At 42.2% G+C, this 144,179-nt stretch overlaps 4 protein-coding genes and 1 long non-coding RNA gene across 15 annotated transcripts; 2 read left to right on the top strand and 3 right to left on the bottom strand.

The window, feature by feature from the left end:
- Positions 1-3,230: 3,230 nt before the first annotated feature.
- On the top strand, positions 3,231-13,679 carry stum (stum, mechanosensory transduction mediator homolog). The gene is made up of 3 exons (XM_062411992.1): positions 3,231-3,533; positions 3,938-4,150; positions 13,489-13,679. The coding sequence occupies exons 2-3, from the start codon at positions 3,940-3,942 to the stop codon at positions 13,677-13,679; spliced, it is 402 nt and encodes a 133-aa protein (XP_062267976.1). The 5' UTR covers positions 3,231-3,533; positions 3,938-3,939.
- Positions 13,680-20,882: 7,203 nt separating this feature from the next.
- Positions 20,883-36,934, bottom strand: coq8aa (coenzyme Q8A, genome duplicate a). Its single transcript, XM_062411024.1, has 17 exons — positions 36,752-36,934; positions 33,083-33,182; positions 31,359-31,441; positions 31,000-31,253; positions 30,707-30,902; positions 30,524-30,590; positions 28,059-28,133; positions 26,954-27,082; positions 25,022-25,107; positions 24,696-24,836; positions 24,352-24,433; positions 24,164-24,257; positions 23,778-23,919; positions 23,185-23,292; positions 23,036-23,101; positions 22,754-22,840; positions 20,883-22,622 (listed from the first exon to the last, which is right to left on the bottom strand). Exons 2-17 carry the CDS (start codon positions 33,177-33,179, stop codon positions 22,326-22,328), a joined length of 2,004 nt encoding a protein of 667 aa, XP_062267008.1. The 5' UTR covers positions 33,180-33,182; positions 36,752-36,934; the 3' UTR covers positions 20,883-22,325.
- A 5,469-nt stretch (positions 36,935-42,403) lies between these two features.
- Positions 42,404-69,246, bottom strand: itpkb (inositol-trisphosphate 3-kinase B). 2 transcript variants are annotated; one of them, XM_062411407.1, is made up of 12 exons: positions 68,731-69,246; positions 64,271-64,469; positions 63,771-63,921; positions 63,153-63,437; positions 61,057-62,001; positions 50,182-50,281; positions 50,018-50,055; positions 49,707-49,882; positions 48,153-48,357; positions 46,342-46,443; positions 45,765-45,836; positions 42,404-44,103 (listed from the first exon to the last, which is right to left on the bottom strand). In XM_062411407.1, exons 2-12 carry the CDS (start codon positions 64,315-64,317, stop codon positions 43,894-43,896), a joined length of 2,331 nt encoding a protein of 776 aa, XP_062267391.1. In that variant the 5' UTR covers positions 64,318-64,469; positions 68,731-69,246; the 3' UTR covers positions 42,404-43,893. The 2 variants fall into 2 exon arrangements, with proteins under 2 accessions (XP_062267391.1, XP_062267392.1); XM_062411408.1 differs by having other exon boundaries at positions 63,771-63,918.
- A 6,580-nt stretch (positions 69,247-75,826) lies between these two features.
- epb41l2 (erythrocyte membrane protein band 4.1 like 2) lies at positions 75,827-125,813 on the top strand. Of its 10 annotated transcripts, none has more exons than XM_062411454.1 (23): positions 75,827-75,977; positions 91,523-91,752; positions 91,916-92,101; positions 93,423-93,674; positions 97,014-97,118; positions 97,258-97,300; positions 101,366-101,441; positions 102,800-102,896; positions 103,000-103,124; positions 103,306-103,393; positions 105,528-105,680; positions 106,052-106,149; positions 106,584-106,756; positions 107,730-107,815; positions 112,569-112,628; positions 114,737-114,904; positions 116,705-116,773; positions 117,152-117,799; positions 119,018-119,146; positions 119,382-119,480; positions 120,305-120,385; positions 121,891-122,005; positions 122,337-125,813. In XM_062411454.1, exons 2-22 carry the CDS (start codon positions 91,537-91,539, stop codon positions 121,993-121,995), a joined length of 3,057 nt encoding a protein of 1,018 aa, XP_062267438.1. In that variant the 5' UTR covers positions 75,827-75,977; positions 91,523-91,536; the 3' UTR covers positions 121,996-122,005; positions 122,337-125,813. The 10 variants fall into 10 exon arrangements, 9 of the variants coding, with proteins under 9 accessions (XP_062267438.1, XP_062267439.1, XP_062267440.1 ...); XM_062411455.1 differs by lacking the exon at positions 112,569-112,628 and adding an exon at positions 111,839-111,871; XM_062411456.1 differs by lacking the exon at positions 112,569-112,628.
- LOC133973536 (uncharacterized) lies at positions 125,509-130,388 on the bottom strand. Its single transcript, XR_009924576.1, has 3 exons — positions 129,972-130,388; positions 128,413-128,600; positions 125,509-126,222 (listed from the first exon to the last, which is right to left on the bottom strand). It is a non-coding gene; the product is annotated as an uncharacterized LOC133973536 (long non-coding RNA).
- Between the last annotated feature and the right edge of the window lie 13,791 nt (positions 130,389-144,179).

Raw genomic sequence — 144,179 nt, 5'->3', positions numbered from 1 at the left:
CCTCTCAGCCCTGAACATCACCTCAGATGACGTCAATGCTGTGACGCCATCACCCAGACTTTCTTTAGATAGTTTCAGACCCAGATTCTTATTTTTATTTTCCGTCCCCCTTTCGCCTTCAAACGTGTGTGTTTATATGTGTGAGCTCCTGATACAAGGTTTGTACTCCCACCATCAGACGACCAATAATACAACATGGTTTGATTCGTTTCTGGAGAACCTGGCTGAGTAGATCTGCATATTAATGAGGGAAAGAATGTCCAGCGGGAGATGAGGGCAGCTCGAGTGCAGCATTATTACTGTGAAGGTGTTTTTCCAAACACCAACCACCTTCATCAATGTAACGAGTGCTCAGCGGATCAGTGGTAAAAAAATGAAGTTGATGAGCACAGGATTAAATCCACTTCTCGCTACATCTTCTGTCTTGTTTGATTTGACCTGGTGAAAATACTTGTTCATGAGGCCAAGATGAGAGCCTCGGAAATGTCATATTAAGTTTGTACATACAAACGCAGGTCTGCGAGTGACCAACCTGTAGCAGGATGAAATCAGGACACAAGCAGCCTGAGTTTTTACTGCCTGGTGGTGAAAGAGTTCAGCTACTTTCCTCATATCTAAATCATTTGAGATGTTATACCGCTAGGTCCAGCTCATTACCAGTGGATACTCACTGCCTCAATATTTGTGCGCACCTGTAATTTTTAGGTCATTGTCCAATTATATAGTTACATTTTATTCTATTCTTTATTATTCACTCTTCTCTGAGCAGTCTTTTTAGGTTAATTTAGAGAATACGTGGCTCATTAACAGGGGTGAATCGAAGTTTTCTGATTAGCTCCTGAAGTGTCCAGCTCTCCTTTCAGCAGTTTTAAAGGAAACATGTCCAAACACTAAATCTAAAGCCGTTTTCAGATGTGAACTCTGGAGGAAGTCCGCAGAATTGGGTCCAGACTTTCTCCGGAGGTTTCCTTTCACACCAGAAGAACGCAGAAGAGATTCTGCTCTCAGAAACATGACATAATCATTCTGCCATGCAGATGAGGGTCTCCTGCTGTGTTCTCACATCTCACATCATTCATCATTCTTCTGCTGACTTTTTACCAGGGGGAAAGGCCGGAGCGATACTTCACCACCCGTGAAGTATACCTCAAATTATTCTAATTAAAGAAAGTGACATTCAAATTTTGACACAACTATAAGTACTTTTTTGGTTATATATATATATATGTAGTATACTAAAAGAACCCAATAAATAAAATGCAGTAATTTTGCAGAATCACCCGATGATAATATGACTACTTTAATTTCTGTAAGTGAAACAATTTTTAACAACTGAACCCCTGTGCAGTTGGACCTATAATAACACAGCACATTCTATTTTGATTACACATCTTATTATTGATATACAGACGTGTGACTGCCAGGATTTAAGATTTTGTCCGATTGAAGATGTAGTGACACATAAAGCCATCCCATAATGATCACTGCAACCATGGTGACCTTGGCCTGAAAAAGCTCCAGCGTCAGGGAGCGCTACACTGTGCAGCTGCTCCATTATCCCGACAGTAAAAGATTGTTTGTTCACAAAAAGCCGACAGAAAACACAATCTGCTTTGTTACACTTCAATGGGGAATTCATGTGGCGCTGAGGGAGACTGAGAGAGATATGAGGACGGGGGGGGGGGGAGAGAGAGAAACATAAAAGCCAGCGAGAGTCAGTCTGCATATGAAAGGTGAGAGAAAAAGGAGAGTGTGAACAGAGCAGTCACTGTGGTGATGGTCCAGTCCAGAGAGAGACACAATGGGATGCCGTGAGGACACTCACAGTCACACACACATACACACAACACGCACAGACACATACATGTGTTTATAAATAACCAGTGTTTGATGTCAGCTTTTCCTGACAGATGGAATCCACATAAATTAAACCCTGAGAGAAAGAGTAGCCCATAGGATGGAGAGAAAGAGGCGGCAGGAGACGTGAGCTTTAACTCCATGAACCACGAAAAAAGTGTCACTTTGCCGTAGAACTTCTCCTGTCACGTTGTCATGGTAATAAGCATCAGCACATTACACCGCATGCCTCTGGCGGAACAATCCGATGGTGATTGGGCTCAGCGGTCCCGATTTCGGCATAGTCCCGCGCTGTGAGACACATGCTAATGCTGCTCTGCATGATAAAAAGATAAGGAAGGAAGAGAAGAAAAAGAAAGAGTAAAAGTACCTCGTAACGCAGCCGTCCGCTATGCTTCAGAAATTAAAAAGGAAATTAAAAGTGGGACATTGACCTGATATTAGGAGCGGGAGAGATTGAGAGATGAGAAAGGGGCGACAGGGGCGACCGAAAGGACCGAGATCAATATCTTCTGTATAATTAACTACAGCTTCCTGGGTTGCTAGGAGACCGAATAGAGATGAGAGAGAGATGAGAGCGAGAGAGAGAGAAAGAGAGAGACAGAGACAGAGACAGAGAGAGAGAGAGAAGAAGAGGAGAAACAAAGAAAGACACAAAAAGGGGATGTTGGGGTAGCAGTGAGGAAGAAGAGGTAGAGGAGGGAAAATGGGTAAGGGAGGGTGTGTCTGATCTTTAGGGGGCTGGATGAATTAATTGGTGAGATATCGATAATGACTGTCCCCTTCATCTTGACGGCTCATCATCGTCCACACGTCCCTCCACTCGTTTTATCTTCTCTACTTCTTCTTTCGCTCTCTCCTCCCTGTCTTAATATATGTCTCTAAGTTGTGTACTCTCTCCGTCCATCAGGTGGTTTCACTGTATGTTCTTTACAATATAACCTATTACTAGACGTTTTTTTAGACGTTTGCAAATTACTTGATGTTTTCTTCTCTCTCTCCGTTTCTCTTCATCATATACTTTCTCCGTCACTGTAAGTCTCTTGTGTTAATGTGCACACAGGTTTAAAAGTCTGAAATCACTCACTTTTAGACCTATAGTTAAGTCTTATTAGAATCTATTAGGATTTAGTCCCAACAAACATTTCATACATCCTCTATGCGTTCGTCATTTGGATGAGAGTTCACTTTGAATCTGAATAACAGCTTTTTACATGTGTTCTCATTGAACAGTATTGCTGGATTGGTGCACTGTTCCTTTAAATGGAGCAAGAGGATGGGGAGAACAGGGAGGGAGGGGGACAGAGAAAGAAAGAGAGAGAAGAGGAGGAGAGAGAGAGAGGGAGACCTTGAAAAGGGGGGGTTGTGTGCACTCTCTTCCCCGACCTAGAGAGGTGTGTAGGTTGAGCGTCTTTTCAGCAAGAAAGAAAGAAAGAAAGAAAAAGAGAAAGAAAGAAAGACAGAAAATTGCTGAAAAGTCTTGCAAATCTTTCGAGGATTGGTCAGTTGAGCTGTCACCGATCCAGCCTTCCTAGAGAGCGTGTTGGACGTGGAATCAAACTGCTGATGCCACTGATGCCTGATGTCACTGGGTTTCCTGAAGGGATTTAAACAGTCCTGAAGAAAAGAGAAGAAAAGAAAAGTCCTACTTCCCCAGGGACGGCTACAAGTATGAGGTGACTCCTCCACGTGTATTTGTTGAAGATTGTCAAGGTAGACTGAGATTTACTTGAATATTGATTCAAAGCTTCAGAATAATCCTTGGATAAGATGACATTGGGAGAATAGAACAGGAATCTCCTCTGTGTGTCTTCAGAATAGATTTAACAAATTCAAGTTTATGAATTTAAGATTATAGATTATTTCACCATTTGACGCCACTTTTGGACATATGTGACATATCGTTGGTTATGAGCCCACCGTTGACATGCACTGCTGAATACTTTTAGCAATTTCCCAAAGGATTCAATCACTGATTTCATCAATATAAAATTCTACTGAATCACCAGTCATCTTAATCCAGAGGGAGAGGAAGAACTTGCGACCTTCATTCATCAGCAAATAGCTTGTCTTTTTAAAGAGATGGCACATAAAGAAGGAGCCAGAGAGCATTGCCGTGTGAAGGCAGTGGACAGTCTCGGGGCCAAAGCCATGGCCGGGGCCCCAACAGCTGGGGGAGGAGTCGTGGTGGAAGTCAGGGAGAAGAAGGGAACCCTGCGGGCTGCGATACCCACAATGCCTTTCCCTCTGGCAGTCATCTGTCTGTTCCTCAACACCTTCATACCTGGACTAGGTGAGTTGGGATTAAGGTTCCCCTGAATTGATCCTTAACGAATAAGCAGGCTGGAGCATGAGGGAGCATCACCCTCATTTTTGTCTTAATTTTTCCGATTGTGAGAGGAATGTAAATCACACAAGTTGCTAAGTAAAAAAAAAGAAGAGGGCAATCGTGAGAGAAAGCAAACATGGTGGAGCTGAAAATAGAGCGGTCATGAGACTGGAAGACACCTGCACAGACGTGGGGGAGTTTTAGACATGAGGCAAGCAGGCGTGTCAAGAAAAGGAAACAAGATAAACAAACATGAAGTCAGAAAATGAAATATAGATAAGAATGAAGATTGGCCATAATAGCTGCATGTAAAGTTTGCAGGCTCTGGCAAGTTAAAATGAGTGTCCAATGTGCCTGTGTGTGTGTGTGTGTGTGCGTTTGTGCATTTAGATGGCTGCATGTGCAAATGAAAACGGGTGAGACAGATAGTGAGGGACCATGTTCACACCTCGTGCTAAAATAAGAGCGTCATGGTGTAAATACTGACAGCCTCCATCTGCCAGGTGTTATGTGAAGTCTGGGTGTCATCACTGCAGGTAGAAATGTCATCGCTTCGAGAATAAAGATGCATCACAGGCGTCAGCGTCACGGGCGCCTGAATTATCACAGCGGGCGGACGCATCATCGCCGTGGGGAGACGACATCTGCATCATTGTTATGTGTGGAAACCTTGACGTGGTGATGTTGTGCTCCGCAGAAGACAATGAAACGATATCAGGGATCCAGCTTAAACTGTGCACAGTCAAATATGCATTTTCTACGTTAACAATAGCCCCAATCAATCATTTCTGTCAATCTTGTCCGGTGTCATCAGTGTCACAATTGCAAAGTCAGCTCGACACTAAATTAGCTTTTTCCCACCCGGTGATGATAAACTGGTCCTCCTCCCTGTTGCCCCCTAGAGGATCACAGATGATCCACTCTGCAACGAGGAGCAGAGAGAGCACCTCCCCAACTAACAAGTGGAATTTTTGACCACGATTAAAAGGAGAATGACCACAACATACACAACATACACAAATTACAAGATATGCTATGTGTAGATTAGAGAGTGGATACCCGGGCTCATTGGAACACATTGGAACCTTATAGCCAGTAAAGAGAGAACTTACCAGTTTCTCGTTGCAGAAAGTGATAACTTGTTACAACCATGGGTTCTGTATGAAGATGAACAACTCATCTTCACTTCATCCTTTTGTACAAAAATTAAACAAAAATACAGGCGTTGCAATCTTGGACAGATCAATCCATGTTCGTCTTTTTGTTGTTTCTCTGTGGAGTCGAACCAGAGACCTTTTCTGCCCATAGTCCAAGTTTCTGCCACTAGTCCACCACCTCTCCATATGACCAATACTACAGCGAGCCACCAGATGGCGATCAAGATTGCATGGCTTCACTTTTAAGAGATGTCATGTCATCCATCTTTGATCTGAGGTGTGATTTAACCCTTTGATTTTCCATTTTGTTTCTTTATAACTAACTAAAGTCGTGTTGCAAATTAGAAATAAATCTCGATAACACTTCCAAGGGTTAAAATCTGGTCCACTGAGATTCCCAGCAGTCCGTTAGAACTGAAGAAGCCCTTTTGGATTAGAGGTGAAACCGCCAGTGAAACCGCCAGTCCCAGTTGACCTGTTTTTAGCACTTGGTTATACCATGACCTGGATGACATAGAATCTCCCCGGGCACTCGATAACACTTGAAGACAGGTCTGCTACTGCAGCAACGTTTTGATTTGAACATGTGTCCAGCTCCAGGCGATTTTACAGAATCCAATTTAAATTGACCTACTGTGGTTTTCCAGCAACATGAATTCAAATGACTTAAAAAAAAACAGGTGTCAAGTCTGACTCAGTCACTTCCGGCACAGTTCACACCCGTATGAAAATCTCAGTGTGCGCATTTTGATGCCGATACGATCCCAGATGAAAACCACTTTCTATTTTTAGACACATCTCTTCCTGCTCCTCCACCTTTTCACTCTAATTCCCAGGGTTTAATCCTGCACTCGTTTGCCTGTCTCTGCATGTGTGTGTCTCTCTTCATAGTGAGATTACCTAATAATTTGTGGCGGCTGAAGACACACACTCACCTCATCAATATGTTGATCCCCACTTGGTGCATAACAAACCCTGTGAGGCTAGATCTAGGTTAGTGAAGTGTTTCAGCAGGAAAGCAGCAGGACATGAGATGATAAAATTGAGTGAGGTTCACTTTAGGAACTGCAGAACATAAAGAAACACAGAGGTACAAAGACGAATAATTAAAATAACTCTGATGTTTTCTGTGATAGTGAGACGTCTCCAATGCAATAACTCCCAGTCCATCACCAAATAGCCTGTGGTGTGTCATCTCAGTCCCCTCGACTCGGATCTGTGGGTCAAAACTCTCCAGGGAGTCATTATCTGTGTGTTTGTGTGTACTTGTGTGTGTTTGTGTGCGTATCTCCATCTCTTCCCTCGTCTCCTTCCTTTTGTACTCACTTCATTATTTTTCATTCAGTTGACACATTCATTCCTTCTTTTCTCTGCAGCCCTTTCACAATAAAGGTTGAATCACTGCCTGCCTGATCACAAACATCAATGTCATGAAAACAGAGTCAGCCTATCGTCAATCTTCCTTTCCTTTCCACGTTGTCTTGAAGACATGTGTCCCCAACATGTATGAAATGTATGAAAGCATCAAGGCACCACCTCATCTGCGTGTCTGCATATCCAATGTGAATGTGTGCGCCTGAATGCCATGACATTTCATTGAAAAGCTGCGGCTAGTTGTCATGACAACACTGACTGAAATGAACACAATGCATGCATGCGTGTGTGTGCGTGTGTGTGTGTGTGTGTGCGTGCGTGTGTGTGTGTGTGCGTTTATCTGTGTGTGTCAGTGCCGTTTGCAAATGAATTGATCGAGACTGAAAGTAGCGTCTCATTCTATTTAACCAATCAAATTTAGAAATGCTGTAATTGAATTTGAGCAGAGCGTCACATCCAGCAGACATGGAGAGGCACAGGTGTGTGAATAAGATACACGCACACGCACTCACTCACACAAACATACACACACTCACAGAAACAAATAATGTCGGGCACTTTTGTAGCACAACAGAGAGCACCTGGGTCCTTGGTATTATTTATGTCTGTAAAGTGAATAGAGCCTTTGTGCAGAGAAACAGGGAAACTGAAAACCTTACTTACTGCAACACACAGTATATTTACTATGGAGTAATGATTTGTACTTTAATATTAAAACTAGATGAGAAAATGGATGCTAATCTCATGTTAAGGTAATATTCATAGAAAGAGTTCATCAAGGAATAGTTGCTAATTGTCAGATTTTCAATTTTGGGCAGAGGGACAGCTCCCAGAAGTGAAGCCAAGTCATCTGGATCGCCCCCTAGTGGCTGGCTGCTGTATAGGTCATAAGCCCCACCTCTTCTAGAGACACGGTTCAATTCATCCATTATCCATGCCACTTATCTTTTGAGGGTAGCACGGGAGCCGGAGCCCATCCCAGATTATGTTAGACTGGAGGCGGGGTGCAGCCGGCCTGTCACTGAGCCAACATACAAAGACAAACAACCCATCACTCTCACTTTCACACCTACTGTCAATTAAACCTCCAAGTTTCTCCAAGTAAACCTTGCCCCAATCTGCCAGCCTTTGGACTGTGGGAGGAAGCCAGAGTACCCGAAGAAAATCAGCACAGACACAAGGAGAACCTGCCATCTCCACCTGGATAGTGTAGTAACAGTTAAATATGATTTGGACAGTCAGGCTATGATGAATATTTATAGAGATAGACGAATCAATATTGACCCGCTGACCTCAGCTCAGTGTTAAAGGTTAGATTTGATCCTTAGTGATTCTCAAATGTGAGGAAAAGAGTGTGTTTCCTCAGTCAGAGCTCTACACTGACTTGGAGGATGCAAACTGACAACCTCCCTCTCCCTGCTCGGCTTCTTTTTACTTTACATTAATCACGTCCGACGATATTTGGCCTAGGGTTGGGGTTACAGCTATGTCAGGGTTAGGGTCAGGCTGGGGTTAAAATGCAGCTGAATGAGTGCTACAAGGGGCATAGGCAAGCAGAGACTGTGAATTTTAGAAAATACTTCCCCCAGTCCTTCTTTAAAACCTGGATTGATTTGTCAGAATCCCACCAACAATGGAAATAATCAAAGTATATCAAATTATCAAATAAGAGTTTTAAAAGACCTCAGACATGGACGGGGAAGTCACAAAATTGGTTCTCACAAATATTCTCATAATAGGAGAGATAGATTTAAGACAAGTGTTAATCTTACCGATTAAAAATATCTGACTATACATGCATGTGCAAAACAGGTGAAGGCAAAAGGACTAACAGCTCAAACATGGTCCAAAAAAAAAAATCAAGTCCAAAATGATGTACACATTGTCAAACATGAGGAAACACAAAATCACTGACACACACACATAAGGAACAGGGGAAACAAGACGCAAAGCACAGACACTTTTTATAAGGGAGGCGAGGTGATTGAACACAGGTGAAACGCATTAGAAACAGGAACACACAATCACAGAGGCGGGAAAACAGGACAAAGGCAGGAAATAAAGTCAGAGGAAAGACAAGGAGCTAAATTTACAAAAATAAAACACAAAACTGAGAATTTAGAGGATAACTCAAATCCAAACACAAGGAAAACAAGAATAGTAAATATCACAGAATTTATATATATATGCAGCCTTTTCTGATAAATTGATTCAAGATCAATTCCTGGATTCAAATATCACGGACCTCTAATTTTAAATCAAATTTTAAAAAAGCATAAAAGAAAACCTGAATCGATAAATCCTTTTCATGGCATCCATGTTCCTGTAGAGACTCCAGGAAAACTTCTTCACCGTGAAGTAATGGAATGACATCCAGTTCTTTGAAAGCAGATTTAAAAGAGCAGTGAAGAGTAATGCAAGGAAATCTGTGACTGATTACTTTTGCTACTGAGTGATAGATTGAGTAATGTGATTCATTTACTCGGTCATATTTTCAGGGTGACTTTCCCATTGCTGTTTAACAGCTCACCTGTCTCTCTTCTTTACTTGTTCGTTTTCCGTCCTTTGGCCCCCCCATTTGTTTTTTGTCCTCGCCCCTTCACTGTTTCTTTTCTTCTTCTCTATCTGTCTTCCTCACACTTACACTCCATCATTAACCTCCTACACGGCCAGTGGGTGCTCTGCAGCGTTCTTTGTGTAATTACAGTCATTAGTCTGGGTAATATCCAGGCACACACACACGCACACACACACACACACACAATCTCCCACATGCACCGTGCAGAGGATCCAAGAGCTTTTCACACATGGAGGAATGTCACAGTAGGTTTTTAACAAAGGGGTTTACAAGCCTTCATGAATTAATTAATTTATTGTTAAAGTGGAGAATCGCTCGGTACAATTTTTGTTTAAATCCATCTCTGCACTTTCAAACACAGCAAAGCAACTTCCTCGATGTTTGGCCTTTTTGTTCTGGACCTCTATCTCCTCACACTGCACAAAACTGAAGCCAAAATAACCCACACACGGATGCTGCCATCTTGCATTAGTGACATCATTTTCAGCCAGATTCTTGACAGCATAGTCATCTTGGAGGGGCGTCATATTGGGGTTGCTTTTGCCTATTTACCAAACAATAAACCACATAATCAGCGGATAAAGCAATAGCGTAAACAATCATTCTCTGCAGTTCTGATACACATGTCGATCATCAAGTATCCATTTACCTGACAGCAACTACAGAAGATGTAAAACTGGGGCCTGCTGTCAATCATGGCTCGAGTCTGGAGGTGGGCAGCTCCGCCAGCAGCCAGAGCATCTGCTGGTGGGTGTGGCCTGCGACCCAAAACATGTCTCAGTCTGATCATATTGCTTTGAAAGCTCGTTTTAGCCCCCTGCAGCTCTTTCTGCGAGAGGCTTTGAAATGAGCATCAGCTAAAAGCTTGAAAGGAAAATAATAAATCTAATTTCTCTCTTCTTTTAGTTCCTTTTTCTCTTCTGGGAGCTGCTTATTGTGTTGGTTTGGTTTCTACGGGCCTAGTGAAAGAAAGCAATATATTTTGGTGTTCATTTGGAATTGTCAGATATTTTGGGATATGTTGAGTTTCTGAGTTTTCTATAGGGAGAGATTCTTTGAGGCAGCTCTCATCTATATAATCGGAAAGTGGAATGTAAAACTGAAGAAGTGGACGACGAGGAAAACAGAGAAACAAGCTGAGAGAGGAAAAGTGATGAGAATATAACTTCTGAATGAGACGTCTTTGGCCTTTCTTTGCTCCAGACAAACACGGAGCAGCTGGTGCCCTTGTTCATCTCGTCCCCCACCTGCTTGGCTTGCAATGATATTTGAATTCCTCCAATGTGACGAGAAATAAGGTAGCAGAAAGAAAAGGGCCAAGGCTGTGATGCGCACAACACCCACCAGGCTCTTTGTGTGTGTGTGTGTGTGTGTGTGCGTGTGTGTTTGTGCGTGTCTGTGTGTGTGTGTGTGTGTGTGTGTGTGTGTGTGTGTGTGTCTGTGTGTGTGTGGAACGAAAGGTACAAAAACCCTGCAGGGAGAAAGAAAAATCAACAGATTCACTGAATAATTTATAATTTTTACACAAATGAAAAAAGAATTTCGACTTAGTCTCTCAATGAACAGAAAACGCATCACATTCAGACAGTTTAACAAGAGACATTTCGACTTTCTCAATAGATACGACCTAAATTAATGAGTGGGAACACTACTGAACCAAAAGGCAATGCCTTTTATAACAGCAGCCAATGTAATGCACACACACATCTACACAGTTTGATTGCTGGAGATGCTGATTGTAAACTGATACCTCATATCATTGTTTGGAACAAAAAAATCCCTGTGGTCAGCAGATAAATTAGACAAATAAATCTCCCAAATAATGTCCAAAGTAGAAGTCGTGAAATGTAAATTTTACACAATCACTACAGAGAGCTGTGGCTCAGGAGGTAGAGAGGATTTCCCACTGACCAGAGGGTTGGTGGTTCAATTTACATTCGTAAAGTGTTCTTGAGCAAGATACTGAACCCCTGAATTATCCCTGACGGATGTGTAGACAGATAATAACTGGTGCCTGATAGAAAAAGCACTGTGTGAATGTGTTTGTGAATGGGTGAGTGTGACTGTCCTGTAAAGCACTTTAAGTGGCAGATCACAACATACACAACCTCTGTAGGTTGTTACATAGTCATAATTTAAAAGATAGTTGAAAATTAGATGAGGGAATTCATCGTACCCAGAGATCCTTCTGTTCTGGATGAAAGTGTATTTATTTTGATGCCGTCGAAATCTTTACACAATATTTTAGGCGCTATAGTTTGATTTTCTACAATCACTACGAGACTCGAACCAGGACGAGATAATCATCGAAGTTCAAATTATTTCCGTGGGCTGCTTTGAGGTCCTCCTTGGGGATTTGATTACAGAGATACAGAAAAGTTCCTAAAGAGACGTACATGTTTTCTTCAGAAGAGGAATGTATGTTTCTGAGACGATGTGATTACCACGACAAACTGCAGAGACCGAGTCCCATGTGGGATTTATTTTTAAACCTTTTTTTGTATTTTGGTTGACCCCTCGTATTTCTGTTTTTAGAAATGGATGGGAACAGGACATGGAGGACGTTGCTATTTGCAGAGATTTCAAAATAAAGATTTCAAAAGTCGTTAAATAAATAAATAAACAGTGGTAAGTTATCCTGAGAGATTGGCTTTGGCTGGTTTCTCCTGTTCCCAACGACAAATGAAAGTAAAAAAAAATTATAATTTTATAGCGTGTGTGTCCTACTCCTAAGGGGATGTTGTCATGGAAACATTATGTAATTAAATAATCTGATTTGTAAGCACTGAGAGTTACTTTGGCCTCTACGTTTTAGTCAGCACACACGCACACACACACACACACACTGGAGTCACGGTACAGTGACTGGGCTCTGGGAAGGTCCAGGTCTCCAGATAACAGGATGAGGAGTGATATTGGATTTCATTCAGGCAGCCAGGGACTGTCCGCAGGAAGCACCAGTGTGTCTGTCTTTTTCGCTCTTATTCATGACTCAGATCTGACGTGAAGGAGAATTCATGAGGACTTGGGGACAAGACGACTGTGGTGCAAAGAGAATTTGCTCTTTAACTAGACTATTTTTTTTAATAAAGATAAGTGCAGTTACCAATTCTAGATCTATAAGTCTAGTTGGGTTTCCTGTTCAACTGAAAGAAACTGAAAGAAAGTGGAGCCCAGACACGCACTAGACCAGCTGTGAGTCAGTCACATCTGTCAATCATTAAGTTTCCCTCAATTTTTTATGTGTCAAATCACTACTTCACAAAAGCTTACTGGAAAAATTAACACTTGAACAAACATCAGTGTTACAAGAAACAAAAAATCCCAGAAACCCTATTTGAGAACATTTAATTTAGCATATACAATGATTTTTTTTAACTTGGCCCCTTGTCCCATCTGCTAACAAGGAGGAGGCAGTATTTATGACCTGTACAGCTCCCAGCCACAAGGGGGCGCTCTAGACAATATGGCTTTGCTTTGGGGGAGCTGATATTGTTGTTCATCTTCCTATTTATTCTGTAAATGTCTCTTTTCCTTCCATTAAGGATAATCCAGAGTAGGGGATGACAAAAGAAACGTTGAGACACATTTAAAAAAAAAACACCTGCAGGACGTTTCATTTCCGTTAGAAATAAATAACTTTTTACCCCAGTTATTGATTCATTCATTCCGAGCCGCCATTTAGAAACTTCAGTCTCTAAAACTGCCGCCTGTATGATACGTGGACAAAGCAAATATTTGCAGGTCATTCGATTCATTCAGGTTGTGTTTCATTATTAGATGGTTCCACAAAATGGGAATTGGGAAACTGGGATTAATGAATCTCTTACAGATACACATGATGTTGACATAATGAGCTTTTATCTGCCTACGAATCGCAATCTCCGACTAATCCCTAATCACACATCAGTAATTGTGTTATGTGATGATTAGCCAGAGTTAGCATGCTAATATAAGATCTAAATCTTCAGTAATACGTTTCTCTCCTGGTTTATTTGGTTGGAAAGAGTCGGCTGTGTTTCACAGGAGGCAGAGTGGAAATCTCCCTCAGGCTTTTTCTACACGCTGAGACAAACAAAGGCACTGATCTAATAGAAAAGTAGGACCTAAAATATGAAAAGAAAATGATTCATTGAACCGTGTTGTTGCCGTTGTGTTTAATAACGAGTTGCTCTGCGGGTTTGGGCTCACAGGTACCTTCATCTCGGCCTTCACGGTGCTGTGTGGGGCTCGCAGCGAGCTGGTCTCAGAGCGAGGCGTGTGCTGCGTGTTCTGGCTCAACGTGGCGGCGGCCCTCATCCAGATCCTGACGGCTGTCATCATGGTCGGCTGGATCATGAGCATCTTCTGGGGAATGGACATGGTCATCCTGGCAAGTCAGTAGCTGTCGATCTGTGTTGATCTGTTCAGGCCGACAGTCTTCTCTGCTTGTTGCTGTCTCCATTCCAACTACATCAAACATTTTATAGCATCACATTTAAAATGTAAAAAACTTATCTGATACAACCTGTTCTTTTCTTTGTCTCTGTAAACTTAAACGTATCTTTCTCCCTCAAATATGTAAAGGTCCCTTAAACGGCACTATATGAATTTAACCTATTATCTATGTTTTCCTTTTCTCACATGCGACACTGTACGTGTAATGTTCTGTGTGAAGGTCTAATGATATTCTGAATTTTCCAATAAGAAAAAACGACCTAGTAAAGTTCTTCATCTATGATTGTTCCAGTGTGCGGTGGATTTCTATTGTCCAGAACATAAAAAATGTCTGATTGACATGCTGCAGTCTACAAATAGAAACACTATGAATTAACGAAGAACAATGGGAGTAAGCAAGACAGTGTATCTGACACATCTGTCACACATTCAGGTGTGCACATCTTTTCAAATTGTCCAGAGATTATCGCACTGGGAGGCACATTCCTTATCTATGACATGCATGGACACTGTGGTTTATTTATATTCCCAACATACACTGTCCAGCTGCCGAATCGACACACTATGTACACAGTATAATCTGGAGCTGAAAATAGACCCTACATAAACCATTCACCCTTTCTAAAAGGGATTATTCATCTTAAAAGGTATTGTTGGTGTAGGTCATTTCGTGGGATTTGTTTATGATAACATAATATGCAAACAGCCAACCTTATCCTTGGAGGCTTGTGCTCACGACATTGGACATTTATCAGCTCCGAGAGGCACAAATATGTTCAAAGAAAGAAAGAAAGAAAGAAAGAAAGAACGACAGATGAAGAGACAGAGAGGTTGGCCTTTTCTGTCAGCAGTGTCACCTTCTTAGGCATTGATGCATGAACAACACACACACACACACACACACACACACACACACACGCTCACACACAGTCGTATTTCCTTAACTTCAGAGGACATTACATTTACTTACATTTGTTTCCTGCCTAGTCCAACCTTAACCTTAAACTATACTTGTCTAAACCTAACCCTAACCCATGAGCAAAACTTTACCTTAAACTGACCCTAAACCTTCAGCTTGATATGTAATGGCACCTTTTATGGACTTTTTTGGTCTCATACTATAAGTCATTTATTGCTTTTTGTGTTTATAATGAAGACAGATCACCACAATACCTGGACCACCCACCCACCCACACACACACACACACACACACGCACACACATCATTATTTTCTCATCGCACCAAGGCAGCCTTTGTATATTACTTCACTGCTCTCTTCTTTGTGTAAGTATGAATGTGCGTATGTGAGGTAATTGCTGCCTGTGTGTTCATCCAAATGTGCACACGCCTGCAGGAGTCTGTGTGTGCGTCAGTGTGCGTGTGCGTGATGTACAGTAATTGTGTGTGTGTGGGAGTGAGCGGCCCCCCCGGTGTGTTTTGGTTCACTGCTCCCCACTGTTCTTCAGGCCTCGGGGCACATGTCTTATTCATCTGTTGCTGCTAAAGTCTCACCTCGAGTCAGCGCTCAGGGCCGGCTGGAGTATCCAATGTTTATATTGAATAACACAACAATTTGCTTCTGCTGAAATCTTTGCCCCCCACGTCAATTGTGAATTTCTGAGTGTTTCTCTCTCCTCCTGAATCCCAGTGATAATGTGGCACATTTATCCCTTGTCGATCTTCCCTCTCCTCCTCTAACGAGCCTGCGTTGATACGATCAGTGCGTTCTTTCTTCCCATACCTCCGTCTCCACAGACACCCCCCTTTCCCTCCTCGTTCTCCGTCTATCTAATGATCGTGGTATTATCTTCCTCCCACTGATCGTCCCCCTCCTGCCTCTCTCTCTCTCTCTCTCTCTCTCTCTCTGTCTCTCTCTCTCTCTGTCTCTCTCTCGCTCTCTCTCTCTCTCTCTCTATCTAATGATTGTTCCTATTTTATCTCTCGCTTCTTCTCTTTCTCTCTCACGCTATTCCTCCCACTCTCTGCCCGGGCCCCCTTCTCCCTCCCCGCCTCACTTTCATCAGTTGTTTTTTCCTCACTCGCTCTGTTTACCTCTTGTTTTGTCTTTATATACAGTCTATGGTCTCTGGAAGTTCCTAGATTGCCTTTTCTAATACATACAAACCCCACAAACTGTTTAAGAATCATGTCTAACTGTGTCTTTCTTTTGTCATCCCTCCTCCCTCTGCGCTCCGTCTTCGTGAACCGAAGTTTCTGATGGTAGGTGTTTTCGCTTTGTTCCTCCTTCCCTCACTATCAACAGTTTCCCAGTGAGTTAATCAAACAGTGAAAGGGTATCGAGGCATGTCACTACACCGAAGAGTCTGCTTGACTAAAGTTGACATAGATATCGAGTGGGGCCAAACAAATAATTTCCCGGGCGTGGAAGTGACATTTGTTTGAGTTCTTTCTCACGATCTTTCATCTGCGATGTAGAGCTTGTTCGGTATCTGATTCCTCGCAAAGCACTGCAGTTTATTCTCGGCGTTTACAAGATTCCAACGTGGTTTTCATGAGGGAGTGAGGCGGTTGTCATGGAGCTTTGTTGATATACAAAATCTTTTAAGACTTGGAGATGGCAGTTGATCTTGATCAACTTGGTAAATAAACTGTATTTATATATAGTTTTTCCAGTGTTATCAAGCATTCTAAGCACTTTTCAGTACAAGCCACATTCACTCCTTCAAAAACGCATTCATTCACATCAAACCACTGACCTTCTGGTTATTGTTCGACCCACTAAACCTCACATAAAAAACAACTATGCCTAAAATGTTGACTTTATGTATTTCAATTGCAAACTAAATGTCCATGTAACTTTATAACACAAGTTAAATGTAAAGGGTCCCATTTGGTGAAGTGTTGAGTTTGTGTGAATACATCAAATAACTTGAGAATGATTTGAAATACATAAAGTCAACGTTTCAGGCAGAGTTATTTTTCGAGATTTGGCTTAAAAACAAAGAAAAATTCAATGTCATTTTCTACATCAATTTTTGCTCACTACCAGTCTTCTTTACCACCAACTGTTGATAACGGGAAACTGTCTGCAGGTTTATGGATCGATGAATGCATGTGCACCGCCGTGCATGTAGATGTGATGATGGTGACTTTGCAAATCCCTGTCCTCTAATGCTTCATGTCATTCAGGAGGGAAAGATGAACAGAGGGATTCAGTTCCACAAGGACCTGATCATCGTAAACAGCCGAAACGTCTTGATCTTTAGCAGATCACAACGACTGACACGGAACCTGTTTGCTTTGAGAGGCTGTTACAGTTTTCAATGATGTAACACTTCATAGACAAACCATATTGCCAGGCAGACTTTGGTTGTTTGCCACAATGTGGAAGCTGGGGTAATGGATGCCTTGGTGGTTCCAAACCTCATTTCTGTCAGTTTGCTCGTTTTAAATGAAGCAGAGAAAGCCAAACACCGACAGAAGTTTAATATAAAAGTTGTGTAATTGCATGTAGCTCGTTAAAACCTGTCTTAACTTGAGCTATAAAAGCCAGACAATAGTTTACAAAGTTTATGTCCACAGGCAGTCAATCCTCTTTTTCTTTCCCCCCTCCCTCTGTCTGGACCTCGCCCTCCTCTTCCTCAGGCTGCAGAGACCAGGGCCTTCCCCAGGACGTGTGAGAGACGTCCCTCCTGTCGTCACCTGATGGATCACGCGGACCGTTTGACCACTGTAACATCACCGTCGTCTTTTGATGACCTGTCGCTGACAACAGAGCGGATGGGGCAGAGACCCGATGGAAAGGATTCTGTCGTAAAGCGAATCAAGTCTTTGTGAGATTATTTGATCGGCGGCTGTCGATTGGTCAACACCAGGCCACGTTTTGATTTATCAGACGGGAAGAAGAGACTTACATTCAGGAAAAGAGAAAAAATCTTTATCTGTATTATATTTAGTAAAAAAAAGCAGTGATATTCAAATTCTTTCTTTAGATTTTTTTTTTCTAACAAACCATAAATCTGTTTCCTACGCGACATTATTACGGACAATTTTATTTGCATGAGGGTGTGAGATAATCCAGATTTTTGTTAGTTTTGTATTTCTGTGCTTTTGCCTTGTGATTTTTCATTGTCAGAATTCAGTTGGTAAAAGAAAAAAAACAAATGCTGTCTGTGACAACGTTGCTGTGACTGTGTATTTAGCTCAATGATGCATTATACATGTTAATGTACTCAGAGCAATTTCCACTGCCCCTGAGAAGGACGTGTATTTCAGTGTTAGACATCCGTGGATTTACTGTTACAAACACTGACCTTGTCATTAATCTCCAGTGTGTTTAAGTGGCCTTTTATTGTGAAATCGATTCCAGCTTGCTGCTCAGAGAATACAAATTGCACATGTTGCACCCCTCCAGTGAGTAAAACAGCATCGAAATGATGTTACACACTGTTAAAGCTTTGTATCCAATTAACAGGTCTCAAGATATCAGCTCTCACCTTCGCTCTCTCTTTGAGAAGCTGCAGTCTCACCACCCTGTCTGGCGTGCGGGAGCTCTAATGGAGAGCAGTGAGTCGAGCGCTCGGCTCAGTTGCTGCTGGAAACCTGAGCAGGCTCTGGGCTATTTCAATGAACTGCAGCCGACTCAACAAAGAAGAAAACAGCAGACTGTCAAATCTTTTGTGATGACGAGAAGATTCTTGCCAATGTGAGGCAACACTTATGGTGTTTGTGTCTCGACAGAAATCAAACTTTATTCTTTCCCTTTTCTTTATTAGATTTTTTTTCGACTGGTGATGTATCGCTTTGATTATTTGTTTTTCCTCCAAGGATCTCTGTCGGGTCTTCAGCCAAATGCCTTTCTGGAGCGTACTGCTGTGTTTTGGATGACAACACTGATTCTTTCGTGTTCTAACTGTGTCTATGTTGTAAAAAATCTGATGATATTTTATGCCTTACAAATGACCAGTGTATTCTATCATGAGTGTTTTTGAAGCAGTGGTGCTAGAGCTCCTTTACTTAGCTTGGGTGAAGTTTATAGATCTGTATTAATTGTTATGAAGACACATTGATTCTGTGTCGGTAGGAAAACTGACTATTTTTAATGTCTTTTGTTTTTTTCAATGAGGAGGATGGTGATTTTTTCTTTTGAACTTCCATATACAGTTTTCTGCATGCATATGTATGGTGTCAAATGTATAGAGTAACACACACACACATACACAAACTACAACTATCGTTTAATTCTATGATAATTGTTTTTTAAGCCATCTGAGGTGACTGATACAAATTAAAACACGTTTTTGTTGTGATAACTTAATACTTTGAATAAATGGTGCATGTTTTTTTCGTTAAAATGAATAGCTATGATAATCAACCCTCTATAGCTATATGTATCTACCTAAGGCACCATCAAGCTGATGTTTGTGAAATGTTTCACTAACTTCTGTGACATTCGGCCCATTCAGGGGCGGATCCAGGGGGGCCCTGGCCCCAGGTGAAATCTGAAGTCCACTTGTCCCATCAATAGCATTACAAATTTATATGTTGATCTATTTAAAAACATTGAAAGCTTTTGAAGTTAAATGATCAAATATACTCAATCATTTGTGTCTTAACTCAAAGCTAACAGTAAACACGGGATGACTTAAATTATCCCGTGTTTTTCAATTTGCTTAAAGAATGATGGCTCCTCATTAACAGCTGTGTGACTTTCAAGACAATTTTCCATGAAGCTCCCCCCGTAGATTTCAATTAAATGCCACAGTCATTTCCAGTTGAGACGACATTGCCTCTGTGAAAAGTGATGAAGCAGAAGAAAGAGGAAAAGTTTCTTTAGTGAAACTATTGCAGCTGAGTGTCACCTATGTTCAGGTTTCTTCTCCAGCCAGGAAGTCAGTTCACCCGATTTATCGCCTGAGTACTCTTCTCTAAAAATGTAGAACACCAGCGTTTCCACGGCAATATAAAAAACAGTCCCCTTAACCATCTGTACGGGGATTTTAAAGTGTGAAGTTTGTGTTGTGTGTTGTGTGTCTGAACATGTTTGTCATTAAGGTTTGAGCCCCGACTTTCTAACAGGTCCCCTCTCACCAAATAAGGATTTCTGGCTGCTTGCTCGCTCAGACCAGTCCACATCAAGCTTCCATCCTCTCCCCAGTATAAACCCAACCACAGGCGAGTTTAAGCAAAGATGCAATGTCATGAACTCAGCCACATTCACCTGATTAGGAAGACAAACAGTTATTTATTTGCTAATTATTTCATGAATGTTAACCTTTGAATTGTCTCGGGTCCTGACCTTTGGTGGTTGAGATATTCCGAGGGCAGTCTGTGTTTATCAGGCATCAGGCTGGGAGTCTCTAGAATACTAAGAATTCTGGGAAAACACATGATTGTATTTTGATTGGAATCACTGAAATTGCATGAAGCAGCTTGAGAGCTCAGCACTGGAAAATTCTTGCAGTATAACATAATATTAATAAAAGCTTGAGTGCATGAGATGCCAGCTTGGCACTTATACTGAATGACAGATGTAGCTTGGAGTAATCATCCTCTACTCCAATTCCTCACACCTCCACTAACTGTGTCATCAAGCAGAATGGACATATAAGGTGCGGGTTTGATATTATACAAAAATATATATACACACTTGGCTTCAGGCTGGGTGTCTTTCTCTTCTTTTATTGGGATGATGATTCAGTTCTTTTCTCTAGTTGTGTGAAAAAGCACAACACTGCCACAGGCTGGACACTAAAGTGAATTACAACAAGCCACGGTCAAACCACAGCTCTGGACTACGGGGGGGGAATAAGGAATGTGTGGTTACTGGATTTTTTCCCAGCAAGGATGAAAAGCGTCATAGAAAGAAGAAAATATCTGTCTACATGCACTCAGAGCCTGGAGTTCCTGGGACTGAATACATGTATACTAACGTGTATAAAGCACGAGTACATTTTCTGAATATTTGCCTGTGTGTGCTCATTCCCCAGGCTCGCTGCCAGCTCCTCCACCGCCGGCCAGGACATCTCTAAATAAGGACACCAGCCCGTCTCTGTTTCTTTTCCATTCTGAACTCATTACTTCTCATCACCGTGTATACATTGAGACCCACGAGCCCAAGTCCCCTGAAATGGACTCAAGTGGTAAAGACGTCACACTTAAAAAAAAAAAAAGATCACACAGAGCCACTTGACCGGAGCAGATCAAACTTTTACTCTTTTTACATTGGAATATCTCCCATCACATCTTTCAGTTACGAATTCTTTTTTTGATTAGAAAATTTGAACCATCCTTGATATGAAATATAAAAGTAGAGATTTCTAGCAAAAGAAACAAAACAAACGTCCGCCGGAAATTACAGGTACCTTGATCTTGACCCCCCCCCCCCCCTTCCTCACACGATTGTATCCACACAGCAGAGTGGAGAGAACTTAGACAGTCACACGCCGACCAGGTGAGGAGGGATTTCACACCCGAGGCGGCGTGGAGAGATTACGGACTAAGGAGCAGAGCTTGTGCGACACAGAGAGTGTTGTTAATAATTACAGGTACATCATGCATTAAATCTTAACCAGGAAAGTCAGGAGAAAAAGGACAAACAATCTCGAGCAGGAGCTTTGCACATTTTCATCCCAAGACACACACGGAGTAAAATCGTGAAGTTTGTTAAAATGCACGGATCAGTTTCATTGCCCCGAAGGGTTTTCCCCTCAGAGAATAAAAGCTAAAAAACAGCAACAGATTTAGATCAAACACATGATTCAGTAATGTGGCTACGATGATACAGAAGAAACTGTACTACACAAACTATACACAAGTGAAATCTCACACCTCTCTGAGTTTAAGTGCCAACAAATTCTAGTTTGTCACATTTCCTGTAACTGGCTAAATAAACCTGAACTCGCTTGGCTTCTGAACTTTAACACTGAGTTTGATTCTAAACTATTGGGTTTCATGTCACAGCTCCTGCATTAAATATGTGGTCTAAATTTAGAACAAGCCTAAATTAGTCAAACTACACAAACTAGTCGAACCTCCTGGAAAAACAATTAGATGCAAAAAACCTTTGTGAGCCAGTCAAGTTGGTCCTGGTCGACACAGTGACTCGTACAGCCCGGATACTGAATTAACCCTGGTATCTTCTTGTGACCTCACAGTAAAACCTTTAGTCCCCTACGTTGACACAATCAATGTTTCCACTCACGACATTTCTGGACACTCTGGATTCTCCGGGAAGTTCAACAAAGCACAGCAACGCAAAAAAAAATCAAAACAAAAGAAGAATCATCTTGAAAGAGCAGAGACATTTCATCATTCATTTTACACCTGAACAGGACCGTTCCCTCTTCTTAGCCTTTCCTCAGTCTGTCCTCTCAGGGCCGGATGTAGCCAAGAGTTCAACATCTCAGACGCCAGGTTGCTGCAGCCGTTCCCTTTCAGAAGTGGCGGCGGGAAATATGTAGAAGTGCCCTCCAAAGCCTCATTGTAGTGGGATGCCCAAAGTGGGAAATATAAGTGCTCAGTGACCAGTTAAGGTCTCCGCTCTGCACGTCTGCATCTTCACAACCCGACGGTCACTGAACCGTTGGCCCCAGGAACTGTCAATCAAAGCACTTGATGCTTGAGACTGGCTTACGCTGAGCGAGAGGGCGGTGTGCGGCCTTCCCAGTACTTCTTATACGCCGCTTGGAACATCCCATTACACTGCAGCTTGGCGTTCAGCCGCGAGCAGATGAGGAAGGAGCCGCCCATCTTGCGGTGGAGCGAGTACGTTTCCTCCGGGGGCGGGGTGAGCCGGTGTTTGAGCATCACGGGGATCAGGTTGTGGATTCTCTCCGTGGTGGACTGAGCGCTGAAGTCGAAGGGCTCCGTGGAGGCGAAGGCCTCGCCGAGGATCATCACGGCATCCACGTGGGCGTTCACCATCGCCTGGGTGCAGAGAGGGGGGGGGGGGGTAAAAAGGCAATGAATACTTCCTTCTATGAACAACCTGAAAGTATTGCAGGACTTCGATTGCAAAAGTTTCAAATGAAAAGCGTGACAGATAAAGACTTGACTACCTTGGACTCGTAACCAGTTAGGAACTTCATCTCGATGGATTTCTTCAGAACTCCCTCACTGTCGCCCTCGGCCGCTGAACGGATTACCTGAAATCACAAATGTTATCACAGTCTCCTTTCCTCCTTCTGTTCAGTTACATATTTTAATTCCTTAGCTCAAAATTAGTTTGACATGTATATGTAAAGTCAATCTACTGTAGGTCAACTGTTTGCTTATATCACAAAGCAGAGGTCATGTTTTATAAAACAATACAAAGTGAGAAAGAGGCTCAGTGGTCTTACCTCTATGTAGAGGTCTGTGAAAGCCAGGTCAAATCCTCTAGTTGCGCCAAAGTCCAACAGCGCCACCTAGAGGAGTCATGTAATCGCTTTAACTGCCAGTCGGTAGAATGTGTACGAGAGGTTACTGCAGTGACAGGAGAAGAACTCACCTTGTGCGTGTTTGGATCGTAGAAGAAGTTGGACCAGTTTGGGTCGGTCTGCATGAATCTGAACTCAAACAACTCTCGGAGGCACAATGTCAAGATGTTCTCACAGATCTGAAGCAGAAACACAGACACATAGATTGTTGTTGTTCACCGCTCAACAGGTTATTTAGTCTTCCTGCATCTCAATGATTGGCTGTGTTCAGCCTGTGAAGTTCACAACACTGAGAACTACAAAGAAACCAAATCGGCCAAACATATGACAAATATATATAACCAAAATCCAGTTTTAAATTAATTCCCATGCTTAATATTTTTCCATTTAACTAAAACTTTTTGTAATTGAGTTATAGTTTGATTTAAGTATTTAAGTTCAATTTCCTCAAAATTATTCATTTCCTGATTTTCCTTCCAGATTGAATGAATATATTTATATTTTTAATAAAAAAAAAATAGGGTGATTCACACACGGTGGATGAATTTATTGTTCTATATTCGTCCTCCATAGGGGTTTACTTAGAAAGAGAGATATATAAATGGATTCAAAAGAGAAAGTGACACACAAAGACGTTCGTCCCTGTGCCCGGCGCCTGCTCTACCTCGTTTTTCAGCTCCTGTGTGAGGCTCTCGGCCTGGTCCAGAGGAAACCCAGAGCAGAGCTCCGTGGTCAGGACCAGTTTGTTGCTCAGCTCGTCTATCACCTCTGGTACATAGAAGAATGGATGGTCCTTCAGCAGCACTCTGAAGCACAGGTACAGGGACACAGACACACTGTCAGTAGGTAGGGAGTCCATTTCAGGTATTAAAATCTATATATAGCTGCCGGGCATCTCTGACCTTGAACCTAAGAGCTAAACATTTAATGAGGGAATGGTGTTAGCTCTGGGACTCGAGTGTAAAACAAATCTCACAGTGAACACAAATCATAACAATAACATAAATTCAATAGTAAAAACAGAGACAAACAGGAATGTTGACTTTCTACCTGAATTTCTTTGCACACTGAGCTTCTCTAACATAGTCGCACTCCAGCGCCAACTCTTTCCTCATCACGTCGATCAGATGCTCTGGAAACAAACCTGTCGATGCACAAAGACACAAACGGCAGAGAGGAATGAGCGAGACGGAGGAGATCACAGGACGGTCGGTGTGGACTCTCAGTCGGGTGCTCACCGTCAGGCAGAGCATTGCTCATGCTCAGCACCGTCATCAGGTTGTTGACGTCACTGTTGATGCTCTGTGCCACACCGGGGTACTGGGGACAAACACAAAGATCACCAGTTCAGGAGAAACAACAAAAAACATATTTGCAGTTTTTTAAACCCTGATTTCACTTTAAAACATCTTATTTTTACTCAGATCAGGAGCTGATCCAGAGACAGGTTACCTGTGGGTTCTCTCTGTAGGAGTGCTTGAGACAAACAAATATACGTCTCCAGTGGCAGTGTTTGTATTAATAACAAGAGAATGTACAGTGTAAACACACACACACACACAAACACACAGTCACAGCCTACCTGTATTTTCATGGCTACTTCCCTGCCGTCTTTCATCCTCGCCAAGTGAACTTGTCCGATGGACGCTGCGGCAAACGGACGCTCCTCAAACGACTCCAGTTTGTCTCTCCAGTTTGGACCCAAGTCACTGTTCAATGCTTTCTATGGTACAGACATAGATCACTGATATTCAGCCTGTGATATATTCAGCTTGATATCTTATGAATGAACTGGTCCACACCAGGTGAAAGATGTCGAGTTTAAAGTGAATTGAAAGTGAATTTGAAGACAATAACGTATTTTGTCACAACCGTTCCATGAAGTCACAGAAAAACAAGGCTCCTTACAGTCATTTGTTTGATGGGCATGAAGTCAGCACTCTGTCTGACACGCTCGAAGATCTTGGCGAGCTGAGGATTGATGAATGCATCGTCTGAAACACAGAAACACAGAAACAGGGTTTGTTTCCACCAAATCTGAATGACAACGGGACAATGGTCAGAATTTGCCCCGACGTTTCATGTGAACATTACATCTTGCGAGTATGAAGCCTTCAATTCTGACACACCAAACAGACGCAGGATACACAAGAGGGCAGCCATGTTGTTTACATGTACACAGGTTGTAGTTAAAAACAAGAGTATCTCTGGCCTAGAGGCAATCTTGAAAAGACCTGTAAAAACATTTCCCATATTACATAACAAACATCAGGCACAGGTGTGAGGGGTGCAGTCCTGTGTTTGAGCGATTGCACTGCTGACCCAGCTCCTCCCTGCATTCAAGCTGCCTCTTGCTAACAATTGACCAAAGCAGTATGGCTCAGTACTGCCTGACCCCCGACCCAAATATCATTTCAAAATTCAAAATAGAACCCAGCTCGACAAGGTTGAGTGTCCACAATCTGGCAACCAACGCCAGCCATACGGCTTTTTATAGCAGCAGATAAGCAGCCAGAACATGGGGATTAAATGCACGCTGAAAGTTATCTGGCAACTGATAGCAATTGTTTGATTTACCTCTGAAGATCTTGTTAACACGCGGGCTGCAGCCGGTTGCAGGAGGATTACAGACTTTACCAAACAGACCCTGGCTGTCATTCTGAAACCACTTTAGTTTGATGTTTTTCATTTCTTGTTTTCGCTGTGCGAGGTCAAAACCTTGGTCTGTACTGAACTGTGATTGTGATGTTAAGTTACAGCCCTGACAGATTCACCGTTATGTTCGACCTCTGACCAATCGTGTTGCTTGCGTCAGTGCTCAACTTGGATACATTTAAGCGTTTGATAAAGTCAAGTGAAATTACTTAGATCCCAGGTTTAATTGCCATCATAACACTGGGATTAACTGGGATGGATTCTGGATTACGATAAGAGGATTCAGGGTTACAAACTTTATTACTATGAGTTTGGAAATAGTTTCAGACCCCTCAAGGTTGACACTATTTTGGACTGAGCGAAAGGTTACAATGGCTGGATGCACAATCAGCCGGCCTCAACTGCGTTCCTGCCATGACAGATCAATGTCACCGCTGCAGGAACGTTTCATCCTCTACATTTACACAACTCCGCTCGGTCACACTATTATTTAAGTCTCTGAAAGAATAAGCGACGGCAGTGACCTTTCGTCCAGAATTTAAGAATCACCCTGTCACCACTTTAGAGACGCAGCCAAGTTCTACCAAGGTCTGCAAATAAACACATACATGCGCACAAGGTCAATGTCAGCCAACGTTCTTTCTGTCTCCAATGCTTCATAACATCTGCTACACTTGAATGTCTCTGTCAGGTTTGCCCGGACATATTTGAAACTCTGTGCGTGAATGACAAAGGACAAAGTTCAGCAGACAAGGTGGGGCAGAGGGTACAGCAGCAGCAGCAAACATAATTAAGGACGTGTTTACTGATGTTACCCGAACTGGCAATGCTAATTCTGTCCCAGGATGTTTCCTGCAGCTTGCCTCCTGCTCGCGTATTCTCAACCATATGTGCATCAAGACAAACAAGTGCTGACTCACATACGGGTCAGTTTGTATGATACAAGGCTGATGGGGGATTATGTTTCTACAATATCTGCTCTGTGTGGACTCTGTGGAGCTGTCACCTGTTTTTTTCTTCTCCAGCAGAAAAGAGTTGAGCTGAAACAAACTTCCACCATGTGTCAGGGCCAAATCTCTTTGGACACAGATGTGATTCACGGTTTCTAGTGCAATTCAATCAGCGGTCAGTCCACACAGAAAGGAAAGAGAGCCTTCATTTCGTTTGTCCGAGTTTGCCGCCCACCTTGAATGCTGAGCATCTGTCCCAGTTTGAGTGCGGCTCCTCGGACTTTGCAGAGGGTCCTGACGATGCGCTCGGCGTTCGCCTCGGACAGGAAGGGGCTGGAGTCCAGAACGGCTTTCTTATTTTCACCTGCAGCAGCAAGAAAAAAAAAAACAAAGGGAGGACAACCGGTCAAAACGGCGCAATACAACTGATGCTTTTATTTCAGAGACTCAACTCCAGAGTGAATCGTTCTCTTTCTCCACAGGAGCTAAATAGCCTTTGAACAGGTCTTTCTGCAGGAATCAAAATCAAGAGTAGTTTAAAGTTGGGTGTAAACGTGGTATGTGGGTGTGTTTGAAAACATACTCCATGTGTGTGTGTTTATGTGTCAGTAGTTCGGCAGGTAATGTGTTTTAGTGTCGGCTGCTGCTTTCAGGGGCTTTGGTGGATTTACCACACACACACACAAACGTACTTACAATGTGTTTAAAACGTCGCTGCATGATTAACACACATACACACACACACACACAACACCAACAAACAGACGCACAAATGACACCGATTTAAACCCAAATGCTCGTTTCAGCTTAGCAGGATCGTGATGCAGAGCAGGAATTACGAGGATGACCAGTTAGTGAGGGAGGTGGCGTACCTTTGTGCACTCTGTGAGCATTACAAAGGTCTGGAGCGTGTGACAACATGAATGAAGGATGGGTACTGACAACACATCCCTTTCTACAACAGGGAGGCAGTTGCAAAATCACTGTGTTGTTGCTATGAGCCAAAGAAAAGAGGAAGACACACAAAGCCTGTCTTTACAGATACAGACAAGGCCTTACTAATGACTGTATTAGAAAATAGGGATACTGAGGCAGGTTGTTGATAATCTACTACATACTACAATGAATTCAGAACGAGGTAAATGTACTTTCAGTTTGATAGTGATTAAACCTCCAATGATTTCTGATTCAGGAATGATAAAAGACAGTTGTTAGACTTAAAAATGTCCAAAACAAACTTGAGTGGCCGAGTCTCACAAAATGCTGTAGTAGCATCATACATAGTAGATGTAGTAGTAGTAATAGTATTAGTGTATGCCAGTGTGCAGTTGATGTTTTACCTACTATACCACTGTGTCTCATGGTCTTCTTGGCAACTTCCGCCAGAGCTCCAATACCCAACCCTACAGCCAGACCTGAAGGACACACACACAGGCAAAAAAGTAACAAGAAGAACACAATTAGAGTAAATTGTTACACAAACACTAATATATGAATATGCTCAATGTGTAAGAACATGTGAAAACAAACTGAAAAATTAAACCACACAAAAACCGTACAAATAAAATAATACTTTTAGTGATCAACAGGCATCTTCCACAATGAACCGTTTCATTATTTTAACATTACATATTGACTTAATATGTTGTGTTTTCGTCCTTCTTCCTCTTGTAAAGCAATTCAAGTTATAAAAGGTCCTATATAAATGATCATCAATGGGACGATGACCATTAACCAGAATTATTCAATATGTATGCTTCTGTTTGAGTATTAATCAGCTGACTACGTGAAGCTGTTCGATACATCAAAACAACATATGTGACACAAAGTCAGTCAGACATGAACTGTGATTGTTCAGCATCGTCCAGAGACAAAACTGCTACAGCTCCACTTCTTCCATCCGACAGCTCACATGGAAATCTTATCATTCTTTAAATCATGAAGCTATTCAGCTGATTTAGAACATCTCCTTGAGAGCTGAGGGTAATTTTGAAAGATTGGGAAAAGAAACAACAAGACAGAACGAGTTGGGGATCTGTGAGTGTGTGTGTGTGTGTGGGGGTTTCTCCAAGCCTAAGCTCCGCCTTACATAGCTGAAGATTACATAATCAGTTAGTCAGCAATTTCTGAAGCGACAAATCCGAGATGGAAGGGTAGATGGACGAATTTACACACACACACACACACACACACACACCACCTGTATAGTGTGCAGAATAGATGCGTTTGTGTGTGTGTGTGTGTAACCCCCAGTCAAACAGATCAGCATTTCAAATCCTTCCAGACCAAGCACAAGTGTCCGTCCATCATTTCCGACAGCTCTGTGCCCGATGTGCACAGCACGATCCCTCTTCTTTTATTTACTATTCTAAACCAGTAAAAAAGGAAATATATAAATCAGATAAAATCCTGTTTCCCCACAAACCTCAGTCAATCCTTTGAAAGCAGTGAAAAGCATAGCAACAGCAACTAAGCTGTCATAAATCACTGCTGCTGGGAAACATGCCGACACATCCATGATACTATGAACCACGTTTCTTCCCGGTTTCCAACCTTAACTGCCTAAAACCTATAACCTAAACATGACGGGGTTCAGATAGACTCACTTGGTCAGTAAATAATAACAGGACAGTGAAGGACAGACCAAGGAAACATTCCTCCTCCTCCTCCTCCGCCCCCCCTCACCAGCTTTCAACACCTTCTTCATGTTACCACTGTCAACAAGCTGAATCAGCTCTGACTCTCTCCCTGTGACATGTGTTTATGAGCTCAGGCTTAATTCGGCTGCATATACTTGTGTTTGCAGTGGAGCGGATGATTCCAGACTGTGTTCTCGGTTTACTTATATTCACTCTGTGCTTATAAAATCGCTGTCCAACCATATGTGTAGATATGTACATGTAAAGGGATGGAACCCTAAATGCTTCTTAAACTAAACATTCAGGGTTAAATCTGCTACAACTTGGCTTTTACTGCCATATACGAGGTCATTTGTGAATTTTACATCACTGGCTTTTAGATGTGAACTTCCTTGATTTTCATATTAGCCGGAAATATGTCACAACTAATATTCTGACGGATCACGTTTGAGCAAAATAAAGAAACTGCGTTATGAGCACACACAGAAACACACAGTCAAGCAGCTTTTAATGCAGCCGTATAAAACACTGCTGCACTTTGACTCCACCGGCCGGTCCGATTACAAAGGTTTGTTTTTATCTGAAAAAGAACACCAGGCCATTAATAAGCACCGACTAAGCTTGACCTAATTGCTGTGTTGTTTAGCTGGAGGTCCAGGGGCCGACACTTTACCAGCACTCATGATATTCATCTGTATTCCGTGTTTAGCTCCAATTCCCCCTCGAACTGAGAACTTTATCTTCATTCGGATTAAAATTTCAGCCTCCAGATGTGTGTTCTGTGATGTTTTATGAGTGTGAGAAGGTCATGGAATGTGAAACGCAAGAACTGCCCTGCACTGGGGTGACCCCAGCTTAGGAGAGGGGGTGTGTGGGAAGAGTTAGCCAGAAGATTACAAGGTTTAGAAGTTTCCATGATGTGTTTAACTTTGACAATGTCTAACAACCTAATGAGGGTGGAACGATTTCATATTGTCTTGTTAAGATTAACACCGATGAATTAATGTTTTCTGCACAGAGTAGAGTTTGTGTGCACAGACAGGCAGGAGTCACAATGGTGTGCATGCAGCCCCGCACGCAGACACACGTCAGAAGACACAGTCACACAAGCAGACAGTGAATCAGCCGAGATTCAGCCACAGAAACACAGAGTTGGATCACCGTACCTCCAAAGTTGGCGAGTCTGCTGAGCCGAGTCACAGGCACTTTCCTCTCTCTGGCTCGCTCACTCAGCTAAAGGCAGATCAGACAGATAGTTTTTCTTTATTAGATTGTCAAAGTGTACATGTTTATTATCTGTGTCTATTGGCATTTGTGTGAAGGTTCAGGATCAAAGGAATATACTACACCATCTGTTTGTGTGGTTTGATCTCCGTCCTCTTGCTCTGTCGGGCTTTCTCAATGTCTTCGGCCGTCAGACCTCCGACTGTAGACGGGTCCTGGTGATAGCTTCTGGTCTGCGTGCCCTGATGCTGACAGTATAGCTGTGACCACATGTGCCGATTCACACTGTGATGGTAGAGATGATGCTGCCCGATGTAATGTCTGCCACAAACCAACCAACCAACCACAGAAGCGATCATCTCAGTGTCTCAAACAGAGGTGTAAGGCGAATTGGAATTGAATGAGAGACGGTGAATACCTGGCGTCTTGGTGGTAAGACCTGGTGTCGCCACTGAACTGTTTGCTTGGATCTTTGTAGCCGTCGAACAGAGACCGCTTCGCACTGACATGGCTCCCCCCCGCGGCCTCGCTGGGATGAGCTGCCGTGTCGGTGCTGCTCTCCGTGAAGGCCCCGCCCTCCTCGCTGAACTCTGAAGCTGCGAACGTGCCCTCGTCCTGAGGGAAGTCAAACTCCGACTCGGAATAAGACATTTGCTGCTGGCCGGACATCTCCTGTAAAGACACACATACAAGCATAAACCTCCTTTACAGTCACAGTAATCAATATACAGTCACTGATTAAAAACATTCTGAATGTTCATACACGCAGCCACACACCTGCATTTTCATCATGGCCACAGAGAGGCCTTGCTCTGCAGCCGACTGGACACCCTGCACTGCAGCACCAACACCTGAGATTCCTGGGAGACACCAAACACCAGAGAGGGTATTTGTTAGCTTTATTAGCTCTAAGGTCATTTGAGAATTTAGATTATACAGTAAAGAAAATGCCTGTCAATAAAATAATATGAAAAGTCAGATTAGTTTTTTGTTAGCTTGCTATATCAACGAGGAAACGCCAATAAAGTAGAGGCATATGAGGCCTTCCCGTTGTCGTGTATACATTGGAGTAAAACATGTTGATATATGCTTAAAACACAAAGACAGGTTTATATTTATGAGGCTTGCCCTCTGGACACTCAGACATTCTCAGAGAGTCCACTAGATGTTTGTCTTATTTACTTTACCTATTTGGGGACGACCTTTGACCTAGGGAACCGTCTCTGACCAGTTAACAGATGGGCTCAGAAGGAATATTCTTGACCAGTGTGTCTTCATGTTCGGACACAATGCGTTATACCTGAAGTCACGGGTGGAACCAAACTCCCTATATATGTGTGCTTTTATCCCCTGCAAGTCAGATTTTCACCATTTGGCTGTGTGATGTCTCCGAGTCTCTAGAGCTCGTCCTGACCTGTGGTTTCTTGTAATAAACTTTGTTACATTGAAATTACTTGGTCCTCGGCGTCCTTCCTTCATCATCAACAAACTTCAACAACACCCGGCTGCTTGTGTTTACTACACCGTTTCTATAGGCTTAACAATGCATTGTTAGCAGGTGTGTTAAATCCCAAGCGAACAATCAGACACTGTTGTGCTAAAGGAGTTGTTTAAATTACTGTTTTTTAAATAAAAAGGATATAATATAAACCTCATCATCATGTCTTTAAACTGAGCTACAGCTTTGTTATAAACACAAGTTAGGCCGGAGTTCTCTCAAGAACTCACATGTAGCTGCAGTTGCTGCAATAGTAACTAGGAGGAGGAGATCAGTGGACATTTAAAAACGTGGTGTAAATGATCTACGGACACTTGGATGAAGAATTGGTTGCCATTTACATCCACTGTAATAGATTTGACTGCAACGCTGTTTACTCCTGGAACTCCAAAAGTGTTTTGTGGAATCGAATACTTCACCCACCCCTCCATTGGCATGGTGCTGAGTAGTTGATGAGTGGATTTTCATTTTTGGGTGAACTATCCCTTTAATGCAGTTATGACTCAAAAGCTATTGGCTAATGTAACAAATCCCTTTGACGGGGATAAAATAATGTATTACAACTATTTTTTTACTTTTCAAACAACATCTAAAGCTAATCACATGCTAGCCTAACATCATTAGCTCCCTCCCACTTGCACTTTGGACGCAATTTGGAGCCAGAGTCAACATAGAACATATGTAGAGTCGTAAACGTATAAGAACAATATAACACTCAAACATCCGCATGATAAGAACTTCATAAAATGACAGAAACCATCTTGGTGAAAATAATAGTCTATTAGACATATACTGCAGCCAGCCAACAGGGGGTGATCAAGATGATTTGGTTTCACTTTTGGGAACTGTTGCATTATAATAGAGAAAACTGCTAATGTTAACCATAAAGTTGAGCTCCAAGACAAATTATTTCACTTTTATTTACATTACATGACAATGTGTCACAGTAGTTTTCTCTTTTTGGAGGAGAATAGGTGAATAGGTGTGTAGGTGGCTGAGGTACCTGTCCCACTGCGCATGGTATTGGCCTGCGTCTCCATAACCGCCTGGCTTAGCTTCGCCAAGCCGCGCATCAGTAGCATCATATCGCCGGCCATCATGGTCTAAAGACAGGGACAGAACAGAGGACAGGAAAGGGAAGAAATACACAAAGTGTTTCAGTTTCACTACTTCCCCATCTCCCCTTGGTACGCCTGGTGGAGTCGAGGCACACGGAGACAGAGAGAAGCAGATGGACAGTGAGGCGAGTGGAAAGAGGAAATATAACCTGTCGTCAACACATTGTCCGCTGCTCGACAGAAACAGGCACAAACAAACACAGCTGTCACATCTTCGCATAACTTCAGTCCGCAGCCTAAAAATACCCGTGACCTCTCTTTGCCTGTGTTAGCTACACAGACACACAAGAAAAGGAGAGGAGAGCGCTGTGCACGAGTGTACATTGTAAACAGGTAGATGACGTTCACGGGGTCCAGGGGCTGGAGCTGAAAATGTCACAGTGAACTTAGGAGGGAGGGGCTCGTGCCGGAGCTGTTGGCCGCTGCCTGTTCCAGCTATTTCTGTGCACGTGTTCGGTTCACATACAAGGTTAGCCGTCAAACCTCTCCCCTCTGTAACCGATAGTGCTGCCAGGCGGTTATCTACTCGAGGTCCATCTAAATCATTGCACCATCTCTTTCTAATAATCTGCTTCACCTTTTAACCAGATCACAAACTGAGAGAGAAAGTTAATCTTATCCCAATAACAGCGGCTGTGCTGCATTACTCTGTTAAGTCTGCAGAGTCTCCGTGGCGGTGTGTTTGTTACAGGTGCTGTTTTTGTGGATGACAACATGCTTCAACACAGCTGTACTGGGATTCGGGCCAATGGAAAAAAGCATTGCTGAAAGAGTCTAAGCAATTTGGGAGTGTGTGTGTGTGTGTGTGTGTGTGTGTGTACTGCAGCACGCATACACACACTGAGTCAGTAAGTGGGTCATCTGTCCTGTCGGGCCACTCTGTGTTTTGCAGACAGAGGAGTGACACAAAGGGCCCACCGGACAAAAGACACCAAATACTTGTCGACATGGATTATTTAGGAATATTACAAACCCTGACTGGGTTGACTGGACAACAGTAATCGGCCAATTTAGACGTCATGTTAGGATTGTTATTATAGCAAAGAAATAAAGCCTGCAGATATGATCCTACCTGAATCGTGTAAAATGTGCACGATCTGCATATTGTACTTAGCCTCTGAAAAGTTTTAACATAAACGGCAAGACTCAGAATTTCCAACACCAATGCATTTCACTTGCAAAATCTCAGACTATTGGGCAGATGTTACGGTTTATGGCCAAATCTATCTATTGAGCAACTTCCCATTTGTCAGTGTGTATCGGGCGAGGAGAGGAGATAGAGGCTCAGATGTGTTGCCTAGTTGGTCAGAGGTCACTGCAGGATAGTTTCTGTAAACTCACACCAACTGTAATTACACATTGGTTTGGAATACACACACACAAACACACACGCTCACACACAACTCACATGCACACGCCTCAGCTGTTGTCTCAGCTCTGTGGCCCCCCTCCGTACAAAAGCTGTTGACTCACTGCGATGAAAATAGCCCGAGTGAGAGTTTGGGCCTTCTGTTCTGTGAGCCTTGTGGTTTACTGACATGCGTCCCGGCACTAACCTTCACCACTGCTCCTGTCGCCGGACTGGAAAAATGTTTCCCCCTCGTCGGGCTGGCCAGTGGTGAGGCCACCGCAGCAGCAGCAGCAGCAGCGTCACCACCGACAACAGGGGAGACGTGAGAGGAAACATGTCTCCTGCTAGTCAGTGGTTTCTTGGATTAAAGGAATCCAGGCACAAACAGTTGCTTGAAATAAATCACAATGAAAGAGATTTAATTCATTTAATTACAATTTCTGCTTTATTGTACTTTAATAGATAATGATTATTTGTTATATTTAAGCAAACAGACTGAAGTGTAGATTTTCTCACACTTTTGTTTTTGTTTTTCTGTGTTTAAGTGAATAATACTATAATAATCAAAACGGGCATCGCCACCGGCCACTGAAAACGTTTTATTCTAATATCAATATTTGAGCAATTTTAAAAGTCCAATGAGTGCCTCGGCCAAACAGAAGAACAAACCCTTCTGATGAGGCTCCCATACATTTGATCATATAAGGATTGATACCCAAGTGTGTGTGTGTGTGTGTGTGTATATCTTCGATGGACCATGTGTGTAAAAAAAGTTAATGATGCAATAAGAGCTGAAATGTACATTATGGCAGCTTATTGGCTGTTGTTTACAGCTATGGTGAGCTTGGATCAGTGGGTATATCATACATCAAATCATATAACATAAATATCGTATATGGTTTTGTATTTATATAGTGCTTTTCTAGTCTTGATGACCACTCAAAGCGCTTTACACTACAGTTTCATATTCATCCAATCACACACACATTCATACAGTGCATCTATCCCAGCACTTTTTTATTCTATGGGGGCCATTCAGGGTGCAACATCTTGCCCAAGGACACTTCGGCATGCAGATTGTTCAGACTGGGAATCGACCTTCAGGTTGGAGGAGGACCACTCTACCCCTCAGCCACAGCCGCACATGTCTATTTCTATTATCTATAGATCTATTATCTCCAGCATAATGCCCACATGCAGCCTTGTGTAACCGTAATTTGCCACTTTACTTAGGTCCATTTTTCTTCAATCTCTCATGGAGGTAGCATATCATGTGGATATTCTCTATATTTCTTTTTCTTCTTTCTATTTTATTTTATTTCAATACCTTCAAATGTTTTCATTGACTTCCTGGTTCTGACTATATGACGAGTGCTGCAATGAGTGAATTTCCCCTGCGTGAGATCAACAAAGTTTATTTAACCACTCTTCATTCACACATTACATACACTCACATACAGGGTTAATGTACAGTTTTGTATATACAATCTATGATGTGCACGCGCATGTGGAGGTGGGGTGAGAGAGAGAGAGAGAGAGAGAGAGAGAGAGAGAGAGAGAGCGTGCCAGTTTGCCACGAGGCTTATTTGTACAACTTTTAAGACCTGTTGATTAAATCAACATTATAAGTCCAACACAATTATTTGACTCGGATCAAACCAATACTTTGCAGTAGGAAAAAGCGAATTAAAAAAGTGTTCGCTAACTACTACGTATAATACACACAATGAAGACATATAAATACGCAGGTTTTACGTGAAACAGTTTGACGTAAATCCCACACGACCGCCATCGTCTGTTTACGCTTTTTAAATCTGGCTGTCAACTTCCTCGTGGGCGTGTGGCCACGAGACTCCGCCACAACAAAACTGGCGCCGTGTTTTGTTTCTTTACGTTAAACGATTAAAGCTACAATAACAACTGCGCTACAGGGACGAGCCCCTCGAGAATCGACGTGTTGAGAATGCATTGTTGTTGTTTTCTCCCCCAGGTGCACCGATCTGAGTTGAAGGTCGCGCGATGAAGTTTGCAGAAGTGAATAACAGTGGTGGAGGTCAGACACGTGCACGCGCTGCAGAGGATTCGTGCAAAGCAAACGGGGGGATTACGGAGATGGCGAACCCAAACATGCGCCACTTCCATCTACCTGCGCACATTTATCAGCACGAGCGTGATTAGCCGCGTTAGCGTCGCAGATACTCACCACCACGGGGGGGTCACAGTGTGGTGGGCGAGGGCAGATCGAACTTTGTTCAGCGGGGGTTCTCTCCCTCTTCTCACCGACGCAAGCTGCACAGAGGTCGGACTGAAGGCACCGGGAGCTGCGGGGTGTCTGTCTGTGGTCCTCCCGCTGCTGCTGCTGACGGTCAGCGTGTAATCCACTTTACCTCCCCCTTTTCTCTCTCTCTCTCTCTCGCTCTCTCTTTCTCCCTCCCTCTCTCTCCCTCCCTCCCTCCCTCCCTCCACACAGCGAGGGAGGTCAAAACCTTATTTACCAACTTCACTCCGCAGCCAGAGCCACGCAGCGACGCAACCCAAGGCAAAGTGCTCCTTGGAATTTCCTCCGAGCTCTGAAGTCGTCGCTCGGACCCATGGTTCCGACCTGTGGTTCCGACTAATGTGTTGTTTCATGTGTTAACACTGTTGAAAGACTTTTATTACATTATTGTGATTAAAGTTGTCCATAAAAGAAAAACTTTATTATCCTTCAAGGGCAATTTGATGTACAACCAGCAATCAGTGCACGACAAAAATAAACCAATATATACAATGTAAAAAAACACAATATGAAAACCCTATAGACTAAGTAGCACGGGAAAATGAGCTTTTATTTAATGTTATATACTAATATACTACTGATTTCATTGACTTTTTTAACAATGCATCATATTTTGTATTGTATATGTTTCAAATTCTGAATTGGCAAAGTTATCAGTGACCTAATTGAAGCTATGAAATACATTTATAATATAATATTTATATAAATTACTTGTCCATTTGTCGTTTGTTTGTTCTCTGTCTCCTTGTTTGTAATGGACATTGCCCCTTTTGAATAAAAAAAAGTAATATAATATAGTATAATGAATAAATATCTGAAGCAGAAAATGGAAATACTCCAGAAAAGTACTCCTGAGAACTGTTGAGCACAATATTTGAGGGTGCCTACTTGGTAAATTTCCAATACAGACCAATCAAGATTTATGAAAGAAAAATACAAGTGTATTCAACAAGCCACTATCTTTATCATTGTTTTTCTTCAATATATTTTCAAGTGGTTTTAAAAGTAAGAATCTAGATTTGTGTTAGTTCTTACAATTTATATTTATTACTATTATTGGTGATGGCTGTCATTTCAGTTATGGCTATTGTTAAGGTACTATGATTTGGCGTTTAAAAATTAACTGAATTGAATAACTTTTAATAATTCATTCTTTTTTTTGCCATTTTGTGAAGCACCTTGTAACCCTGTTTAGATAAGTTCTTCTTATTATTATTAGTATTATTAGTAGCAGTATCATTAGTAGTATAACATAAGTGGCGACTACATGAGGGTTTATACACTTTTGTTCTATATTTTATCTCTATGTTGTATTTTATTTTCATATATTCTCATTATCATTATTATTATTTTGTAACATTATTGTTGTGATGAGAATACTGTGGTAGCAATATAACAATGCCAACAACACTAATACGAATTTGTATTCATTATTATTATACATAAATGTGCATCGTTTTGTTTAGTGAATATTCTTTTGGATTTTTTTGGTTTAGTCTTTATTTAATCAGGCAGTCACATGAAGACCAGGATCTCTTTCCTAAGATGAGTCTTGAGAACAGAAACATTCACACTCAGCAACAAACTATTAAACACGAGCAATAACAAAACAACAGAATACAAATAAACTAATAAAAACATCATATAGTAAAGAATTCAAATCTCCAAGGGGAACACAAGACTGTGGTTTGAAGGACGTTTGTAAATCACTTCATATAGCAGGTGCATAGTAAGTGCATCCAGGTCTGCCAATATTGGTTCGTACATGAGGGACGTCTAAGTTTAGCTGAATGTTTTTACTTTGTATTGTATAAGTATGGTGTTAAGAGCTCGTTGATAAGTTGACATTAGCGACTAGAATTAATAATTTATACTTATCAGGCAGGAAAAGATCACATAACATGAGCTGAGGCTGGTTTATGCTCATCATGATCATTTCCATTTTACTAGCTTTCTCCTCTGGACTCTAAATCCTCTTCAATGTGACCTCATTTCACCAGCAGGTGGTGCTCACCTTCATCCCACCCACGCAAACATGCGCCACGAGGTATACTCAACTGGAACTCTGCGAGGCTCTGGTTTTGCTCTTCCGCTCAGCTTCTTCCTCTGCTCCCATTGGTCATCGGCGTCTGTTGACAGGAGGTGGGGTCAAAAGGCGCCTCTTGATTGGTCCAAGGGGATAAGGGAAAGAACGTGCAGGTGTGTGTTGCGTTGTGAAGTTTTACACAATGTTCTTGGCAACAATAAACACGGAACTGTGGCAATGACTGACACGTTCAGATGCAAACAACACGCGCGAGTCAATAATAAACTATAACAAGGACCATGGGGGGTGAACCCGGCCTCTGCTGCCACCTACTGGTGAAGAGAGTACACCACATCAACACTGCCCTGATTTGTATTACTTGATAGCTTTATCTTATTCTTTTCTGCTTTGTCTGGTGTAGAATGTGCATAAGTATCAATGCAAAGTCCAACTGCAATAAATATACATGCTTACAAGTCCAACGGCATTGTTAAAACTATATTTAAAAATAAAACTTTATTGTAAAACCCTGTTCTGTTTGAGGGTTGATAGACTTTCTGAGATAAGACAGTCAAATGACATCACACATCAGCACCATATTGTTGTGTATTAAATGAGGTAAATAATCCCCCCCCCCCCCCCCCCCCTGTTTCATATTTCAGAACCTCTGACGAGTCCGAGCCCCTGAATCCAAACCTCTCCTTCCGACCATCTCCGGACGCTGCTGCTGTGGGCAGGTTTGATTTGAATGGCAAATTACCCCCCCCCCCCCATGCAAACACAGCATTAATGCGGCCACGAGGCAGCGGCAGCAGGAGGTCAGAGGGAGCTTTCTCAGGTCCGGTTCAGAGGAGGCTTAGTCCTGATGAGGGAAATACACAGAGCTGTGTAAAAACCTGTGTAGAGGAACATCACTTTTGTTTTTAGCTCACACAGAATGAATAGCTGCAAGATATTTGTTAAATTATTTACAAAAAGCAAAGTGGATTAGAATATGTAGAGGCCTCAGGGTTAACATCTGGGATCTTGAAAATCCATCGGGGACTATATAAAACAACATCCATTACGTCTACCCTTCAGTACAGCCCAGTAGAAAAGTAAAAATGTTCCACATAACCTTGTAAAGTATTTGATCCATCTTCCCCTTTGTAGAGAGACATGTAAGTTGGACACTGTTGTGACTTTAATGAGTTACTGAATTTAGGGTTAAACTGTCTCTTTCCTTCCTGTGATTTGCTGGTGTCCTGTCCATAGTGAACAACTCCCCCTCGGCCTACGTCAGCTGGGATTGGTTCCATCTCCCAACACATGCCCCTCAGAGGATAAGTGGTTAAGATGATGGATTTATGTCTCTTCTCTTTTCTTCCTGGTAAACGACCTTCTCCTCTACACCTCTGGGGTGTTGACCTGGGGTCGACTGCCGGCCGTCACTGGGTTCTCTGTCAGTTGGGATGGAAATAATCTCCCGGCCCTTTCCACCAGTTGCACACAAGCAGCATTGTCATGTCTGTAGTGCCCCAAGCATTTCTACTCTTTTCAAACCTGAGCCTCAGCAGACTTCTTGTCGATATAAGCACTTCAGGGCTCAACTAAGTATTGTTGTTGAAAGACTGTTGACACTTTGACTCAACAGTACAACAAATACACACCCTTCCCTTCAGTGGTCTTTCATGGGACGGGAGAGAAGATTGTAGGTTTGTAGCAAAGCAAACAGCGACAACAATGGAGCTAGTGTGTCACCGTCGGTTATGTAGAGACATTATTTACTAGGGCTGTAATGATGCTGAGATGGAAGCTGCGATACAAACATCCACAATCTAATATCAGGATAAGGGATGACAGGGCCGTGACACACCAACCCTCTAACACAACATGTATAATGATGCCGATTTGTAAGAAACACAATGCTACACACAAGACAGTTCTGTTTGTTTTCCATTCAGAATGCTTTATTGGCATGAATGTCGGGGGGGGCGAACAATTCTTGCATAAGCAACTTTTTGTCTCAAACTTTTGGATTTTCAGCCTCCAGCAGTGCATGGAAATATTTTACACACAAGTGGAAAAAGTCACATCAGGATCCTAAGGTAGAATATCATATGCAAGTTTCAGGTGGACACACAATTTCCCAAGTTGTGTGTGGTTGTTGTGGCAAAGTGGTTAAGGTGATGAACTAGAAACACGTCGGGGTCTCTCTGTGTGAGATAAAATCCTGCTAACAGTAGTTTTTGTACCAGAGCCCAAACCCCCAAAACAGTACTATCAGGTGGAATGATTAAATATTAAGTTCAGGGGTTTGAATCCACAGCTCCACAGAACTTTGTACAGGATGGGCTCTTATCCCCTCGTCCTGTGGGACAATGAGCTTGTTGTCAGTGAAGATTATGAGGAGAAATGATCTATCAGGGCTGTAACGATTCTGAAAACGAGACCACACACATCCACATTCTAGTGTTAGGATACAGGAGGACTGAACTGTGAAACCCCGACCCTCTGTCTCCACTTCAGCAACAGCCTGTTGATCTCTTGTTCATTTATTGATGTAAAAATCTATTTAGAGTTAGGGCCACATGTATATTTACGTCTACTGCTCTACCAGATCTTTTATAGCCACCAAGGAGGTTATGTTTTCATACCTTGAAAGCAACTGCACAGATCTCCACCAAACTGGCTGGAAGAATGCGTGCGTGTCACAAAAGAAGCCATTAACTTTAGATGGTCCTGGATCAGAGGTTGGATTCAAGAGCGTTTTGGTTCTTTCCCACTTTCTCAAACACCATTTCCCCCTTTTTCTCACAGATAATTCTTGGATCTTGATGATCAGGCACATTAAGGGAACTGGAATTTAGGAGTGTATGAGGTCTGGTGCCTCGGCAGAGGAGGTTTACTTTTGAATCTTACCCTGGCGTAAAGCTAAGGTCTAGCACTGAATCTAGAGTTGGAGAATCGCCACACCCCTAATAGATAGATACATAGCTATATAGATAAAGAGATACCAAAGTCACACATGGAAGCAGGACCTTTCTCACCAGATACAAACTATTTCAAACGACAATCCAAATAAATAGAAAAACCAAGAACAACATCCTACCTTCTAAGACACGACTCTTAAGTGCACATTGGGGAGCATAAGTAAACAACTAAGATGTTCTGTCTGAAAGGAACCGTTGGACATGTTGGCAAACCCACTTGTTGTCTTTCTTGCTGAGGGTTTGTTTAGAAGGTTGAAACATTTCGTCCAAAACGGTGGTGTCGATCTTTTTCCCATTTATCTCCCAATAAGAACGCTCACAAGTCCGTCTCCCAAAAATGTTGGACCATCTCTTTAAGAAGGCACTGCATGGACTACCATGTTCGTACAGTTCATCAAGAACCTGTTATAGCTAAGTTAGATTCTAAGTGACGTTAGATTTAGATTTAGATTTCCCATTACAGTAAACGGGTCTCATCCTCCGATTGTAAATCAATCTATCAATAGTCGTCCACAATGCCAGCAACCTGACACCTACTGTTAAACATGCTTGAAGACAAAACAACACAACAGCCCAGGATTGAAAATGTCACAGTTTCCCATTAACAAAAAACAAACACAATATAATGTTATAAATAAAAACAAGATGAACTACAACATTAAGATAGGATAATAAACATGCACCCAGGAACTGATCATTAAGACTATGACAATAACATCCAGAGACGTGTTTTCAGTTACTTGGCTTTGTAACGTCAAGGCACTGTATAGCTTAAATACGATTGTTCATGGCTGTGAGTGTTCCACGGAGTTTGACTAAAGTCATGTTACATCGAAAACAAAAACCTACGTCTGACATATTCAATCTGTCTGTACAGCGTGAACAATCCCAGCAACGTGTGAGGAGGGTGAAGAGTGTGTGGCCACAAACGTTCGATGTCTCCATTTGAAACAATGACTTCAACAACTGTCCGAAAACATAGACGACCAATCGACAGCGTCTAAACTCTGACTATGGCTTGAAAAAGAGACTAGTTTAGTTTCTCCACTGTAAAAACAAACCTAAAATCATGTTCTAACGCGTAACAACACATGCAACTGTACAGTCTCTAATGGTGTAAATATAATTACTCTACATGTTTTTTTAATAAAACCGACATGATTGAGGTTGTGTTTAAAAAATGAAAAGTAAAATGTATTTCAGGTACACAAATTAAATGAGTGTAGCAGATTATACAAAGGTGCTGGAAACAAGGTTGTTGTTTAAAATTCTTAATTGGCACAGAAAGTGTTGAACCCCTGCCAGTTTAAAATCACGATGCAAATAGTTTTTATGGAATTGAAGCATCTGTCAAACTAGGATCACAAATCATAACAGAATAATTGTTTGTTAATGAAATATAATCTACTTTTATATTTTACCACCTGGGGGCGCCATTGTTTGATTTTGCACAGTTGTTTTCAAGTCAGATGATATTCTATATTTTTCATAGTGTCAGACAAATTCAATGAAAAGACAAAACATATCTTGATATCTTTTAAAAATAAATATTTGTAACATGCTAAAAAATCTTAAAAGAACAAAATGTGTTTGGGGCTGAGACCCACATACGAGTTTAAAAGTAATGAGAGATTCATAGGCTTTGAGGAACTTAGAATATATAGAAACATAGAATAGTTCTTGCCTATTTCTTGAATTTGTATTGAGAACTATATAGAACATGAAAAATACACTTTTTCTCGCAGAAGTCATTTTAACAAGTCCCAGGAGAAGAAGCACATGATGTGCATGAATTACAGGGACATTGTTAATGTTACTGAGTGTCTCCTGCAGTGACAGGTTAAAATGACTGCTGGAAAAAACCCTGAAGGGGTTATGGAAAACACCAGAAGGCTGTGAACGGTGGAGATCCTTAACCTCCCTTGGATAAGAATAAAGACAATGCATTCGTCAGTGAATTGGCCAGTGGTTGTTGTGGGATGATGTGTTTACCAACATGAGGACAAATGTCTGAGAGCATCCACGTTGCTGTTGTGAGTCCAAATGTTCAATTCAAAACTCTTGAGACTTCAAGTCTCAGAGTTCAACATGGTAGAAATGATGTCCACCAAACTTTCAAGTCCAGAAAAGTAGCCATCTTCTCTGTTGCCCTCTTCCCACAATGCTCGGTGGGTGAGTTCCTCTCCGTCGGGGAGAGGCGTGGTTTTCCCAAAGTCAATCATCCAGATTTTGGCCCGCCCTTTACTGTCGTGAACGAATAACAAGGAGCTGCCGATCACCTGCAGGAAACACAAAGGCGAGTAATAAATACTGAACTGTATTTTAATTTTACACTCCACATTGTTCGCTTCCTGTTTTCTGTATTTTCTGTTTACATTCAAGTGTGCTGGTGTTGTATAATTGTGTGCGCGCAATCTTAAGTGTGAAACTGACTGTGTGGTCAGGACTGTTGCTGCCCAATTTCCATGACAGAGCCTGCTGTGTCACTGTAGATGCAACACAAGGACTGGTGTGTTTGCTAGAGCAAGTCACTTTCACTAACTTACACTAAAATACTAAATTATAGAATTAAAAGATGTATCGACATTAAAAAAAATAAAAAATAAAGGTTTCATGTAGTGTTAAATCTACAGAACATGGAAATTCTCACATAGGGGTTTAGTTTCAGCATCGATTTGAAAGTGAGCGCATCCTTCCACATTTCCACTCACGAGTGATAACAGCAAACGGTTAATTTTTTTAAATATATGAATATAAATGTCATGAAGTAGAGACGACTCAAGTAGTTGATGCTATGAAAGCGCTGGTCCTGCAAGGTGCAAGATGGTTTTGAAACGCTTGCATTATGAGGCTTGTTCAACCCATGAATGTAGATTTTTTTGTGTGATATTACAACCAGCATTAATGTATTTCATCAAAGAACATTCATATCATTTAGTTTATGGCTCAAAGAACCTATTTAAGTGTGCAACAGGAGGGGCAAAGGAGCAGATCAAGGAATTTTGTTTTTCCACTTTCTCCTTAACATTAGAAGATCTGGTCGTTTTTTTGACATTTTCTACAATTTCCAATAATTAATAATTAATGCAAAAATTATTATTATTTTGTCAAATTTCGTGCAGCTTTATTTCACTTAAAGTGGACATATTATGAAAATTCCCGTTTTGTAGTGCTTCCACCGATAATCTGTCATGTCTACCGTCCCAAAAACTCTGGAAAAAAACAACTCCTGCGATTTGTTGTGGTACCTTTATGTCAGAAACGATACGCTAGAGTGCGTCGAATGGGATTACGACTGAAATAAACGTCATAGTCACACCATGCCCATGTAGAACTTCTCACTACATGGCCTTGGACGAGTGAGCTAATGCTAGTGTTAGCTAGCTGCTGCGACCCGTCACACATTTAAGTGCCTGCATAAACAAGGGACCCCCGGGACACCTCTAAGTTGACTCAACAGTGTGGAAGGGTGCTGCTGCTGCGCCAGCTCAAGCTCCCACTGCTCCCACTGCGGGGCTGCGCTGGGGAGCTGGGGCTCGCAGCCAGGCTTCGGCCCACCTGACCTGTTAAAAATGATATGGTCTCCAATAGCCATTTTTCTACAGAGGTAATGGATAGCTAAAAATCTGGGTGCTTGTATCTCATGAAGGAGATTGACTCAAAACAGGTCAATCTGAGGAGGGCTGTTTTAGACAGGGCAAAAGTGTGCTGTTTTAAAATATCCTTGTGATATTTTGCCCAAAATATGTTACAGACATTTCATTAAGATTGTGGTAAAATGGGCATAATATGTCTTCTATAAATTAAGTTTATATATAAAAGATATGATCAGTTTTAAGTTAAAGGTAGACGTTTGTATTTGTAGAAGCACCACCATGAGCAGCAGCTGTACAGAGAGCAGCAGTAACACACGGTTTCAGTCACTGCACGTGTGCCTTACCTCGTGGGTTTTGAAGAACGGAGAGGTATCTAGAGTGTCTCTGATTTCGTTCAGCCTGGACAGATAACTCCTCTGTAAAGAAAACACACAAAGTCTTAGTTATATTTTGATCACCAAGTTCTGCTCACGTCTGGGCTGCTGAGAGATTCAACTTGAAAACTCCACAATAACCTAAGACATTTGATTTACATTCTCAAAAACTTCATGCCTTGTCATTTGATAATCTAAATAATCCCTTAAATCATTACACAATTAAAACACAACACACTCATGAATGGTTTCATATACTTAATGTATGCATCTGAATGTTTTGTGTGTGTGTGTGTGTGTGTGTGTGTGTGTGTGTGTGTGTGTGCGTGTTTGCATAGAAGCCCAAGGACTTCCCTTTTTGTTTGACCCTGGAAACATGAGGTCACGTTGTGCATATATGAACACATGTTTCCATATATGTGTTTGTGTGTGTGTGTGTGTGTGTGTGTGTGCAGTTCAACAAATTCCATTCCACATCTGTTTTTCAGTTCCATACAGTAGTCAAGGCCATTGACACACACACACACACACACACGTACACACTTACCAGAATGTCCTTATTTCCTTTGACAAAGTCGTGAAAGGCCGTAGTAACTTGCTCTCTCGTCTTTGTCTTCTTAAAATCTCTGTTCACGGTCCCGTCCTCCTTCTACAGAGGAGAGGAGAGGAGAGGAGAGGAGAGGAGAGGAGAGGAGAGGAGAGGAGAGGAGAGGAGAGGAGAGGAGAGGAGAGGGGAGGAGAGGAGACCTTCAATGTGAGGACCAAAGTTATGCGACTTAAAACGTTTATAATATCTACAACTTCCAGACTTCTGCTACTGATGGGAAGGATGGGGCTGAGGCAGAGGAAGGGAGGCGAGGAAGGAAAAGGGCAGAGGAGAGAATGGACAAAAAAAACAACAGGAAAAACAATGGAAGGAGGATATGAAGTACAGAGCGAAATATATATTTAGAGCTTTAAAGGAAGGAAACCGCCCATGAATACCGAGGCAAACATATTTCAATCTCACAATATTATAGTCATGACAGATTAATCAGATCACTGTGACAGAGATAGACCTTCCCATTTACCCAGAATTCCAGGTGATACATTGAAATTCTTTTTTTTCCCTAGGGATGGAGGATATGAGGAAAACATGCGATGTGCGATAACGCTGATTAATATCGCGATGACGATATGATTTGCGATCTTTTCACACATGTTTGGACTGTGAAAAGTAATTTTTTGTAAAATGTGTTTAGCGCCTCTGTCCATATTTTACATATCCTCTTTTGTGTCTATGTCATTTTCGCCGTGTTCTGCGGCAACTGCTTCAAACCAAACGGAGCGCGCTGCCATCTCCTCCAGCTCCATACATTGTCTCAGTTTATAAATTATGTGGTTTTTACTCAGACTGAGTTTATACATGTGTCCGTTCACACTGTGTGAGTGTATGGGTGTGTGTGTGTGTGAGTGGGGGAGATAGAGAGAGAGAGGCAAGGAGGGAGCGAGCGGCTGACGAATGCGCTCGCTGCTCTGAAGAAATGTATTCAAATTCTCTGTTTTCTCTCTATTCTCTTCTTAGTCTCTTCTTCCGTCACAGTTTTTGCCGTCTTTTGTGATACGTCCATCGTGCACGTTGATCGCGATCACGTGGATGTTTTTGTGCATCGTTTCAGTATTTGAGGAGTTACATTATCAGTGGAAGTGCAGTAGATTGTCATCAGGAGCAGGACTAGCAGTGGAAGTCAAAACAGTCAGTGGGTTCACTGTGGAATAAATGAGCTTTTCCTATTGTTATGGCTGCCTGGCAACAAGGAACTTTTTGAAGACAAAAGTATTTTTCCCCTCGATGGTTCAAGTCTGAGCACAACTCTCAAGTTCTCACTCGCACACACGCACACACGCACACACAAGCTATCATACTTAATTAAAACGTACAGACTTCCACATTAGATTTGAGCTTACAAGAGCTATACACTGCACACACGCAGACAGATAAAGACACACAAGCTCACGCACACACACACACAAGTGTCTCTGTGTGTGTTTTTGGGGATAACCTTTGGTGTCATGGCAACAGGCCACCGGGAGGCTGTGAATGTCCTTATATAGCCACGACCCTCAAATAAAGACAGAGAGGGGGATTTGCGTGTGCATGTGTATGCGATGTCAGTCCCAGATGCCGAGGCCTATAGAGGTGCCACAAACAGGCTTCGTGTACGACAAAGGAGCTCATGCACGTTCGTATACTTCAGAGGAAGTTTCTGCTCAAAACAGGAAGTTAGATCACGCCCCTGAAGGACACATGCACACCCACACACAGACACACACTGAACACCAGAAGAAAGAAGGGAAGGAAGGCTCGGTGAGTGTTACCTTGACTCCCTCTATCCTGAATCCCAGGGTGGCCGTCGAGCTTATGGTCTCCCTCCACTGCATGTACCTGGGTTTGGTCACCGCTTTCTGCTCGTTTTCCTCGAGTGTAGCCGCCGCAGGGTCAACCTCGATCATTTTCTGATACATGTCAGGTCTCGGGGAAGGCTTCTTACGAGCCTTGGTCAGTTCTTCCTCAAGGTAGGTCCTGAAGCGAGGGAGAAGAAACAGGTGGTGCAGACAGAAGAAAAGGTGAGAAAGATGAGCGGAGGGGCTGAGAGAGCCGGGGCGATGTCTCTGCTCAAACAGCAGGATACAGCTGTTAACCAGCTGTGGGAGTGTGTGAGAATCACAAAAAATGTGACAGGGCAAAAAAACCTGAGCAATGAGATGATTATATGGACTTTAGACAAATCCTCAAAGCCAAACATGCAGTATTTAGGAGAGAGTTATTTGCACGGCGCACCTTTGACCAAAGGAAATTGCTGTATTTCCCACAGAGATTTGATGTGCAATGAGGGATTATAACCTCCATCGACCGACTTTCACGGAACTCGGTGTAAGGAAGTGATGGTTGTTTTAGTGCAGATCTGGATCAGGGAGCAGATCCAGAAAAACCTGATACAGGGCATTTTAACCGTCTCACCAATGTCCCAGTGAATAATGCATCAATCTTAAATCTGTTTAGTCGGATTTGGTGTAGATCCAAATAGAAATCTGCATCTAGTAAATTTATGATGCATAACTGCACATCGACCTTCAAAGTAAAGATTTCGAGAGGCCAGTCCCTGCACTTTTTAACCCTCACCTATAGTCACAAGCTCTGGGTTGTAGAATACAAGCAGCCAAAATAAGTTTCCTCCTTCAGGTTGCTGGGCTCAGCCTTACAGATGGGGTGAGGAGGAGTTCAGACATGTGAAAGGTGTCAACCACTGCTTCCTCGTGTCGCAAGAGGACAGTTGAGGTGTGTGAGCGATTTTACCTGGATTTTACTTCCAAACTAGAACTCAATAGAGTTCACTAAGAACCAAACTTATGAAAACACATTTATATTCACTCTATCCAGATTTGTATTCAGATCTGCACTAAACTACACACACTCATAAATATCAGTGCCTTAAGAAAGTTTGAGTTTTTTTACGAGAATTTTTTGCCAGCATTAAAGACCTTAAGAAAAAGCTAAAAGATTCCTGGATCTGCCCCCTGATCTGTATCCTTATAAAAACTTAATGGATTCTTCCTTAGGTAATGCCGCTACCATCCCAAAAGATTTCATGGAAATTAGCTTATGCGTAAACCTGTGAACAAATAAACTAACTAACAAACCTCGATGAAAACATGACGTCCTTGGCAGAGAGAATTAAGTTCCTACTTTGTGGATACGATGTTTTAAATGTTCTCCTTAGCTGTGAGAAAAGTAACTCAAAACAATTTGTGTTTCATAAAGACCTAAACGTCAAGCCAAACTGTATGAGTCAACAGAGCACTCCATCTACTCACTGACTCCTCAGCTGGCTGAGGGTTAACATGAAGCTGTCTGACGGGATGTTTTCTCACCTCACTCCCATTTTACAGTCCATCACACATGGAAAGTCGAACTCGGCCAGCAGATCCTCCATCTGGTTGTACTTCTGGCCGTCCTTCTCTACATCTCCATGGTAACCGGGGACGTAGGGGCGCAGCACGTCCCTCATCAGGAGGGACAAGCAGCGCTGCTCACATTCACAGTGTTTCTACAGAGTATCATCAACAAGTTGTCATCGTTAGTACGTAGCCTTGGCTGCACTTATCCAGCGTCAGGATGGAATTCAATGTATTTTCTGTACAATGACAAAGAAGGGTGTGAGGAATGTGAAAGTTTGACTCACTTTTAAAATGCGGCCGTTGGCTCCCGCCTTGAAACTCCCTGTAAAAACAAACTCTTTTACTGTGGAGTCGCTGCAGGCCCCTTATTTCTCTTCAGCCGAACCTTAAACACATTTTTTTTATATATTTGAGACTTGTTATTTGTGTGTTTGTGTCTCCACAATACCTGCGTGCCCTGCCAGTTGTATCCAGGGATATTTCTTCTTGAAGGACATGACAAACGGAGACCAGTGGACCATGTTCTTAATCTTCTTCCAAGACTTGTGCTATGAACAGAAACATAAGAAATTACCCTTCAGTGATGAACCCCTAACCCTATCCATCCATCCATCCATGCATTATCTATGCCCCTTATTAGTTGAGTGTTGCAAAGTGCTGAGACGTGGCTGACATTGGGAGAGAGGACACCCTGGACAGGTCGCCAGAGTTTATGCATGCTTTGTAAAATGTGAATTTAGGCCAGTCTCCTAAATGCTAACTCTGTCAGCGTTCATCTGAAGCATCTGGATGATTTCACTGTTAAAACACAAAAGTGGAGCATCAGTGACCCTGGGGGTTCTGTCCTCAATCTTGCTCTGTCTGGCTCTCCCACACTCTTTCCAAATGAGCTCAGGATCAAGCTGGGGTTTCCCCTGGTAACAAACACTCACACACACAGACACACACAAGTTTGTATTTCTTATTCTTATTTAGGACACTCAATGACATAATACATTCCCTAGCCCTTTACCCTAACATTAACTATCCAAACTAAATGCCTAACCCTAACCTAGACCTACTTGTTACCCTAACCCTAAACCCATGTCTCAAACAGCCCATTGAAAAAGTAAGGACCGGTCAAAATATCCTCACTTTCCCAAAATGTCCTCACTCTGTAAGGTCTATGCATAAAATGGTCCTCACACACACACACACACATATATACACACACAGAGAGTGAATGTTTCCCCAAAGGCTCTCTCTGTCCCTGGCAGGGACACATTGAACTGTGGGACTCCTGCCATACACTCAAACAAACACTCGGTCATTCACAAAAAGATAATCCCGACAACAAATTCACTGGCTGAAGAGAAATATGTTCTTTGGTGGACGACAGCCTTAACTGCAACGAGGGATGAGAAAAGTTCTGTAAAAAGATTTGAATTTTGACATAATGAGAGGAGCAAAAAAATAAGGTGAAAGTGAATAATTTAAATGGAATACTCTCTGTTGTCCCTTCATTTCCTGAGATAAATATCCTTCTTATCCCTTGGAGCAAGAACATTCTCCTGAACTGTCCTACAAGTAGATTTAGAGAACATGTTGCAACACCAAGATACAATAAATCACTGTCTTACTGAGTAAAATATTAATAATGATGTATTCTGCCTGCAGCATTTCAGATGTAAAAAATTCCAGATGTTCTGTAGGTTTAAACAATGCCTCGCTTTGCTGCAGCGTAACCGGTGGTGACCAGCGGAGGAGAGGAGAGGAGAGAACGCGGAAAGGAGAGGAGAGGAGGATGAGATAAGAGAAAAGAGGAGAGAAAAGAGACCATAGAAGGAGATATATAACCCCTGTCACATTTTCTGGATCAGCTGATAGCATGACTATCTATGGTTAGATGTGCGCACACACACACACACACACAGACACAAAGTCACATGAGGGTTTTTTCTCTGACCCAGTGGAGGATAGAGAAAAAAACCCGTGTACAGATCACATGTTGGAAACTAACTCTGGGGTAGGTGGTGGAACAGCTGAGATGAGTAGCTTGACCCTGTTATATCATTGGGTTTATCAGGATGTGTGTTATTAAACGGAACAACCGCAAGACGCACATCAAATAAAAAGGCTCCAGATCCTTTGACACGCCATGATTCGGCTCGTATAATAACAGAGTTCTTTCTGTGCAAATTCAGAATCAGAAATGAAAGGTTCAATATTTTCTCAAAGTGAGATGACGGCAGCCTGGAGGAAAAAAGGCAACATTGATCTTCCACAATCCTCATCTGCATCCCCTGAGCAAATGGTTTGTATTTATAAAGCGCTTTTCTAGTCTTGATGACCACTCAAAGCTCTTTACACTTTGCTGTTCTATGAGGGACAATTCAGGGTTCAGCATCTTGCCCAAGGACACTTCGGCATGCAGATGGAGAAGACTGGGTATCGAACAGCCAACCCTCAGGTTGGAGGACGACCGCTCTACCCCTCAGCCACAGGTTTTGATGACTAAAAATTACACTGAGCTTCTCTGTTATGTTGTAAACATGTCAGAACCAGACTGGCTTCATCCTACCAACCAAAACCATCTTTTTATTCTCTTGGTCAGAGCCATTTTCTGCTTTGATGTTGTTCTAAAGTTTTAATAACAGGTTAACACACAAAGCTTCTAAGGAAATTCACACAACACATCTCTATCACAACCGTCGGTTTTGGTTACAGGAAATGTAAGACTGATTGAGCTTTTTCAGACCACCAGAGAGACAAAATAAATTGAATCAAGTGGTATTCCCCCCTCTCATTTTTTCCCCACCATCTTTAGTCAGTTAGCGAGAGAAGAAACAGTATCAGGCTACGGCTTGGTAAGAAGCCAGGGCCTGTGCTTTCTCCATCAACTCAGACTGTCATCCATCGACAGTGATGCCCACTTACAGCTGGTGTGTGTGTGTGTGTGTGTGTGTTTGTGTGTGTGTGTGTGTGTGTGTGTGTGTGTGTTTAAGAGGGGGGAGAGATGTGGAGGGCAAGTAAGGGAAAGTCTGGACTACTTCAAGTGTGAGTAATTCCAGCCGTTGTCTGGGTTTGTAGCTTTAGGAGCTGGAGACATTAAAATGCAATCAGACGAGGGCAGGAGAGGAGACGACAAGAGCAGGGGGCGGTTGGCTTGAGTCTAACTTAAAAAAAAACACACTAAAGGCTTCAACTATCACATTGATGTTAGCAGTGTTATTATAGCTCAATAAAATCTGAGAGTAAAGCTGTCTAACATCCCTAAACAAGGACTAAATCGACGTATTAAAAGCATTCTGCGACGGTAAAGGCAAGTCAGTGTAACGCTGGCAGAGTAGGTGACGGTACCTGGAGGTGGCTGGTGCGCAGGTGGATGACGGTAATGATAAAAATGGCTCCGACCGACACAACAACACTCGTCAATGAATAGAGCCAGGACGACCACATGGTGACCGATGGGTCGTCAGTCAGCCGGGGAGTCTGATGGTCTGTGCAGCTCTCCCGCGACACACCCCGATCTCTGTCCTTCTCTGCAACCTCGGCCTCGCACAATTCCGATTTTCATGTGTTTGTTTGTGTCGGAGTGTGCGGCGGAAAAAACAATTGTGCAGAATTTGATTGGCAAAACAGGAAACCAACATAATCTGGGCATGCAAATCTCTGCACAGGTCACAGCATTTGGAAGACGCAGATGGAGCCGAGTGTGTGTGAGTGGGTGCACGAGTGTGAAAGGGAAATGAAAATGTGAGGACTTTGTGGAAAAAAGAAAACAAAATATGCACTATTATTTGAGTGTGTATGAATGTTTGTGTTTTTCGTGTACAAGAGCGTCAAAAGAGTAGAGATGAAAAGTAGGAAGCCGCAATGTTGCACGTCAGCCTCTGCTTCACTGCCATAAAACTATAGTCGTGCACATAGTGATTGAACACGAGAGAGGCGGTGGTCTAGTGGCAGAAACTTGGACTATGGGCAGAGAAGGTCTCTGGTTCGTCTCTGGTTCAACTCCACGGAGAGACAACAAAAGACGAACCTGGATTGATCTGTCCAAAAATCCAAGAGTCTCCCTACCCTGTCTAGTGCCCCTGAGCAAGGCACCTTACTCCCCCAACATCTGCTCCCCAAGCGCCGTACATGGTCGCTCACTGCTCTGTGTGTCCTGCACACAGATGGGTTAAATGCAGAGGTTGAATTTGCCTGCCATTGCATGGGTGTGTTGTGCATGTCTGTGCATGTGTTTTGTATGAATAAACATATCTTAATCTTAATAACAGTGATATAATATTTTTTACAGCTGGCAGATGTGTCAATCGCGTTTTGAGAGCCTGTGAAAAACAATTTGCATGAATGTGTAGAAATGCACGACATGTATTCGAATTAATCTAAGTTCTCTTCTATATCAGTTCTGTATCAGTTTGTTTTTCTATTGTTTTCATGCATTATTCTTTCGGATATTGGTGAAAAGTTCAAAAGATCCCTGGGTCCACCCTCAAAATCTGATCTGCTCCATGTTTTTCCTCGACCGATTCCCCACCCTCTCTCCAAGTTTCAATAAAATCAGTTCAGTAGTGTTTGTGTAATTCTTCTAAAATATTACATCACTGGCGAAGGTAATAACCGATCTATAATCTATTTATCAGTTGCTTGTTTCAGCACTAATCTACACTGTCCTCCATAACATCAGTGATGTAGTGAGTATATCCCTAACAGTCAAGGTAAAGTCTATGGGAAATATTAATTCCTGCATTTTACAAAAAACTGTTTTGACAGACTCGAAGATCATGTGTGGTACATGATTCATCACAGCCTCCATATTGCTTTTCCTCTGTACATTTAGTGTCAGTGTTTGAGTGTTTTTCCATATTAGTGTGTGCATTAGGTTTTACACTATCAATCATCAGGCACCCACAGGAGGAAATGGACGTCTCTGCCAGAAAAAAATTCCTCAAAACAAGCAGTTTGAAATGAATCTCCTGCAGCTGCATGGGTGTTCAAGTGCTAAGTCTTCGTGCATGTTCTCTTTGTCAATAAAATTTTAATTTGTCCAGTTTGTAATTTAACTATTGTGGAAACAAATGATAACCGTTTTTATTAGCAAAGCCGCACATGAAGCTGAAACACAACTCAAGGAGGTGTTTGAGTTGGCAAATTCCATCAAAGTCTCTGGGTCTCTTTTTCATCTTTTTTCTGGCTCGTTTCTTTGGCGGCTGTCTCTCTGACTCCCTCTCTCCCCCCCGTCTCTCCTATCTCTACCCCCAGACGAGCTGGATGACAAGAGGACAGTAAAGTTTCCATTGAGAGAGAGAGAGAGAGAGAGAGAGAGAGAGAGAGAGAGAGAGAGAGAGAGAGGAAATGGTAAGCGAAGGAACTTCTTGCAGACAGGAAGTTGGGTGGGGGGGGGTGCCGCTTGCCTCAGCGACAGTATTTTCCACATCCTCCGCTGACTACAAACAAAAGAGAGAAGAAGAAAAAAAAAAGGCCTTGCCCTCTGTAAACAACAGAAGAAGCTCGGAGGGGAAAAAAAGAAGCCCTGAGGCAAAGAGTTTTTATTGGCTGCATCATGTGAATGTGCATCGTGTTTTTCAGCACACACATTTGCCGATCAGGGTTTACGACAACATGCATGTGAAGAAGTTTTATTACAAAACAATTTGCGCAATCATCAGAATAATTTGCATTGCAAAAGAAAGGGGTTAACCACAAACAAAATGCATCAGACGTATGGAAATGTGAGGATTTCTTTTGACCCTGAGAACTCGGGCTACACATGGCGACCAACTATCACTCATTAGCACACAGGAAAGGAGTGAAAAGAGAGAGTGGAGAGAATGGGTAAGGGGGGGGGGGGAAACAACTTGGGCAAAGGGTAACTCTGGGTTACAAGTGTGCAGTGTGCAAAGGCAGGGGAAACACTGATGCATGCTGATGTTTTCAACAGAGGAAGCTACGAGCCTGATATCGCTCACCACAAGGTCCCCTCACAGATACAAATACACTGCAACTGTCTGAATCTGCAAAAGTTGAGACTGGAGGACACACACACACACACACACAAACACACACACACACACACCGAGACAAAATTAAACTGCAGGGAGTGTGATGCAAGGCAAAACAACATGCTTACAGAGTGCATGATTAATCTCTATAGCAACCAGGGCTAGCCAGTGGAAAATTAGCTCTGCGAAATTGACAGCTACACAAAAGGCCTGAAAAAACAAAAAAAACAAAAAAAAATGTGTAAGACGTTTGTGATGTGGCTGTTCAGATACGTTGTAACCAGAAAAACTGCTGTCTGATGAGGAAGAGTTGTGTCCAACGTCGACTCTGAAACCCCCTGAATCTTACTAGACAGTGGTGAGCTTGCAAACTAACAAGCAAAAAAAGTATAAACAGGTAAAAGTTAATACAAATCTAATCTACAAAAACAGATCAATAACCAGTATTGTTTAAAAAGCTATTACTTTCAGAGCTGGATCTCCACGCTAGCATTACATCCCCTTTTTTGAGTTCACGCATAACATTAAGGTTTCCCCCGTTACGACTGTGAAACCAAGTGAAACCACACTTCAATTCTGCACTGGATTCAACTCCAAACATTTGCTTTGAGCCAAAATGTCAGCTTCAGTAACGTCAGGCTGCCCTCGCTCCTCCGTGGCCGGGGCAACTCCGACACAGCACATGCACACACACACGCGCACACACACACACACACACACACACTTTCACAGACGAGCTAGCACAGAAACACCAAATAAAGAATTGACCGGTGTTTCCCCTCTCATAGTAAAACAAGTCGGCACACGCACACACGGACGCACAAACAGGAATTAGACACACACCGATAAACTTGCAGACTTTCTGTCACACGCACACACACTTACACACGCACACGTACACACACACGTACAGCTGTGAGAGGGAAACTCGGGTTTGACGTCACAGGGTTGCTAGGCAACTAGCCGCCGTGGTGGTGAAGATTTTCCACTGCAGTACAAGCAGTGTGTGTGTGTGTGTGTCTCAGAATGTGTGTGTGTGTGTGTGTGTGTGTGTGTGTGTGTGTGTGTGAGATAGTCTGTGATGACCCACTTGGGTTACAGTAATGAATTGTCGGTCAGTGCAGTCCACCACAAAAACAATTCATCTGTCGCTGGAGATGAAAAAAGTTTCAGAGTTTTCAGAGTTTAACGGACGATGAAACTGAAATAGTGATTTTTCGGGTCAGGTCACAAAAAGGGCTGTGAGACACTAAGTTGTGTTCGTGAGTGAAAATATGCTTGTGTGTGTACACTGTTGCTTGTGTGTGTTGTTTTTGTGTGTAAACTATTAGCTATGCTGTTCTGTAGAAACAAACAAGGCCAAAGCTGTGCGGTGGTGTGTGCGGAGGGTGTGTCAGTTTCAGCGCGTGTGTGTGTGTGTGTGTGTGTGTGTTTGTTTTGAGAAGAAAGGCTGTAAACTTCATTCCAGAAACCGCATCACTTTATATAATGGACCTGTTTATTTAATGAATGAATCCTTTCCTGGACCGGAGCTCCTTTGAAATGTGTCCAACGCTTTAATGCTTTACTTAGAGTAAAGACGCAGTGAGTAACAACAAACTTCCTGCATCATTTTTAGAACCATCGTCATAAGTCCTGCCCCACCTCCTCTCCGCTGTAGCTTCAGCTCCAACTCGCGTCAGTCTTTCACTGAAAGCATGATGCTGGAGTTTTCTGAGCATCGTCTCGGTTTAAACAAACCACAGCTACCGCAAGGTTTATATTAGAAGAATAATCAAAGCTTTATTGTATATGTGTGCAAAGTTCTGAGAATTTCTTTAGATCTACAACTGACAATCGACTGTGAATTAGGAGAAATGGCCTCAACAATGTAATGCCAACATAAATTGCAATAATGCAATGCAAAATCAAAGACCGAATTTCTGAATGAGAATTGAATTTATTGTGATAACAAACAGACAATAGTCATAAGCTGGAACCAGTATGTTACTTGATCTTTACAAACAAGTGAATTGATCTAAATATACCATTATTCAAATTTGCCTCAGCCACACAGATGTTTTGATAAAGTTTTGTTGAGGCATTAAATTATCAGAGGTTCTTTCCTGTCTTAAATCCGACAATTGTAACATTCTATTATATCACCATGGTTGATAATATAGCTGAGAGTTTTTCATTTGTGTCAGATGTGGAAGTGTGGGTGTGGAAGCTTTAAGATCCAGTTCTCAGAGAAGCAAACAGCTGAGTATCACCTCTATTGGCAGGTTCTTTTCATTCCACAGACGTCAACTGATATTTTAGAGGAAAAAAAGAAAAACACAGATGCCAATCTATCGCAGGTGCCCTTTTGCAAGCAATTTGCCTCAACTAGAAAAACACTGACATCACATATGTGCCTTCTTGCCTTGGAAATTTGCCCAACAGTCAAAAGATCAGCCAGTTACTGTCTATATATGGCGGTGCTCAGGTCCCAGCCTCCACCAGTCAAACATGAACCCTTCTGAAAAAGAATTAGTTGACTTAATCCTATACTAATGGCCATAACAAAGCGCACGTGTTTGACTGTGACAGAGGAACATTACTGTGAATGGTGAAGTCAGTCAAACGCATCCACAGTGAACTCTGGGATACAAGCTGTAAACCTCTGAGCATGATGAATGTATTCTGCAGGAGGCCCTGGGTTAATAGCTTTTTTCTATTTTTCATCAAGTGTCCTTTGTTTCCTTACCCTTTTAACATTGATGCGTATGTGAGTTATCGCACAAGACCTAACTTAAACAACTGTGTATTTCCTGGTGTATCTTTACATGTACAATGTCGCCTGCTCCCACCCTGTGTCAAACCCATGACACAGCGTGGGCTTATGAGAGTTGTTGTCTTTGCAGACCAAAAAATCGACCTGGCGTGACCTGGTGCAAATAATGCTCACGGATGAGGTCATGTATTAAAGTTTTAATCCCGTTACGCAGCAAACGGCAATGGTTAATCGTGACCAATACAAAGGATAGAAGGAAAAAGCAGCTAACTTGATACGAGTGTGTTTCTCCTCCGTCATACAACGTTTACTTTGAGAGTGACAGCACAGATGGACAAAGCCACGGCTAAAGAGGATATGACTAAATGAAAAAGCGACCAAAAGGAAACGCCCCATGACCTTGAATGAAACTGTTGAGGTTGAGTTGTTTTTAGACATTCCAATGAAGACTTGTTATTATATCTTTAAATGTTTGCTAGAATGACAAATATCCTTCAATTGATTGATTGCGTCGCTGCTGTAATAAAAGTCATGACAAGATGCAACTTGTCTCCTTTACGTCATTATAAAGACAACATGGCTGCAGTATATATTGAACAACATGTCCCTGCTCTGTCTTTCTCTCACACTCTATTCCTCTCTCCGTCTCTGTCTCTCAGTATCACTCCTCTTCTCCCTCTTCTCGCTCCTACATACCTCCCACACGAGCAAGCATGCTTTATGTGTTTCTGCATGTTTGCCTCTTGCAGACACACACGCACACACACACACACACACACACACACACACACACACACCGAACACCACAGGCGTCCTTAAACTACACGGATCAGGAACTGTGACAAGCTACAGACAAGAACATGAATAACCAGCATGTTTGACATGTATGTGCTGTGACGGGGCTCAACCTGGCTTTGGCTATAAACCCTGTCCTGTCACCTGCAGCTTCCATCAGGAGCTTCTGTCTCTTGTATAAAGCGAAGGAAAAAAATCCTGGAAATATGCAAAGTGGGACACAAACACTATTCAAATTCGCAGCCAAAGTATTTTAAACAAATTGTCTGTCATCTGTGTCCCAAGGGAGAGCAGGGACTTTGATTCGGGGATGAATCATTCGAATAAAGATGCAAGAAATCTGCATCCATCAACAAATTAATCTTGAGTAGATTGGCTTGCTATGTATTCTACTTGATTTCAGTCGTCTTGGCTACTGCTGCTCATAATAAAATCTGAAAATGCAATTGTTAAAAAATGTCACGTCTCCAAATATGCTGTGTTGATTGCCGGGCGATTATCTGAATGTGTTTTAAGCTCATACAATATTCATGCGGACTCGAATTATACAGTGTAAACATGAGCACTTCAATTCCAGGAAGAAAAAGATTTCTGTAGCAAGAAGTCATGGGAAAAAAAAGAGAGGGCACTTGTTAACACAATGTTCAGATACCCTTTAAAAATCAGTTATAAAAACCTGCAATAAACCAAAAGTTTCAAAGCAGAAGTGAGATGGCATCGTGAACTCATGCTGGCTACAAATGAAAACACATTCAACCCACCTACACACATACCCAAACAGGTCTCAGCATTCTCTTTGAACTGCATCCAAATGCAGGCAAAGCTTAAGTGTGTGTGACTGGCAAATTCTCTTGCTTTCCCTTTTTCTATCACCCGCAGTCTCTTTCTCTCTCACACACACACACCCTTCCATTAACCACACATTGCAAAAAAACAACAACACACACGTACACGTACACGCACACACACACACAGGTCAAGGCACAGAGCAAGCTTTGTTACTGTGAATGTCAACCATTACTAAGGAAGAGAGAGCTCGGGCCAATTTGACACAAGATCCCCCGCCAACATGCACAGGCACATTCAAACACACGACTCGCATGTACACACTGCCAGACACACATTCTGAGGTGCAATTGATATCAGAGACCTATGTCAAGACAAATCTTTACCAGGATCTTCACCAATTGCCTGCAAAATCAGCTGTTACGGCTGCAGTTCCTATATTTGCACATTTGATACCTGACCTTTGTAAAATTACTCAAATTTTTTAAGTTACAGGACGTTACTGCTCCCTAACACTGAGCGCATGTAGAGCATTCTGTCCATTCTCTGCGTTCATTTCATCTACGTTTGTTAATGTCTTCTGAAAGCTAACACAAATGTTTGGAACAGACTAAATAGAGTAGTGCCAATGCAAAACTGTGGGGGGAGGGGGGGGGGGGGCGATGTTGCCAATTGTTCCAAGTGAGAGGATCATCGGACACCAGGAAGAAATTTCCACAATGGAGGAAGTGGAGAGACTATGAGGGTGAGTGACAAACTACAGATTTCTTCATGATGTTACTTCGGCCGGGCACCGGGACAAACAAGATGGGTAAGAGTCCGGTCTACTGGTGGCTCTGGGGGAAAGCTGAAATCTGTAGGCTTCATGGATCAATCTCTGTACTCAATTTCTAGATAATCCATATCCCGATATTTCAGTCTGGATTAGAGGTAATTAATGCATTTCCATGTGCAAAATAGCTACTGCCATTCATCACAATAACAAACACACTCTACTTACTGCTCTCTGTTGAGAACTGAGGACTGCAGGGTTGAGGAGCTGCTCCCCTTTCTCTGTATCACTGGAAATATCCTCCTCCGACTCCTCCCAAGACGAGGAGAACCCGGCCGACGAGGCAGAGGAGGACGAAAGCTTCCTGAGGGAGCGTGTGGAGAAGTTTGGCCCAGGGACAGGGCTGGAACCGGGACTCGGGGTGCAGCATATTCCCTGGTCTGAGCCGAGGCCATCGGAGGTTTGAAGCTGGCTCTCCAATCCGTGGTCAGTTATGATGACTGCAGGGATGGAGGGAGAGTGGTTGTGGGTCTGATCGTTGATGTCCAAACAACGGAAGCTCTTACTGGTCTGCTCCTCACCCACAGCAGCGGTTTCCGGGTTAACCTCCGGCCTGTTCGCCTCTGTGTGGAGCATTTCGGGACACAACCAGTTCTCTTTCTCATCTCTCACCTCTCCCTCTGTCCGTTCTCTTTCAACTTCCAGAATTTGTTGGTTTTCTCCCGCCCCTCTGTCTTTTTCTCCCTCATTTGCTCCCAGAATTACTCCCTCCTGCTTCTCTCGGTCTGTTTTTGCATTTGGGTCGAGAGCCTCAAGGGAACCCTGAACAACAAACCCATCTAAGCAAGGAGTTTGCATCACAGGTTCTGAAAGGCGGCCATTTAGACCAATCAGCGTCTTATTCTCAGTGTTCATTTTTGAAGCAGGGCTGTCGTTCCTTTCCCCTTCTCTCCTTTCTCCTGCCGTTACTTCTTCTCCCTTTTCTCCCCCATTTTGGACAACAGAGGGCCTCTCTTGCGGCTGGGTCATTGGGCATGTGAGAGCTGTGTTCCCTTGGCCGGGATGGGATGTTGATCGTCTCGGAGATCGAGGGCTGCGCTGGAGCTCGTTGTTAAGCACCTGGGCACGAATCCCGGAAATGTGGGCCTCGAAAATGCCAACTTTTCCCCTGACCTGAAAGACACATGGAGAATTATTGTAGAGACACAGCTGCTGTTTCTGGCGTTTTCCCTTGTTTGGCATGAAGAGACTGTTTTGAAAAGAGAACAGTTGGAAGGACAGAAACTCAGTGTGGGACCGTCTGCAGTTTTACAGAAAGTAAAGTGGGGTTGGCTTTCAGCTCAACACAAAAAAATATTCAAATATGTAACTAAAATTAAATCAATTAACCCGAACTATAATGTAATAAACATATCTGTCTTCCAGTTCCAGGAATTCCAAAGTCTGTCTGTCTGTATACCTCACATATCTCGAGAATGGTTCATCGTATCAGCTTGACACTTGGATAAACAGACGACCAGCGCTCTGTCGCAGCAGCTCCTCAACTCACTGACATAAGTGGCATTGTCAATCATGACAACAGCATGTTCACGACAATGGGGGCATTCACGACAACGGAAACAACGACAGATTCTCCAGTTCTGTGTCCTGTGTACTGAGTGGAGCTCCACTGAACTTTGAATAAGAAGGTGAACAGCTCTTTGTGCAGCAGCGGGGGGGGCAGCTTCAGGGTTCTGCGGGCTGAGTCCTGCAGCCGGTCTGAATTACTGCAGGTCACATTTTACAGTTTCACAAAGAAAGTTGCAACCAGCATCCCCACAGGCCAAGAAAACAGCCCATTCCAAACAGGCATGTTTTGAACAGGCACTGCCCTACTTAAGATAATAAAATATTTCAATGCCGACTATTGGAAATTATTATTAACATATTATTAACATTACAAAAGATCAAAACAATCCAGGCCTCGTTAAAAAGTCACATGAACTTGATTACCTGATTTCTGGAGTTTCCACGATAGTAAAACCTCAAATGACATTAAAATCGACCTGCATCAAACCTGCTGTAAAAGGCACCGCTGGGTATGAAATAAACTGGTGTACCGTGATTGGATCCTGCTCAGCTTTTAAAGCTTGACTGACAGTTGTGTTTTGAGATCATCACACGTGAGCTGGTTGAGAGGCACTGTTTTTACTTGCCCAGTAAATTGAAATAAAGTAGGAAATCCTAGGGAGTTTGCTCCGTGATTGTATTTTTAGATAAACCCGATGATGTAGAGAGTACGACAGACACATAGGAGTAGAGAAGATACAGTTGTGTAGACGCACCTCAACGTTCTGCAGCTCTCGGTGGATTTGCAGCAGCTGCGCTTGGCGTCTCCTCTCCTCTCGCCTGCCCCCCTCTCCCGACTCTCCTCCCCTCTCGTCCAGCCCGTCTCCTTCCCTGCTCTCCTCACCGCCGGACGAACTCAGGCGTCGGACCCGCTGGCCCACATTGACTCCGAGAAGCTCCGGGCTCCGCGGGGAGGGGGAGCGAGCACGAGGGGAGGGGCTTGGGAAGAGCGAGGATGAAGTGGGAAGGGCAAAGGTTTGACCGAGGGGTGGGGGGCTCGTCTAGCAGACAGACAAGAAAGAAATGGTTCATTCATATCAACTGACATGTACAATGTAAACAAAATCCTATGGTGTGACAGTACTGCACATATATTGAAATATTGAAATGCATGGATAGAATTAAATAAATGTAACAACTAATAAAAGTTGGCCTGTATTTCACACTAAGATAGATCGCAAAAGAACTTGAAAACCTCAGTCACTTACTGTAGTTTTAGTATTACAAATATAAAAGACATACGTGGTTTACTTTACTTGAGCACAGATGATGAAGAACAGGAAAATATCTGATGATTAAATGTGTGTTAGATAAGGAGAAGGTGATTAAGATACCCCGGGGCTGGTGGGGCTGTAGAGACCTCCACCCAGTAACTGGCAGAAGGTGCTTCGATCGGGAACCGGCAGCACCGGCCGGGCCACGGGGCTGGTTCTAGTTCGGGAGGTGGTGCTGGAGGAGCCTGACTGGGTGTGAAACTGATTACTGCTGCAAAGAGGAGAGGACAAAATGCATAAATAATATACCTATAGAAATAAAATGGCAGTAAGTTATATACGTATAAAATGTTACAATGTTAATGTCCTATTAAAAGAGGCAATGTCAAAGCGATAGGACTGGGAATTAATCACATGGGCCATATGTAATCTGATTATGATAAAGTAGTGTCAAAGCTTGGATTGCAGATAAAAGACGCATCCTTACAATTGAACATTTATGAATGTAATGCAAATCATCGAGAAAGCTTTGTTAATCCCTCTGCAGTGTATTCAAAATAAAGCCCATAAGAGGCAAACATATTTAAAGCATTTCCACAACTAAAGCTCTAAAAACTGACCTGTTCATGACTCCTAGGACGTTCAGGTTCAGGGCAGAGGCTGCCATCCCCACGGCCAGGCCAGGGGCTTAGAGTGTTGGGTACACATCTAACAATCTCCCCTAACGCGGCAGGGAGGTCTGGAGATCAGCTTTCAGTTTTTCCTCTGCATTCAGTCAGCAGCAGGAGCTCCACACGGCCAGACAATCTGTGCCCACCACTGGAAAATGAAAAAGAGGCCAGGAAAGTTTGTTATACAATAATGTGCCTGTCGGAGTATTTAAAGACAGTGAGGCAAATGAGCTGGAAAGTTGGTAGAGTGAGTTTCAAGACACTCGGAACAGACACTGAGTCCATCATGGAAAAGGAGATTATTCACTTTGTCCTGCTGTTATCCCAAAATAAAAGATATCATTGTTCATACTGGGAATAAAGCTCAAGAAATGACAAGTCAGCCAGCGAGATGGAGAGGGGGAGAGGGGTGAATAAGGTAATGGTGAGGTAATGCTTCTCTAGAAATAGTTTCTCGTCTTCTCTGTCAATGTTCCATAAAAGCAGAGATTTTTACAATGCTTATTTGAATGATACAGCTGTTTTATTAGAGCCTTCTCAGCTGTAGTCATCTTCCTTCCTATCCAACATTTCACTGGATACACTTTTTTTCTCTCCCTTCAACACATCTAACATGTCTTTATTCTAAAAGACCCAGCAAGACAGTGGTCGAGGTTCAGCTTGAGCGAACTCTCACCTTCTTCTTTTAAGGTAACGTTCATTCTTGGAGAATGTGAATGAGGGAGGCAGATGCCAAAGAGCCCGAAAATGAGGCAAACACGCTGTGAGACAAACATGTAAAACAAGTTGCAGCAGAAGTAAACACAGAAAAAGAAGAAATGCTACAGATTCTCCTCAACCTTCGTACTTAGATTCAAGTAATTGTTTGTGCTTAAGGAGAGGTGCTTGTACTTTTCTTCAAACATTAATGTAGAACATTGGTAAACGCTTTATTAGCGTGGAACAGTTTGCTTCTGGGTGTTCCGTGAAGCCGTAGTCAGTCACATTCAGGAACCAAAACTCGTCATTTTGACCCCTGAATCAAAACGTTACTCCAACATTACTGTAAATCAAAATGTCACATTCAGCCTCCAGTAAAAATGCAACTGAATGCAACTGTTGATCCTCATTTTTGTGCGTTTAGTGATTAGGTTTATTTTCTATTTGTTTATGAGCAAGAGCAAGAGGTTGTAGAATTATAAGCTATGAAAATAGAATTCACTGTACTATGGAAAAGGAGCTAACAGCTGGTGTGTGATACTCAGAGATCGACAGCGCTTAGAAACTCATATTCCAACAAAGAGTTCGCAAATTAATTCAAAGCATCAAAAGTCCAACTCTTTACATTTCTTACACTGCACTGTTAATTTAACTCTTTCTCATATTATATGTATACTTTTTCAACTCTCTGTGTTATTCTTTTTTATTTATTTTTTAAATGCTTCATTTTTGTATCGCCTTATATTAATTTTACAATTTGTCGTGATGACATGTATATTTTTCTAAATTTTGAATTCCCTTGTTGTATAAAATGTGCTAAACAAATAAACTTTACTTGCCTGACAATATGTTTCATTCAACGTGTAACTTCATATCACTCATAACATTCTTGTTCGAGGTAAAAGGCATGAGAAAGATGCTCATTAGCTTTGTGCAGTTTTTATAATAGGAAATTTCAATGGACAGTCATCCTCGCATCATTCGGGTAAGCACTGAGAATGTTCTCGTGTTTTCAGCCTACTGTTAAGTATTTCAGTAAACAGCCGTTGAAATCTGACTCACTTCATTCACTATCAAACAGAGAGGTCAAGTATTTATTTACCACAATGTGATCACTAAACTGGAGCAAGAGGTTTTGAAGTGGTTTTTCAGCTCAGACCTCCAGTTTCTTCAAACCTACCAGTTGCCTTGTCATGTGCTGAACTTCCAGCAAACGGTCCTGGGACATTTTCTGATTGCACTTAAGACATGGGGCCAAGAACTACGGGGGTAAACATGGGATTTCCTTGTTGGGGGAGTGACGCAGAGAGACCACAGGCAGGAAACCGTCTGAATGGTTCGTCTCTCTCGTGGCTCAAAAGTGCTGCTTCTTTCACACTGCATAATCACTTCTCCACGTTTAGAAGACATAAACAACCCAAAAGATTCAAAGAAAAAGAAACAAGCAAAGGCCACAAGAGGTGGATGGTGGTCTGAGAGAGAGAGACAGAGAGGGGGGGGGGGGGGGGGGAACAGGGACAAAAAGAGGGAGAGGGAGCGCAGGAGAGGACTGAGAGAGCTGGGTGGAGGAATAAAGAGCGAGAGAGAGAGGAAAGAGAGGTGTATACAGGCTATTTTGGTTCAGTTGTCTATTCTGAGTCTTTCATGCAGAAGTAGTGGATTTACTTTCTGTGAAATGGCTCAGTTGTTGCAGTAGAACAGCACCAGCCACATGAAACTGTTTAACTACATCACAAAGACTTTTTTTCTCTCTCTGTGCACTGACAAAGTATTTTCCAACAGAGAAATCATCGAAGATGCACAGAATAACACATTTATAAAAGGGTTCAAACTGAGATATTTCTCAAAGGTGTTTAAACACTAGGCTAAGCTTTAAAGTCAACCTTCATTAGGGCTTAAAACAATAGGGCCAAAAACAACAGAGAATATTAATTTCACTGCTGCAGCTTTGAAACGGATGCAGTATATTTCTTGGACATAGAGGAAAAGAGAAAGGCATTAGAAAAGCTGCAACCAAATGTATATGTGTGTATCCACCTCCCTTTAAAATAATAGTATTTTCCATTAAGATAACTTGATGACATCTTAACATTATTATTAAAACATTACATCATATTAACCCGTAACAAAAACAGCCATGATGCAGGGAAACAAACCATCACTCTGACCATGACTGTGCTGATGTGTTATAATCACAAACCAAAAATAAAATACTCTCCTCAGCAGAACAAAAGTGGCAACTGTGATAAAAACGGAGCAAAATATAAACAATCACTGGAATAACTGCAGATATTCTAACTAGCTCCAAATGTTGTGTGTTTCAGTGCAGCCTAAGGTCAGATTGAGTGGGACTGTGTGATTATTCCAACTGTCCACTTGCCTACACAAGTGGGCAACAAACCTACGTACAGTACACGGAATAAAAAACAACTCACATGACTAAAACGTTTGGAAGACGTTGAAGATTGTTACTTGAAATATACAGAGATTTGATTAATATTACATGATGTGAATTTCTCTCGATGGGAGTATAACATTACATTAAGTCATTTTTTTATGTGATTATTGCATCATTGTTAGCATAGTTTATTAGAAATAAAGCTCAACAGATCTGTCTGGTAATAAAACCATATCACAGGAAGCTCTGGAAACTTGACTATGATCACATTATTTATAAATATTGCATAAAAAAATTACAGCCACTTCAACAGAGGATTTCCATGTAAATAGTAAATAGAAGTTAAAGCTCAGGGGTTATAAAAATGGAGAAAGCGACAAACACACAAAAGGTATTATTATATAGGGCTGCAGCAACATGGCCAATCAATTCATTTATCGATTATTGACAGAAAAGTTATCTGCAACTGTTTTGATTATTATTTCCCAGTAATTTTTTATATTAATAATAAAAAAAATGGAATGTTCCTTATTCTCAAGTATGATGATGTGCTGTTTTTCCTCTAATGTGCACTTTAAGTGAATGTTTGAGAGAATTGGACAGACAAAACAAGCAGACGTTATGAGTAATGGAGTAATGGAGAATAGGGCTGGGTGATAAACAATCGATATAATTATTGTGATTTATATTTATACATATATGTGATGATATTTTTGATATAATTACTTTTAATCTCAATAACATAGTGGCTGTACGCCCAGCTCTAATCAAGAAAAACGACCAGTAGACAAATTATTATTTCTTGGGGCCTTCAAAACAATGTAATCTAATTACCTAATCCTAACAATGCAAATGGGTCCCTGCAGCTGCTGCTGTTTTGGCTGTTCGTGGCTGCAAGTTGGAAACAAAATAAACAAATTGTTGATTCTATCAAAGTCCTGGTGTCTCCTCCTGTTTTCTGTTGTTTTAGAAGCAAACTGCCCAAAACCTTGGCTCGGCCGAGGGGAGAATTTGCAGAAAATCTGGAAAAACCTGAGCTTCAGTTATTTGAAAGTAAATATTGGAGTTCAGTTTCCTCCCGAGCTGAGAGCTCGCCGAGATAAGATGAGGTGTTGGAAATGATAAACTCCTCTTATGGCTCAGGTTTACACACATAGTACAAGACAAAGAGCAGGTCTATCAAACACCTCCTGGCAACTCGCACTGCTGCTGCCTCTGCATGTGCACCGCAGGCGCGTGCTGAGAAAGTTCCATACACTTCACTGAACTTTATCCAGAAAGACAAGGACCCGGAGGAGCTGGGGTTCCTTACCTGAGCCTCGTCCCCCTGCAGAGCTTTTTCTCCTTCTCCTTCTCCTTCTCCTTCTCCTTCTCTTCACTGGTGTGAGTGATGTTGGAGGCAGAAACCAAAATAACCTGCGGGCCACTCTTCTCTTTTTGTCTGTGTGAGAGACACTAGTTCACCGACAGCATCTCACTCTCTCCTTCTCACTCGGCCCTTTTCTTCCATCATAAACAGAAAGATGAACTTGTTTCGACGCTGCTGCCGGTTCTTCTGACTTCTTCTTCTCCTCCTCCTCCACAGAAGATTTCAAAATGTCTCTCTCCCTCTCCAGCAACTCGTCTCTTCTCTTCTCTTCTCTTCTCTTCTCTTCTCTCTCTTCTCTCTCTCTCTCTCTCTCTGGGGTGAACCTCGGAGGGGGTCGGGGCCGAGCCGAGCCGAGAGGTCCTGTCACACTCGGGTCCCACTTTGTTTCTGGAGAAATAAAGTTGTTTTTTGTTTTGTTTTTACCGGAGTTTTCTGTTGACACGCGCCGCTCGAGCTCCTCTCAGCTCGTAGTAAAGAGTTGGTCTGCGCGTGAAGCCGGAAGCGACAGGACAGTCTCTCTCTCTCTCGCTCTCTCTCTCTTTCTCTCTCTCTCTCTCTCTCGCTCTCTCTCTCACTCTTGCTCAGACACGCACGTGCGGGGAAGCCCTCACACATAAGCACAAGCGCGTGCACAAACCTGATTTACAGGACTAACAATGTCAGAACAAATGTGAAATGATTAGAGTGTTGGGAAGGAACAGTTCAGCTCCTCTGTTGAACAGTGATGTTTTTTCAACAGATATGCAATTTGCTGGAAAATCAATAGGGAGCTTCAATAATATCTTGAAACTGATACATTACATATTATTCAATAGCTTTAATGCAGCTGTATGCGAGTGACTGCAATTCAAACCACTGATAGAAGATGAGGGCAACCATAAGGTCTTCCAGGGTTTTACTCAAAGGACACTAGGACTCCAGAAAGCCAGAGGGGAAACAGCCCAGAGGAGAGGGGAGTTTGGGGCTGGAGATGTTGACTACAGGTGGAGATTAATGAGGAAGGAGCAGTTTGAGGAACTTGATGAGTAATATTCATTCTGAGATGGTGAATGCTCTGAGTGTGGACATCACAGCAAAGGATCAGCTGGTTACCATGGACACCGGAGCATAAGATTCTCTCCAGTGTTTCCACTTGAGACAGGAAACACTCATGTCAAGTTTGTCTGTTATGTGCGGAGGCAGAGTCTGGACAGCAGGTGGCTGCTGGGAAAAGTCTGGCCTCGACCTCTGAGATGATTTGGAATAAAAATCCGACGGAAACCGTGACTGCGAAAGATCTCCCAAGTGAAATAAACAGAACTGGACAGTGTCATTAATCTGCTGATCAGTAATTATATCCACATGTTGAGGAACTGGTGTTGCATCTGCCTACATCTGCCCAGTATAATCAAAGCAATCATAGTGAAACTGAAAATAGACTAAATAAAGTAAGAACAAAAATACATTTTAAAGATCGGAAAAATATTTTAACTGTTATTTTAAATGTGTAAGATTCAAGTGACAGAAATGGAAAATTATATCAACTATAATTTTTTCATTGATGTATGAAATCCTGCACATTGAACACTATACCAGGGATGCAATAGCCTACTCCATGTAATATCCTACTCGTTTCTTGTCATATTCTATGTCAGTTTGACTTATACATTCATGGTAATCAAGTAAGGATCATTTTGCCACAGTAATGAAGTACTGTGATGTTGGGATAGTTTTTCAAATCAGCTGTAAATCAATTGTACACAAACATTTTTAAGATTTTATTTTGTAACGGAGACATTTCATGAAATGTTCTGAGGATGTCTTACACTAGTTTCATCATCAGTTATTGTACTAAACTGGGGGTGAGCTATGAATTTTCCTCTCTGCTCTGCTGGTATGGAAAACACCAAATTCCTCACATTTTTTCCAGGAAGGCTTCAACATGATTGGGGGACTTTGTGTCTACTGTGAAAGAATGTAAAGAAGATCCCAGCCAGAGAAGAATGGGGCTCTTCTCACAAATACACTTGTTTAAAACTGATTTTTGGGGAAAACGAAAATAATCTCCCTCTTCTTCATCACATATATCACAATGTTTTCAAGATTATAAACATTTTTTGAACACATTGACCAACTGAAGGGGAGCTGAAGTTCAGCTTTTCCCTCGTCTGTCATAGATTAAAATGTGACTCTGGTTATGCAAAGAGCGGATGCTGCCCTCTAGTGGTAACTGAGTATTGAGCATCAAATATTGGCAGCTAATGTTCTGGGGGGGTTAGGAATAATGAGTTCTCGACTTGTAAAAGAAAAACAAACTGTTAATATAATAAATGAAAAAAAATGAATTAAAAATCTCACTATGTGCCTAAACACACTATATGACGTGTGTAGTAACGTTTATAAATGATATATAATATGAAAATGTTATACAAAAACAATTCTTCAAAGAAATATTTTGCCTGATTTGACTTGAATTGTTTTGCAGTGCATTATGGGGTTTTCTCACCTATACGATTCAGACAGTGGATAATTGTAACACATGTTGTTATACTTGAGTTTATCATTTTCATTTAGGCTCTTCAATGGCGTCAGCTAAATGAAATGTAATGTAATGTAATGGAACGACGGCTAAACATGAAAGAAAGTCTGGTGATTGCTGCTTTTTTATGGTTCAGATTTAATGTTTCCTGAGGAGAATTTATGCAAGAGACAGGTAGCTTCCCCAATTATTCTGCATGAGATCATGTGATACTTTCCATTCATAGAGTCAATACAACAACACAGAGGCATTGTGTGTTAATAATTGATGGGTTTGCCTGAGTGTTAAGTAATAAATATTTCGCTCTCACACAAAACAAACAAAAGTGTATTACCCTGTTTGAGCTTTCTTAATTGAAGACAAACATAAGCACACACACACACACACACACACACACACACACATATGGCTAAAACCCTGGACACTCGTGCATATGCATCCTCTTATTAGTGAGAAGGTAATGATGCCACCCATGACAATCCTCAACCTGTTTCTCTTGATCTGTCCATCAGGTTGTTTCTGTGTGAGAGGTTCTGCCTCCTCCTCTCTCTTCCTCCGTTCCTCACCTGACACCTGATGCTGCAGTTTAGAGTTACAACAACACAAAAAGACACCTTCGGCCGAGAGGGAGCAGCTGGCTGACATTTAAAAAAAACTAAAATGTGAGCTATGGGAGATGTGTATTTGTCCAAAGTCTTTGTATTTGTTTGACACGTGAAGAGGGACATGCAGGAGAATACTTTGTCCTCTGAGGCAGCTTGTGCACGTTATCAACTGGTCATCGGGTAAGATGCAGCTTGATATGTATGATGTGCATTATATTGTTCTTAGTGCAAAGGCTTGTGCATGCCTTCTGACTGGGTGTGCACATTTATGCATGTGTTTGTGTGTATACAGCCTGAATACTGAAGGCAATTGTTTTAAATACAACTTAATCTTAAGAGGTTTATTGGCATTAGAAATAGCATTCTAGCATTTGCAACCTCTTCCATTGCTGACCACAGATAACAGGTACCCGCCGCTTGGGCCATAATGTACTGCATTTACACCAGGACGCAGGTTTTCAGGGTCAAGTGGTGACTGAGTTCTGCTTACTGTTCCTCGGAACAGAGCTCAGAGTTTCTGCAGGACGATAGTTGTTCTGGACAATGTTTGGCCATGCCAGATGGCTGTGTCAGGGTAATTCCCCGCAGGAGGACTCGCTGCTAATCCTCCGCAGAATCTGTACTTGCTTGATCTCATGCCTGCATGGAGGAGACCGGACAGCTAGCCCTCTGTAGCTCCCCGGCTGTACAGGACACTGGTTTCTGAGAGCCAGCTCTGTTGGTGTTAACCTGGTAGCCAGGTTGGTCAGCTCCACCCTTTGGGCCTGCAGGCAGTCAGGGTTATCTTATATATATATATTGGCTTAGTATTACACAGTAAAGTTTACTACAGAGCAGGAGTCACATGAGTGGATAGACATAGCAGAGAAGAGAGAGCGAGGATAGGGAGCGAGAGAGAGCAGATCAGCCTGATTAGGTGTAGAGTCAAGACGTGTGTTAACCTCAGTGTGTTTTTCCACAATATGGGACCTTTTATAATCAGGTACATTTTTCTGTCTTCTTTTATATGTTATTAGAGATCTAGAAAAGTGTGATGCTGTAACTGTATGTTGGTGTTGTAGCATTCAAACTGTCAAAAAGATAATCGCTTTACTCTACAGTTATAGTTACATGCAGGTGAAAGAGCAGATTTGACTGTTTGTTAATGGTGAAGAGATTGTCCTCCGAGGATGTTTACTACGGTCCAAACGGAGGCTGATGAAGGTCAATCTGTTCTGGCTACATCCTCTTCAGAGGGTTGCAATTCAATTTAAGGGCTGACGAGGCCAAAAGGTGGGAGGGAGGTGACTTTAATTCTCTTAGCTCTGTTTCATTTGTGTGATTAAACTTCTCGTTCGGGTCATTCTGCGAACCTGTAGATAGAATAGATGGCATCAGATAAATACAAGCCTCAGTCACGCCATGGAGGGCGATCAGCTGTGCGCCGCTGTGTTGTTTGTGCTGCTCTGGATGCCCAGGAGTGCAGGAGTCAGGGGTGAACAGGAATTAGCTGTGTCACTTTCACTGATGAGCAAATTGGATGAACACAGTCACTGAATAAAATCCATTGGGTTTTATTCTCCCACTGTCATTCTCATCACAACGTCGGGATCATAACAGTAGTAAAAAGCAGTATACTGTATGTAGTGTCATTTGCATGGCATATTGTTATAGTCCCTCATCTCTTAACCTTGATTTTCATCGGATTCGCCGTTGTACGATAATATGAATATGTTAATAGTGCGATGTGAAAAAAAAAACAAGGGTTCTAAGCGACGTCTGATTTCCTGTGCTTTTGCCCCTCTATGTGTTTGTGTGTGGACGCTCCGCTGGGCCACTGTGACCTGCTTCTCTGCTGGACCCTCTGCTTGTGGTGAGTTCACTCAAACGCACTTCATGGCTGCTTGATTCGTGGCTGTGGATCCACATCAGGGTGCAAAATATGATAAGTGATTCGTTACCATCGGAAATATACTCCCTTCTGTGGTCTGTTTAGGTCAAAAAAGGTTTTTAATATCATTATTTCACTTCTTAAAACTTCTCCTGCAAACTACAGTTGTTTTATTCAATGACAACACAGGCGTTGTTAGTTTATGGTTGTTTACTCCTCTTTCGTAGATGTACAATCTCCATGCTGCCTTACACTATAAGCCAATTAGTTGAGCTTCTCTAATCTGGGTGCGGCTGTGTATACAAGGATGGCAGGGTGTCGGTTTTTGTGTGCGCACAGGAGCGGTGTCTTATTTAAATCAATGACCAGAGTGTCCTTTGTGTGTGTGTGTTTTGTGTGTGTGTGTGTGTGTGTGTGTGTGTGTGTGTGTGTGTGTGTGTGTGTGTGTGTGTGTCTAATTAACATAATCAAATAATCACTTAATGAGTCCAGTATCATTAAGAATTCTTAACATGGATGTCAAGCATCAGCAGTGATTTGTTATAAATTCATATGTCTATTGGTCACATACATACAAACACTTTGATCAGATATACAGTCCATATACATTGTCATTATATGTGGCAGGACTCTCTTACAGATGCACTTAAATTAAAATCAGTCATGAAGATCGGCTTTTAAAAGCTGTCAATCTTATTAGTGCTGAGAAATGAATACATTCTTTTTTGCTGCGACCAACAGATCAGTGACTGAATTTAGCTTCATTAGATGAAACCTTTAATATTCACATGACTGTACTGCTCTGTATCTCAAACACTGGGGTCACGGTCAAAATACTTAAATAAAGAACGTTAAATAAGAGCCAACACTATCAAGTCATCACCAGTTGGTCCAAAGCTTGCATGTTTGAAATGACTAGGCTGAGAAAGTATGATTACTAAAGTTTTCAAAATGGAAAACAAAAGCCAAAAGAAAGAAAAGGAAAAACAGTTGTGATGCATCTTGGTGCGACTCAAGCATGAACACAAAAAACGTCTTCATCAATTTGTGAAGATATGAAGTCTGCTACTCGTCAGTTGTGATAGAACTTTGCAAAGCATTGAATTACAGCCAGGTTCATCACTTGTCTGGGTCCCCTAGAAAAAATGTCTGATGTCATTTTCACAAATTTCAGCGTGTTTCTATATTTGCATTTATTGTGAATTTTTGAATCACATTTCTATATTTGCATGTACTGTGACTTTTTGCATCACATTTCTATATTTCCATGTATTGTGACTTTTTGCAACACTTTTCTAAATTTCCATGTATTCAGACTTTTATCAGCACATTTTTATATTTTCATGTGTTCTTACTTTTATCAGCACATTTCTATATTTTCATGTGTTCTTACTTTTTGCAGCACATTTCTATATTTGCATCTATTCTGACTTTTGGCAGCATATTTCTATATTTGCACATGGTGTAATTTTTCGCGACGCATTTCTAAATTTGCATGTGTTCTGACTTTTTGCAGCGTACTTCAATATTTGCATGTGCTGAGACTTTTTGAAACGCACGTGTCCTCAAATTGATGAAGCCGTTTTCTTAACTTGCACGTGTGTCTTCTATTTGCACGTGTTTTCTTAATTTGCAGTGCGTTGAGCCCTCTCGGCCACCATCAAGAATACCTGCAAATAGCAAAAACCTAGCAAAACTTATATTACAATTAACATCGCCAGCTTCCCGTTCAATTTGCTGAGTTACCAAATTTATTCAGGCCCTCAAAAGGCGCTTAATTTTGCAACAGAAGAAGAGGAAACATAATATGAGCAAATACAAAAAACCATCAACACACTGCAGTGGCTCGGTTCAATCTGTAGAGGGCGCTGCCTCGCCACACCACCAATTCTACATCCGTGTCGAACGTCCCTCAGACGCCAGTGGACCGCGCGGACAACCAATCACATCCCACCATCTTAATACAGTAATCCCTCTGAGCCAATGAGAGGCGGCGAAGTGATGTTTTGCACTGTATGGGGCGGGCGTTGGGGGATGATGGACACGTCTGCTCACGGCGCTGCTCAGATTGAGGACTCGAGTTTTTTTTCTGGAGACTGACTGAGGGAGTGTGTGTTTTTCTGGAGGAGAACCGAGAGAGAGGCCACGTTTTTTCTGGAAAAGTTCCCCCCACACGTATCTTCGGACCTCGCTACAGGTAACGCACGCTTCCTTCTAAACCCATTTATCATCACGTGATTGGCGCATCGGCCGATGCTCCGACGCTTTAGGTGTGTGTTTTTTTTTTGCGTGAAGAGTATTTTTTTCAAATCTCAGGTAGGTAGGTGCTCGAACGTGCGCCGACAACCACCCCGACTCGGGGCGGGTTCGTGAAGCGGCCAGGCGAACACAACGGTTCCCAGTGGAACCCGTTACTCCCCAGGTTGTGGTCATGCCTTCATGGCGCCTCTCTTCTCCCACGTTATCCCGGTTATCATCACCTCAGCTCCGCTCCCTCGCTCGGGGTTCGCTTTCATGTGGTTAGCATCAGGGAACGCGAGCTAGCTCTTTCCCGAAACGAGCGTGCTTTCAACGGTATTCTTGTTTTTAAACATCGCGGTGTTGCGTTACGCTGCGTTTCCTGGTGTAGGTGAATTCCACCGGTTGTTTTCCTTCACCACGCCAACGCGGTAGTTCCGTTTCGATTCGAACGCACCTCCACGCTTCGTGCGGGGCCATTCATTTAGCTCGCTTAAGTAAACAAACAGTAGTTATTTCTCTAGATGGTTTGTGGGGCTTTCAACGTTTGATTTGACGTCTTTTCACGTGTTGCCGTGTGCGTGCGGAGCGTCGTGCAGCTGCAGCCGAAACAGGACACGTTGTTTTTACTACGTATAAACCAGTGGTGTTCGTTTTCTTATGGTTTAGTGTGGTTGGAGGAGTGTTTACATAGATGGCCGGGAAATGCAGTCCTGTTTGATTAGAGTCTCGGAAGGTTTAGTTTCACAAGGCGCTGTGCTGGTTACAACAACATGGCCCGGGGGCAAAAGAGAGCTCCCATTAGAATGAAGGGAAAAACAGCATGTGTCAGTTTCATAATTAACATATGTCTAAGAGACTGAGGACGTTTCTCGAGAATTCAGAAATTCTGTGATGAGCTTTGCAGGCTGACCGACATCCAGAAAAGTAGATTTCTATTTATGAAGACACAAAACAGAAAGAAGGGAGAAGCAACTTCTTCTTGTCTCTCGTGTTTGTGATCAGAAACGTTTTGGTCTTTTAAGTCACTTGCAAATAAAATGTGATTTTTACCGCATCACAGATTTTGAGTGTGAAGCAACTTCTCTTTCAAGTTTTAACCAGAAACCGTATAATGCGATTTAAACTCTCGAAGCCAGTTAACTGACCATGCATGTAAAGGATGATGTTAACCATATAATGCTTGTTTTATCTGCAGTGAATATTGTTTCAGCTTTGAGGGGTCCTCCCCTGTCCGCTTCCCAGTTTCTGTGCACACATCATACTATTTGTCTGCTGACATACAGTACATTGAGTACTCAACATATGTGGGTTTCTCACACACACATACATAGAAGTCATATATTGACAGAAGCCAAGGCCTCAAGTAGACAGGCAGTTGGACCAACTAACTATCAGCAAACTGGTTTGAGCTGAGGTTGTGCTGATGTGTGTAAAAACATATTGAATGCATTAACTAATTTCCCTCTAATGCATTGAATCAATAAGCTGCATGGTGCCACTGTCAGTTTTTATGCAGTATGATACTTTGGAAGCAGTTTCTCTTTTTGAACTTTAATAATAACTATCCCACAGGTGTTCGATGTGAGCCATACCATTACTGAGGCTGACACAGGCAGACTAATATTAGGGAACCTAGCCATGCACTTATATCTTCCTCTAATTATATGGCTGTGTGGCTAAGTACTCATCACCTTAATCAGTGCAGCTCAGCCTGTTGTTGCCTGTTGGCCTTCTTGTCTTCCCTTGAGGGAAGGGAAGGTAGGTTAGATAGATATAAAGGACACGAGAGTGGGAACGATGGTGGAGCACAGTTTGAGAGACTTTGAGATAATGCGTCTGCTTGTGGTTTATTTTCTGTCGTGATGGTTGGACATTGGATATGAAGTATGGTACTATAAACCCTCTGCATCAGGCTTATCCCATGGGTGATGCTATGACCCTAAAAGAGCCGAGTTGGGAGCCTTGTGGATCTGACCGAATTATATAAGAGAGCCATCATCCATCCGGCCGCCCAGCCAACGAGCTACATTAACGCCAGTTTTCCTTGTCTTATCGTTTTTCGTTTGTGAGGATTATTGACTTGGTCATGTGTCAAAAATGGCCACACTTCTGCTATTCCTGTGGGAGTATTTACTCAAGTATGTTGACATTACAAAAGTGTTATCACCGTTTGACCATAGAGATGAAAGTACAGAGTGAGAAATTGTTGAAACATGGAGCCTAAATCCTAATACCTGTACAATATAATGCAGTAAATTCAACAACAGCACAGATTGTGGAACAGCAAGTTAGTACACGGTTTATTTAATGCTTCTTCTTGCACAGTCTCATTAGCAACCGAAAATGATTTGCCTCACATGGGCTTTTGGTAGGTTCAGGTTGGTACAACAGCAGCACATGTGGGTGCACTTTAAGTCGAGAAAGAAAATCCACTTCTATAAAGGTTACACCTATCTTTGTGCATAGTCATGTAGTTTAAAAGGTTAGGTGAAGCTTGCGGTACATCGTATCACTCTGGTGTATTTTTCCTGTCAGGCTTGTCTCTATCTCTCTCTGTGTGTATAGTTAATCTATGATCTTCAGTGCCATGTTTATTCTCAGACTCCGGGGATGAGCAGAACAGTGGCGGCTCTGTGGAACCCGCTAATGAGAAGCCTTAATTGCTTGTTCTGGTGGGAGAATCCGCTCATTAATCGTTGCTGGAATTAACCCTGGGTTCGCTAGAATCAGAGTACAATCAGGTGTTTTTCCTCAATATTGTTATCAACGTATCGGTTCATGTGTGGATCTGTGAATCTTTTGTATTTTTTAATGGTTTGGTGGTTTGGCTCTTCCCAGTCTAAATGCTGGTCTTACACTTTGGTGTCAGAGCACTGTAAATTAAAATGAAAAAAAGTTAGTTTGAATTTGTTTTTTCAACAAATTAAAATTACAGTTAAATGTTTTATCACGTAGCAGTTTGGTATGTGTTGCCACATCTGTATCAAACCACAAAGGCAAAAATATGAAATTGGGAAAGTAGAGAAAGTGATCAAAGGAGAAAGAGCGAGAGAGGAAGGCAGAAACAAATGGAGAGGAAGCCAGCACGAGTGAAACAGAGAGTGAGTGAGAGCGACAGAGAGGGTGAGAGATATTGCTTAATCATTCGGAAAGGCTATGGGAACATCCCTGTGTGTGTGTGTATGTGTGTGTATTTTCATCCTGACCCTGTGAGTTCAACAGGAGCAAAAAGTGTCACATCAGCTCAGGGTCACGGACATAGTCCCACTGTCCCACATCAGTGTGAATGACCGGCGGGGACTGTGTTTTCAGAAAAGTGGTGTGTACGGGATTAAAAATCAACCCTACAAGGCACAAAGCCACAAATGCAGTTCTTCATATTTTCTCCGCTTTGTCCCGGGCTGTGAAAGTGGTCTCATATAAGCACAAAGCTCACTTCAAGGCTTTAATATCTCCCCCATTGTTGTAAGATTTGGACGGTCACAAGAATTACCAAAGTGGACATATTCTACAGTGTAGCGATCCGCCGTGACCGCTGAGTATTAGCCTGTTGCTTTGTGGGCAGCTTGGCCAGCAGGATTCAGATTCACACAGGGAAGATCAGAGAGGCCTGGATGAATAGAGACTGCAATGCAATGCTCAGCTTATTACTGGTTCAGTTCCAAATGAAAGGAGGATAGAGATGTTGAGGATGTGTGTGATGGAAGAGCTCGGCTGAATGGCTCAAACTAATTTATACAAAGTAAAGGTGTAATGAAAAATAGTCATTGTTGTAGTTGTTTTTAAGAATAAAATCTGATCCTAATTGTGTTGAAGCAACAAACTCAACAAAGTCAATTAGCCTCGAGTTTGACTGTATGTCTTGAATTGTGTGTAGTTGAGTATCAATGCTCCATTTGAGGAGAAGAAAAGGCTAACATTTTATATCAAGAGGAGGCAAACTGCCTTCCCCAGCAAGTGTCCTGCTCTGAAAGAAGCGATAGAATAAAAACAGAGGGGGGGAGTGTGGCCCTGTGGCTTTGGCAGGGGGCCGAACATAGTTAAAAACAGATTAATCAGCATAGGGTCACATTCTCACAGAGAGAGGCTGAGCGGAACACGGCCAAGCCTTCATCTTTTAGAGGCTGCATCTGTAGGAAATGTTGCAACAGAGGTTTGATCAGCCAAAAAAGTGTTTTAAATCGGTTTGACCTAGAATATAAGTAAAAAAAGCAATCTGGAAACCGTTCCATTGTGGAAATGCTTTTGAAAGCAGACTCCAATATATGTCGAGCCAACATGAAGCAAAAATTATAATGAAGTGATAATTATTTTTTTCTATTTATTTATTGTCACACATTCTTTGATTGATCGATTCATCCATCCGGTCATTCATTTATTTAGCCAATCATTTAATTCATTCACCATGTGTGGACTATTCGTTAATTAGTTCATTCATTCAGGCTGTCAAGACAAAGGTCTGAAAGGCTCATGTGTAAGAGAAGAGAGGATTCACTGGCGAAGGGGAGGAAAAGGAAGTAAGAGGAGTGTCTGGGGCAAGAAGGTTGAGAGGGAGAGTGCACTTGCTGGCTTGCTGTCATTAATCGCTTTTCAGGGGCTTCGAAGTTAGTAAAACATTGTGGAAAGAACGTAAAGAACCCAGTGAACCGTGTGTATGTGTGAGGTTGTGATTCAGACAGACAAAGCAGCATCGATTGATGGTTTTTCCCACAGGTCAAAAACATACAGCACAAGGGCGGTGAGCTGGACCGCCAAAATACAAACAATTAAATAAAAAATATTAAATATAAATATGAACAAATAATAAATGATGAGAAATTATCAATTAATTGATATTCCTTTGTCACCGCTCGTTTGACAAAATGATTTATTTGACTGTTTATATTTATATTTAATATTTTTTATTTTACATTTTCAATACTTTTATTTATCAATATTAGTAATTTTGGAAATCCATTTCCCGGGTCAAAATTGCCCCATTTTCTGACCATAATTCTAGTTTTCTTTGCTTTATTTTCTTGTTTTGATAAGGACCTGGGCGTAGACATGCATGGCCACCCTAAGGATGTGGTAACGGTGTCTGTGTGTTCAATGCTAATGGGACAACTTATGGGACTGAGTGGCTGGCTTGCTTAACAGAAAACGCCAGCAGCTAAACACAGAGGACACATTTGTGTTTACACATCAGACCACTGATGTCAAAGCTGTGCACAACTGGCATCACTGTGTAATTCCTCAAAAGCAAAGTATCACAAAGGAAAATAACAAACCCGATTATAGCTACACCATGTCACAATGTATTTTAGGTAAGCTAATACTAAGAAATTTAGCACAGCAAAGCTAGCTTGTATTGGGACTTGAAACAAGTGCTGTTTCTGAAATCACTCCCTCATTCACTCATCCACTACCCCCAACATGAAAGACATTGTGTAGTTTGATATAGATGGATCAGGGAGGCAAATTGAGAATTTGGTCGCTGACTAATAATATATCATATTGTGTACCTGGTATCGGTGCTGTAGAGTAGCAAATGATTAATTTAACATTTTTGATGGTAGTTAACAGGCTGTGGATTAATTTCTAGGAATCAATGAATTAATACTTTCAGAATTCTGACACTCAGAAAAAATTCCTGACACTAAGCAATAAGTTGTGTTATTATCATGCATTTGTAAATAAAGTGCGTACAATGGCAGATATTTCCAACAGTTTTAAGTTTTTCCCTCCCAGCAGCATGTGGGGAAAGCTCAAGGAGCACACCCTCTCCTTTCTCAAAGACTGAATAAAGAAACCTTTTTAGAGGAGAACGTATTAAGTTACAGAAGTAAGTCAAACAAAGGCCAGCGAGTAGAAGAGGCCAGACTTCAACTCTGCTTTCTGACATACAACCCACGTGTGAAAAACACTTAAGTTTTACTTTTGATCAATGAGAGCATCGTAGTGGATTTGCTCTTTACACGGTCGTTTCCTGTTTTCATATTGACAGACTCAAATGGTGTTTGGGACTAAAATAAGAGATGGAGATAACGATGAAGAGATGGTAGATTAACTAAGAGAAAAAGGAGAAGTGGCCTCATCGCCACACTTCCTGTTTCCTGGTTTGAGGTCAGGGGTCACTGGTCTGGGATTAACTGATACAAGGGGCCTAAATAATTTGTCTGGCCGTGTCATTGACCACTGCCGGAGAAGAGCTGGTTGCCACGCTGATATTTTTCACACAAAGGAAACTGAAAACAGCGATGTTGTAAAAAATGAGGACATGGTGTTCTCAAGGGGGCTGCCTAATTTGAGTGTTAGAGGTTAAGGTCAGTAGTTAGAAAATGAATGGCTGTGAGTTGGTGATGAGCTTTGCTGTGTCATGATTGCATCACAAAGAATGTGTGCTACTGATCAGCTCTAATCAGAGCTGCTGATGTATTGATGTCGCGTTGACTCGCCCCTTTGCGATCACTGTTATGAGAAGAGAAGGCGAGAAGTCTCTTTGAATGACTAGTGATCTCACACCGGTGCACAATCTCCTCACATGATGCTACATAGTCTTTGCTTTGTACCTGCGCCAATAACAACTCAAGAACTCACATGACGCAGAGTGACAGAAACCCTGCGGTGAAAATATTGAGTGAGAGAAAAGCAGAGAGATAACCCTGTTTTAAAGACGGATGAATATGAATTAAAAGTCCAAAATGAAACCAGAAGAAACGCTTGATCTCTCAACTCAAAGCAAGAAAGTATTTTTTTCTCTTTTCCCTGAATCATGCTGCCCCAGAATGACTTTGGCAGTGACTCTCACGATTGAGAAATACCGTGCAGTCGCAAATCGTTAACAGATTGCAAAGCTTCCAGTCTGTTCTTATCAATACTTAATGATCCACACATCCTCTTTCATCTCCGTGCCAGACGATGAGAGGCTTTTCACTCCGTCCGCATCGGGTTGCCACACAAGGCCGCTGTAATAATGAGCCCTAATGCCCATGAAGTCATTTGTTTTGCCGAAGCACCTGTTGCTTGCTACCACCCTCTATGGGATGTATGTTGCCATAGAAACACCACACCCACTGCTACCAGAATGACTGAGAAGTTTCACCGCTGGTTTCGCCGTCTTTCTTTGCCTTTCATGCTATTCCTCCAGCTAATGCCTGCTTTAGTTCTCCTCCTCATCTGCCTTTTTATTCTATCTTCCTTCTCCTTGCGTTCACGCATGTGACCCCACCCATACTTTCACTTTTTGTCTCTCACTCCCTCGCACTTTCACACAGACGGGAGCTTGCGCCTGACTGCTTTAATCGCTGAATAGGGGAGTTGAGCGGTCGACAATAGTGGTTATGAGCTGACCCATTATTCTCACACACAGGGATTTAGAGAGAGATCATGAACTATATTCAATTTAAATTTAGTTTAGTTTTCACCAATATTATTTTTTGGCATCAACAGTTTGAAGTACTTAGGATAGTTTATCTTTCTCCATTTGTTGATGAGGAAAATTATCATAACACGGATCTGTGTATTTAACATGCCAATCAAACAAACTGAAATTAAGATGGCAAAAGCAAATATGTGCTTTGATCTGTTGGATGACATTGCAAATTGCAAGTTTCCCATTATTATCTAGGCTCTGGTGGCCTAACATATTCTAATTTGTCTCACCACAGTTTCAAAATGTCCCAAATTTAGGGGTCTGGGGCTGGGAGAAGTTGGGCTGAAGGGCATCGGCTCAAACGGGAGGTCCTTGTGTTGTTTAAGAGTAAGAGTTTTACTGCTGACAATGGCAATTTGGAGCTGACAGCAATAAAACGGTAACAGAAGTAATGATATAGTGGTGTTCACTTGAGCCTCACTTATAAGGTGACCTTTCATTTGCTGAGCTCAAAGCGAATGCAGTGAAGAGACAGTTGGGAGTCTCTGTTTGGTTACAGGGCAGTGAAAGGTTTTTGTCGGGTGAAGACCAGAGTAGAGGCAGAGACACTGATACGGTTTTGTATAAAAACAAATTGAATCTATATCTGGAATGATCTGTCCTTACTAACACACCTGTAAAGATCACGCAACCATTGTCTACTCTGCAGTTGGTTGTTAAAATGCAAATAATATAACAAATAAAATATAGAAATGGTGTCAAGTAAGACCAGGGACTTCTTTTCATAACCTCATGATAAGGTGGTACTGTTCCTAAATGTCCCCAAGGATCAGTAAAGTATATCCATCTATCTGTAGAATGTAGCTCTTTACATTAAGCACTGGTAGTGGAGCTGTGACTCATAGGAAGCAAACAGGAAGCTGTGTAGGTGTCTGCGTCATTGTTTTTCCGAAGTTTCTGCCCGTCCAGACCAAGCGGTGCAACCCTTGAGTTTTATAACGAGGCAAACAGTTTCTCCAAAGATCTTTTTTTAGGGGCTTTAAACGCTGCAGTCGCCAGATGAAAATGCATCCTTAGAAAAAAAGAAAAGAGATGGCCGTACCCAGAGAGAAAGATGAAGGGATAAATGGATAGCATGCAGACAGACACACAAACATACACAGGGATTATCCTTTGTGTAATCCTCCGTTTCGGAGTGCAATGTGAAGTGACGGACATGCTCTGAATTTTCACACCAGCAGTGTGCGTGTGCGTGTGTGTATCTATATGATTGAAAACACAAACCCATAGCTGGTGCATCAGTGCATCTGTTAGTGCACGTTTACATATGGTTTAAGAATCTGTTAGATGTGTGTTTGTGTGTGTGCTTCTGCGCAGACATATCTGTGTGTGTGTGTGTGGTATATCTCAGCTTGTGTGTACGGGAGCCTCATTGCGTGACAGATGGACAGATCGCACAAGAGGACAGCACAGATTAGGATTGTGCCCTCTGTGGATGGGCGTGGTGGTTTGTTTCAAAACCAAACTGTCAGCTGTTGGACTGCGCTGGTGCAACAAGCTTAGCCTGGTGCATCAGTGTTCAACGTTTGTGATGTCCCCTGTGCGCGGTTGTTTTTTTAAAATTCATTAGTCTGGGCTGTATGAAGGCCAATTGATTTCCAGTGCTTTGTTTATTTGAACTCATTGCACTCTGTGTACACCAGCTGTCAGAAGCCAACTCTCTGACTCAATTGAAACACAGCAACTGCTTCTTAATGCATGACATTATAAACAAACCGCTATTAAATGAGGCCCTGTTTGTGTTCAGAGGCAGTTTCCCAATACTTATCTAAAACGTAGACTGGTGCCCACCACATCCTGATCTGTCATGCCACATTTTCATATGAATCAAAAAAGCGACCTCACATGCATTCCCACTATGGCCATACATCAAATTCACTCTGTGGGAAACACAGACAGGGGTTGAGATGTGATAAAGTTACTGACAGTAACGAGCAAAAACTTCCTGACCATCACTACCGTATACATTCACTATATATCTACACTTTACATTCCCCAAGCACGCATGCTTGCTGAATACGATTTATAATACTACAAATATTAATAGTCATTGTTTCACAACATTATGATTGGCAAATTAATACATTTTTGCAGGACATAGGACTTTAAACATAGGGCGAAAGGGCGATATATACGTAAGTGATGTAATACAATAACTCTTATATCTTATACTAAATATATTTTTTTAATTTTTCTACTTTTTCATTGATTTTTCTGAGAATAATTAAATTTAAAAAACAATGAAGGATGTTAAGGTGACTGATATTTATGAGTAATTTGGTGCAGATCCAAATAAGTATCTTAAATATCTGAATGTAGTGAATTTAAATATGGTTTCGCTGTTCGACCATGGCAGAGGTATGCTCTCTACCAAGTGATATTTTGAAATGTTTCATGCCCATTAGATGGACTAGATTTTCTGCTGTTCTCTGCCCACTAGCTTTGTGAAAATATTGGCCCCTCTGGTACTTGGGGATTGGATTGCAGTGATGTAGTGCTTATAGTTGTTCCCCTCTTTCAAATAGAGGATCACGTGCACATTACTCCTGTACAGTACTGAAGTAGCGCCTCACAATTATGGAACAATTGAGATGTCGATTTTTCAAACGCTATCGAAGCAGCAGAGTCGAATTGGTACTATGGTGCATACTGAGATATACACTTCAGATCTGCTGTGAACCAAGCACCCTCTTCTGTTGGGTGTGGTGCCTCAGTGATGAGAGCCGAGGGAAAAGTAGCTGCCGCAGTTCCTGTTGGTTCACCACATAATATCTGATGTGGTTTGAAATGGGTTTTATATTCTCTTTTGTCACTTCTATGTCCACTAATCTGTATTTGTGCTGTGATAATCTCTTGTTTCCATTGGGGTTTATTGTTGTAGTCCATGAATGTCATTGCTATAGAAACAAGTTCCGCCCCTCTTTACTCCCACTCTGCCCCATAGAGTGAGATGCTGTATCTTATTCCAATTAGATCAGTGTTGTCATAGCTGCTTATATATCGGGTTGTTAATAAACAAAAATATATGAAAACACCAAAGCCAGAAAGTTAAACCTATCCCCTCTCTCTCTTTTAAATTTTGCACTAATCCTCTGTTTGTCTCTCATAAAATGTTATCTCCTAGCCGCAGACCAGGTCATGAAATCGTTACTATGACGACAAACCCTAAAGCCCAGTCAGACAGCAATAAAGTTGTAAGTGGAGTGGCGTGTGTGCGCGTGTGTGTGTGTACGTGACACTCAGGCAGCTGCAATATGTGAAGAATAAAAACAGCAGAACATTAAATGTGGAAATGATTTTGCTGTAGGGAATCTATTGATATAAAATCAAATTGTTGGTTCAGCATCTTCATGAGTTCATTGTTGAACTGTTATTGTAGGATGTAAACTTGAGTTTTGCAAGCCAAGAATTTTTAACATTAAACTATGTCCTACTCCAACTTGACATCTTCGTTGACTCATTTCTATGTATGGCTTCTCTTTTACATCTTGAGAGATTTGTATTCTTTGTGTCGGTTTTCTTTTCACTTTTACATCCGCCGCGTGTCAGAAACGTCGTCGGCACACCCACCCACTCGCTCACAGTAAATGTTCCTTTTCCTACTGTATATATTCTCACATGGGATCAGTCTGACATTTTCCATGTACTGGAACATGTCCTGATCAACTGCTTTCTCACAGTCAGTCTCTCAAGAAATTTTCATGAAAATTTGACTTAGTTTTTTCAAACGGTGTGTTGCTGTCCATCACTAATCTGGCACAGTAGGTGGAGTCTCTATCTCTCTCCTTTCTTCTACACCCCTCCATGTTACAACTCTCCTCCGCCTCTCTGGCTACGCTCTCCTCTAACTCCTCTCTCTCTCTGGTTTTCTGCCCTCATTTCCGAGAGCGATCGTCCCCGGGGGGAAACAGAGCTCTGAGGGAGACATGGGGGATGAAGGAGAGAAGATGGCAATGACAGTTTGTAAGACAGGCGTTTGCTAAGGTTTTGGAACTGTGAAGGAAAGGAACATGAACAGAGCGATATAGGCAGCAGGAGATCGAAAAGCAAAAAGAACGTGAGAGAGTTGAGAAAATTAAAGGGAGTGGCAGAAAGAAAGGACTAACAGGGGAAGAGAGAGCAACAGAAGCAACAATAGGTAAGGCACTTAGTTGTGTCCATCAGTTCATTTAACATTAAATTCAACCACTCATTTAAATATAGAGCAGGTATAACATGAAAACTGGTTGGCTGTGATGTTTTAAAGTTCTAATCAAGGTCATTTGTACTTGTCTGCTTGTCTTTGGTTCGTGTCTACAGCGATAACGGTCATGTGCTACATCTTTCCACTGAAAAGCAAAGTATTGAATGGATGAACTGACTCAAATAATAGGCTTAAAATGACTGAAATAAATAATGACACAGCCACTTTCAGTGGCCAGTAGCAAGCAAACATGTACACTCATATATAATGATAAAATTAGGAAATAAGTTGAGATATACTGAGTGAGTTTTAGAGGGAACCTGAGATGGAGGAAAGGATTGGTGGAGCTGAATAAGAAAATACTTCCCTCTTGTCTGTTCACACACGAATACCTCATCTAATTCTACTGGCGCTGGTAGCGGTGTCTGAGTTTTTGTTTATCATGGATCCGCAGGCTTTTCTCTCCTTTTTGCAAAACTGGGTCAGTTAAACACTACTAATCGACAGCGAAATTGTCAGATAAAACTTAACCAGGCACAACACTTGTCGTACTGGCCTCAAGGCAAATTCTGTGTGAAGACGTACTCTCTTGATGAAACAGCAAAACATAACATCTGATCACATTTGAAGGTTTCTCAATGCAGGAGGTGAGTTTGTTACGCAGGGCGGCTGCAAGTACGTTTAACCCATGTTTGACCCCGACTCTTCTGTCACAGATCATGCTAAGTTGAACACTTGACTGTGAAGATATACAGTTTCCAACACCGACGCAGTTCCTGTCGTAAATGGCTCACTGCGTAGATGATGTGTATATATATATATATTGGTATATATATATATATACATATATCATCTATGAGTCAAGGCTGTAATGATGTCACCGCTATTGTTTATATGGACTGTGGGAAGAAGAGGGAAAGAGGAGGGGGCGTTAGGGGTACATAATGCGAGTGGGCGATTGAAAGGGGGCCCGGAAGAAAGGGATTGAGAGAGAGGGAGAGAGAAAGACGAGATGAGTAGGAGATGAACAAAGTTTTAAGAGAGTTAGAACAATGTTGCTGGTGTTTTAACAGTTGTAGAGAGAGAGGTAAGGTTTAAAGCATAGCTAAGTGGCCTGGAAAAAAAGCTGCTCTGTGATGCCAGCTTTCACACACACATACACATACACACACACACACACACACACGCACACGCACACACACACGCGCGCATTCATCCTCACACAACTAGTAGTTAATCCAGCGGTGGGGAACCATTTTCCTGACAAGGGCCACTTCATACACCATACAAAATTATTAAACACATATCACACTAACCTTTGTGGAACTCCTTTGGTGGGGCGTCGGCTGTCAAATGGTAGTGATGATGATTCTACTCACAGCTGGTTTACCATGTTTGGGTCAGTCAGTCTTGAGCAGAACCTGAAAAATCCTACAGTTTGTAGAATTCGAACAGAGCGAGGTTGTGGCAGCTTCAACCTCGCTGTTGATTTGCAGCTCAATGATCCTATGTGTAGGTTTTTAAATACACCCCAGTTGGATCCACATTTAACAGCCTATTGAATATGTTCAGCTCTGTTGACTTTAAATGTCCTGAAAACCTCTGCCAAATGCCTGTGGGAGTTTTGCAAACTCCCCAGGATATTTGCCACGACATATATATGTCGTGGCAAACTTGTTCTTACAGATTAGGAAAATGCAGTGTTTGCACACAATGCAAAAGTTCCACGGCGGCAACAAAGCACTTCTTCACTAATTCCCCTTCTGAATGAGGATTCAGCTTCTTAGCTATGAGCTCACTCACCCAAAGACTTGCCTGTATAATAGTGTCTGTTACAGAATATGATCATAAAGCTGCTTATTGGGCACACAAACTCTGCTGATTAGATTTAACTTTTACTAAACACTTTTGTTTGCGCAACCCTAGTTTAGCAGCATGTTTCCAGCTGTAATGGTCCTGGAGATTGGCCCTTTTTCATCAGTTATGGCCTGTCCACGTTAACTAGTGGCACACTGTTTTTTTTTTTGTTTTTTTTTACTTCAACAACAACCGAATAAATGTGTCCATTTCTCTTGGAGAGCACGACATTATGAGTCTACTTTACTTTTCTATACAGTCGCCATGATGCTTGTCAACGATTAAGCTCAGCTGCTGCTCGTGTGTCCTTCACCTCGACTGGGACTTGACAATCATACCAAATCTGCAGGGACCCTCTGAGGTTCTCCACCCTGAACTAGTCTAATGAGAACCATAGGTCTCAGAGGGACCTGCAGTTATTAGGTACCTGCACCAGACCTATTTTGAGGACTACTATAGCGGTTGGGAAATTGAAAGAGATGTAGAGGATGAATGGGATCTTTTGCCTCAATCATAGGGACATAATATGATGATTGATCCAGTGTGTTTGCTGTGTAATTTCACTTGGATTCGATCATTTATAAGAGATACAACAGAGGTATTTGTTTTTGTCACAAAATGTATTACCTTTCTAACATTTGCACACAGCAACATACGCACATCTGTAGCCATCTCTCTTGCTCCCCTCCCTACTTCATTAGCCTATCATGCATAAGGAGACCTGTTCTATTTTTACCCCCAGCCTCTCCCAACACACCGCTGCTGAATTGCAAATCTGTGCACGTGTGTTTGTCCTCTCTTATTGAAGGTGGCATGGCAGGAAATAGAAAGTCGAGGTGTGGTGAGATGGTCAGGAAGTAAAAACGAGATGATGTAATGAATAATAGAATCAGAGGGAGGAGGCCAGAGACAGAGAGTGTGGGTGATGAAGAAAAACAGGGTTAGAGAGATTCAGGGCAGTTACAAGGACAGCGGATAACAATGACTTAATAGTGTATGAATCAGGCCTGAACCTCGGCCCGAGGCTCTGTACAAAAAGTGAGACAAACAAAGCCTGTTGGGATGTCGTGTTTATGTGTGTGTCTGTGTATGCAGGTACACTGCACATCCTGCACTCAACTTGCCCTCAAGACCAATGTCATACTCATCTAGTGTTATCAGCAAATTAGTGTCATGCTGAATAACGATGTGCGTTGCGTTGATTGGCCGTGTGTAGACAGTGCTGCCAAAGATTATTTGGGTTGAAGTGAGCTTGTGTACGTGCGTATGTGTGTGTGTTGACCGCAGCTGCAGGATAAAAACCAGTGACTCAGATATTAAGAATTTAGTAAGTTGCCTTCCTTCACCGCGTCGAGTTGTGGGCACTAATGTGCACGACTTCTTGTATCCAGCTGCTGAGCTGTTGACCCAGATGAAGCTCGCTCTGTGACATAATGACATCCTAAACTCTTGTGTTTTTGTGCGCTTTGGTAAAGCAGACGACCCAGCCCAAGAGCTAATGTTTCAAACATCTATGATCTCATTCGCTAACATCTGTGTGACAAAGGACCAAGACTCCCTTACATATGAAATCCTAATATATTTAGTCTTGGTGTTTTATTGCTTTCATTACATAGCCACAGTTCCCAAACGATTTCAGATATTCTTTTAAGTGTACTACTCTGTCTATTTCCAATTGTTAAGAAAACATTGAAAGCACTCAAAGCTAAAAACCATGCAACCACGGGCGCATTTATAAAAGATACTTAGGCTAAAATCTAAGCTGCGGGCAATCAAAAATTAATGTTTGAGCCAAAGTCGGTGGCGCAGTCGGTATTTATCCAGCTCTCAAATACCCACAGTCAAGACAAAATGCAGTCTTATTCAAGTTATATCATTTTCGGTGTGCAAGTGAATCTGTATCCATATGAGCCAATGAAGTATTCCCTAGATCAAATTTAATTATCATCCTCATAATGTCAGCGTCATTTCATTTTACTATTAAAATGTTTATTTGCTTAATCTCATCCATCGCTCCTCCATTACTTTCCTCTCCCTCTCTCTGCAGATTGACCCGTCACCATGACAACAGAAGTGGGATCTGAGACAGAGGTGAAGGAGAAAGCAGAGGAGTCAGCTGCTCAGCCGGACCAAACGGAGAAGGCAACAGAGGAAACCCAGGAAGTAGTGAGCGCGGAGGGTGACGAGAAGGAGAAAGAAAAGGAGAAGGAGAAAGAGGGGAAAGGGATCTCTCGATACCTGCCAACATGGCTTAAGAAGCAGAAGTCTCAAACACAGGTGCAGTGAATTCACACTGATTTAATTATATTGTCATGGCAGAGTAGAAAACCCGGTTTATATTATTTAGCAGAAAATGTTTAGTATTCGTATCATAACTGGGAATAAATTAATGAATATCCATATTGGGTCTGTGTTTTTTTCCCCCTCTTGACCCATGAAGACCTCTCCAACCAAGGAGGTGCAACCCACAGAGGAAGCCAATACCACTGTGGAACAGGAAGAGGAGGGGCCTGCCCCAGAAGTTAACGGTCACGCAGAGGAAGTGGAAGAGAAGGAGGCAGTAAAGTCGGAGCAACTGAAAGAAAAAGAAGCAGAATCTCACTCCAACGCCAGCGCAGACACAGAGGTACCGGTCAGATGTAACAGTACACACTCTGTGAGATGAAGTAGGCAGGTGGTCTTCCATTGGTCTGGTTGTAGGATGACGTACACGTTTTTTCGACTCAGGCCGAGGTCTATTTGGTTCTTCTGCCAGCATACAAATGAACCTTGATATGAATTAGAAGATTACAGAGAGCACACACATAAAAACAGTCTGTGGCCTGGGGGTTTGGAACCTCTGAACAGAAGGCACACAGTGGAATACACCCACACTCCAAGCAATAATTCAACTTGCAGCACATTCACCAAATCTACAAAAATATTTTTTACTCTTACAAAACCCATAGTGCATAAAAAACAGGTTACATTTCGTTTTGGGACGTTAAGTGCTTGGCACTCTGGAGCCTTTCATGAGCATGATGTGACCAGGGATCCTGCTGGGACAGGATGTCACTGATCCCAGCCAAGAAACAGTCCTGCAAACAGTGCCGCATTATTGATCTTCTCAATTAACTTAACTTATTCAGCCAAAAGAGTTAGATAAGGATACTTCTAAAATGTTGAACTACTCCCTAAACACAAAGGAGCATCACCTCTTGTGAAAGTATACTGCAGTAGTTTGGATTGCCTGTTAATGTACTGCTTTGAGTAAGGGAATTTCTTCTATGCACAAATGGTTGGGTTTTATACAGCTTTGTTTGTGTTTTTTTGTAATGAATCACATTTTACCAAATGTATTGGCAATGCTGGATTGATTTCAAAACTGTTGGATACACCACATTGAAGATTACATGACGTTGGTAACTAATCACCAGTGAAAAGTCTTTTGCCTGAACAAATTCCTTCTGATATGAATCTGACAAATTGTTTTTGACACTGACTGTTGAAATGTTAACCTTTACATGAAATATCAAAACAGAGGGATCAGTCACTGTTAGACCAATAGTTGGATACCATTACTCACAATTCTGATCTGACAATTCACAGCAGTGCACTCAGACTGTTTAAAAATGCTGCTCAGCCACATGAACACACACATAAACGATTCCATCCAGTGATCACATTAAGCCACCCGGTTCCACCCAGTGACATCAACCTTTTAGTTATCAGGCCAAAAGAAACGCCTGTAGCTTCTAGCTCCTTCAGACTAGATGGGAAAGAGTGTTCTCTCTAACGTGCTTCAGTCGAGCAGATTTTAGGGGATCTCCCTCATGCTACTGAACTAATGGAGACTTTTCAAGGAGGATTGGTAGTTTTAATGTAAGGGGCGACAGTGAGAGACCCTGCGACCATTTGTGATGTAATTTTTCCCCCTTTTTTCCCTCGCTCCTTGCAAACTCCATCAGCCTGCCAAGGAAGAGAAGGTGGACGAAAGTGCAGAGAAAAGTCCTGAAGAGACCAAGGAGACAACAGAGGGAGATTGCGCAGAGGAGGAGGAGGAGAAGAAGGAGCAGGAAGGAGAGGTGCAAGGTGAAGGAGAGGAAGGCCAGACCTCCATTTTTCAGTCACCTCTTCGTCTTGTGAGGAAGACCAAGATGAAACTGGTGGTCTGTCATGTGAGCCTACTGGACGGGACTGACTTCACCTGTGAGGTGGAGGTAAGGAATTGGAGTAGTTATTAAATCCAAATGTATTTCGATTAAGCTCATTTAAGTATTTTACAAACAATGTTTTGATAAATCTTTCTTTCTGTTTGTCAGTGTATTTCATTGATCATACAGTGTTTTGTCATGCTGCTGCTAATTGTAAAAGCAGCCGCTGCAGATTTCCCTGACATCTGTTTAGATAAAACAAACAAGTGCCAAGAGTTTTAGTTCTGTTCTGATCACACGGGATCAAACCAATGAGTCATGTAATTCAATCTCTCCAGGATCTAGAAAAGGGACTTTCATTCATGCGTTTGTGTTCCACTACAACGTTGCTTTTATGTGGAACATCAAAGAATTGCGTTGCATGGAAGCAGAACTTTGTTGTTTGTAAATGTGAGACCTTCATTTCACAAATCTGGATCTTCACGAGACTCATGATTCTTGCGAGGGGGGTAATTGGTGAAACTCACAGGAAACTTTGAAGATGGGGCAAACTTTCGGAAACTGTTGAAATGTCCTGGATGGAAAATTGCAGAACGTGGATAATGTTTCAGACATTCCACTTTTCCTGCAAATGTGTCAGGGTTTAAGATAAAAATAGTCCCTGGAACAACCAGCAATTTCTCTATGTGAGACTGATTTCTCACGGACATACAACTCACATGTCACTGTGAAAATCAACAAGTTGTCTTTTCATGGGATGGAAGTTTTAACTGGCTACTGACAAAGGCTTGGCTCATTGTCTTAAGTTCCTTTGCTTGTCATGTAGGCCACACGTGCTTGGCAGTGTATCAATGATGTAATGGCTTATTGGATTGTGTGTGCGTGCGTGCGTGCATGCGGCTATTTAACTTTCTGACTCAAACTGCAGTTATGGCAGAAGCACCCTCACAGTGTTGGGCTGCGGTTGAGAGGATAAAAGCAGAGCACGCTGCGGGGGCTTGTCTGCTGACCCCCCCCCCCCCCCCCCCCCCCCCCCACACACACACACACACACACACACACACACACACACACACACAGAAACCTGGCAGATTACGGGGGGGGTCCCACCAGATTACTGTTCTGCATCTGCTACTCTAACAACACACGTGCCCTCCAACCCCTGACACACACTCGTACATATGTTAGGTATTCACAAAACCACATATCCCGCAAATTGTTGTCACAGGGTCTGTTGCAAATATAGAATGTTTAAAAAAAGAAAAGAAAATAGAAACCAGATGATTTACAATAGTAATGAAGCTGTAATTTTTCGGACTATATGTTAGTCATTTTGCAATCGCGACTGCTGCTTAGGCTCCATTTATTATTCTACATGTGTGTTTTTCTCCATGTTAGAATCACAATGTCATAAATGTGTACTTCCCAAGTGGCAGACACATTTTTAGTTGTTCTGCTCCTCATATTCCCACTCTCACTGACAGTCAGTGGGAAACTGCCCTTAATAACCACCGTGCAGGTCCATTGGGTGCCTGGTTCATCGGCCCCTCAACAGAACACCAAGTGTTTTCCAGGTCTACATTTTCACATTTGATCTGGGAATTTGAAATGGCATCTTTACCACGGTGAACCCGCTTCCTAATCTACAGTATGCCACCGCCCAACCGCATGCCTGTGAGTGTCTGCGTCTGTTTGAACAGTAGCTGCTTTGTCTGACAACAGATAACGCTGATACTGCAACTAGCTACTATTGTCCAAAAGTACTCACTCACACACATACACACCTCCCCCCTCCCACCCTACACTGGCATAGTTAGTTTGGGAGAGGGAGAGATGCACAATGCATTCCAGAGATTACATTTTCTCTTTTGCCCAGTCTGCCTTCACCACACATGCACACACACACACACACACACTCAGACTCTAACTCCCTGTCCATTCTTCCATCATCCATCTGTCGTATTTATTAAGTGATTGCATCAAATTTATTACGATGACACAGCTTAATACATAATTTATTAGTTGCCGTGCCTTGGATGCGAACCTTGGCCCAACTCTATTCAGTGGTGAGTTTCAAAGGGGAGCCTCTGTGTCACATGGTCTTAATGCTGTTTCTAAGAATTTCATTAGTATTGGTTTCAACAGGGATTTAGTGTCACACGGTTTAAGCACCGTTTCGTAGGAATCCATTAGGTCTTAGTCAGACATGAGACCAAAGGTATTTGTAAATATTAGGCCCGGTTGCTGTGGGTTTTGCCTTTACTGGCTCATGTTAACACAAGATTCAAGTAATAATTTCATCACCATAGCTGTTATACTAAATATTATTTTTATAGATTATCTAGTTTCATAGGTGTTGCTCATTTAAATTCATGACTTCTTTCCTCTGAATCTTGCAGAATAGATGTTTGGCGCGTATTGATTTAAAACAATTCATATTTTTGTGTATATTGCTAAGGATACAAGCAATGCAAATAGGAGGTATTTTCTACGCCTTTTTTTTTTTTTTATTCCCTCCATGCTTATTTGTAAAAGTCTCTCAAATCATAGTTTTTTGTCTCACAGACACGGACAAATGTTTGGATGAAGCATTTTTTAAATTCCAGATCTTTGTAATTGCCTGAGGATGTTAGACTGTTGCCTGTAGGTAGTGCCTTGCTCGGAAGTGCATCAGCCCAGACGGCGAAACCCTGAAAGGTCGCATTGTTTGGGTTTTTTACGAATTGCAGCCACACTGAGAGCATCTATGCGGCGCATGTGTCTGCAGATGTTTCCAGTTGTCCCAGGACAAGGAGCAAAATGACCCCTTTCATCCCCCCCTCTCATTCCAATTTCACCACACTGTCTGTGCAATGCCACTCTCACAGTCTGTGCACCAGCGCCAGTCCGGGGCTGCGAAGGCCCACTGAAAAGAAACTGGCATTATTAAATTATTTCATTCTTTCTCATCGTTGTTTCCACCCTCCCTCTCTCTGTCTGACCTTCTTTCTGTCCAAAGGGCGCCGTTATGCGTTTGTGTGCTTGCACGCTCGAGCATGCATCCTCGAATGTGTGCCAAATGTCATTGTCATACTTGAGTGTGGAGGATTTTATGGCCAAGGGTCCCTTCTGGGATTATGAAAGAATGTGTTGCCCAGGGACAGATGGAGAGAGAAGAAAAGATCGATATAAAAATGATTTCGATCAAAGAAGGAATAGATATGCTTTGGTTGAAAGCTATGGACAGAACTTAAATTGTTTTGTTTTTTCAGAGAATAATCTTTCTGTCAGATTTTTCAAGTTCTATAATGAAATGAAAAGCTTGACAACTGGAAACATTATGTAGATGCTTAGAAGATTATTTTGCCACCCAAATTGTATGTACATATTATAATCTTTGTGTTCATCTCTCTCTGTCTCTTACAGAAACGTGCAAAGGGCCAGTACTTATTTTTTAAGGTGTGTGAGCATCTTAATCTAATGGAAAAAGACTACTTTGGACTGACTTACAAGGACAGCCATGAACAGAGAGTATGTATCCGCACAAAACACACACACAGGATGTATTGTCTGTAAGCGTGTAATGTAAACTGCAGACATACTGTACTGTATGTCTGGAGAGTGTCTCACAAATTGTGTTCTTGCTCTGTGTTTTATCTCCCGTTTCCAGTGTTGGTTGGATCCCACTAAGGAAATCAAGCGGCAGATACGTAGTAAGTTTTGTTTTATTCTCAAATCACACTCTTGGGTTTTTATTCTGACTCAAAGATGTGGATGTTTGACTATCCATCCACCAACAGTACAAGGTGTTTCACATGAAAAGTAAAGACAATAAATAGATCAATGTTCAATTAATAAAAGATAACAAGTATCCTCATACCAAAAGAAAAACAAACTGCGTCACAGTTCAAACAAAAGCAGCGAAATCTGAAGCCAAACAACAACAGTATGGCAACGTGGACAAGTTGCAAGCGTGTGTTTCATTATTCATCAATCTCTTTATTAACGGTGTTAATTTATAAATGTAGGGCCAGGTGTGGCAGCTCATCTTTTCTCTGACCTGTGATGTCTGTTGCATTGGAAGAGGCGTCCTCAATTGTTTTTAAGTCAACACAAGGTGTTGATGGAGCGCAGGTTACCCAATTATTGCCACTATTTCTTCTGTCAAATTAATTTGGTTTGCATCTAATAAGCATTGTGTGTTACCTATAGATTGTTGTCATTAAAGGGGCAATCTGTAAGAACATGGCCAACTGTTGAATTCATTCTCCAAACAAATAAGGGGCAGCTAATGCTAGAAAGTTGGGGCGTCGTCTCTATAATAAGAAACAAGGAAATTAGCTCATTGGCTCCTCCTCCCAACCCCTCCTTCCTTTGTGTCATAGTCAGACTGGCCATTGAGGCGTCCAAAGACACATCCTTGTGGGCTGTTGCATCAGTTTGGCAATGGCCAATCAAAATGTTTTTTTTTAAAGTTTTTACCGGCCCCCTCTGTGTAATTCAAGGCATGTATTGAAGTGCGCTGCATGCAAGTTCTGGGTTCACTAGGAAGATTCAACCCTCGCACACGGTTAACGTTAGCTTGAACAACTCTAGGGGCATAGTGTTTTCCAAACATGTTAACCTTTAGTTATTGTTAGACTGACCACAGCCATTTCACACCCAGTCTACCCAGTAAGAGAGATGAGGAAGATGTTGAGGCAGCAGGAGCAGAGGAAGAGCCACGAGAGGTTGAGAAATGCAAGGAAGAGGGAGAACGGATAGAGCAGCAACATCAATATGAGTCTTAGGAAAGAGTGGAGGGATGTCGCAGAGTGTCTTTCTTTTAGAAGAATATGTACACAACTTTAAAATAACCCCCTTGTTCTTGCACCCTTTACTTTCATTGTCAAAACAGGCTTCAAAACAAAGTCTGAAAAGAAGAGTCACACTTTTAAGAGGAAGACTCGATAAAAAAAACATATAATTTTGGCTCATAAAGGGTTATTTTAGAATAAGTTCATGTGAGGTAGTTATGTCTGGGTGTGTGAGGACTGTGTGTGAGCCTCTCAGACTGTGGTGAGAGTACATGCCTGTGTTTTTGTGGCTGTGTTGCTGTGTGCGCCTGTGGTTCATGGATGAGTGGTGTGTGTGCGTCTGGCTGCATGTGTTCATTGGTTTACATTTTTTCTGTGCATGTGAATGTTTATACAGAGGAAGAGTGACCATGTGATCATGTGAGTTGGATGCCTCTCTATGTGTGAGCAGACAAAATGTAGCACACATGACAGGCTCATCTCTGTTTGGCTCTAAACTACCTTCATTCATAACTTTACCTCACTACATGGAAGACTTGGACAGGGATTCTGAGAAGTTTGCATGGCTACATCCGTACTACTATGTTTTAATTTAAAAATGATGTATACCACAGACCACGCGTGAACTTAGCCAGAGTGATGCATTTGATAACTTAAATGTAGTAGTGTGGACGTAGCACAACGAGCGGTGAAATTCAAGCAGCTGATGGTTGTGTTGTATTCTTAAAGTCTTCTCCAGCCTTTAAAATGAAGTGCAAAATCAAAAATTGAGGTGTTGCGAATGAATGTCACTTGTAAAAAGACGTAAAAAGCAAAATATCAACAGTTAGTAACTTGGAAGATTATGTTTGCCTCACTGATTTCCTTGGGGCTGTTCATTAGTGGTGTTAGAATTAAAGTATCTATGGTGAAGCTCTACATCTCAGACCCCTGCAGGTTACTTTGACCAGAGCAGTGTGGGTGCGATTGCTTGTTGTATTTCAATAAATGACAGTAAATTCTAGGCCCTAGAATGGGTGAAATCTGCTCAACAAAAATATACTGAAACGTGTGTAGTAGGACACATTCTTGAAGATTTGTGGAGGGAAAGAAGGAGTAAAACATGCCAGTTGGACGATTTAAAGAAAGTTGGGGAAATGTGAAATTGAGATCAACTGAGAAAAACAAGAGTGGAAAACTTTAAAAAACGGATCCATCTGAAGTCAAAACTATTTCCATTGTATGAAAACCATGCATGGAGATCAGCAATGAAACTGAAAGTTAAAAAAAACCTGTGGTACTGAGTGAGCTTCTTAGATTTCACTGCTGCTGATAATAGGAACAACATTGCGTCCCACTTCATGCCCAATTTCACTGGAAGCCGAGCAGAAAAGTTGAAGTATTTCCTCAGTCCAGTCAGTGGCCCTCTGCAGCGCATGTGGCCATTATTAATGTTGAACAGCAGCACTCATGTTCTTTACATAATCAAACTAACCTTTGGTTGTCTCACTGCTGTGATACTATCAGTGCACTGTCATTATGCATTTCCAGCCAATTCAATTCAGTTCCTCTGTTGTGAGCTAATAGACAGATGCTTTGATTCTTATCGGTTTAACAAATAAGTAATGAAGAGAAGACCTGAGATGTAATTCAAATTGAGCTTCCCTAGCTGCTATTGCAGGCATTGCTGGAAAGTTGTTCAGTTCTGCAATTATGCTCATAATTTTAATTTGTTATTACTTGAAACCTTTTACATGCTCTTATGGTCAGAAAATGCATATTTTCTGTAGGGGAGAAGAGCTCGCTATACTTTAAGCATTTTAAGTTTGCACACCTTTTTAATATAAACACCAAAAACCTATATGAAGAAAAAACATATGTCTCCTTTAAAGAAATTGTTCACCCCCTGAAAATGGTGGGGTTAGGGGTGGTCAAAAGAAACTGTCAATATGAAGTGATTGGAGAGATTGCTGCCAGGGAGAGTGTAGTGGTCCTGTTGTAGGGAATCGGGTGTGTATGACTGTATAAATATAAATTGTATGTTTGTGCATATATTCTTGGGGTCGTCACAAGAGACCCTCAGAACACTTAACACATGTCGATATTCACTCACCAACACACAAACAAAAATTAGGAAGCAGAAATATCTGCTCCAGATGTTGTTGTACTATGTGTTTACGATAGGTGACTGAATTGTTATCAGCGGAAAAAACAATAAAACTTCTTCACATTTTGCAGTGAAAGAGTGTTATTGTTAAATTTCCTGACTGGAATCCACAGTGTCCGCCGTCCTTCCTGCTCCTCAGGGACGCCTGCATCACTGCATGTGAGCTTTTATCACTGTATGTCCACATATGTATACATGCCTGTGTCATGACCTTGGGTGAGGACGTGACGTCAGCTTCGCCCCAATTGAATTTTCCAGATGATGCGATATCTATGTTTTAGCCCAGCAGTACAGAAAGGGTGGAGATAGAAAAGGGCAGCAGGCATGGTGGGCAGTATGGCGTCCTGCAGGGATGAGAATAGGAAATTGGAGCCGAATGGAGACTGTAATGAAATTTGTCCGATGCAAAAGGAAACAGAGAGTAGCGATCATGAAGCCGTTAGTGGTGATGAACATGTTTTTGTTTCTGATGATGATGATAAAGATTACAGTTCGGTATTTACGTAAGCTAAAAAAATGGTGTTATGTAATACTTGTGTTTGTGTGTGTGTGTGTGTGTGTGATGTTCCAAGCTTAATGCTTTCTAAAAGCTGCTCTGTATTAGTTGCCCTCGATCATACTCGATTTTCTCTGTCTCTCAAGCACACACACAGATGGAATGGATGGTATTAAAGAGAAATGTATAGATAAATCCATATCAATGCAGACTGGCGTGATGCTGAGATGGAAATCTTGCGTGTCATGTTTTTCATATTTTTGTATGCAATTTGAATACATTTACAATGCTATTGTGTTTTAAAATTACACTTAATAATAATGAATCTCCTTTTCTCTAGGTAACAACTGGCAGTTTTCATTCAATGCCAAGTTCTACCCTCCAGACCCCTCACTGCTCACTGAAGACATTACCAGGTACACACACACCCATTGGCATAATGCATTTGCCAGCCCAACCAAATCATCACAACTAAAGCTAATTCTAACCCGAACCTTGAAACCAGGTCTTTACCCTCAAATCAGTCTCTGAAAAGGTGAGGACCGGCAAAATATCCTCACTTTCCAAAAATGTCCTCACTACCAAAGGTCTATACTCAAAATGGTCCTCACAAATATATAAATACAAGTATACACACACACACCCCCACACAGCCCCACGAGATGTACTTATGTTCACATAGATCTGCATTCATTTATTTGCTATGGCCATTGGGGAAATGGAACAAGCTATAAACACGCATATTATCAGCTTTTTGAAGTGGTTCAGCAAATGTTTTAGCAAATAGTTTCATATTTACACAGACACAGTGGAATCAGCATTAACTGGTCTTTCTGGTCACTTGACAAATAAGGCGTCATCGTCTCTATTGAACTTAGTTTGCGGTCTTTACCAGCATCTGACAACAATATCCGACTCTTATGAGTCGCTCCACATATTCCTCAACTGTTTGTTCATCAGCCTGTCTTTAACTTTGCCTGCCTTGGTGTTGGGCAGGTGCTGTACAGTTGATTCATCCGGCCCCATTTATACATATGCACACCCACACTCGGGCATGCTCCGAGCGCACAGCATTTAGGGTGAAGTGTATGTCTAATGGAGCGGACAACGTCTCTGATGGTTGTAGCTAAAGGCTAATTGAGGACACACAAACACAGGCATTCACCAACACGCATATAATTACTCAGACAAGTACCAACAAAGGACCTACTGGTTACTGTTTCTCCTGCAGCATTATAGAGGCATAGTTCTGCCAATTCATCTCTTTTTTTAAGTGTCAGTAGACCTCCTAATTCCACAGACTGTACGACAATGTTCACTCACAAAAATGCATTATTGTCCTGAGGCTGAGTTTTGCTTCAGTGAAGAGGAGCCCTGTAACTGGATGCCTGGGGTTTAAGCCTCCATGTCACCATGAAGTGTCCGTCCTGCCTAAGTGACTCTGAATGACAGTCAGCAGCACCTTGAGGTGTCCGCATTAGTCACTCACACAAGCTCCATTCACATCATCAATTCTTCCGTAGAGGACAGCTTACTCGGTCCAAAATCAGCAGTTCAACAGTTCACTAACTGCAAATCTACATGTTATGCAACTGAGTTTGTGTACGTGATGGAGAAGATTAGACATGAGGTTATTCCAACACACCAGTGTGCAAGGACACTAAGAAAAGTGTACAACAAATCCAGCACCGAACAAAGATATTTAATTTGCTCTGTGTGAATACTCAGATTGAACTAAAATCCAGTTCTTTTTTTCTAATTCTTTCTCCAACAGGTACCTGTTGTGCCTGCAGCTCCGTGAAGATGTGGCTTCTGGTCGACTGCCTTGCTCCTTCGTTACTCACGCCCTCCTGGGGTCATACACATTGCAGGTAAAATACTTTGTCTGTGCAAGTGGGTGTTTCCGGATGTGACTCTCTTGGCTTATTTGTCTCAGAATTATTGAGGTCCCATGTCCTTTTAAATCATTTTCAGGCAGAATTTGGTGACTTTGAACCGGAGCAGCCTCGCCCCCTGGACAACATTGGCCAGCTCACCTTTGCGCCCAATCAGAACAAAGAGATGGAGGAGAAGATATTTGAACTCCACAAGTCTCACAGGTCAGGGAGGACACAGCCATGCAATCCAACAGCGTTACCTATGCCTTCTTTTTTTTCATTAAAAGCTGTAAACCCTGTAGTGAAGGGATTTACTGTGTAATCTGACCATTATGGATTTATACCACTGAATTTTTCATCTAAGAGTGATTGTAGTAATGTAGTGTCCTTTCGGTGTGTTTAGGGGAATGACACCTGCACAGGCTGATGCCCAGTTTCTAGAAAATGCCAAGAAACTATCTATGTACGGAGTGGACCTGCACCATGCTAAGGTACGGAAGAGTTCTCTCCTCCCTCTACCCTTCCTTTCATCTCTTTTCTTCTCCTCTTCTCTCCATTGTTGACCTCTGAGGATTAACAGAGTTTCTTTGATTTGGGACACGTTTGCTGGTGTTTGAACGTCTGTGTGACTGTATCTTTATACGTGTGTGTGTGTGTGTGTCTGTCAGCTGTGCAAACACTTAGGCAGGCCATTGCCATGGGAACATTCTGTCTCTCTCACTGGGATAGCAGGTCATCCACAGAGAGTGTGCATTTTTTCCATGTGTGTCTGAGAATGTTTGTGTGTCTTTGTGCAGGATGGGCAGAAAAGATGGGTCAATATGCATGAGGGAAAGGGAGAGGAGTTTTTAAATAGAAAGGGAGGATGTGGGATTGAAGACATGGAGAGGAGGCAGAGGAATGGGGTACAGATATAGTTGGAGTGAGATGGGGACAAATCCTTTAAAGACAGAAAGTGGCGAGTCCCCTTTAAGGACATGCTCCACTTGTTTGCCGCACAGAGAACCAGAGGAAAAGTGGAGGCAGCAGCACAGAGAACGTTTTGAAAAGTTGAAGATCTTTTTTTATGGCATACCAATGTTGTGGGAATTCAAGCAGCAGATCTATTTCTGTCCTGCTCCATTAATTCGCTGTGCTATTTTCATTGCTCCGTGAAATCCAAAAAGAAACCCCTTTTAAAAACACAGAAATATCAGAATCATGTTGTATAAACGCAAATAACATTTTTTTGTTTATGAAAAGGGAAATGTGACACATTTCAGCTATTCATGATTGTGTGCAAGGCTTTTCAAGGGTTGTGTTTGATAGTTTCCCTCTATCAACAGAATAATTTCGGAGCTTAGTATGATAGAATGGTGAATGCTACATTTTCAGTCCGTCAGAATTAGAAATAAAAACTTGATTTATTGATTATTGTTGATGTTAAACAATACAAAAGGGCAATAATATTTTTATTATTCATTTATATATGACTCATTTGCATTGTCAACAAAGCTAAAAAAAAGTATTTATGAACTTTATTCAACCCACGATGGGAAAGGCTCAAAAGACCTTAACATTTAATAGTAATTTTTTTTTAGTTGCAACAAGAGACTTAAAAAACAAATGAAATACAAAAATAATTCATGGAATTGAATTCAAATCCAAATTGCCTTGGCAGAAACAAAAGCTGAGTAGTATTAGTGAAGAAGGTAACAGTTGATTAGTGCATTCAATTGCAGCAGTTGTTTTTGGTCTGTAGAAAACAGAAGTTTAAATATACTGACAGCAGCAGGGACAAAAGACCTGATTGTAGAAGACGGATTACAAAGAAAATTTTAATTAATGTTTTTCACAGGATCATTGAATGCACTTTCTGCATTAGTTTTAAGTATTTATTCAAAGTCTACCTGTATTGTGACAATAATTGATGGCGGCCACCTCTTTTTGGCTATAAAATGTTGAGTTATATTGGACAAATGGACGTCTATAGCAGATTGTTGGCAAAACCTTAAAAACTGAGGCACTCTCATCCAAAGTGAGCGACCCAGCGATAGAGATCACCAGTAAACTCAGCTTCAAACACCACATGTTACTTCCTGCAGACACTGAAGAATCATTGTTTATTCACTGAAACAACAGAAAGCAAATGGAACACAGTTTACTACTCCATGTAACCTGTCAGTGTGTCCCAGTCTGAGTGCTGAAATGTGTCTGTAGTGAAAGCTCCAGGACAGAGATCGATGGCCGGCTAATAGCATGGCGAGGCCGTGTGAAATGTGTGTATGTCCCAGTAAAACAGTCCATTATCAACATATTGCCTCCACCATTAGTCCAACAGATTTTTCCTCTGTTCATCACCACTATAATCAATACCCCCCTTACCATTACCAGATGGCTTTGGACTTAAAAGCTTTGTAAGTGAGCTAGTCTGCTGTGTTACTGTGCTGTACAACTGTGTGTGTGTGTCTGTGCGTGCGTGCGTGTGCGTGCGTGTGTGTGTGTGTGGTGCAATTGAGTTTGTTGACTATAAGCAGACTGCTTTAGGAATCAATTGATGTCCGGTGTGATCTGATTAAGAAACTACTCAAGAATTTGATAATGAAATAACTTTAAAGTACATTTGATCTGTGTATTTTTTCTCAGGATTCTGAGGGTGTGGACATCATGCTTGGTGTGTGTGCCAACGGACTCCTGGTTTACAAAGACAGACTTCGGATAAACCGTTTCGCTTGGCCCAAAATACTGAAGATTTCATACAAGAGGAACAACTTCTACATCAAGATCAGACCAGGAGAGGTGTGTGACCAGACACATACACATTCTGTGGCTCAGGGTTTAGAGCGGTCGACCTCTAACCAAGAGGTCAGCGGTTTGGATCCCAGTCTTCCCCAGTCCGAATGCTAGAGTGTCCTTGGGCAGGTTACTTAAACTGTGCCATAAAGCACTTTGAGTGTGCATCAAGTCTAGAAAAGTGCTATTTGAATACAGGAGGAGTGGCGCCTGTGTAAAACATGCCGGAGACGGTTCATGATGTCTAATGTATTATTTATTTTTTTCAGTTTTGAAAAAGAATACCGGGCAGTGTCTGTCGTGTGTTAGAAATGTGATTTTCTTCCTGTGGTGGTTAATATATCTTGATTTTGGCTTCTCATTTTTGTCTTCGATAGACGGAGCAGTTTGAGAGCACGGTGGGATTCAAACTCCAGAACCATCGATCTGCCAAAAAGCTGTGGAAAGTCTGCGTTGAGAATCACAGTTTCTTCAGGTAGAAATGCAAACACACACACACACACACAAACACACACACACACACACACACACACACACAATATGAAGGGCACATTTATTGTATATGGACATGAATTTCAGAGTTTTACCGCCTTGTGTTTGTCGATACAAGTCTGATGCTCTGGAACAAAAATACACAATAATGCACAAAAATGAAAAAAGTGCTGTGTTGCTGTGTTTGTAGGGTGTGCTCCGTCTGCCCGTTTGGAAGAGAGAGAGGAATAAGCTTTAATATCCTGTTGCAGGATGCGTTGCCTGGAAATATTTTGTTTCTCTTCCACATGGATACATAACTGCAGCCATTTAGTTTTATTGCCAAGTTAATGACTGAATATGATTTCCAATGTATTCACCTCTGGTGTATTCCCTCATCTCTGTTTTCCTTCCTCCATCTGTTTCTCGTCCCTGTAGGTTAAACGCACCAGAGCCTCCTACCAAGGCCCGCTTCTTGACTCTGGGCTCCAAGTTCCGCTACAGCGGACGCACCCAGGCCCAGACCCGCGTGGCCAGCTCCCTCATAGACCGACCCGCACCCAACTTTGAACGCACCTCATCGAAACGCATCAGCCGCAGTCTGGACGGAGGTAACACAGACTCGCACAACACTCAAAACACTGCATTCCAGCTTCACTCTGAACACTATTTAATGAATGGACAGAGGGACGGAAAGAGGAATGGAAGGAATGATGGGCAAGTGGAAGCAGGGTCATGGCTGGAGGGATTGTGTACGTGTGTGCGTTTTTTGTTGGTGTGTGTGTGTGTGTGTGTAAAATGCTCAGTCGGACCAGATACAGGAAATAGCTGCAGCATATGTTTCCTGTCACACTGAGAGAGACAGAAGGAGAAAGAAAGAAATGAAAAGAGAGCATGTCATGCGTTTGTCAAAGAAAGAGGCCCCTGTAATGAAAGAAATGCCTCATATAGATACACAGCAGTGCATTCTGTGGCATACACACACACAATCCATGATGAAAAACATTGGGGAGAAAAGCACGGTGCACAAACTCCGACACAAAAATCAAGTACACAGTGACTCCAAACTGTGATGTGATCTCATGTGCTGTCAAAACACCTTGGACTAATTCTGTCTATGTTTCTAGAGAAGCATTATACTTTATATATTTTGTAGTGCTTAAAATCAGTGTTCTCATTATATCAAACACATATTCAATTGTCTTTTTTTGGGGGGGGGGGGGGCTCTGTGTTTCTGTTTCCTCTGTGATATGATGATTTATTCCACTGACTGATGATGCCCCCTGCTGGACACTTTACTCCATTACAAGGCATCATCATTGTTATGGAATAAATTCGAGGAAATTACCATATTTAGTTTTTTGAAGTATCATGGCAATAACCTCAATCCAAGCTTCTGTTGTCATTGCTATTTGCCCTTGTATTGGAATTAAATTGACAGCTGACTCTGACCCCCATGCATACTACTGGTTTTATGCCAATGATGAATAAGTGGTCAAAGTTCAGAGCTGTGTGTGAATATCAGGCAACATTTGTGGTCTTTATTAAAATATGAATTTGTTTGTGTATTTATTTTTCCTTCAGCCCCAATGATCAGCATAACTGAGGCTGGAAGGGACACAGCTGAGAACGGACGTGAGCCACACCTGGAGCTCCACTCTGATTCAAAGGTGTGTGGGCGTGTGTGTGCAAATGTGTGTTTTGTATGTGTGTGTGTGCGTACATAAAGGGTGGATAAAACAGTGGGTAAATATTTGCGTGTCAGGACAACATGATCAGTAAGAAATTGTAGATCAAGTCTTTTTTGTTTGTCTATTTGTTGTCATTATAGTGACTTCACATTTTCCCACAGGTTCTACTCAAGTCTTTTTATGTCAGAGAGACGATCTGTATTTGTTTCGATGCAGAACTTGTATCAAATAGACTTAAAGTTCTGTTATGTGATACCCACTGGTCTGAGAGTGTGGACAATAAGAGTCATGTGCTTTGGTCATTTCTGTTTTTTTTTTTTTTTTTTTTTATTTTATTTGATTAGGACAGTGCACATTAATCAATATGTCAGCCAGAGCATCAATATAAATATGCCGGAGTTAGCTTAATTGCTAATTTTCATCCGTTGTCCTAAGGCAAGTCAAGAACATAAAAACAACATACCAGTATACAAAATAGATTAAAAAAAGCACTTTTACACACAAAATAGGTCCCCATATCAAGAGTCCATGTTAAAAAATTAGAATGACCAAAGGTTACATATGAGAGCAGGTCTGGCTTGCTACTAACAACTGTTTAAGGTTTTTTCTAAAGGTGGTGTAAGTGGCACAGTCTCTAACATGTGTTGGTAATATATTCCAGGACTGTGAATGTGAATACATACATAAACGTGAGTGGGAACACAGACTAACTAGACTGACAGAAAACATATCTTAGTATTTAAAACTTTGTTTTTTACTACAGCAGCTAAAGTAACAATTCGTCACAACCCTGAGGCTGCAAACCTCTAGATCTACTCATAAGTCCTGTACTGAGGATCTGTGTCCAGTCCTGAACTAATCCAGTCTCTGCCCAGCCCAGGACTATATTGTGGATCACAACAGCTTGCGATGCATGCCTCCTGTTCCCCCCCCACCTTCCCTTTCCCCCTCCCCACCCTCGCTCACGCCCCAGCACCTGTGCACTGTGGATCTCTATCTGAACCTTCCTGTAGTGGCGGCCCCCTGTTGACACCGTTTCTGCACACGACTGTACTCTGCACTATGCTGTGTTCACTTTTAACCTACTGTGTTGTGCTGTGCACTGACTAATGTTATGTCTCTTCCCCTCTCTCTTTTTCCTTCACACATTTTATTTTTGCTTTTATTCACTCCCCTCTTGCATGCCGTCATTTTTGCAACCATTTCATGAAAATGGAACATCGGATGTTTTCTTTTTACCGTATTTCACTTGCTTGCTTCACTTCGTGGGTGTGTGTGCACGGGTCTTTCGTCTTTTCCCATGTCTCCTGGCTGTTTTTTTTTTTTATTATCTCTTCCCCCGTCTCGTTGAATCCTTCTTCCCCTCTTTTTCCTTATTCTTCCTCCTCCTCCAGTCAATCTTCATGTTTCCTCTCTCCTTCTCCTCATCGTCCTCACTCTCCTCCATGCCCCCATCCCTCGACTCCATCTCTGAGCTCGACAACGGCCTGTCAGACATCTCCGAAGACGAGGACCATACCGACGACACGGCCACCTCACACACACCCTTGGCCCCTCCGTCTTGCGCTTCCATCGCGTCCGAACAGCAACTGGCTGATTCTAAACACCTTGCACTAAACCCTCAAGCCTTTAGCCCACTCAGCAATTCCCAAACATGCACTACTGAGGTTTCAGGAGTTGAGGAGAGCTGCCAGGCCGAAACCAGAGCAACCTCAAATGGGCGAATGTGGTTCTCTCTGCGAGGGGTGGTGAAATATGTTTCGTTCGTCCTGTGTTTTCTCTCCGTGTCGAGAAAGAATGTAAACATGTTTCATCCCACAAAGCTATTTTCAGGATTACTAAAGAAATTGCGATTTTTGACCCTGACTGTGTCTAAGGTGATGTACCAGTCTGCCGAGAAACTAAAGATTTTCACCCTTAGTCTCCCCCGAATAACGACATCCCGATTACACCAAATTCTTAACGGTATGGCAACAAAAAGTAATCATTTCTTGACCCTTTTTACCCGTCAATTCCCTGCTAAGTTCATTAGTTTGGTGCCGGCTTGTCCTTTGTACCCAACACAGCTACGTTTGCCCTCAGTGTCTTCTCTGCCCTGTCCTCTAGCTGTCTCTTCCCTATCCCCCCTCTCTTCTCTGCCCTTCACTTCCTACCTTTTCTCCCTCCTGTCCACCTTCTCTCGCTCTAAACTAACAGCCTCGGTGCATCGCTACCTTTTAAACCCGTCCCCTCTGCTCCTCCCTTGCCTGTTAGTCGTCTTCCTCTTGGTTGTGATGCTGACAGCGAGCCAGTCGGTGGTCTTGGCCTTGATCTTAGCCGCACCCCTCGGCCTGACCCTCTGTTACCTAGAGAACATGGTCTCCAGTCAGCGGAGGGCTGTTTTGCCCAGGTTTGTCACCGACCGGTCGAATGATCAGGCTGACGATCTGTTAAGCTCTGGTTTCGGCAGGCAGGCGTCTCCTCTGATGCAGACGCACACGCCTCCTCGCATCAGGCACCACGCTCACACAAGTGCCACCTGGACGCAAGAGATGTGCGATCCTGCCGCATAAATACGCCCACTCATACAACCTGATATCCCAACCACCTACCCTCTCCCACTCCTCTATGTTTGAATGTCTTAAATTTATATCTGTCACCAACACGTCCTTTACCTGATTTATTTATATTTTTCTCACCCGTCCGCCCTCCCAGCTGTTTATAATGATGAGTATAGAATACAATACGCAATATTAAGAGTTAATATAAGATGATTAATAATGAAATAGAGAAACTATGTTTATGTTGTTAATATAGCTATATAAGAAAAGTATATCAAGGAATGTAAATACAGAGACTGTGAATGAGAGATTTCAAATTTAAGTTACAAACGCAAAATACAACAACATGCAATGTTGTGGAGAACATATTTTGGGAGCAGTTTCCGCTTTCATGCTTAAAAGGTATCCCGCCTTAGTGCTGCAGATTAATATTGCGCTCATCAAATGATGTAACGTAATGGTATTTACTGGTAAAATGCTCATTTTAAAACAAAATCAATCAGTTGCTGCATTTGGCCTTTGTCATGTAGAGAAATGATTAGTTGTATATTAGATGTTGCAACTGTTCATACAGATAAATACCCTAAACACCTGTGAGGCGTATTGAATTTGTATATTGTTGCTAATGAATATTAAGAGTAAACAGTGTTACACTCGAATCCCCATGGTTCAGACCTCTCTCCCAACCCCTGTTTGCTCTGTTTTAAGTAAATGTATAGTGGCATTTATGTGGCTGGCACATGTCAAAGAATACAGGCACATTTTTCTCATTGTCAGAGTTACTAAGTAGAAGTCTCTCTAAATGAAAGCCGGTCTTTGATAAAAAATATCGTTGCACTTAGCTCCGAGAAGAAGGCTCCATGATCTGGTGTCCTAAAAAGCTGCACAGGAGCTGTCGTTGCATTTAACTTTGCAATGCATACAGTCAATGTTACCTGGTTTTGAATAGGTTCTAAATTTGTGTCATAGGATAAGAATATACTTTAAATTAGACTTTAAAAACGATCTTTTTAAATATTGTGCAATAGCAGTCAGAAGCTGTCTCCTGTTACAGACCCTCCAGTGCTCCTGACATGTTTAATGGGTTTGTTGGCGTGGTGCTAAAGCCACATGACCAGCAGGCAACCCTAACGCCGAGGTTGCTGGGGGAAGACCGTTTCCATTATCCATTTCACATGTCTTTCTTTCTGTGGGCCCCTACATTTTGTCATGACTACCACCTCCATGGCTGCCACATTGAAGGTTAAGGAGGTGGACTTAAGCCCTGGTGATGTTGAAGCCACATCTGCCCAGGTCGGTAGGGCCTGTCTTCTCCCAGCATGCTTTTCAAATTCTTCAGAAAAATAATGTTACGGTAATAAAAGATAGGAGTGTAAAGATGGTGGCGAATAGTGGAGCGCCCATGTGTAGCAAACCTAACCTGTCCTTACTCTCTCCCACCCTGACTTTAACCCACCCACAGTCGCTTGGAGCCGATGAGGTTACCCCCGCCCAGGTTCATACATTGCTATTGGTTATTTGATTGTGTATATTTGGTCTGTCAATCATTTGCTCTGCCTTTGTTGGTTGGTCTGTTGGTGTGGTTCACTCTTACCCGGGGAAGTTGCCTTAATGCGAAGGCATTGAGTCAGTTTTTCAATTTCTCACTTACTCAAGACCCAATCTGGAATATGTTTGCATTAAGCAACATTTAAAACATACAAAAATGTAAGACTGTTAAGTTATAAGCCTTATTTTGTTACATGTGGATTTCAGATTGGGTCTGAGAATAAAAACTGATTCTGAACGGGCACTTTCACCTAAAATCTGCACTTTCGTTTGCAAGCGTGGCTTCTGGTTTCACCGATTGAGTTTATTTTCTGGTCCGTTTCTGTGGTTCTGCTTGAAATGTATGTTGGTGATCACTGCAAGAACTTTGGGGTTTGTGTTAATGTTTGTGTTTTGAAGGCTTTGAATTTTTAACATGAGTGTGAGTGCTAATCCCATTTTATTGCCATTAGAAAACCCAAAATGTTTATCATGTTTTTACCTCCAGACTGGTCACCACTTTTGTTTTATGAAATTATTTAGAATTAATTTAGTATAACTTTAGTTTTTTTAATCTGTACAGTTTAAACGCAGTGATAAACTTTATTACAATTATAAAATTAATTTTCTCCATTTCATTTTTTGCTGTATGTCTGCCTTTCCAGAGTCCATTGAGAGTGCATGGGGCCAATATTTATGTGAGGCACAGTAATTTAATGTTGGAGGTTGGTACTGGCGTCGTCTGATGGCTGGAAATAAGAACTACATGTCTCTTTGTACTCTTGACGCCATCAGAACTACAACTTCCTCTGTACAAGACTGCTGCCCTCTCGCACTCTCAAGCTCTGTGTGCATGCATGTGTTGGTTTATGCGTGTGGATGTTTGTCCATCAGGTCGACCCTCATTCCAGCTACTGGAAATTGTTCTTGTCTTTTGTTATTTAAAAAAAAAAGTGTTTTGATCAATTCACATTCACGTGGCAGCCATTCTGCACAGGTGGGCGAGAAAATGTTACGAAAATGTTATAAAATATAAATCATGTGTTTTTTAAAGCTCAACCAATCAATGTTTAAAAAAGCCCTGAGATTTTAACAAAGCATACCACACAGCACTAAATCAATCATAGTGGGACATTTTGCAGGTGAAGACTTTTCCCTCTGGAGTTGTAGATATAAAAATAGAAAAAAGAGCCAGGGGGAAAATGAATGTTGGATTTAACCTTTTAGAATGTTAAGTTTACCAACTTTCCAAGGTATTAATATGTCAGACACGGCTTTTAGCTCGTTGTGGAGTTTTGTGTTTATATCACTAAACATACAAATAATGCAGATTCATTTTAATTGATTTGATAAGGAAAGTTAACTGGAGGTTATGTATATAACCAAAATTTCCTGAGGGGTGGGAGCACTTAACCTTTCACCAAGTGAACGACTAAGATGTGGTCTGCATTGAGTCTTTGAAATTCAAATCACATATTTGTTGTGTATCTTTTTCACGACAGTAAAAGATAGCCTATAGCTCCTCCAGGATATTTCCCTGTCTTAGTGTTCAGAGTGGCTGCTTTGTGAATAGGTTCAGCGCTATGTGTGTGTGTGTGTGTGTGTGTGTGTGTGTGTGTGTGAACCTGACTTTTATGCATGCTTTTTGCATGTCGAATGCTGTTTTGTGACAGTTTGATCTCGATGTGTTTCCAATCCTTGACTGGTTTCAAAGAGTTTGATTATTTCCAGGCAGCTGCATCTAACCTGACTAATACGGCCTCCCTAACATGTATGAGGAGCTCTGTTCCTCTTTTCTGGTGATTGGCTGCTAGCGTCGTGTGACATGTGGTTTGATAACTCACTAAATCAACAAATTAAAATTGTGTGCAACATGGGACTGATAGTGATGCTTTGCCAGGTGGTATTTGTAGGAGAACAGTAGCCTACATGGCATGTAGTACTCTGTAGTTCTCACTGAGTTTAGATTACTAAAGCCAGTATAGTTAATTAAAGAGAGCATTCTAAGAATAAAATAGGAAAATTCTTATTAATATGGGGTTTCAGTTCATATATTTAGAGGAATAGCTTCTTAACAAACATCAGTGTGATAAGAACCTAAATGCAAGAAACTCTGTTTGAGAAAAATGTATTGGTTTGTATTTTGACTTCGACTTGTGTCCAAATCCCATCCTCTCAGATGGAGGAAACAGGATTTATGACCTATACTGCAGTCAACAGAGTGAGAGAGCAGGTGTTCACCACTATCAACCCCATGTTCTGACCTACTGAAGGAAAGGCACACGACAACAAGATGGCGACGCCCTGCTTCACTGCAGCCTGTTTATACAGAGCCACAAACAAAAATCTCAACACAACACATGTTGACGGTCTAATTTAAGAGTTATTTGGAGGCTGCATTGAGACAGGGCATCTTTCTTGTTTCCCTTGTGATTGACAGACTAATGTTCCTGTCTCCTGTTGAACCAAAGTTTTCCCCTCCCCCTTCTCCCTCTCTCCTTCCCTCTGTTTTTCTCTCCTTCCCTCCCCACATCCATCTTTTCTGTATTCATTTTACTATTTATTTCTCTCTTGTCTCTTATTTCATGCTCCCATCCATACTTTCAACCCTCTTTCTCTACTCATTTGTCACCCATCATTCTTTTCTTCTCCTTTATCTACAACCTGGTCCTACCATCTTCCCCTCTCCATCTCTGCCCCACATCTCTCATTTCTATCCCATCCTCGCCCCCACCCCTCCCTTATTCAACCGTACTCATCTCATTCCCTCTCTTTCCCCTTCCTCATCTCCCTTACCCCACATCCCCCCCTTATTCCTCCCCCTACCCATCAGGACCATGATAAGACCCAAGACGAGGTTCTGAAACATCAAGCTAGCATTAGCCAGCTAAAACGCTCCTTTATGGAGGCGCCACCTCCCTCTCCTCCTCAGCTCAACCAGTGGGAGAAACGTCTCACCTCCTCCCCCGCCACAACAATACGTGTTCAACAGCAACAAGTGGTATGTCCGCCTGAATGATCATGTCTCGGCAACTTGAGTCACACATCATCTTTCCTGCTGCTCTTGTTTCAGGTTCAATTATATTTTGCAGTGATTCATAATCATGTCATATTTCGCTGCAAAGAAACCAGCATGCAGTCGGTGCAACGGTTGGATCCTTTATGTTTGACCATGATTGAATCATACCTTAGATTTCTTTTGACAGTGAAAGGTTTCTCTCTTTAGTCTTAAGGTTGTTTTTTTTCATTTGATGCTTTTGCGTCTGTGGTTTCAACGACCTGTTGATCATGATCCATAATGCAGTGGTTCTCAACCTCGGGGTCCCATTACCCGATTGGGGTCACAAGATCATTTCTCTGGGTCCACAGGTGGCTGTTGAAAAATAACATTTATATAATCAAAATAGACATATTATAGATTGGCAAGTCATACAAGCTGCTTAATAGTGAGGGTTGGTGACTCATAAAGGTTGAGAACCACTGACTTAATCTTCTGTGGGGATTCTCCCTGTAAAACCATCCTAACTTCTACCATCACCTACTGTTCTTCCATTTTCAGCTGGGTTCACATTACATTGTAGTTTTTCTAGCATTTATTGTTTTTATTCTCCTGTGTATTTTGCTGAGTCTCCACTTCGCTCTCCTAAACAGATCTTACTTCGATCCCTTAGTGTAGTCATAAGATGTGCACGGCTGCGCTTTCTTTTATTTGTCCTGAACCTCGTCTGTATGTGTCTTCTACTTTTCTTTGTTTGTTTTCCCTCTTTGTGTATGTGTCTGTTTGTGTTTTGCTGTAGAGCCTTGATGAGGAGATAGCTTCTCTGCTTCTAAGTAGACACTCATGCACTGGCTTTTATTCAGCTGCTGACGCTGTCTGCGGCAGTACCCCTGAACTGACACTAGATGCTGCTCTTACCACATGTTCTCACGCTCTCTGCCACCGAGGTGCGGCTGCTGAGCATTTAGGAGTCTGTTAACTTTCATTATCAATCCATACATACTTTACATTTTTTGATCAATCAGTCATTAGTCCATCATTTCACTTTTTATCTGCTTCTTATGTTGATTGATCACCTTGAAAGTAATCTGACATCCTGCCATGCTTCTGTTACCGGAGGATGCTTGAACAGATGCTTTACATCGATGCCTGCTGTAGATGAAGGTTATTCTGAGGCCGTTCATTCTGAATGAGACGCGGATGCAGAATGGGCATGACGATGCTTCTCAAAAACAACTCACAGATGTGAATGGTGGTCATGTGTTTGTTCAGTGCAGGCCAATGTGTGTGGTCTGAATGTATATGTGACGATCGGCTCTGTGCTCTTATCTTTGCTTCATCCGCAACTTCAGGAAAGAAAAACTAATGTGCTAAAAGCCGCAGGTATTGAAGCAGCAGTTTCCATCATTAGGAAACGTAATGTGTTTACATGAGCTTTAAAAATAGCTCACAAGACACTGTAAAGAGTGGACTTTGACCTACATTTATTACGGCGTGACATGTTTTGTTGCCATTCAAACACATTGCTGACTTCAATACTAGTGTTATGAGTGAAAATGAGTTTTTCTGTTCCTCGATGGGAAATTCACTTCAATCCATCATTTCTCCTTTCTGCTCTTTATTGCCTGATGCGATGAACATGTGATTGTGCATTAGAGACAAAGAGGGAGAATAAATAACCATGTCGACCCCCTCCCCCATGCTCTGATCAATGAGCATCGTCCTATAACTAACTGCTAACACTGATGATGTCACTGCTGCTGTTTGATTGATGATTGTCATGGTAACCCCCCTGTCACGCAGGTGAGTGTGCCCGATGTGGAAGCGGCTGCGGCTGATAGTTCGATCCCTGATACCAAAGAACCTGCAAAGGTGGTCCTAACTTTCTTCTATTAATCCATCCAGCCGTCCATCGATCCACCGTTTTCTTTATTCCTTCATTCATTTGTCAGTTACAGCTTCAGATCTCCTTCTCTTCCTACATCCGTCCATTCCTTGGCTTTTCATCTGTTTTCCAACATGTTCTCACATTCTCACGTCTTTTTGTCAACAGTTGAACATCTTCATCGTCTTTCTGATTTCGCTTCGTATTTATTTATTTTGAGTTAAGATGTCTCATTTTTTTTATGTTCAATGATCATGTTTTGTTTTTTTGTTTTTGTCTCCATGCGTTTGTTGTGTATGTGTGCGCACTTAAATCTGTGTGCGTGTGTGGTTGTGCACTATGTGTACATGCGTGCTTGTGTATAGACGGCCGAAGTCGAAATCGAAGAAATCGTTGTCGTGGAAGAGGTTTCCAAAGCAACCAAACCGGGATTTGTCACAGTTACTGCCAGTTCTCCTGCTGTCCCAACCACAGAGCAGGAAACAAGAGAACAGGAAGTGAAGGTTGAGGAAAAAGTAGTGGTGACACAGGAAGCTAAAGCGGCGAAGCAGGCGATCGTTTCATCTGAAAGTGAGAGCGAGGACGAAGCAGAGTACCACCCAAATGTCCCTGTGTCCATCTCTCATACACAAATACTGGAGGAGAAAGAAGAAGAAGAGGAGGAAGACCAGGTTGACAAACAGGAGGACAAGACAACGGAGCAGGACACTCCAGAAGTTTCCTCCCCGCCAGCTGATGTCCTTCAGCCTGCAGAAGAAACCAGCCGAGCGGTAGAGGAGTCAGAGGCAGGGGACAAGAACGCAGAGGAGGAGAAAGATAGTGAGAGGGAGACGGAGGAAAGCACCAACGATCTGATGACAGCACCAGGCGAAGCTCCTAATGGCCTCCACGCAACTGAGGAGGACGTGAGCGGGTTGGCCACCCACCCAGACGAGGAGGTGGAGCCCAAAATGAACGGACAAGCCTCATTGGCTGAAGCAGAACCCCGGCCACAGGTTATTTGTTGCTCTGAGGTAAAGTCTTCACTGGGCCGGCTTTGGAGCTTCCCTGGGCCTTGACCCTCTCCTGCCAACTGTAGAAACACCCACTTCTTTTTCCTTCCTCCTGCTTTCCACAGTGCCGGTTTCCTTCCTGCTTGTGTGAATATTTAAGCCCCGTGTACATCCTCACACTCATCTTTGTCTTCTGAAAATAAAACCTCTTTAGGTATCACAGTCCGATCCCAGTACAATCAGACAAAAGATAATCATAAACACACAATTTACCACCATGGTCTGTGTCAAGATATCACACGTTAAATAATTGATTTGTCTTTATTATGATTTTCACCATATTCATATATTTTAAAGTCTCTGTCAACTACTATCACCATCCTTCTTATCACAACCAACATGACTAGTCCACTCCTGCTGTGTGACGTGTGACCGCCTCCTACTCTCCATCGTAATTAAGTGTTGTGAAGTAAATGGGGCCTAAGTGGGGAAATGCATGTTGCTTTTAGATTGTAAAATCTTCTTATGCATGCTGTATTTCACCTTTTTGGTGTGTTTGCATGTGTGTGTGTGTCTATGTCTCCTCCGTGTGCTTTGGCGGTGACGCTTTCTTATCTATGTTGGCGTTTTAATTGGCTTGTCGCAGTCACCATGGCAACAGCATTGTAGGAAATCGTCATTGCCAAACACTTCTGAAATACCAACCCGCCCATTTGAATGTCATCTCGTGCATGTTGTTTGCATCTTAATTGCCGGCCTGTTTGCCAGCCCCTCGAGTGTCGCTTGTGTCGCCGGCTCATGTTGTATGCGTGTTCGTGCCGTGTCGTCCTCCGAGCTGCATGTCGACACCAAAGATCTTTGTTAATGTAGTTGTGCTGCTGTTGTAGCTGTTGCTCTCACCTGGCGTTAAATAGCCGTTGTCCTGTTGTGAGTTTCGATGTGCGAGTTTGGGAGCTCCTGTTTTCTTGCATGACGTTTGCTGCATTCACTTGCATATGCTGTGTTTATACATCCACATCTACTGCTGTGTACCACTGGCACATGGCACTTCTCTTTCAAAAGATTGCAGTCTAATGTATCTGACAACTTCAGTTCATTTGATGATGATTAAATACACGTTTCGGGCTAAATTCATAGACCTAGAGATGTTTGTTTGTTTCCCTAACTGTCTCAGCTCTAATATATTAACCCTCTCTCCTCCCTCCCCCCCCCTCACGTCTCTCTCTCCTCCCTCCCCAGCCACCTGTGGTAAAGACAGAAATGGTGACTATATCAGACACCTTCGCAGCCCAGAAAACTGAGATAGCCACAAAAGAAGTGCCCATCGTACACACGGAAACCAAGACCATCACTTACGAAGCTGCACAGGTGCACACTTACGAGCCACAGGGAGCTTTTATTTTTTTCTATTCTCATTTGTGTGTGTGTGTGTTTTTTAGCATTCAGCCTTATTATATTTTAAAAGCGTATTAATGATAATGTTCCCAAGTGCTTCCTTTCTAGCAACAGTGCATGCCGCCATCATTCATTCCTCAAAGGCGTAGGAGGGATTTCCTGCTGTGTATCATCAGCTGATTCTTCCTTTCTGTCTCCCTGTCATCAGTTGGATGGAAACGGCGACGGTGAGCCCGGAGTGTTGATGACTGCTCAGACTATCACCTCTGAATCTCTGTGTACTACCACAACCACACACATTACCAAGGTACTCACAACTACAGACGCCCACATTTCTGTTGGACAAATGTCATCATGACTTTTAATTAGTGCAGATTGTTGTAGATTCACATTTTTGGCAGTTTTCTTACTTTAACTCCGGAAATTGTCCAGAATATTGAGTTAGGACGTTTTCCTGCGTTTTTATTTCACGTGTAAAGATCAGCAGGAAGTAGTCCATGTCAGACGTGTTCACAACAAAAGGAAAGTGTCCGGAACACTCAGGGCTGGTGTCTGGGTAGAGCTAGTAGGAGGGAGGACATGGTGTATAAACTATATCCCATGTGTTTTTAATTACAGCTTATAGACACCAGCGCCGTTGGTCCTTATCAAACACTCTCCAATCGTTTCATCTTTCCAAGTTGACATCTTTGTTTTTTTATGGAATTTATTCTCAGCTTTGCAACGGACATTTTCCTGCTGGATAATGTTCTCACTTGGGCTCACTGACATTTTACTAGGTGGCTGGCAGGAAGAGTTCCGACAAAGCACAGCTACAAAGATATTTACTCACTTTAAAATCATGTTTGTGATACTCTCCATCATAGATCTCCATGGCAACTGTGCATGCTGTGTAACAGTACCCTAATACAGTGTTCATGCTTTGTGTTCTGTGCCCTCATTTATATTGGTTAAGCAGTGGTGCACACATCCGATCTCACATCCGATAATTGGTTAATCTGATTTGACTTGTTGGACTGTTAAGTCAATGCCCGAGTCTCAGCTGTGTCTCAACTGCACCCAGGTCGGCCTTGACTGTTCCTGAAGAATCCATCATGTCTCATATCTCATATATGTACATTTTTCTTCCAGACGTTAAAGGGCGGCCTATCAGAGACGAGGATTGAGAAACGCATCGTCATCACTGGCGACTGCGACATCGACCACGACCAGGTCAGATCTCAGTCACACAGCTGATCATCCAGCTGTTTCAGCAGCTGGATCTATGGGTCCCTGTATTCTGTCCAGACGTGTGTGTGTGTGTGTGTGTGTGTGTGTGTGTGTGTGTGTGTGTGTGTGTGTGTGTGTGTGTGTGTGTGTGTGTGTGTGTGTGTGTGTGTGTGTGTGTGTGTGTGTGTGTGTGTGTGTGTGTGTGTGTGTGTGTGTGTGTGTGTGTGTGTGTGTGTGTGTGTGTAATCAGCTGCTCTTTCAGATTCTGAAGCTTCAATTTTCTTAGAATAAAAATGGTGATAGGGAAACAAGGGAGATGGCTGCAGTCAGTCTATTTTAATGCGCTTTACAGAGGTTGTTATCTGGTTGCTTAAGCTGAAGGGAACAAATGCACATCTGGGGACATGTTGAACATGTTGCTTGAAGTCTTAGTGCACAGTTTATTATCCACTTAATAAAGAGATGCCTGCAAGTCATAACTCATTGGCTGCTTCATCAGTCGCTTCACCTCATCACATCCATACGTCGAGAGAACTGCCTTGACCTTTCTTTGCTGCGGTGTCTCATTTTGTTGCTTGTTTTTGGTTAATTTGTTATTCTGTCTTTTCCTTTGACGAAATCAAATATTTACTGATGTGATAAAACTGCTACATGCTAAAGCTACATGGAGGAGATGACAGCTGAGTTAGTGCAGCCCAACGCTCCGTGAGGATTTGATATGAAACAGTGACCGTGAGGTCTAAGTGCAGACTTTCAGCTTTTGAGGATGTTTACATTCTGATAAGTTCCTCTAGTCATCCATGTTTCCCTAATATGAATGTGAACACTCAAAACAAAGCGTCACATTGTCCATATACGTACAGACTGTTCTGGCCTTCAATAGAAATATCGGTCTCTTGATGTGATAAAACCCATTTCTACACCTCTCAGATATTTGAAAGTGATGATCGATTTATATATTTATTTCACTAATGAGACTTTGACTCATGCCACAAACTCTCTTCCCTGTTGTGGGACGAATGAGAGATTATCTGAACTTGTTACCTGTACAACATGAGGTTTGAGGTACCGGGTTTCATGTAGCACCATCAGAATATTTGAAATATTTGAAAAGGTATTTTGTTTTATCTACTTGTGCCAGGGTTTGGATCTGCATGATCCCTCATCCGCTGTTTTAAGTTGCATGTCTGTTCTTATTTGCTGGATTCACACAAGACCAACAGATCTGTGTCACATCGAGTTGGAAATCATTATTCTTTTTTCCACCTGATGTCACTGCTCCATCTGAAGTCATTTTACTTGCATACGATTTACATCCCAGTTTAACCCCCAGAAGTAAAATGATGGACAGTAATTGTGAATCCAGCATTTTTGTTATTTTTGTAATGCTTCTTTTTGTTAATTTTTCATTTAACTCAATCATCTCCTCTCCCCCCCCCCCTCCACCTCCCCCTCACTGCTTGCTGTGCTCGGTGCTGCTTCCATGTGGCTGCCTCTGGGTACTGCAGGCACTGGCCCAGGCCATTAAGGAGGCCAAAGAGCAACATCCTGACATGTCTGTTACCAGAGTGGTGGTTCATAAAGAAACTGAACTGGCGGAGGAGGAGGATTGACTGAACTGAGGTAATAATAATAATAGTAGCTGATTATTATTATTATTATTCATGGTGAAGGTGATATTATAGATATTAAAGTGTGTAAGTGCCATTAGGGTTTTTTTTTGCTAAAGATAAAAATGTAAAGAAACGGAATCCACCACACGTGAAGCTGCTAAACCCATCAGCCAATCATCAAACAGGAAATCAAGGAAGAGGAGGAGATATTACATTTAGACGGTGACTGTGTTTGTGTGTTTTTAGTTCAAGAAAAATATTTAGAATGGGAAATTACAGTAGCGTTGAGCGCTGGTCATCACAGCATAGACTCTGATTGTCTTCAACTCTTATTTTCCCAGAGCTGAAGGGCCCATCATGACTGTTCTCCTCTGTTGACGTTGAACGACCTTCATCACCCGACGACGACCGACCTTGACTGACCGATGAGGAGGAGCTGAAGAGCATGAGGAAGAGAAAAACGGATGGAGAGAAGTCACCAGTCTTTTCTAACATTTCTGTGGTGCATCTAAATCCCTCACTCCAAAAACCAAGTAAAAGGAAAAAAAAATCATCTCTTCACTCTTCCCGAGGGAACAAAAACAAAACCACTTTGTTAGATTAACATTTGTAGCGTGTTTTTATTTTTTAATAGAGCCTTTTTTTTTTTCTTTAACTGATTTGTTTTACAAAAAGAGAGAAGATAGTGAGTCTGTCATATATTGCGAAAACTAGGATTTTTAGGGATGCACTGATAACCAGGTCTGGTGACACACAGCTAATATACTGTATCATTGTACTGAATATTTCACCAGTACCAGTGACTGTCAACGAAGCTGCAAGATTCAAAGCAAATTTGAGATATTTCTACAAACAGGAAGCTTTCGAATGGAGACAGTTTTTTTTTTTTAAATCTTTTTCTTAATTTGTATTTACCTGAAAAGTAAATTGACACTGAGGTTCTGTGCTTGGAATCTGTATCAGCAGAGTTAACGTGGTTTTGGTGCATTCCTAAACAAGACAAAAGGTTATTTGATATTTCACAGCTCCCTCCCTCACCTCTTTAATCGGTGAGTAACACAATGTAACTCAGTCCTTTCTAAAGACTTTACAGTAACAACTACAGCTGCAAGAATCACGGAGACACAACTTGGTTTGAAACTCTTTATCAAAACGTAACACAAACAAACTGTATCACTCACTGTAACACAACCATGGTCAGAGTCAGATTAAAGAATTCAACCGTGTCACATTATCACCTTTTGTTTCTAATAATGACAGAAACTAGGGAGCTGTTAGGTAAAATATCGCAGCAAAAAAACAGTCAACCAGTAATTTTCTTTTCTTTTTTTATTCTGTCTCTTGTTCTGTAAGTATAGTTCTTATTCATCCACATTCCTTGTGTGTCGACCAGCGGCTGAGTGAGTTCACTTTCATCGAGACATTTTTACATTTACAGCAGGTGAATGAATCTTAATTGAGCAGTTGGACGTTTATAATACATTTTTACTGAAAGGAAATTAGAACCGAAAGTGAACTGACTGAAACGCCGGTGTATACAACTTTCTGAACAGTAAAACTCAATGAAGGTTTAATAATGGGAGCCGTAATCCAGATTTTAATTAGCTCAACGCTCTCCCTGGGGCCCGCCCACTGTACTACACTGACCATTCCTGCTGGGCCGCAGGGGAGCGAGGGAGCATACTGACTCTTGATTGGGAGAGAGAGAGGACCAGTGAACAGAGGGGAAATTGGGAGATGGAAGAGGCGCCGCGCATCGTCTACATGGGAGTGAAAAATAATTTTATCACTGGTGCATGTCGGCCACTTTTTATTTGTTTTTTTTGCATCCTGCAGTGAGTTAAAGCTGTTATAATATTATTGGGACGATGCTTAACACACATTTAATAATTCAAAAGGAGTTTTGTGCTACAGCCGGAAGAGGTACCAAAATGAGGACACGCAGCAGGAACAACTTGAAACCAGTGTCTGTGCCCAATCGAGAAAATGTCTACCAGTTCGTTAGCTCTGCACTTCATTTCACTCCCGGTTTCTTTTTTTTGTTTTCGTACCAACAAAATCTGCAAAAACACAGCAACATCTGGAATTGAATTCGGCATCTCTTCGTGTTTTAACCTTTGCGCGAGTTTAGATAGAGGCCACTGTGTCGACTGGTTTGAGAGTGTGTAGTTAACAGATAATCTCGGCTCATACAGCAAGTCTAGATCCGATTATTTTCGACGTGGTGCTCGCTGTGTTGTAACCTATTGACCGCAACAAAATCATTCTGCCGTGGTAATGTGATTTTATATACGTTTCAATTTCAATACTTACATTTGTCTCCCACACAAGCAACACTCAGAGTCTCCCAGTGCACTACACAAACGGATACAGGCGGAAACAGTTACAGCACAAACAGTAAAACGCAGCTGAAAGGGAAGAGGGTACCAGAGGGGTTGAAGTGCTTTGGAAACCTTCTGAATGGAATCTCATGATGTTTTATTCATTTCCTGTGTCCTTTTCACCCACATGTGCATCTGAATTCCACAAATGTGACCGTGTTATAAATATTGGTGGCATTAAATGGGTTTGAACGAGAAACCTGGTCTGCTGCGTTTAGTCCGACCCGGATTTGTGTGAGCAGCGAAAGGATTCTGCAAAAAACCTGATTGATTTGTGAACAAAGACGTGGTACAGATTTCCAAAAACATTCCACCTGGACCCGCCTAGATCTCTCTGAACCCTCCATTCTGGATATAGTGGCATTTTACATTAGATTCAACAGGATCTGTTTTTAAATGAAGACATATTGACATTTGAAGTAGCGCGTACCTCTCAATTTGAAAACCTTTCAAACTTCCTCCAGATGACGGAGCGGTGAAGACGGTCTAGGCCGGGAAACACCAGTTTGACCTCTGATTTGCAGTTCAATGACATTCCACATGAGGGCGAACCTTTAACCTTTAGCCCTCTTGCAAAGAGACAAAGTGGCAGAGGAAGAAATAAATGTGTAACGCTGGGCAGCTTTGTAAGCTTTCACTGTTTAAACATCAGAAGCTTTTTCTCATCATTTTTCTTTTTTTTTTTCTGTGAAACTGATCTAGATGTTGAAAGGGCGGGATTTGTTGTACCCCCCCTGTTGAATATTTATGAGATTGTCACATCGTGTTTTATTGGGATCACTGAAGGAGCACCATTACAAATCAAATGTTCTGCCACCATTTCCTGCTCTTTCTTCCTGTTTTGCTTAGAGCCACAGATTGAGCCTCCTCTCGGGCGTCTGGGCTCTCGTCTGTCTGGTCACAGGAGCTGTGGGGCGGCGAGGTTGTTTTTTCTAAAATGTTTGCACGAGTCATTTTAATGCGAGAAAAAAAAAAACGGCTGCATCAGACAGTAGTTACCACGGCAACGCCACAATGGAACTCGTGGATAAGAAACCGATGATTCTACGCCAGCTGATTTTTAAACTGTCAGGGAACTCAACGTCATGGAGCGCGTCGTGTGGTCCGATGAAACACAGGTTTCTCAATTGGCTTCGTTTCTTTACATTCAATCTCAGGCTTTATTGAACAGTTTGGACAAATGAGATAAATTTACAGTCTGTTAAAACCAGCATCATTTTGTATTTTTAACAAAGTAAAAAAAACTCACTTATAACAAAACTTTATATAGGAAACAAATTTTGGAAAAAGCAACCCGCTCCCTCCTTGCGCTCTCGTAGCACAACCAATGATCACTGGTAGGGTTTTTTCTATCTAGCCGCTTAACTGTCTTGTCTCCCCACACAGCCACTCCTCCCCCGTGTAACACTGTTTGAATAAAGGATTGTTATACTCTCATTGTTTCTCTGTCGTTCACTCTTTTCATTGGTTGCTATTAAAACTTGTGAGTTTGAGCTTTCACTCCAGAACAGTGAGTTTGGTGTAACAAAAATAGCCGATAAAGATGTTTTCCCAAATTCTAGAAAGGTTTTAAACACATTTACTCAACACAGATTTCCCTGAGTGTTTCAAGACGTTTCCATATATCATCTGACATCCAAGCAACCTTCAGCTTCCATACTGTTCAAGGCGGCTCATTCAGTTTTGTATTACTGAGATGTAGTGAAGGGTCCATATCTCTAACAGAGTCTGTCCGGTCAGGTGTGACAGTGGGAGCCAGCGCTCCTGCTCCTCAGGTATGTAGTTCTGTCCATCTGCCTGTGGATGGCGCTTCTGTTCTGAGGAAATCCCGAATGATCGTCCTCAACTGAGGGGAGGAGAGAGAGGAAGAGTGAGAAAACATAATATGGGTCGTTAAGGACAAACCACATGTGGAGTAGCTCAGTGACAGTCATACACATATAACCAAAGTTATTTTGTTATTTTCTCAGGTGGTCTAGGTTTGGGAATGAAGGCAGCATGGAAATATAAATTGCATGAAGGGATTCAGTGCGTTTCTTCATTGATGAGGCACTGTTTTAAAGGTGCAGTGTGTAGGATTTAACGACATCTAGTGGTGAAGTTGCATGTTGCAGCTGAATAACCCCTCACCTCACCCTCCCCTTCCAAACATGAAAGAGAACTTGTGGTAGCTTCAGTTGACAAAAAAACTAACTTCCATAGAGATGACCTGCTCCAAATGTACATAAAAAGTATTTCCATATAAAGGGCCCATTAGGGTAAAGAAAACGAGTTGTACAATTTAGATGAAACACTATTTAAAACATCCCAGGATCATTGTAAATTCAATAGATCGAATTCACCTAGATCCTACACAATGAACCTTTTAAGTAATTAAAGTTTCAGGTGATCATTGTCACTCAGTGAAGTTAGAGCTTGTAAATGGGACATTATCTCAGTTTAAGGTTGAATCTGTTGGGACACTATGAAAAGCCCAGCAGCTCTTCACCGACTCCTACACCATCCTCCTGCCTGGATCTCAAGGTTGTACAGATGACACTTACAGCTCCTGATCTCAGATCTGTTCATATGCAGCGCACTCATTCATCCATCGCAGTCGGCCACAGAAGATGCACCTTCAGCTCCTGTGTGCTTGTTGTTGAATGACTGGAGGACAGGTGCTGTCAGAAGCATTACTATGATGCAAAGTGTGTGTTTGTGTTTAGTTTACCACTGACTCACTGAACTGCAGGTGTGAGATTAGCTGTAACTGATTGTAATTGGCCTCAGAAACAGCAGATGTTTCCCTCACACACACACAGGCTCCCCCTCAAGCTCATTTATTTGACTGAAGTCACAAATCTTCAAAAACAATGTTAAATAATTTACTAAAACAGTCAAACACTAGTTCTCAGCAAACCGGATCATTTGCTGGTGATTTCTTTCAGATGTGGATTAGTGCAGATTTTATTCTTTTCTTCTATTTATGTCAGTGTGTGGGACTGACTGAAAATAAACTTTGCTTTGTGCTAATGAGGGAACATATGACCAAACAGCCACAGTGTCTGTTTTTAGTTTTGAGTGTTTGGACGACACTGGTGGTTTGTGGCAAAAGGGAAAGAGCTATTTCAGACACAGATAATCACTTGTTATTAGTGGGATCTATTTTGGTGTTATTGGTTTTTAATTGGATGTATCAACAGTTAAAATGAAAATCCCCGGACATTTGGATTTAAAGATCCAGCTGGTCGTGACAGTGACACAATCATAATCAGATATCAGAACAAACTGTGACGATAACCAAGCTGGGATTTGTTATATATTATAATGTTATTATTTATGGTTTTGGTTTTAATCCTAAATGGGAACTTTACTAAATAAAGTCTCCATAACAGATTTTTATTTACACATATGCAGTCAGAGAGGGAGCAGCTGATATACGGGGAGCCGTTACCTTTTCAGGATTTGATGTCAATGTAAAGAGCAAAGGGCGAGCTTCAAGAACACACAAACACACACAAAAACACACACAAACAAACAAACGGGGAGACAGATGAAAAAAAAAAACTTGTTTCCAGGTTTTCCATGCAGTAGCTGCTGTAGCCCTCCCCAACACACACGCACTGTCACCCTCAGCCACACTGAGACATCAAATATCCTTTTACCAACTTTTTTCTTGTTTAGTCTATTTTGGATGTTTTTCATTATTTAGAGTGAACCTTAGTTTCAAAGCCCGTGGACATTTCTTCTCTATTCGGGAACAACATGAGCTGACGCGACCCAGCTGGTTGTCTGTGCGTGTGTTTGCAGATGCCAGGTGGACCTCGTGTTTTATCTTCTATAAATATGGAACAAACACGTTCTCTCCCATTTTTTCCCTTTGCAGTACAGATTATGAAGTGCTACGTTTTGTGTATTTAGTATTTATGGTGCGTGCAGCCCTGCAGAATGACTCCTCCCCAATGCATCCAATCAGCTACACGGCCGCATAGTAAACAGAACATAGCCAAGTTGTCTGGACATGGGCTGGACATGAAAAGCTAATAGAATTGCGTACCCTGTCTGAGTTTCCAGCTGAGATAGATAATCAGTTGCAGCAGCAGCAGAGAGACGGACAGGAACAGCAGCAGGCCGAAGAGCCACAGAGGAACGAAGCTGTCTGTGGCTCTGTCCGTGTGCATGAGGGTCTGTCGCAGGAGCAGGGCCAGATCAGCCCAGGGGCCGCTCAGCACCTCCATGCTGCTCCTGCATGGGAGAAAGCAGGAGGAAGTCAGGAAATGACAGTATTTCAAAACGACATGTTATAGCAGGTATTTGCAGGACATGAGCATGTTCAACCTTGCACTTCTACATTTATTGCATGAACATGAATGGAGAGGCATTGTCTCTTCTATGCCGGGAACAACCAAGGTGGTCACAGAGCCAGATTATCGGCTGTGTAAAATATAGAGGCAGTGTGGAGGGACGCTGTCGTGTTACACGCCACGCCTCTGATTCTGGAACACCAGCTACTGAAAGTCACACACTGGGGGGGGGGGGGGGGGGTGTTATTGAAGCTAGTTTTGTTCGGTGTGGAATGAGGGGTCACCTTAATGTCAGTAGAGCTGGATCTCTTTGTAAAAGGGGCAGCGGAGCGAGAGGTAGCTCATTAAAAAAAGTCTTTTGAGAATACCGTGAAATACCAACAACATACGGCAAATGTCCCTTCTTTTTTGAGAACCAGCAAGTGACTGGGATTTGCAGGCTTTTAAGTCAAGGGTCGACTGGGTTGATTTATCTGCAGCTCATGTTTTACTAATAAGCCCAGTGTTTCTCACATTGTTCGAAACTATGTTAAATAATTGATGTGATTTCAATAGAGGAAGGAAAAATCATTTAATGACTATCGATTGGTTGTTACTCTTCAGGGGAATCTGATTGTGATGGCACCAAGAAGAGAGATGGGCTCTTTTATTTATACAAATTAGAAAGAAACTAGCTTTCATGTTCACGTTGGCTCATCCTGGATCCTGTAGCCAGTCGATAAAAGACGCAGGACTTCATGACACAGATAGTGTGCGTTAGATTTGTTTATATTTAATTTCTGCCAATAGATCCCTTTCACCTACATTTTACACACTGGACCTTTAAAGACTCACCACACTGCATCACCAATTCGTTATCATATTTAGAACTTTCGTGTTGTAATTGTAATAATTATTATTCTTGTTTTGTGGCCCAGCCCTTGTTGAAGAAATATGTTTGTTTTTTTAGCTCTGAAACAAAGTTAGCCACACTAGCCAGTATAATAATACTTATATAATGATAAACATCTAAAAAGCACTTTTCAAAAAAAACGTTACAAGGTGTTTCACGGGTTTAAATAAATAAAAACAGGGTTAAACAATATTAAGGCACAAATATAAGACCAAAAATGTTACAGACCGCAAAAGAGCAAAAAACTAAATAAGAATAAAATTATAATAGGATTAAAGCAGTTGGTAAAATCACAAGCCACGAGGCCAGAAGGTGAGAACATGCTTGCATTTGCAGAAAAGTTGGACAACAATGTGCAGCCAGAAGTTCAGACTCGATGTGTCAGAGATCACATGGAGATATTTCAAAATGTCCACTCACAGTTTCCCGGTTTCCCTTGAATGAAGATATGAATGAACATAGGTGAAGACGGCTGCTGGACTTCCTCAGTGAGCTACTTGCATCGTCGCCCCTACAGTTGTCTTCTGGATTGACGCAGCAGTCAAAGGTGGCCGTCACATACACTTCACATTTAGTTTCGAGCTCAATCCCATCACGTGTTGACGCAGAGCGCGGGGAAATAATCCAAAGAACAATTCCTCCGTGAGAAAAGACGGTCGTGTCAGCCCAGAAGTCAAAGTCGTGCTCTCTCTCTCTTCATCTGTGTCTGTCTTTCATTTCTATCTTTCTCTTTGTGCTTTTCTCTCTCTGTCGCTCTCTCCTATTGGTCGACGTACCACCTTAGTTGTTGTTGACGATGTGAACTTTGTTCTGTTCCAACAGTCAAACCTTGTGATTACTAAGAAGATTAGCTACACTGGCCTTGTGTGTGCGTGTGTGTGCATGTGTGTGTGTGTGTGTGTGTCTGCTATGTGTCACAATGAGATATAGTGTAGTGTGTGAGGGTTTACTGCAGGTTTCAGGGTATTTAAAACATGAAAATGTGGTAATACCTTTTCATCCTGCAAGTGTGTACTTTGGGGCTCCAGTAATATCACGACTGTTGAACCTTAGACCTGTGTCCTCACTGTGTCATAACACACACACACACACACAGACACACACACACACACACACACACACACACACACACACACACACACACACAGACACACACACTGTCTTTTACTCAGCCGGTTTCTACCTTGTCTTATCTCGCTGTCTTTTCTCTCTGTCTCTTCTGTCTCTGTCTTCCTTCGATCACTGGCGGTGCTGATTAGGTTAATCAGGAACTGATAACCCTGAATGTGACGTCACGACTAATTGAAGAATGACTACAAAGGGAAGTATCGATGCTGAAATCCACTGTGTGTCGTGTGGCCCCTGTTGGAAGGACACACAACCAGGTTTTTAGTTCGATAAGCAGTTGATTATATCAGTCCAGCAGATATGAAGGAACATTTACAACCGAGTTTCTCACCCACAACTTAAACAGATATACACTCACATTTTTACCAGTGTTTGGTCTTCACCAGCCCCAGACGGAAATGTCTGTCTTTACTCGCTTAATGTTCACTAGTTAGTCTTCCATTTGTTTAGCACAGCTATTAGCACAATGGGTTTAAGAGCCTTCCCATTGAAAACAGCTGTCTGCTATGTGGCCAAAGTAATGGGAATAGTGGGGCAAACATGGGGAGATGAACCTTACTGCAGAAACTGCTCATGGATGTATGAGCAATCCTTTTCTCATTACACCTGGCCAATTATTCTAATGTTTATATAAGAACGGAGCTTTTACCCCAGGGAAGTTTATGAACACTGATGTAAAATTCAGTTTTTGGTTTATTTTGATCCCAACTCTTGTGTTTTTGTTTCAATTTTTGTTCATAAAGTGGCTCATTTCAAAATGTGCAGACTAAAGGGTTGAGACTGTGGTACAAAATGTGTTTTTACCTAATCATCAGCCGTATTTATAAAAGCAGTGATAGAGAGATCTGAAAAAAAGGTAATTTTGTTTTTGAATTTAATCAAGCTGCCCAAAGCTGCCCACATCCATAGATCTGGTTTCATCAAGATCAGAGAATTAGCCACCTGGGAAACTGGTTGAATGTCAAGTCAAAGAAAGAGATGAATTCTGTGCTAACACTTAATGGGCCATGTCTTGGCCCTAGTCCCATCCTTCCAACACGTTCTCTCCCATTTTTTCCCTTTGCAGTACAGATTATGAAGTGCTACGTTTTGTGTATTTAGTATTTATGGTGCGTGCAGCCCTGCAGAGTTACTCCTCCCCAATGCATCCAATCAGCTACACGGCCGCATAGTAAACAGAACATAGCCAAGTTGTCTGGACATGGGCTGGACATGAAAAGCTAATAGCGTTGCGTACCCTGTCTGAGTTTCCAGCTGAGATAGATAATCAGTTGCAGCAGCAGCAGAGAGACGGACAGGAACAGCAGCAGGCCGAAGAGCCACAGAGGAACGAAGCTGTCTGTGGCTCTGTCTGTGTGCATGAGGGTCTGTCGCAGGAGCAGGGCCAGATCAGCCCAGGGGCCGCTCAGCACCTCCATGCTGCTCCTGCGCGGGAGAAAGCAGGAGGAAGTCAGGAAATGACAGTATTTCAAAACGACATGTTATAGCAGGTATTTGCACGACATGAGCAAGTTCAACATGGGACTTCTACATTTATTGCATGAACATGAATGGAGAGGCATTGTCTCTTCTATGCCGGGAACAACCAAGGTGGTCACAGAGCCAGATTATTGGCTGTGTAAAATATAGAGGCAGTGTGGAGGGACGCTGTCGTGTTACACGCCACGCCTCTGATTCTGGAACACCAGCTACTGAAAGTCACACACTGGGGGGGGGGGGGTGTTATTGAAGCTAGTTTTGTTCGGTGTGGAATGAGGGGTCACCTTAATGTCAGTAGAGCTGGATCTCTTTGTAAAAGGGGCAGCGGAGCGAGAGGTAGCTCATTAAAAAAAGTCTTTTGAGAATACCGTGAAATACCAACAACATACGGCAAATGTCCCTTCTTTTTTGAGAACCAGCAAGTGACTGGGATTTGCAGGCTTTTAAGTCAAGGGTCGACTGGGTTGATTTATCTGCAGCTCATGTTTTACTAATAAGCCCAGTGTTTCTCACATTGTTCGAAACTATGTTAAATAATTGATGTGATTTCAATAGAGGAAGGAAAAATCATTTAATGACTATCGATTGGTTGTTACTCTTCAGGGGAATCTGATTGTGATTGCACCGAGAAGAGAGATGGCCTGTTTTATTTATACAAATTAGAAAGAAACTAGCTTTCATGTTCACGTTGGCTCATCCTGGATCCTGTAGCCAGTCGATAAAAGACGCAGGACTTCATGACACAGATAGTGTGCGTTAGATTTGTTTATATTTAATTTCTGCCAATGGATCCCTTTCACCTACATTTTACACACTGGACCTTTAAAGACTCACCACACTGCATCACCAATTCATTATCATATTTAGAACTTTCGTGTTGTAATTCTAATAATTATTATTCTTGTTTTGTGGCCCAGCCCTTGTTGAAGAAATATGTTTGTTTGTTTTTTTTAGCTCTGAAACAAAGTTAGCCACACTAGCCAGTATAATAATACTTATATAATGATAAACATCTAAAAAGCACTTTTCAAAAAACCGTTACAAGGTGTTTCACGGGTTTAAACAAATAAAAACAGGTTTAAACAATATTAGGGCACAAATATAAGACCAAAAATGGTACAGACCGCAAAAGAGCAAAAAACAAAATAAGAATAAAATTATAATAGTATTAAAACAGTTGGTAAAATCACAAGCCACGAGGCCAGAAGGTGAGAACATGCTTGCATTTGCAGAAAAGTTGGACAACAATGTGCAGCCAGAAGTTCAGACTCGATGTGTCAGAGATCACATGGAGATATTTCAAAATGTCCACTCACAGTTTCCCGGTTTCCCTTGAATGAAGATATGAATGAACATAGGTGAAGACGGCTGCTGGACTTCCTCAGTGAGCTACTTGCATCGTCGCCCCAACAGTTGTCTTCTGGATTGAAGCAGCAGTCAAAGGTGGCCGTCACATACACTTCACATTTAGTTTGGAGCTCAATCCCATCACGTGTCGACGCAGAGCGCGGGGAAATAATCCAAAGAACAATTCCTCCGTGAGAAAAGACGGTCGTGTCAGCCCAGAAGTCAAAGTCGTGCTCTCTCTCTCTTCATCTGTGTCTGTCTTTCATTTCTATCTTTCTCTTTGTGCTTTTCTCTCTCTGTCGCTCTCTCCTATTGGTCGACGTACCACCTTAGTTGTTGTTGACGATGTGAACTTTGTTCTGTTCCAACAGTCAAACCTTGTGATTACTAAGAAGATTAGCTACACTGGCCTTGTGTGTGCGTGTGTGTGCATGTGTGTGTGTGTGTGTGTGTGTCTGCTATGTGTCACAATGAGATATAGTGTAGTGTGTGAGGGTTTACTGCAGGTTTCAGGGTATTTAAAACATGAAAATGTGGTAATACTTTTCATCCTGCAAGTGTGTACTTTGGGGCTCCAGTAATATCACGACTGTTGAACCTTAGACCTGTGTCCTCACTGTGTCATAACACACACACACACACACAGACACACACACACACACACACACACACACACACACACAGACACACACACTGTCTTTTACTCAGCCGGTTTCTACCTTGTCTTTTCTCTCTGTCTCTTCTGTCTCTGTCTTCCTTCGATCACTGGCGGTGCTAATTAGGTTAATCAGGAACTGATAACCCTGAATGTGATGTCACGACTAATTGAAGAATGACTACAAAGGGAAGTATCGATGCTGAAATCCACTGTGTGTCGTGTGGCCCCTTTTGGAAGGACACACAACCAGGTTTTTAGTTCGATAAGCAGTTGATTATATCAGTCCAGCAGATATGAAGGAACATTTACAACCGAGTTTCTCACCCACAACTTAAACAGATATACACTCACATTTTTACCAGTGTTTGGTCTTCACCAGCCCCAGACGGAAATGTCTGTCTTTACTCGCTTAATGTTCACTAGTTAGTCTTCCATTTGTTTAGCACAGCTATTAGCACAATGGGTTTTAGAGCCTTCCCATTGAAAACAGCTGTCTGCTATGTGGCCAAAGTAATGGGAATAGTGGGGCAAACATAGGGAGATGAGCCTTACTGCAGAAACTGCTCATGGATGTATGAGCAATCCTTTTCTCATTACACCTGGCCAATTATTCTAATGTTTATATAAGAACGGAGCTTTTACCCCAGTGAAGTTTATGAACACTGATGTAAAATTCAGTTTTTGGTTTATTTTGATCCCAACTCTTTTTTGTTTCAATTTTTGTTCATAAAGTGGCTCATTTCAAAATGTGCAGACTAAAGGGTTGAGACTGTGGTACAAAATGTGTTTTTACCTAATCATCAGCCGCATTTATAAAAGCAGTGATAGAGAGATCTGAAAAAAAGGTAATTTTGTTTTTGAATTTAATCAAGCTGCCCAAAGCTGCCCACATCCATAGATCTGGTTTCATCAAGATCAGAGAATTAGCCACCTGGGAAACTGGTTGAATGTCAAGTCAAAGAAAGAGATGAATTCTGTGCTAACACTTAATGGGCCATGTCTTGGCCCTAGTCCCATCCTTCCACCAAGTTACATGGAAATCTATTCAGTCGTTTTTAACAAAACTGACAACAATGGTCTGAGAAGATGAATTTGATCTGAATGAAGCTCATAGTGTCTCCAGATGCTGCCACAGCAGCTAGTGGTCAAACCGGATGATGGATCCTAACAAGCTTTGAATTAATGGCAGGTCATCTTTGCTCTGGCTTCGCTGTAGGAAATCATCACCACAGCATCATCGGGAGGCTGTTGTTGTTATTCTTTTGCAGCCAACACGTTTGTTCTTAATTGGCCGAGTTGGAAGTATCCGTGTCTCCAGTGCAGTTCGTCTCATGCTTACTCAGATCTCAACATCAGCCGTGTTTTCTCACGGGAGGAAAGGAAGACGGCTTTGGGTGATAAAATCACAGACCTACTTTGGCTCCGGTTGGTGGGAAGTGCTCGCTAATTGAGTGATGCTGTCAACAAGATCACTGGAATTGATTAGCTTTGTTGTTTGTCCAATTGATCCGGAGATAATGGGCTTGTTTGGGAAGAAGTGTGTGTGCGTTTTGGGTCTTTTTGTGTGTTCATGTGCCTGAGTGCCTGTTTTTCTGATTGATTGACTGGGGCAAAGTGTGTGTATGTGTATTTGTCAGTGTGTGTTTGTGAGTGTGTGTGTCTGTATGTGTGTGTGTGTGGTAGGTTCTGTTTCATGTTCAAAGAAATAATTAGCTAGGGTTCACTATCGTGTGTGTGTGTGTGTGTGTGTGTGTGTGTGTGTGTGTGTGTGTGTGTGTGTGTGTGTGTGTGTGTGTGTGTGTGTGTGTGTGTGTGTGTGTGTGTGTGTGTGTGTGTGTGTGTGTGTGTGTGTGTGTGTGTGTGTGTGTGTGTGTGTGTGTGTGTGTGTGTGTGTGTGTGTGTGTGTGTGTGTGTGTGCGCGCGCCCTTGTCCACTGTCATATTGATCACTAGATGGATTTTCTGCGGTTGGTGGAGACTTGTGAGAGAAAGACAGAAGCCTCTTTGAAGTCAACAGTTCACATTTTATAATTCCTTTATATATTCCAAAGGAGCACATGTAATTACATCAGAACCGTGACACAATAAACCAGAGGAACAATAGAGACAAACAATATCTCACTGTGTATTATGCATGACTGTTGAAACATGGACATGGCTCTTGTGGAGAGAGGAAGTGAGATTTCAAATCTGTTGGAAAATCTCTGTGCAGCCAAAAACCTCTAATGGCTAAACGTTTCCTCCAGATCAGATTAGCCTGCTCCCCCCAAGCTTCCTCCAGGCTGATATGAACGAGAAAAAAATGTCCGCACAGCACCAGCAGCTCGGTCAGCCCCTTCGGTCAGTTGGCTCTCATTATCTCGTTGACCTCTATGGAAAATCGTAAGAATTACAGAGAAATGTACATCTGGAGAATATGTCTAAAGTATTTCTTGAGAAACGTTCATCAGGGGGTGAGAGGGACCACACCAGCACCGTGGGGATAGAGATGGTTCTGGTATTTTATGGCATTTGACCATCAACGGAAATGTGGATCAATTATAGCTAATAAATACATTTTGACATATCTACAGTATTCACACGTGATACGATGTAGCGACTAAATTACAAGGATGAAAATAAGAGTCACAACTCAGGAAAAGAGAGAGGAAATCAAAACCAATCTATGGTGTTTTTTACTCCATGAAAAGCTAAAAAAAAGATGAAATACATTGGTTCACCTGAAACAACTTTTCAGAGCTTGGTTCAGGAGCTTAAACGGAACCAGCGCAGCTTCGGGATGTATTTCAAGATGTCTGTCAGACACTTTGAAGAACTGCTGCAACAGCTGGCTCCAAGATCCTAGTTTTTAAAAGGTCCAGGTTGTTTGTCATTCATTTTCGTTGACAGGAGTCTGTCCTCATCATATCCTCATACAGACAGATAACTGGCTTAAGACAAATACATTTAAATAGATTGGATAACTTTACATCGGACTGGATAGAGGAGGACGTTTCTGTTTGACTTCTGATCTGATCTGCTTTCATAATGTGATGTGGTCAACAACACACATGCTGACTGGTTTGATTTGTACTTGGCAAAATCGACCTTTGTTCAGAATAAATAAATAAAAATATAAATAATTTACGGACAAAAAAACATGTCTAGCATGAGAAGACCTTTCCACTCACTCTGGGTCTTGTGTTGGGTTTTTACCTCCATCATGTTTTTATTTCAGCCTCCAGTATATTTTCTTTCCAGCAGCTTGTGTTTTTGTTGCCTGAATCTGAAATTCTGCCTCATCTCTCTGTCTGTCTGCCGCTACAGTTACGAGGCAGCATCGCTTTCATAAGTGTTGTCTGAGTGTGTGTGTGTGTGTGTGTGTGTGTGTGTGCGTGTGTGTGTGTGTGTGCGCCGTCTGATGTGTGGGTGGTTGGTTGTGTGTATATCTGTGATAACGGATCCTGAGCGATGAAACCAACTCAACTCTCTCCCGACTCGGTCTGATATTTCTGCAGCTATCAACTTGGTAGGGAAGCAGAAGAAGAGTGGTCTTGCGGTGAAGAGAAAGGTCCTTTATATTCGTCTATACTCTCATAAGAGAACACTGTTATTTCACTTATTCCCCGTGTCTGAAGATGAGCATTTCCTTTTCCGGTTGCTTCCAAAACAGCAGATAAACAGAATCTGTTATAGGTGTTTAAGATGCTGTTTAATCATGAGAGAAACAGTGCATGAGTGTTATCTCTTCAGAATCTCTGCCTTATCGCGTGAGGACAAAGCAGAACATTTCCAAACCAGCCTTGGACTCTCTGTTCCTGATGAAAAGCCAGTTTTAGGAGATGGAAATCACAAAATGTTTCACTTTCCCTCCTCAGACTCCAGGCTCCTGTTATTACTATGCAGAGGGTGACAATGCGCTGCAGGGGGAGCTTCAGATTTCAGCTTTAAAGTGCAAATAAGTTCCGTGTTAAGCAGCTTGAGTAATGACTTTCATGCCTCTGGCTGTTGTTTCGGTAAATAGAGCAGTCGTTTCTCACCCTCTATCGTGAGGCTGTAGGAGGACAGTGCGTCTGTAAATGGCAGGAGTGACGTCGGAAGGCTGTCTTTTTGTCTGTCCATCCGTCTGTCTGACTCCTCTATTAGGTGACTCAGCGATTAATTGATCAACGCAAAAATAATTGCAAGTGTTTTGAGAGGTGAATCATCATTTCAGCTATTTTTAGAGCAAAATGTGCAAAACAGTCACTGCTCCCTGCTTCTGAAATGTAAGCTGCTTTTCTCTCTCTCTCTCTCTCATGTGCCCGTTCGTAAACTGGATAATTTCATCTATTTTGTTGGATTAATTACTGATGATTAAATGAATGGCACACAGTATATAGTGCATATACCATATTCGTTTTCCTGAACCTGCCCCCTCATCTGGATCCACACCAAACCTGATTGGGTTCTTTCCTGACTCGCACCACATCCTCCGCCACGTTTCTTGGGAATCCAGCCAGTAGTTTTTGTGCAATCCTGCTAACTCCAAAACAGACACATGAAAACATCGGAAACACCCACATCCATGCATCAATCCATCAAATCTGTCAACATAATGTGTACACACAGTTTAATAAATGCAGTAGACAAATGCAAAGCAATAAATGAAATATTAACATATTCTCAAGCCGTTTTTTTCAGTGCCCGTTTCAGTAGGACACAAACGTTTTTCAGGGAGCCCCCCACGTGTGTCTTTCAAAACAGCCAAACACAAGAGAAAGATATTAGACACGAATCACATGTTAACACAGAGGCATCATGATTTTCAGGAAAAACCTCTGTTCTACTCACCTGTCACATTTTACCTCGATGAATTCTCTTTCGTCCTTGTATCAATCCTTTTAATTTGAAACAGAATGAATTAATATGGATCCAAGCCTCCCTTCTCTAAACTCACTTATCCTAATTCATTTACATCTCTGAGCTGAAGATCATCTGTTCTCATCAGCGGAGCCTCCCGGGTTCAGGTCTGTACCTGGTTTATGTGAAGACATTAAAATATTGTGTTCTCTTCACTTGTTTGATCCATCGAACGTATTTGAATTCATACTTGAGCTGCCCAAGGTATCAGCAGTATATAGTGCTGATTAGTATGCGCCACAGACAGTGAGTCCATGTTTCTAACTTCTAATACCTTTCTCCATCACGGTCCGTTATTTAAAGATAAGGGGAGACGCTGCTCTCACTACTTTATCTTCTAATTAGCTCCCCAAGTCGGCAGGAGGCTGTCAGATGCTCAGGAACAGACAGACCGCGGGGGAATACACAGGCTCCTGCACTGTCTGTACATCCACACAGGAAGAGACCGGTGAGGAGCAGCCTCCACAGAGCACACAGGTCCAGGTACGTGTTGCAGGGTGTTAATGCTCCGAGGAAAACATCAGTGATGAAGAGATTGTGAGAGATGGAGGGTTGTAGAGCGATGATTTAGAAATGAAGAGGTTTCCACGAGAGGAGAACAGCCCCTTTCATTCTGAAGGCTGTTTCATGTTGGGGAGGGACCTGGTGTAGAGGGTTGTGATGAATTGTGTGCATGTGCGTGTGCGTGCGTGTGTGTGTGTGTAGGTTTGAAGAAAGCAGCTCCAACTTTCTCTCTCTCTCCCGTTTCTTGTTTTCCTTCTAGTTGTCATAGCAACCTCTTGGCCTTTTTAGTAAAGTTACATTCTGGGTCGCCGAGGATACATGTATCGCCATAGTTACCAGGACTTTGTTAATGAGATGCGGTGCTTCCAGGGCGTTATGCAAGATGTGTGACATTCACCTACATTAACAGACGCTCTGCTGAGTGTGATTTCCCAGATATCGATGTATTGAGGCACATAAAAAAAAAGAGCAGCAGAGAAAAAAAAAAGCACCAGACGTCAGGGACTCTAAACACCCACGGTATCACTGCTGTCAGTAAACGCCTCAGGGACTTCAGGTGGATTCAGAGTTTGCATCAAGGTGTTAAAGTGGTTTCTCTGTAGAAGCTCGAGAATCTGGTTCATAATCCAGCATTCAGCTCTAGTTCATTGAGTGGTATATTATCACTATGTTTTTGAATATATACGCCAAGCAATTGTGTTTATATATTGTTGAGTTAAACTGTCACTTTTGTGGAGGCATGAAGCAGATCAATGAACCTCTCCCCTGTTTCCTGTAGCAGAGTAATACCTCTCTTGCACCAAAGTTAGCAGGTATAGATTTTTCAAACGTGGTTAAACCCATTTATTACCAGCATATGACTCCTTTACCATTGCCAGGCCAGCAGAGCAGGCAGCTCCCTCAGAAGTGTACACACGCTACTCTTGTGTTGTTTTGTCGGTGCTGTTACGTCCTGGCTGCTGATGAAGGCCATGTGATAGGAAACCTCTTTTTTATGTAAGAGATTGACAAGGGCTTGTTTCTCTCACTTGAGAGAAATGAAGAGTTCATGTCTTTACATGATTAGATAATCTGCAGACAGTCATTCAGTCTTTGATCTTGAATTTAGACTCCTCTTACTTTGTTCTTTTTTTATTCCCACATCTCAGATCTAGTGGAAGAGCACAGAAGCAGCACAAGCAGAGGGAACTCAGACTGAAGCCGAGACAGAATATCTGAGTGCAGGCAAACAGCTTTGAACAAGAGCAGAGCAAAAATTATGCCTGTGAGCAGAGAGGGTCGGTTTTTGAGAGAAAGCGTTTGAAAACCATGACATAAAGTGAAGAAATGATCTTCATAAAATTGAAGATACTGCCATGAATAAAGATAGGAAACTCCACCGTTAAACCCAGCAGCAGGAGCTGTAACTGTGGGAATAGGTTGAAATCCTAGCATTTAAATCTTAATATAATTTCTTCTCTGCTCGTGAAATGGGCTGACATTTCTCTTTTTCAAAAAAAGCAATGCAGAAAAGTTGTTAATTGTTAATTTTACGTTTAAAAAAAAAGGTTCTATATATTCTGTTGTATCTGTATTTTTACTTATTTATTATAAAGTTCATGGTTTAACTGTAAAATATCAAGCCTAAAGTACATAACTTTGTCATAGGGCTTGATAAAGACATCTTAGGAATCATTACCAATATGTAAATAATAATTTGTGTGAGAGTTGTTTTACAAACGTGAGCAGGGAGGAAAATAGGAGATGAACCACTACAGTTTATGACCCTAATAATAATAATAATAATAATAATAACAGTAATCGTATAGATAGGGTTAGAATATGCACCAGAGCTGTTGCACTGCACAGCTCTGATTGTAATAAAGTCACCAAAGAATGCAAATGGGTTCTTACTGGAAATTTGACACCATCATAAACACGGACATTGCAACAACAGGCAGAGAGAGGAAGGTGACGAGGACAGTGATAGCGAGGAAGGAAATCTTTTTCTCTCACATCGTCACTCTGGGATTCTGACACTGTATGCTAATGCTCGGGCAGCGTGAAGAAGAGCGACGTTACAGGGAGATTATGAGAAATTACATTAAATGGCGATTAGACAGATCGGAGAATCAGGAAATGGAAATCTGGAAAATCAAAAGAATAGGTAAATTATCCGCAACATATGGATCGGTCCCTGATTGATCGGTGGGTCGAATGAGAAAGTGTGTTGATAAAGATTTGAGCTGCAGGGAAACGAAGAGTGAGGGAACAGTCTTTGTGGGTGGAAGTGTGAGACAGAGGGAGAGGAAGGAAGAAGAGGGAGGGAATGGAAAACAGGCCGAGAAACATTTGGCTCTCGGATCTCCTATTTATTTAATTTATCACGTTGTCAGTCAGGGAGAGATTGGCAGAGAAAGAAAAGAGAGAGAGTGGAGAAGAGGCAGGAATCAGTTAATTAATCTATTGGTGGATCAACGTGGATGAGACAGATGAGGAATGGTGATAGAGAAGAGTCGACAGAGGGAGAGGACAGGGAATAGGAGTGGTAGACCTTGTGGGCAGATGAGATGGAGAGAGAAAGAGAGAGAGAGAGAGACATGTGATGAGAAAGACCAGAGGGAGTGAGGCATGAGTGAGGAACGGGCGAGGAGTAAAGAAAGCAGGTAAAAGTCAAGGAAGTAGACTTGAGGGGAGGAAATGCAGGAGAGGCGGCACATGCATGCAGAAGCCGGTTTCTGTTGAATTGAAAGCAAGTGAGAGCGAGGACCGAGAGGAGAACAGGTGCGGACAGAGAATAATAAAGCAGATAGAGAGAGAGAGAGAGAGAGAGAGAGGGGCTGAGAGAGACCAATACAAGCCGAGGCAGAGGGGGGCTAATTCTGTTGCTACAGCAACGATTTAGCATCAGGGCCGACAGGGTTGTTATGTAAGATTGGCCAGCACCATCCCTTTAGTCACACGCATACACAAGCACTGCGAGGGTCCTTATCAGACCCTCACCACCACTGTGTCTGTGTGTGCGTGTGCGTGTGTGTGTGTGTGTGTGTGTGTGTGTGTGTGAGTGGCATCATTTAAACACGCTGCACACACGCACTCTTCTCTCACAGCAGAGATGAGGATAAAATGTCATAACAGATTTCGTTCGTTAATCTGCAGGTCGTAGACACAGCCTCTGATGCTGTAAATCCTGCCATTAATTACCGTCGTGGTGGAGATCAACATTATTATTATTTTCCAGCCGGGAACTTTAGAAACACATCATTGGAGCCGAGGTGTGGCTGAGCCGCTGTCTTAAACGGATCAACATGGGCTGAACCGAGAGACAAGAATTTGATTAAAAACAAATATCTTAAAGCCGGTTGATGATGTGATGCGGGACAGAAAGTGTTTGTAGCTCCAGTGTTTACACACTGTACTTTATTATCAGGTGCATTACTCGTGTGGCTCCAGAAACATCTCTCAGTTTACCCAGTATACAGTAATTACAAATGAATTTCCCATTTTCAATAGATTTTTATGATATGCTAATGGATCTACACTTTGGTCAGGTTTCCGTCCGTTAGCATTTCCATTGTGAGTTAGGGCACTAGCGATCGTGAATGGATCTGGGGACTGGAGTGTTTAAAGTGACCAATCCAAGGAGTGGAGCATAAGGCGCTGTCCCAGCCTTCAAAGTCCCGATACACTCACTCGACCAATCACGAGTCAGCCTTAGCTATCAGTTTTCGCCCCATTTTTAAGTGACTAATCAGAAACATGAATATAAACCATTGTGATACGATAGTGACAGAAACCAGAAAGAATTATTAGACATATATGTTCACACTTAAGTCCCATCCCCTAACAGGGAGGAGGCAGGGATTTTGGGGCGAGCCGCCACGTCGTCCATCTTCAAATACGCCCTATGATTTTTACTTTGACCTCATTTACCCTTCTAGCGATCTGAACCTGAGAAGTGCGGAGCTATCAGGTCACTTTCCATCCATCCAACAATCCAGGTTTCTGGTGAATAGCAGCTCTGCAGCTTCACAGGCTCACTGGGTGGCTTCGGGGCTTTTAGTCTTTTTGATGTTATTCATGGAGGAAACAAGTGTGATTTTCACAAACATTCATTTGTCTCCGAGAGGTGGGAGAGCGGAGGTGTGGACGTGTGGCTTGTAATTGAAGCCTCCTCTGTGAGTTGGTTGGATAATTTGAATCTTCGGCACATGCATGCAAATTCGCACTCACACAGGCAGGCAGGGACCGGATGGATGGATGGAGGAGAGGAGAGAGAGGACGAGGGGATGTGGGAGGGAGGGAGATTAACAGGATGGCCTGAAAGGTTATCTCGCCCCCCCGACGCTGCTCTTGTACGGAGTGAGGTCATTTAACCCCAGACAAAAGCAAGCGAGAGAGGGGGAGACGGGGGAGAGTGAGGACGGGTTGGTAGCAGAGCTTAGGAGGTTACAATGAAAGCGAGCGGAGATAAAAAAGGGTGAAGAAGAGGAAGATGGTGAAAATAGGATTAGTTCTTGCCTCTCAGTTTTACCCTTTCGTTTATCCTCCCTCTTTTATAATCTTATCCAATTTCTGAATCCTCTTCTTCGTGTGCTTTCATCTCCCCCGCCTACATGTTTTTTTACATATTGCACCACATTTCACAAATTC

Source organism: Platichthys flesus, chromosome 18, assembly GCF_949316205.1.
Source record: "Platichthys flesus chromosome 18, fPlaFle2.1, whole genome shotgun sequence".
NCBI classification, from domain to species: Eukaryota; Metazoa; Chordata; class Actinopteri; order Pleuronectiformes; family Pleuronectidae; genus Platichthys; species Platichthys flesus.
The sequence above is the reverse complement of the archived record's forward strand: the minus strand, read 5'-3'. Positions and strand labels throughout refer to the sequence as shown.

Coding starts and splice junctions, on each gene's coding strand:
- stum (XM_062411992.1), top strand. CDS start 3,940: ATGGCACATAAAGAAGGAGCCAGAGAGCATTGCCGTGTGAAGGCAGTG. Junction 4,151..13,488: donor CACCTTCATACCTGGACTAG/GTGAGTTGGGAT, acceptor TTGGGCTCACAG/GTACCTTCATCTCGGCCTTC.
- coq8aa (XM_062411024.1), bottom strand. CDS start 33,179: ATGATGGCCGGCGATATGATGCTACTGATGCGCGGCTTGGCGAAGCTA. Junction 28,134..30,523: donor CAGACTCGCCAACTTTGGAG/GTACGGTGATCC, acceptor TGTGTCCTTCAG/GTCTGGCTGTAGGGTTGGGT. Junction 23,102..23,184: donor ACGATCCAAACACGCACAAG/GTGAGTTCTTCT, acceptor TGACTCCTCTAG/GTGGCGCTGTTGGACTTTGG.
- itpkb (XM_062411407.1), bottom strand. CDS start 64,317: ATGGCAGCCTCTGCCCTGAACCTGAACGTCCTAGGAGTCATGAACAG. Junction 46,444..48,152: donor TCAGGATAGAGGGAGTCAAG/GTAACACTCACC, acceptor TCTCCTCTGTAG/AAGGAGGACGGGACCGTGAA. Junction 44,104..45,764: donor CGTTCTTCAAAACCCACGAG/GTAAGGCACACG, acceptor TGTTTCCTGCAG/GTGATCGGCAGCTCCTTGTT.
- epb41l2 (XM_062411454.1), top strand. CDS start 91,537: ATGACAACAGAAGTGGGATCTGAGACAGAGGTGAAGGAGAAAGCAGAG. Junction 107,816..112,568: donor AGCTCCACTCTGATTCAAAG/GTGTGTGGGCGT, acceptor CTGCCTTTCCAG/AGTCCATTGAGAGTGCATGG. Junction 117,800..119,017: donor AGGTTATTTGTTGCTCTGAG/GTAAAGTCTTCA, acceptor CTCCCTCCCCAG/CCACCTGTGGTAAAGACAGA.